The sequence below is a fragment of the Phyllostomus hastatus genome, unplaced genomic scaffold (genome assembly GCF_019186645.2).
Source record: "Phyllostomus hastatus isolate PE091 unplaced genomic scaffold, TTU_PhHast_1.1 phas_contig_58, whole genome shotgun sequence".
NCBI classification, from domain to species: Eukaryota; Metazoa; Chordata; class Mammalia; order Chiroptera; family Phyllostomidae; genus Phyllostomus; species Phyllostomus hastatus.
In genome coordinates, this window is record NW_025333916.1 from 22,910,634 (window position 1) to 23,054,812 (window position 144,179).

At 36.0% G+C, this 144,179-nt stretch overlaps 2 protein-coding genes across 5 annotated transcripts in view; both read right to left on the bottom strand.

Annotated features, from left to right (window-relative positions):
• Nucleotides 1–3,018: 3,018 nt before the first annotated feature.
• TNPO1 (transportin 1) lies at nucleotides 3,019–97,525 on the bottom strand. Of its 4 annotated transcripts, none has more exons than XM_045847747.1 (25): nucleotides 97,428–97,525; nucleotides 59,442–59,555; nucleotides 56,670–56,745; nucleotides 52,590–52,739; nucleotides 49,092–49,198; nucleotides 47,499–47,632; nucleotides 43,951–44,032; nucleotides 40,535–40,657; nucleotides 38,884–39,002; nucleotides 32,907–32,967; nucleotides 32,340–32,508; nucleotides 29,344–29,496; nucleotides 28,373–28,598; nucleotides 26,477–26,648; nucleotides 25,163–25,249; nucleotides 23,600–23,707; nucleotides 23,308–23,466; nucleotides 23,140–23,227; nucleotides 20,760–20,858; nucleotides 20,476–20,571; nucleotides 17,614–17,689; nucleotides 16,640–16,739; nucleotides 14,133–14,207; nucleotides 13,079–13,221; nucleotides 3,019–8,733 (listed from the first exon to the last, which is right to left on the bottom strand). In XM_045847747.1, the coding sequence occupies exons 2-24, from the start codon at nucleotides 59,544–59,546 to the stop codon at nucleotides 13,114–13,116; spliced, it is 2,673 nt and encodes an 890-aa protein (XP_045703703.1). In that variant the 5' UTR covers nucleotides 59,547–59,555; nucleotides 97,428–97,525; the 3' UTR covers nucleotides 3,019–8,733; nucleotides 13,079–13,113. The 4 variants fall into 4 exon arrangements, 3 of the variants coding, with proteins under 3 accessions (XP_045703703.1, XP_045703701.1, XP_045703702.1); XM_045847745.1 differs by lacking the exon at nucleotides 97,428–97,525 and adding an exon at nucleotides 95,067–95,200; XM_045847746.1 differs by lacking the exon at nucleotides 97,428–97,525 and adding an exon at nucleotides 59,689–59,840.
• Nucleotides 97,526–144,154: 46,629 nt separating this feature from the next.
• Nucleotides 144,155–144,179, bottom strand: part of LOC123824952 (histone H2B subacrosomal variant-like) — a 384-nt gene continuing 359 nt past the window's right edge. The window contains exon 1 of the mRNA XM_045848372.1: nucleotides 144,155–144,179. This exon is cut by the window's right edge and continues 359 nt beyond it. Coding sequence (XP_045704328.1) covers nucleotides 144,155–144,179 — 25 coding nt within the window.

Below are 144,179 nucleotides of genomic sequence, written 5' to 3' on the forward strand. Positions count from 1 at the left end.
CACTGGCTCTGAGAATGCTCAATGAACTTATTGAGAACCTCAACTGCATAAAAAAGAACCAGTCAAGAGATGAAAAATACACTGCCTGAAATGAAGATTTTATACGGAATCAACAGTAGAGGAAGCCAAGAGTCATATCAGCGATTTGGAATATAAAGAAGCAAAAAGAAAAAAAAGAGTCCAGAAAAACGAGGATAGTGTAAGGAGGCTGTGGGACAACCTCAAGCATACCAACATTTGTATCATGGGGGTGCCTGAAGAAGAGAGCAAGCAGGAAACTGAAAACCTATTTGCAAAACTGATGACAGAAGACCTCCCTAACCTGGTTAAGGAATTAGACATACAAGTCCAGGAAGTGCAGAGTCCCAAACAAGATGAACTACACCAAGACACATCAGAATTAAAATGCAAAAGGTTAAGACAGAGAATCTTAAAAGCAACAACAGAAAAGCCGTCACCTACAAGGGAGCTCTGGTAAGACTGTCAGCTGATTCCTAAAAAGAAACTTTGCAGGCTGGAAAGGACTGGTGAGACACATTCAAAGTGATGAAAGCAAGGACCTACAGCAAGATCTCTACCCACCAAAGCTGTCACTTAGAATCAAAGGGCGGATAAAGAGCTTGCAAACAAGAAAAGGCTAAAGTTCATCACCACTAAATTAGTATTATATTGTTGTAGGGTCTTTTTTAGGGAAAATCTAATATGAATAAAAGTGGCAATAAATACATATCCATCAACAATTGATCTAAAACACAAAATAAATGAACAAGCGTAACAGAAAGGCTCATAGAGAATGTTTTGACAGTTGCCAGATAGAATGGGGGTTGAGGGGATGAGTGGAAAAGAAGTGATGTAGTAGTACAAATTGGTTATTACATCACAGTTATGGGGATGTAAAGCACAACATAGTGAATGTAGTCAATCCTCTAACTAGGTATGATGTCATACTGGTGCAAGGTTTATCGAGATGATCCCTCAGTTAAGTTATATATGTAGTGCCTAATCATTGGGGTGTACACCTGAAACTAATATATGTCTATAATTGAAAAATAAAAATGACTTAAAAAGTAGGTTTACAATTTTTGTGAAAGCTTATTTTCGTATTATTCATTTGTATTACAACTGTAAACCTCCTTTTGCCCACTCCTTTTTAGTGTTTCAGGTTTCTTCAGATGCATTTGAAGTAGAATTGCTGGGTCATAAAAGGCAGTTCTGTTTCTAATTTTTTGAGGAAACTCCACTCTGTCTCCCACAGTGGCCTCTGCATTCTCACCAAGAGTGCATGACAGTTCCCTTCTCTCCCTACCCTTGTCAACAATTCACTTATTGGTGATAGCCATTCTCACAGGCATGAAGTGGTATCTCATTGTGCTTTTAATTTACACTTCTTTGATGATTAGTGACGTTGAGCATCTTTTCACATCTATTGGCCATTTGTACGTTCTTTTTTGAGAAGTGTCCTTGGCCCACCTTTACAATTTTTTTTTGGTTGTTGTTTTACTTCCTCATTGCCCTGGCTGGTGTGTGGCTCAGTGGATTGAGCGCTGGCCTGCAACCCAAAAGGTCACTGGTTCGATTCCTAGTCAGGTCACATGCCTGGGTTGCCAGCCAGGTCCCACAGCTGGGGGTATGTGAGAGGCAACTAATCAGTGCATCTCCTGAACACTGAGGTTTCTGTTCCACTTTCTCCCTCCCTTCCCCTTAGTTTGTCTTAAATTATTTGAAGTTCAAAGAGCAACATAAGCTTAAAAATACTGTAGAATATAAAATTTAAATAGACCAATAGTGCTATTTTATGCACAGAAATCAATTCCATTCACACTGGCATGAAGACCTTAAAGTTCTTAGTATAACAATATTGACCGTGTCACATTTGCCAATGGTTTTAGAAATTGTGTTTAGTTTCTAAATTGTAATTTGCAATTTGTGTTGAACTGAACTCTGGAGATTTACGTGGATATTTCTGGAGATTCTTTTACATCGAGTTAACAGAAGACTGATATATGATCATGGCAGCTTCAGCAGTCTCTATATTCAACTGTATAATAACGAAGAAGTTTCAAATCAAAGAAAGCCATGTAGTTCAACTGCTACTTTTCCAAACATTCCCAAGAAATCACATGTAAATTATTAGAATCGAGTTAACTCATTACAATGTAAAAATGCGTCAGTTCAAAAGCAGGTATAATATAAAGTAAAAACAACTTGAAGTTTATACTTTAACCAAAATGTTGAACTTAACAGATTTTCAGCTTCAGCGTAATTTCTTTAACATTACAGGAGCAAATACAAATCTTGAATAACTAATTAATAGACTGGCTTTGATTATCTTCTTCTACAACCTAAGTCCTAAATCCTGGAGTCTTAAACTCTTTCTTGAAGATGTAAGAACATGACACCCAAGTTTCAGTTTTTTTCTCTTCCTCTCCAACGCAAACAAGCTATCGCAAATACTTTCATGTCCAGGCAACGAAAGGAGCCCCTTCCTCGTTAGAAATGTAAATCTCAAAAAACCAACTACTCTAGTTATACACACGTTTCCTCTGAAATGTATTAACAATTTTAATTAGTAACATGCAACTATATTAATGGATTACAGCCTGAAGAGGAAAATACTTTCATATATATTAATTTCCAAAACTGTCTTAATTTCTTGAGGGATAAACATGCCTTAACAGGACACATTCATACACATTCATGCAATCTATCCTAATACTTTATTCACTTCATATTTTAATTCTTTTTGCAGAGTACTATCTTCCCCCCGCCCCTCCATCAAAAGCTGAACCTAGAATCAACTGTTTAAACATACACCAGTAGGAGTTAAAATGTGGGGAAAATAGTTTTTAGCTACATCATACAGATAAAAATTTAAAAAGCAAGAGTACACCAAACTAAGAGGAAAAAAACCCCTCAAAAAACTCAAACAACAAAAACACCCTAAGACCCTATCTGGATCTAAAATGGGGAGAGGGAGAGAAAGCTCATTTCCTTCATTAAAAATCAGAGAGAAACATCTATAGTTAAACAACTTTATTAACATAGTCAAGCAGTGATTAACATTCACATCTATTATGTCACATCATACAAATGTAAAATACAAAATTACTACAGTACAATATATATTCTCTGCATGATCCAAAATATTTGGTGGCCCCAAAAAACTCTCTTTAAAATTCAGCAGCTTATCAAAAATTAAAACCGTATTCTATTTAAAATGAAGATCTGTTAGCACAGAGTTAGACTTCAAGAAATATCAATTTAGTACAGTTTGAGAAGTTGCAGGAGGGTATGTTTGAAGGACACATTCTAACATAGTGTGGCAGGTACAGGAAACATCAGATTTAAAGCTTTTAAGCATAACTCATACAACCTAAGTTGTCAGCAGAAAGATCCAGTTATTTATAACTAAAGCTAAAACTACTAAATTATTGCACCCAATGTTAACATGAATATTAAGTGTAAAACTGTTTTTATAATATGAAGTGAAATCATTAACCATGTTTAAACATCTCTTCTCACAGATAATCTATTAAGTAAAATTATACAGTATTGTCTAATTATTATCTCCATAAAAAAAATCATCCACCCTTAATTTGGTTATATATCCACAGAGGAAAACAGTAATGAATATGGTCAAAGTACAGCAGAACCCTTTTACGAGGCTTATAGAAGGAGGGGACCAACATTGCCTTGTAGGCTAACCATACTATAGTCGGCTTTCAGGAAGATAATGAGACTTGCAAAATAGCTAATTCTGCATAATACCAAGCCATAGCATAAGAGGGATTCTATGATAAACAAAAATTCTAATGAAAGGGAAAACAATTTTTCCTAATTAATGATATAATGCTTGGCAAATTGATTTGGTTTTAAATGTAGAAGAGAAAAAAATCATTTAACTTCCCTCAAAATCATGCATACATTAAAAAAACAATACATTCTGGGATACAAATCACCAACAAACAGTTGCTATAATTTAAACACATACCTTAAAATTAATATGTATAATAATTAGGCATAAAGATAAAGAACTCTATACATACAATACCAATAGGGGAAAAGATCTACATGAGACTGAAAAAATTAGTCACAAGTCACCTGGAGAGCATTCAAGTGAAACATTTTATGTAAAATTTAATTTTTAAGAGGCATTAGAAATATCTTCATATTTAATACAGTTTGAAAGGTACTGAGTAGGTATACAATGCTCTTGCATGGTATTACTACTAGATAGTATCGTCACACAGTTCTTTATGGATCTGGTTTTTCATCTAGATTATCCTGGGCTTTTAACAATCTGAAGACCAGTTTTCTCAAAGATTTCAATGCCTACACTTCAAGAACAGTACTAAAATCAACAGTTAGTGTTTCCCCCCTTGTATTATTTGCAGAAATAATTCAAAAAAGCAAAGCTGTATGTATTTTAAGGTACTACTAAAGAAAGGATTTTAATTGCAGTTATGCATGATACACTCTTCTCTTGGGAAGAATGATTTTGCACCGTTATCTGTTAATACATTCAATATGAATAATATATTAATCATATAAAGAAAAAAAACCCCAAACCAAACCAAACCAAAACCGCCCCTCCCAAACCCACACTTTTTTTCTTTATGGCAAATTATTTCAGTTAAATTTAGACCAAAGGGTTTAAGACAATTAAATTCTGGCATTTCAGTTATGCAGGATAATTTAGTACAGGACAGAAAAATTTCCACTTTCCTATCTTGAGGGTTTGAAGAAAAGGAGGACTAATTTAAACTCACTTTCAAGGTGAACCTACAATACATGCAAAAGGCTTGACAGGAGGGATTTATACCACCCTAGTCTGCTAGAATAAGGACTGGAAAATCAGACTAAATGGGAAGATTCTTCATGAAATACACTAAAAAACTAAGAATAAAAGTATGATGACCCCTTATAAGCACACGTCACCAAAGCAAAAAGGATACAAGAGTATTCACCTGAGATAAAACTTGTATCTGAATATTGTGTAACTGAGTAGACAAAGCATTTCAATAGAGGAAAGTCAGTTGAAATTATTTTAAAATATACATCTGATACTATTTTACAATATATGCAATTTAAGCAATTCAGATCAATGAAAAAGTCTTAACAAAAAAAATCACAGTGTTTACCAATATGTTAGTTACAAAATGTATGCTACTTATTTTGTTTTTAAAGATGTAATGGCTTGGTTAAGTGTTTTAAAATCTATTCTTCTGAAATCTAACTTGCATCACAAAATCAAGTAGCAATAATGTAAAGCATTAGAACTGGCTCTTAAAGATTATTTACATGTTGACTATTTGGGAAATAATCAACCAAAAAATATAAAAAAGTGATTTTTTTTACATAGTATGAAGTTATTAAAGAGATTAGACAATACAAAAAGCAAAATTCTTTCCTGAATAAATGAGTATCTGTGGCACTAAGTTTACTTACTAATACTAAAACATGGAACTGCCAAACATGCATTTAAATTATATTAAATACACTTTCTGTTTCCAACTTAGGTTGATCAGCAGCTTTTGTTCTGTTAGAATCCTTCAAAGAGAGAAGCTCAAACAGGAAAAAAGAAGGCATATATAAAACAGTAAACACTGACCTCCTGAGGTTCCTACAACATAAAAATATTCAAGTAGAAAATCTACATCACTTAGCAGCGGCTATTTCTGTAGTTGAGCACACTAACAGCACTTTAGTGTGTAAGGAGCTGATGAAGTAAGCCGTGCTTCAAGCATGCCAAGAGGCAGAAACACTGGAATGTAACAAAGACAATCTCACAATTTCATAGACATTCAGCCAACATTCAAAACTATTAAGACTACACCACAAGAATTAAGTTGCTTATATATATATATCCCATGATGTACTGTTTTATCAGAACAATAAATGGCAAATCAGAGCTTACCCAAAAGATAACTTAAATGGCTTCTGCAAATTCCTATGCTATACTAAGTATCTGAAATACCAATTAGGAAAACCCCTCAAAGGGGTGGGGAGGGGGAATACAGAAACCCAACCTAACCTCAGGTTGCCAGTCACATTTACTAATTTTTCTTTTAAATTAAATTTCCTTTTAATTTAAAAACAAGTGAAGTGACTATCAAATGAGCATATTCTATGTGACATAACTTCCTAATTGGAAACCAATTTTTAATCAAACAGGTGACAATGTTGTTTTTTCAGTCAATACAGAATCACAGGTCCAAATGATTTTACTGAAGGTTGTTTCTATGTTTCTTTTAAAGTATTTAGAAAATTTTGCCATTTCTTTCAATTTAATATTTACTAACTATTCTAGAATAGTAAAATATCTCCCCTATTAAATTCTGGAAGTATTAAAAAAAAACCTCTACAGAGTATCACTAGAATTTAGGGATAAAGTAACTAGCCTAATCAGGTTTTAAAGACTAACTTTGGAAGCAAATTTTCAGCTCCCAGTAAAGTGATGGTACTAGAAAGAGAAAAAAATGCTACGTCCCCTTTGGATCCAACGTATAATTTTAAAAAACTGGGTAAGAAAATATTTAATTTCAGGCTCTACAGACTGAAATTTGCAAAGCCAAGGTACAGGAAAGAAGGTGAAAGAACATGTTAAAAAACACATACACACACACACAACAAAAACCTTTCTGCATGCTGCCATGCATTTGAAAATTTTTTAAATGGTATTTATAAATTCACACACATACAGCTCAAACTTCAGTGCAATGGCTGTATCATTCAACACCTTTAGGAGAATAGAACCATGCAAAGAGGAGCAACTGCTTATAAAAATGGTTATTCAGTATTTATTCTGCAATGCAAAGGTGACAAACTAAAATATAAAAAGGTTGTTATGGCTTAACATTTTTGTTGCAGATTAAATATGCAGCATTGAAAAATGGAAAGGTGTGGCTTCATCTCTGACCAGCAGAGTTAAAAAGAAAAATCTCTCCATTTTCCTTCATCATCATGGGATACACTGTTCAGGCAATCCAAATTAATAAAGACTTGCACTTTCATATGGAGACAAGATCAAGTGTACCAGTTAGGATTTCACATTCACAGTATATAAGAAAATACACATGGAAGGAAAAGTAAAGGGTTAACTTAACAAGGATTTATTCACAGGAATACATGTAAGTAGAGAAAAATAACAGAAAAGCTAAACAAATGAAATGAAGAGGATCCAAATCAACTTTCACTCTGTAGCTTTTTACTTGCACCCTGTGTGCATATATCTAGGGCACAGAGGGCCACCAACATGCGCCAAAACAGTGTAGGAACCCTGCATTACATCCATTAACTTAAACATATCTTTAAGATCATGCTTTGAACAACAACAACAAAAAAAAAACAAAAAAAAAACCACACACAAAAAAAGCTTAGAAGGCAATATGTTGAGTGGGAATAAACATTGAAATATAGCAATCATGTCTTCAACTTCTACAATTGTCTTTATGTGCCAACTAACATTTATGCAGCCTCTTACAGATCTTTTACCATGTAATTTGAGTTTTAGCGGTTTTGATAAAATCACTAGTAGTATATAACCATGCAGAAAGCACATCACACTGACAGCACAGAGGCAAAGATTTTGCACAGGTATATCAGCTTTCCACATTGTGCAGGTTACACACAGTACAATATCAATCTTACTCCTAACAGATCCTAATAAGATATCTCAAGGCCTAGCTGTAAACTACAGTACTTTATATATCTATATTCTTAACAAAAATAAAACCCACAAATCTTAAAAAGGAATTTTAAATGCAGGGCTATATTGAATTGGTAAACTGCAACACAAACTGGCGCAACAGAGGTAAATGAATACCAACCTCACTCTACGTGATGCAAGCATGCTACTTACTTTCCCACTAATTTACTTTCAATCACTATGAGCCAGAATGCATGCCTGAACCTTAAACTGCACTTTAAAAATAATATCTTGGCCTAGAAAGTAAATCTAATGAAGTACAACCATCAAATTATATCCACTACATTAATGTCTTAATGCAAAACCAGGAGTTCGATCTTTAGTTTGATATGTCCAACCCCAGTTATTCCTCCCTCCCTGCCCACCCCACAAAGGTAAAAGGAGTGACTCATTTGGCATTTCACAGGGTATTTCTTTGTTTTAAATTAGATTTTTTTTTATTTCCAACTTTTTTTGGGGGGGTACCTTAAATTGCTTCCAAGAACCTGCTTCTACTATGGGTTGGCAAGCTGATTTTAATTCTATTAGCTTCATTTGTGTAGTTCTTTATCAGCATGCAAAAACAAGTCCCCATAGTGTGGGAAAACTTATTAAAAAAATTTTAAATTAAAAATAAAAAAAGCTTCTTTACTGTTTGTAACCCCCTTTCTTAGGTTTCCTTTATTGTGCACTATAGAAATTTCCCTCTCTCTTTATCTCTATGCATCATTTATATGGTTCTTGTTTTGGTACAATTCCCCATAATATTCCAGAATGTACTGTTTTGTGAGTAGACTGAATAGTTTTTGCTTCTTCACATCCAGTGCGGAGTTGTAACTGAAGACAGATTTCCACCCACAAAGGCTCCAGATGTTAAAACGTTTCCCAACAGCGACTTAATACAGTGACGGCAACACCTCCCTCCCGCCCCTCCCAGTAGGGTTGGGATTGTACTGTATTCCCTACTGGTTTACCCTTCCCCCCTGTAAAGGGTAACATTTTCCCTGGGTGCAGAGGCTCCCTCATAGTCTCCGAGACTGAAGGACCTGTAAGAAAAGAAAACAATTTTATACTTTAACAATTGTTTCTCTTTTAAAGTCAGTGGATCACAAAATCAATCAAATCACAATGCTGTATCTCTGCCTAAAGAAAACGAGATATTGGACAAATTGCCATTTAGTCAGTGATAACTACGTTGCTTCTTTCTCTTATTGCTGCCAACTGTCACCTGCATCAGATACAAAAAAGTGACACCAAGCTGGGGACATGCACAGAGAAGCGTGTAGCACTTTATACAGATGAAATATAGATAAAATGCACCCTGCAGGGCGCTATTAGTTTAATTCTTTGCCTCCTTTTGCATTATAGGCAATAATGGGAACCAGTTATTTTTCACATAATAGGCTGGCCTACTTTCTTCAAGCTTAATAGCACTTTTTTAGGACCATCACTTTCCTTAGTGAGAATTACAACTCATCCTTTTTTGCCAGTATTCCTACTATAAAGCAAACAAAAATCCAATCCATCTAAAAAAATTATCAAAGAGCATTACTTATTTTTGATTGTCTGTTTTTGCTTAGAAGGTACTAAAGGTGTCCACTGCATTTAGCAAATTATCAGAAAGTAAAATTTTACACTTGACTTTTTGATGTACCTAATTAATAATTCTTCTGACCCAATTTTACTCAGTCATTTCCTATACTCTAAAGGATGCTTGATTTTCCTGAGGACTTTTTCATTGGTAGTAGTTAAAAAACAAAAACAAACAAACAAACAAACAACCCTCACCCAAGGATATGCTTATTGATTTTAGAGAGGGAGAGAGAAATATCAATTCGCTGTCTCCCAAACACACCCTGGACCAAGGATCAATCCTGCAACCATTTTGGTGTACAGGATGATGCTCCAACCAACAAAGCCACCTACCTGGCTAGGGCTCGTTGGTAGTAGTTTTAAGGACGAAAAGAACAGAAAGAAGTAAATGTAGATTACTGGGAGACTGTAACTAGTACCTGACAGTGGAACTTTCACAAAACTAATAACCACTCATGCCAAACTCTGGACATTTATATGAAAGTTCATTTGAGTTCACAGAGGGCAATTAGCCCATCTGTGGAGAAGTACAAGCAACCCTTTTTCTCTGCCTCTGAAAAAAGGTTAAGAATACAAAAAAGGCAGGAAAACATACCACCCACTTTTATTTCTAATTAGAAAACTGAGAATTACTATATACCTTGTCTTAGAACACAATTAATTCATAACTGGTGATATGATAGAGACCAGAGAAGGTAATAAATCTGAAACTGCTCGAGACTCAGTTCACAGTTGAATCTTTTGGCCCCTAATGCCACCTACTGCATTCTCCTAAGAGAATCAAGCACTTTTCCAAAATGCTAAGGACATAAAACAGCTAGTAGGACTGAAGACCAGTGGCACAACCCACACTGAAGGGTCTGAGACATTCCAGAGGCTGCAAGTCTATTTCTATTGTCTTCTTAGGTTAATTGGACAACTTGGATGTTGAAATCTTTTCAGGTTTAAAATCTAGCTCACAGCAGACTATAAGCAAGCAAAAACTCCAACACAAAAGGTAATTCAATTTGCTATACAATTGCTGGACATACACTGAGCATATTCTCTTGCCCTCCAGTAAAATGTCTCAGTTTATGCCTAAAACCTAAAGAAGTGCAACCCCTGGTTGACTGTACTGACTCATGCCCTTAACATCTACTGAACCAACTTAAGTGTGTCAGGCAATATACCCAGTTTTTGCATGACATATAGTACAGCATTTAATCCTCAAAAGAACTCAATGAAGGAAATGAGGCTAAGAGACCAGACTGCTTAGTTCAACTTAACAAGTACAGAAAGTCTCAAGGAACAAAAGTCCAAGTGGACTTACCCCTCTGTTACCCCAGATCAAAACAATTTTCCATTGCCCAGTTTAAAACACAATGCTGGACCCATGGTAGGTCCTCAATAAAAATGTATGTTGAAGACTGAATACTACATATTCTTAGCTACTGAGGTAAAACCCATTTCCAATTCTATTTGAGTTTTCCCTAAAGCTTATTACACAGAAAGTCCTTGATATATCAGAGACTAAATTCATGCTTTAAAACTAGACTATTTATACTGTGGTGATCTCTTATAGGGCAAAAAAAGAAGAGTTGAAGCAATGTTAAGTAACCTAATTAGCATACCAGCTTGGATTTCTTTCTATTGAGGATTCATAGTGGAACCATGCATTGTATCTTGCTTGATGGTCCTCTAAAAAATTCTACTTAAGTAATTTAAAATTTAAAGTCTAATATAGCACAAGATTGATTTATTCAACCTCTGCAGAAAACAAATAGCTCGACTTCCGGCAAGATAGAGGCATAGGTGGACGCACCGTACCTCCATGCACAACCAAGATTAGAACAACAACAATTTAGAGGCAGAATAACACCCAGAACTGGCAGAGAATTTATCCGAATGGAAGTCAGACAGCCAAGAAGTTGAAGTAGACCTGTTCATCCAGACTGGTAGGAGGGGCACAGAGGAGCAGCCAGGCGGGGGATGTGGCACGCGGAGAACAGGGAGAACTGGGCGCATCAGGCAACCAGGAGCGCGCAAGGCATCTGGGATATGTGAGATCGCAGTGGGTGGACCCTGAGTACCCAAGCAGCAGCTGGTGGACCCAGTGGGGCGGCGATTGTGGACCAGGGCAAAGCACGCAACCCAGGATCCCAGGGAAGGGAGTGAGGTCCCACGGAGAATGGAGCTACCACCATTGTTCCCTCCTGCCCCCGCCTCCACATACAACGTAACAATCTAGCAACTGGGGTGCCCAGCCCTGGTAAACACCTAAGGCTCCACCCCTCACCGAAAAAGTGAGAGTGAGAGTGAGAGTGAGAGAGGGAGAGAGGGAGAGAGGGAGAGAGTGAGAGAGGGAGAGAGGGAGAGAGGGAGAGAGGGAGAGAGGGAGAGGGAGAGAGGGAGAGAGGGAGAGAGGGAGAGAGGGAGAGAGAGAGAGAGAGGGAGAGAGGGAGAGAGAGAGAGAGAGAGAGAGAGACATGTCTCAAACAGAAGAACAGATCAATGCCCCAAGACTCATCATTTTAAGCGACCAAGAGATAGCCAATCTATCAGACGCACAGTTCAAAACACTGGTGATCAGGAAGCTCACAGAATTGGTTGATTTGGGGTGCAAATTAGATGAAAAAATGCAGGTAACCATAAAAGAGATGAAGGAAAATGCACAGAGAACCAATAGTGATGGGAAGGAAACTGGGACTCAAAACAATAGAGTGGACCAGAAGGAAGAAAAAAACAACCAAACAGGAAAGAATGGAGAAATAAGAATTCAAAAAAATGAGGAGAAGCCTAGGAACCGCCAGGACATCTTTAAACGTTCCAACATCTGAATTATAGGGGTACCAGAAGGGGAAGAGGTAGAGCAACAGATTGAAAATGTATCTGAACAAATACTAAAGGAGAACTTCTCCATTCTGGCAAAGGAAATAGACTTCCAGGAAATCCAGGAAGCTCAGAGAACCCCAAAGAAGTTGGACTCAAGAAGAAACACATCAAGGCACATCATAATTACATTAGCCAAGGTAAAAATGAAGGAGAGAATCCTAGAAGCAGCAAGAGATAAGGGGACAGTAACCTACAAAGGAGTTCCCATCAGACTGTCAGCTGATTTCTCAAAAGAGACCTTACAGGCAAGAAGGGGCTGCAAAGAAGTATTCCAAGTCATGAAAGGCAAGGACCTCCATCCAAGATTGCTCTATCCAGTAAAGCTTTCATTTAGAATGGAAAGGCAGATAAAGTGCTTCTCAGATAAGGTCAAGTTAAAGGAGCTCATCATCACAAAGCCCTTATTTTATGAAATGTTAAAGGGACTTATCTAAGAAAAGATAAAAAAAAATATCTATAGTAAAAGGACAGCAAACTTACAATTATTAACAACCACACCTAAAGCAAAACCAAAAGAAATTAAGCAAACAACTAGAACAGGAACAGAACCACAGAAATGGAGATCACATGGAGGGTTAGCAACAGGGGAGTGGGAGGAGAGGGGGAAAAGGTACAGAGAATAAGTAGCATAGAATGTAGGTTGAAAATAGACAGGGGAGGGTAAGAATAGTATGGGAAATGTAGAAGCTAAAGAAATTATAAGTATGACACATGGACATGACTAAAGCGGGGGATGTGGGTGGGAGAGGGTGTACAGTGTGGAGGGGAGTGAAGGGGGAAATGAGACAACTGTAATAGCATAATCAATAAAATACACAAAAAAAAGAAAAAAAAAAGAAAACAAATAGCTCTATTCTGTTCAGTAGTTTTTAGACTGCAATCCTAATTTTCTTTATCCTGAAAAATTCCAAACTACTCACAACTTACCCCTAATTATGGAACTGCAGCTTAAATGTATGAGGTTAAACACCATAAAAAGCTGCAAGACGCTCTTTTAAGGGAGGCGGAAACTGGTCAGAGAAACGCCTCCAATTTTCATCCCCAACTTGATTTTTAAATCCATGAAGGATCTGCAAAGAATAAAAAAAAAAATTTAATTTATCAGATGAGATTGGGTGCATTCAGGGTGGTATGGCTGTAGATTAATTTATCAAAAACAAAAGATAAAAACTCAGATCTTCATAGCTTCAGAAATCAAACACTGTTGACTTTATCATTATAAAATTTTAACCATTTTAAAGTAGCAATTCTCAAACTTTACTGGATTATACACCATTCCATGTTTTCCTAAAGACATCTCACTGAAAATGCTCAACTTTGTTCTGAGGGCTTTAGAACTGAGCAAGTGTCCTAGTAACAGATGTTTGTTGACTAAGCAATCTCTGACATTATACTTATGAAAAACAAACAAAAAAGGATATAATTCACCCAAGGAATAAAATTTCTGTGCCATACTAAGTTTTTTAAGTTGGAAATATACAAAGCTTTGGCTTCCGGGCTGCGAATATAGGTCACTAATTTTATTATTAAGTGATTAAAATGTGTAACAGTATTGTACTTCTTGCTTTGTTACAGCTGAGTGCCAGCTACTACAGTTAATCAAAAGGAGGGTACTACTAAAATAAAGAACTACTACATAGGTTTAATCTCTGTGGAGACCACTTGGATTTTCTTTGTTCAACAGTTTATATTATACTCTACATTCCAGCCAGCCAACTTTGAAAATACATATACTAATTTGCACAGATGGGATAATGGCCTGCTTTGGAAAATATTTTCAAAGTGTACTCTCTACTGATAGTCATTGTATCTTAAGGAAAGATCAAGCCAACTTTTTTCCTTAGAACAAACATTATAGGCTATAAGTCTACCAATACTGATTTGAAAAGCCTAGTTTCATATGAAATATAAAAATAACTCAAACTTTCCAACTAGGACAGTAATAATCCCAAGATATGTATCATAAAGCCTTTTTAGTTACCTTACAGAACATGTCTCTCAGATCATCTTTTGGGTTAATCCATGATGCAACAGCATCACAAAAAAATATAAAATCCTGTAATAGGCAATAAATATATTTTAGATTGATTTATGTGTGTCAAGCAAGTGAAAAAAAAACATGTAAGCTTCAGAATATATATCATGATAGAATCCTAGCTAAAACAAACAAAATTCAACTGTGATCATAAAAGTCGTAAGCAATTGCTTAATGATTGTTTTTATTACCTCTATCATGAATAAACCTCTGCTAATTCAGCTTATACTTAATGCCCTTTTGTATTCTATTTTATATCATAAAACAAAACCTGTCTAATATAACATCAGCAATGGACTGAAAGCATCAATTAAAAAAGCCTTCACTTATCAGATTAAAGAATTATATAAATCCAATAATCTACTCAGTTCTGAGTAGCCTAAAAATAATCTAAAGTTAGTTAAAAGCATACACCAAATAAACTTGATTTGAAGTACAGGAATTACTAGCTATAAATTTCCAGACCCATCTTCAGGTAGAAACTTAAATGACATGACCAAAGTTAGAAAAACTAATTACGTACCTACAAGTAATAACTAACCCAACTCAACCCAACCCAAATGAAACAAAAAGAATAAAAACCTAATGCTAAATGCTTAGAAGATAATCAGGTTATTCTGACTATTAAGAACAAGGTGATGAAAGGTATATGCTTTAAATATTTCACTTAAGTATTTTTAAGTATAGACTATCATACTGAAAAAATTCAAGATACAGCTGATGTCCTGACATGTCAACTACTTTAAATTTTATTATTAAATTTGGAAAACCTCATTAATTTCAGAATTTATTAATATTAAGAAAATAAAATCCCATGCACCTCAAGTTTATGGTTTATTCAAATTATGTCTTCCAAATAGCAAAGTATGATATTAAAAAACATACATAGACACTTCTAGAATTTGCAATTAAAAATTTAAACAGAAAACCCTTTAGACATTTTCTTTTAACCATATCTAAATACACATGTAAAAAGTAGAAATTTCACCCTGGCTGGTGTAGCTCAGTAGATTGAGTGCGGGCTGTGAACCAGGCATTGCAGGTTCGATTCCCAGGCAGGGCACATGCCTAGGTTGCAGGCCACGGCCCCCAGCAACTGCACATTGGTGTGTGTGTCTCTCTCTCCCTCTCTCCCCCCTTCCCTTCCCTCTCTAAAAATAAATAAATAAAATCTTTAAAAGAAAAAAGTAGAAATATTCTACCAATTCTGAAGTTGGTAGACCAACTTCATATACACCATATACACGTGTTACTCCACACACTGACTCAAAAAAAAGGTAACTAAAACCCCTGTGGGAAATGCTCCTTTTTAACATGGTACACATGATATGATAACTCTAAAGTACATTTCTGGTGACACAAAGTTCTGAAATATTGGACAAAAAGAAAATTTAATACTAGGAGGTTATTTTGCAGCTAGGGACCATCTCTAAAGATAGTATTGGCTTATTTTAATAGTAAATTATTAATGTTTTTACAAATGTGAAATTAGTAAAAAAAAGTTTTCCAGTTCTAATTTCTAAGTTTTCAGTGCTTAACACCTACATTAATTTAAAATTTAGAAGTTGGTAATGCTAAATCTGAATTAAACAACACAGTAATTAGTACCAGGAAGGAAATAGCAAAAGGTCTCAATTAAAAAATGGTCAAAGCACCCATCTCTTTGAAGTGGAAGGTCATTTTCTTGAAAACCGTGCTTATACTCTCCCCCTTTACAAAGATCTATTGAGGAACCTGGGGCTTTTAACTGGGGGTTGTAGTCTGTGGAACATATACATGGTATCAGTCAACATGTTCCTACTTTGTGTGTTGCAAATTGGCAGTTGAATCCAGGGGTTTGATCAGACTCATGCTTGACACTATTGCTAAATATTTCTTAAATGCCAAAATTGTCTAAATATAATAAGAACTAAGACAGGAAACAAAGTAAGATAAATTACAAGCTCTCAAAAACAAAGCAGTTTCAATGGTTGATTTGGTATTCTATTTTATTCACTACTAAGTGATTTCTTAAGCTTGATACCAAGTAACAAAAAGAGTATCCTACCATTTGCTCACTCTCTAAAGTATAGATGTCCTCAACCTAAACAAACTGATGTTCAGGGATGGGAAACATATACAAAGTGAATAAATGAGGTAGGTCTAAATGTGAATGAAAGAAGCTTTGGCTTAATTCAATACAAGAATGCAACTTTATCTCCCAATCTTCTACTTCTATGTTTCATAAAAAAAAATAAAAAAAAAAATAAAAAAAAAAGATTTAGGAGATAAAAAACAGGCACTGTCATTTCAGGATATTAGGAAATACACAACATTTTAAATATATCATTTGTTTTAGTATCTTTGAAAAGTTGTAATATTTTAATAATAAAAGTGTTAAAACATTCCTTCCCTTCAAAACTTCATTAGTCAGAACATTACAAATTAAGAACAAAATCTGGTGAAGGTCTTACTTGGATTACTCCGCTGGGATTCACACTGATCATGGTACAAATGCCACGGAATGCTGAATCCTTTTCCTCATTGTCCCTTATGTTTCTCAGAGAGGTGCACCTATTAAATTATAGAGTACAGTTTAGCATTTAATTAAGAAGCAGGTTCAATTACAATACTAATGGACAGTATTTAATGGAATAAGCACCACAGGATAATGTTTATGTTCAAAGAATTTTCATAAAGCTTAAGTTTCTCACACTTCCTGTATGTGGGCCCATCTAATTCCAAACAGTGAAAGCCTTGATATTCACATTTTCTTATTAATAGATTGCATCTATGGACAACTCTCTGATTTTAATCTCCCATTTAAACTATTAATGAGTTTTAGCTAAGAGTAAATTACCAATTAAAAGAAAACTGCATTTTGACTTGTATTCCATTAAACACTACTATAAATGACTTGAATTGAAAGATTATCAACTGAGAGAAGCAGAATATACGATATACTGCCACAATATAAACTATTATTTCAGAACTTATGGTGTAGATGTTTGACTTTTATATTATCAAGCAAATAAGATTTTTATACATTACAAATTTAAACATGTATTTCTTAATGCAATCCAAGTTTTCAAATTAATTCTAAGAAAGAAACAATGCAAAAACCTAAATTTATAGAATTTGCATGCATTTTTATTTTATTGGTGGATATTTAAATGCCTTATATATATAATCAAGCTTTGTAACACAGCAAGCATGTGACAATCTTATCCCATGCATCAATTAGTCGTTAGCCACAACATAAAATAAATATACATGACGATGCTACTGAAAACCTCACAAACCTGATAGGACAAGATTAGTCACATGGTTGGCAATGATTAAGGATTGTGATTTTGTAACCAACTGAAAATATATCTAAAAGTGAGATAGAAAGAGAAAGAAAGAGTGAAGGAAAATGAATTAAAAAAAAAGATTGAATAATACACACCAGGGTCTTATAAACTGCTGTAGCATGGGGGCCACCTCTTGAGGACAAACGTAACCAAGACGACCAATTGTTATTGCTAAGGTAACGCAATCACGGTTATACACCACCAAACGCCAACCAAGACATGAGCAAATGAGGGGGAAGGAGAAAAAATAAAGAAAAAACAACAAATAACTCAGAAACAGAAACCAACAGAATTTGTGTATGATAATAAACATAAGATTTCACCAGTGCTGTTTATTACCACCCCCTAAAATAAGGGGCAGCAACATATATGGCATACTCTTGAAAAAGGAAAAACAAAAGGAATTAAAAAAACTTTAAACATTGAGAGAACACCAAAAACCATGATGAATTGCTTTTCTCGCTCAATGAAGTGTCAATATAACATATTTTCTGGTAATAATAAGATGAGCGATTAAATGGATGATTTAGACGTTCTTCTAAGATAGTTCAAATTTCAGAATTTAATAATGAAATCTATGCCCCCCTCAAGATATACTAGTAAATGTGAATGACTACATTTCTGAATTGTCTATTCAAACACACTTTTCAGTTAAAACAGTTAAAATTTCTTTCTCACTTCTCCACATCTGTTTTTATAAGTGATTTCTATTCTTTGAAAATTATCTAGAAATTTATCCAAATTTTGGTGAAGTCTTTTTGTTTGTTAACATTTCCAAAAATCAAAAAAAGAGAAAAAAACCAGTGGACTATTTGTTGCCTGTTATCAAAATCAACTGTCAAATTTTAGGTGTTATGGTACACACTGAATGGATTCAAAAATTGCTAATTTCATACCACATTTGACATAAAGGAAATTCAGACAGTCCACTGTGATGACATGTGATACGGGACCAAAGGAACAAATATTCTGTCCTTACTATAAAAGACACAGCACAAAATAGATAAACACTGTACTGATTACATGCTAATATTCTATGTAAAATGGGAATTAATCATATATTCACCATTAAACATATATTCACCATCAAAATTCAGGGAAGTCCTTAAACTTAAAAGGTCTAAAGTGCAACTCAGAACTGCATTCTGCAATTCAAAGGTACATACATATAAATACATTTATACACAACGGGGAAAAAAAAATACAAACAGAAAACAAACCATGAAGTGCTTTAATGGTGTTCTCTCAAAAACTTACAGGTTAACCTTTCATAAAAAAAGGGTGGGGGGGTAAAGAAAAATGTTTAAGGATTACTTGAAGCAAACTACACAGATAATACTAAATCCAGCAGATTCATATGAAGCAAGAGAAAGAAAACCTATGTTCAAAAGACACAAACTACGCAACATTCTCATTAAACAGGCAAGTATGAACAATCCAATGAAACATGCAATAAAGCAGATGATGGTCCATTGAAAAAGTTCAGTGTAGGATATAGTAATCAGGAAAAAAGCAAGTAACTGCATACACCAAGGAACTGGCTTTATGAAATATTAAGATAATAGTAATTAAGTTGCTAAAATCTGTAGATATTAGCCATTGACAATGATTTTACTTAATAATTATCTCCTCCCCTTTTGGGTAAGGAATAAAGAAAACATTTTCTGCAGCCACTTGTATTAAGAGTAATCCAGTGAATGCCAAATGTGTTTCTTAATCATATAATTCAATTAATCAATTTGAAGGATATTATCAACTACCTTCCAATTTATTTAGGGTAGAATCATACTTAGAATATAATCTTATAGATAAAGCCAATTTGTTAAAGGAACTATAACAAATTTACCAGCTGATATCCCACAAGAAACTTTAATATACATTACACTCAACATTTATTTGCAGTTATGCATTCACATTTAAAAATAAATAGGAAGTTTCTTTAGGTTCAACAGTAATTTTATAACGGCAAGTGTTCCAAATCTGAATGTCATGTATAGGTACTGCATTCTAAAGAGACAAAAACCTGACAAGATTCCATAACCACCCTACACATAGATTTTTGTATTTTTCAGCAAGAAAATCTAATTAACTTTATGATATAACCAGTACCCATACAGCCAAACAGCCATATAACTGTTTCATAATTAAAAGATTTCCTTCCATACCAATAAACATATCCATTTTAATCATATTAGGATATAATAAACTTCCCATAACTAAAAAATATAAATGAAAATGCCCTTGAAAAAAGTTTTCTTATTTAGAAAAACCTTTTTTAATCTTTGTCCAGTATTTGTTAAGACCTTCAAAGACTATGAATATTTACTGGAATTATCTTAGTGCATAAAGAAAGAGATGTGTCTGACAGAAAACAAAATTTATCTCTTTTATCATTATTAGCAAAGTCGAAGAAGGTGGAAAGAAATCACCCTGAAATGTGTTCTATAGTATGGAAGGTACTCTTTAATATAAACATGCTCTCAATAAATGCAAAAGAGAAACAAGCCTCCTGAATAAAAATCCCACAAGGTACTGCTTAAGTTCCCAATTTGAAGGAAAGTGTACAACAAAATAGAAAATACGTATGTATATGTGCCATTGTAAACCAATTAGTTACTACACTGCTATCTACTTTTGGCCACATTTTTACAGATGAAAAAAAAAATCATTACTTCTCAGCTCCCAGTTACTCTTGGAATTAATGTAAAAGTAAAATTCATATTGTTTCAAAGTTATGTTAGCTGGGGTCCATTATAAGACATATTAAAACACAAGAATAGGGGAGAAAAGTGTTATGGAATGCAACTAAAACAGTACATTTTATTAATGAGGATCCAAAATAGCTGTTAATAATAAACTAGGTTTCTAAAGCTAGCTTTGGTTTCTCTACGCATCTTAATTTAAAATTCAAAGGTAACTAATTGGCTCTTCACCAAAATAGTTCAGTCATATGGTACCTGTATTCTCTAACAACGTCTTTGGTGTGTTGGGTCTGTTAATGATTTCTACAAGCTGGTGCAACACCATAGGAATATAAGGCTGCATCTCTATACCTAGATCATCCCCAAAAGAGAAAAACAAAAGAAAAATTTCAATGTTAAAATAGCAATTTTGCTTGCTTTATTAACTGTGACACAAGCTATTTATAAATATATATAACTCATTTCAATTTAAAAGCAAAACACACAAAAAATTAAATTATCTAAAAATTTACACTTTTAAAGAAGAAAAAAAATCTTACCCATTTGAATAGAGATTTCTCCAATTGCCCAAGTGGCATTATTGCAGACTGAAATGAACTCTGGATTTAGGTTGGTTCCCAATATTGGCATGAAATCAGCTAGAAAAAAAAAAGTTTTAAAAACTATGTAGTAAACTTATCAACAGCAGTGTATTGTGCTTTCAAGATAATCTACTAGGTGGAAATAGCAGTATTTTAAAGGTATTGGTAAATATTTATCTTAAGAAACTGAGAGGCAGTATCTGAACTTTCATGTGAAGTAGACCAGAAAACATTAAGTTTTGGTATATTTCAGATCTCATTAAAAGGAATTGGTCAGAGTACTCTCTCTTGTCACCAGACTGAGAAAACTCAAAAGTAAGAAAAGCATGATACATTAGAATTTTCTTCAAACCTAGTTTTTCACATGCACAATTTTTTAAAAAATCAGTAATTTTGGTTTTTAAAATAACCTTTACCCTAGTGATCAGACTGTGGTCTCTAAACATCATTTTCCACTTAACAGGAATGGGGGCTCTCAGAGAAATGTTTCATTGTAGGTGAAAGGCAGCAAATGTACCAAACAAATGTAGGCTATTTCATCACCCCAGAGGAAACTCAGGAGCCAACTTAAGCTCCCAATGCCTACAGGTAGGAAAATGAGTATCACCGAGTTCACACTGACACTCAAAAAACAAACACAAAAACTAAACTCTGAAACATCAAATAGATACCTGTAGAGGATGCTAGGAATCAATTCATTATTTTGAAAACCGGTAAAGAAAAAAAATATCAAACAATTTTGCCTCTCCTGCATGATGCATACTTCAGGAAAATAATTTGACATGGAAAATGTCTCTATATATGTATTTTCACTATTAAATGAAGAATTAGAATAGCATTTAAAAAAACCCTTAATTAATTAGTGGGTCTAAAATCAGGGTTTCTCAATTTTAGCAATACTGATAATTTGGGCCACCTCATTCTAGTGTTGTGTGTGTATGTTTGTGTGTGTGTGTGTGTGGGGGGGGCTGTTACATGCATTGTATGATGTTGAGCAACATCCTTTGCCTCTGTGCACTAACTACGAAGCAGTAACACACCCCCAGTGTTAAACAAAATGCAAATGTTCTGTGGGAGGAGGCTGAGCAAAAAATGGCCCTGGTTAAGAATTGATAATCTAGAAAATAATCATTATGGTTGATAACATAAAAAAGAAACAACTAGACACTGTGTACCTTCTAAAGAGGGGACACATGACTGATCAAGTCTTGTAAAACAAGAAATCATCACACTTTCACTTAGGGTAGTCAGGCTGGAACTTGATAACTTGTTTTAATACATCATAGTTAGTGTTACTACTCAAAGTTCAGAAATACAGTTAGTTATTCAAAAGTACAACTGGGAATTGGGTGAAGAATAAGTTTGGGGGTATAATATATAACATTATGACTATAGTTAATAATTCTGTATTGTATGTTTTAAAGTTGCTAAGAGAGCAGATCTTGAAAGTTCTTATCATAAGGAGAAACAATCTTTGTAACTATGTGAGGGGATGGATGGTAACTAAACATGTCGTGCTAATCATGTCACAATACACACACAAGGTGTAAATCATTATGTTGTGTACCTTAAACTTACAGAATGTTGTGTCATTTATATCTCAATAAAACTGGTCAAGAAAAACCCTAAAGCAACTGTATGAAATGAAAAAACTTTTTAGCGCTGCCTGGTGTGGCTCAATGGCATGGGCATCACCTTGCAAACCGATCAACGTTTCTCTTCCTCCCAGCCCCCAGCAACAAATAAATAAAACCTTCAACTATCATCCAAAATGATGGGATTCCAAAACGGGGAAAAACCCCTAAAGTACCCTTTAATTCATGGGTTTTGATGCAAGTCAGGTTACATCATTCAAAGAATCCCTTCTTATTTTCACAGAAGGCCAAGACAAATGCTATGATATTAAAACAGGAACAAATCATTTACTTTTTAGGTAAACTGAAAAGTTTCCCATGATATCTAAAAACCTATGTTGCTTTATCATGAGAAAACCTATTATTTCTGGATACCTCCACTGAAGGAAAAAAACAAAACAAAACTATTCAAAAAGCATCCATGAACTATGCACACAGTACCCTGGGGCTTCAAAGGCGGGCATGTCCTTTACTCTAAATTAATGTTTCTCCAACCCTTCTCCAGTCACATGACTGCCTAACAAGCTGCTGCCTAAAAGAGTGAGTTCAAGACAACAAAGAAGTTCCCATCCTGCCTGCTTCAACTAGAGCATCTTTAACAAATGTATGTTTATAAATGTTGGGATTCCATGAAATTACAATTTAATAATAAAAAATACAGCTGATGTTAAAAATCGTATCATAGCAGTAGAAAACATTCATACCTATACAAGGCTTAACATGCTGAAAGCAAGCTTTTGTCAGATCACCTAACAGGGCGAAGGAACTCTGTCGAACTTCTGGCATTTTATCCTACAAGAAATAAGAAGAAATTAACCCCAATGTGACCCAGAGAACCAGGTTTCAAATCGTTATAATTGAACCAGTCTCACCTGCATGCACTGATACATTAGTGTTAGAATGTTACTCCGGGCCACTAGCTGTTCAATGTTGCCTCCAAGTCCTTCAGCCAGGCCACTGAGTAAATCAAGAGCCACTATCATAAAATCTTTATCTGGAGCTTCATATTGATCTGGTTGAGCATTGTTCAGCTGAAATTAGACACAATTTTCTTTTAAAAACTTCCTTTAAATCAATTATTGAAATAGTTTGTATACATTATACCTGTCCTTAGAAAAACATTTACGATGCCAAGAAGGGAGAGATACAAAAATTTTTAAATACCATGGCTTGTGCAAGAGTCTTCTGTACTAGGTTTACACATCGCTGATATACAGGTTCACAGTATGGAAGGAAGCCAGACTGCAGGGCTGTGGCAACTGAAGACAGGCACTAGAAAAAAATAAAGTGCACGTGTGAAATTTCTGGGTGTAGTTAACATTGTAAGAAATGCTTCTATGGGTACTAATTAAGACCCTGGTTATTTCTGGGCTTGCTCTACGAGGCTACAGCAGCAGTTTCTTTTCAAATCTCCCCTTTGTGTGCCATCTACTGCTGTCAAGCTTGCTGGCTGGTCAGGGGAGGTTTCCTCAGAAAAAAAGTAAAAATGTTTCTATAATGAATGTGATCTTTCGAGAACAGATTAAGTGTATGCATTCCTCCCCCCACCCCTCAAATATAAGAGGTATATTTATTTATCCTCCCATCCTTGTCAATGCTGTAGGTCAGGGGTGTCAAACTCATTTCCACCAGGAGCCACATCAGCCTTGCAGTTGCCTTCGAAGGGCCGAATGTAATTTTAGGACTGTATAAATGTAACTACTCCTTAATAGGGCCAAGGAGCTCAGTGCTGACGCTGGGTAGAAACAAGGTGCCGGGCCAGATAAAACAAGGTGGAGGGCCAGATTTGGCCCGCTGGCCTTGTGTTTGCCACCTGTCATGTAGGTGAACTTTACTGGGCACATCCTGAGCCCCTGCCTGAAAAAAAGATTTAGCCATAGTAACTCTTCTTATGTTGTTAGGCCCAGAATTAGTTATTTTCTTGGTCACAGAAGTTTTTACTTCTCTGGCTAGGGACAATCCATGGCAGAAGTGGTGACCCCTGAAATAATAGGCAGAACAAGAATGACAATGACTGAACTGGCTCTACCAGTAAAAAGTCAAGTCATTTAGGCTTAAGTTACCACATCTGGTAGTGTGTTTAGTTATTGAACTATCACATAAAATTTCTTTTTGGTTAAAAAACTATTTAGTACACATAGACTAAAATTTCAAACTAGACATAAAGGGTATAAAGTGAAGTCTCTCCTTACTAACATCGAGTCCCAATGCTGATTCACCTACATGTGAGTATATGTATCTAATGTAATATTATATAAATATATAATATTAGAATATTAAACTATAGTTGACCTTTGAACTATGTGGGGGTTTGGGGAACTAAACCCCTGGCACAACTGAATATGTGCATATAACTTTCACTCCCCGCAAACTTAGTTGTCTCTTGGTCTGCAGAAGATTGGTTCCAGATCACACTCTAGAATATCAAAATCTCAGGATGCTCAAGTTCCCTATATACAATGGGGCAGAGCAATGTACCTAGTCACCCCTCTACATCCAGACTTCCAAACGTAAATCAGAAACAGTACGGGCATTTATGGGAAAATATCTGTGTGTAAGTGGACCCTCATGGTTCAAACCCGCATTACTCAAGGTTTAGCCATGGTGTAGCTACATATTTATATCAAGAAATATAATTAAGTAGAGATAGAGGTACATGATGCAAAAAGACCTCCACAATTTATTATCAATTAAGAAGGGCAGGTTGGAAAACATAATATAGCATACCTCAAGTAAGGGGAAGAGATCTTTATCTTCATCCTTTAACATGTTCCATTTCTGGATCAGCGGAGGCATTAGCATCTGAATATATTCCTATTTACAATGATGAGAAACACATAAAGCTCCACCATTATATGCAAACAAGTTCACTTTGAGTCTATGAAAATTAAATCCATTTACAGTAACTGTGTAAAATGATTACAGAATGTATTTTGAGACCCTCTTTGCACCTTTAAAATTTTTATTTATTTTGCCTATCTTTTTAATTTACACAATTTTATTCTTTTTTTAAGTCATCTTATATCCTTTTTGAAACAAAATTTATACACATATATAAAAATTACTTGATCACAATCAGGGATGACTCATATAATTTTACTCTTTAGTGTCTGAATTTTTTAGTCCTGGGGCCTGTAGCACATAAAATAGTTCTACTTGTATAGTATGTCTACAAGACAGGTTCACCTTACAGCAGAGGCATTTGTAGAAAAAGATTCATAATCATTTAAGTCTCATTATTTAAACTAAATAAATCATAAAATTGAGTAAATAAATGTAATAATGTGAACAAGGGGCACTGATGCTAAAAGGTCTAATCTAAGACATTCAGAAAAACACCCCCAAACCCAACCCAACCCAACCAAACCAACTGACATCACAAAGCAAACCCATTAACCAAGTTTTGCAAATCATTGCATCAAGTTTTAAGTATAACTAATGAACAAACAATTTCTTAGGACTTTCCATATAGCATTCAAAAATAAAATCTATTCTCTAGCAGGGAATTTTGAACCATATTAAAATTTTAATATTACAAATCCAATCTCATCCTCTTCTACTCTGAACACTACCAGAGACAGAGTTCAGCTCCCTAGTCATACTTTTGCTCTACCGCTATTTACATTTGTAAGCTATTACCCCAATTTCTAGTAGTTTTATGTAGTGTATTCCCCATAGTTGTAAGTTTCAGTGAGAAAACAAAGATGCCTAGATGTGGTACTCTAAAGCTACAGTGTTTATAAAGTGTTAGATAAAAAAAAACACCACCACTTTGAAATTAAGTAAAAGTTATAAAAACTTTACAGAGTATATAACCTCTACTCCTTTTTCCCTTTAATTACTTTACAAAGTGCTATGCAATTACCACACCAAGTACATATTTATTTTTTTAAATACTATTTAGGAAATTAATACACGTTGCTGCCTTCTTAAAGTAGTAAACACTGTGTTGGTATCTCCCCAAAATTTTAATTTCCAAATACATGTTAACCTATTGATTGTAACCATGCCACATACTTTCTTTTTCCCCATAATACTTACTGGTTTGTTTAAATGATGTCCTACTGAATCTGCTAACGTTCCTATGGCATCATAAAGAATGAGCAAGTTCTTATGTTGGTATTTGCTAAATGCGAAGACCAAAGTATCAAGTATATAAGCAAGGTAAGGAACAAGTTCTGTACAAGCCTCCTCTTCTAGGGTAGCAAAGGCACTGTAATTAAAGAGAGCGAGAGAACAGTGTTGTAGAAAAGGAACAGTTGTAATAGAGATAGAAAACTAATTCTTTAAAGAATATCTATTTCCACTTTACATGCCCATCTCCTACTGCATCACACCAGATGTTTATTTTTATTACTTCTTTCCCATTCCTTATTACCTCTTTCAAAGAGACTGTCACCTATGGGCATCTATTTAACTACAATGCTAAAATCTAAAACTAAAATATGTTGGTTCTTACATTTATTCATTCATTCGACAAATTTATTTGGTGTTTAGTATTTAGTCACTGAGCGATAGGACATAGCAATGAACAAATTAATGTTGCATTCTCTGAGAAATGAACTTATATTTTTTCCTTCAGATGAATACCAAGGGTCACAAAATGACACATTTAACACTTAAGACTGTTCTCTCTAAATAAACTTTCTCTTATAAAATACAAACAAGCAATATGTATTGCATACTTGAAAGCTGCCATGAGAGCTTGAGCACTGTCACCATGAGAAAGTTACCTATATGAGGTGAGGAATGTGTTACCCTGATCTCGGTAATCGTTCTACAATGTATATGCGTATCAAATCATGTTGTACACCTTAAATATATGCAATATTTGTCAATTATTCCTCAATAAGGTTAAAAAAATGTTTCAGCCCACACTATGTTAAGAGTACAAAATACTACCTATTACAAATTTGCCTTATGTATGGCTACACTGTATTAGAACAAATGTGCAAGAAAGGAAAAAAAAAAAATCGCGAGTCCCAATGTAATGATTTCAATTTAGACATAAATTTGTCCTGGCTCTTTATTTCTAAAATTAAGGTTTGTATTATATTCTGTTCTACCAAGTCAGGAATTTCCTAGAGATAACAGGCTCAAGCGACTTGTTAATGAAAGTCCTGTTCATTAGTAGTGCGTACTAGTTATTTTTTTACTACACTTGCCATAAATTATATAGTTGTTTAGTACTCCCTGTTAGACTGTAAGTTTAAAGACGGCAAGAATGTAAGCCCAGCATTTAGAATATGCCTAACCATTAGTAGAGAGCTAAAGAAGTGCCAAATAAATAAACTACAGGAAACCAAACATAATCTGTATCTTGCTCCCATTGAAAAAAAAGCTTTAGTGCTATTAATCATCAAAGCCTCCCTGGTCATCTTTCATGTTATTAAGAATTAAAAACTCTTTCAGAAAATTTTGCTTCCGATCTGGAAAAGTCCTACTCTCCTTTTTTTCTTATTCCCCAAACTGGAATATTATTTTAACTGCAACTGCTGGTCTTATATAAAAACAAAACAGCCCCAAACCGACAGAACAGCTACTTAGGTGGCTACACTAAATGACAGACAACAGTGGGGCTTTCTGTGGATTTATGGCAGTTAGACCTGCAGGCTAACAGGAATCTGCTCCAGCCTTGCTATTGGTTCAAGAGTAGGACCTTTGTCCTCACCTCTCCAGATGCCTGTGGGAATTAGTTTAAAAGATAACTCTACTGTTATCATAGCCACTGAGAAAACAAAACATTTCAGAAACAGCAAAGGTTGATGTCTATTAGTCACATTTGGATTTACAAAATCGTAAGGTGAAAGCTACAGATAATAAAAAGCCCATTAATGGTTTAATACCAATATTCCATCACAAGGTTGAAAATTAGTTTCTCATTGAAATACCCACTCCTCTCCCGCACAGGGAACATTTGTTATGAATCTGTCCCACCTGCAGGCAGCTTCTTGTACTCTCTTGTTGCTATCCAGGATACGCTTTAGCAATTCTGTCATTAATGGCTTCAGGTACGTGTCTGGGGGCTGGCTGACTACCCAGTGTGCATAACGGCTCAGAGTCCAGCATGTTATGGAACGCACAAGAGCCTTTTTATCAGAGAGGCACTGAATAAGGTGAGGGATGAGCTCAGGCAAGTATGGAATCATGCCTTGCATGCAACCTAGAAAAAAAAAAATAACAGACGTCTTTCAGAAACTGCTAAAATATAGTTAAAACAAAACCATTTCAGTTGAATATTAAACGGACACGTGTTCATGAAAAATATTCAGGTTATCTTCATTGTATTAAATATGCTGTAAAAAAATCTGATCTAAAATATCAAAAACTGAAACAAGACCTAACTACCCCTAAGCATCTTCCAGCAGGGTTTGGAAAGTTCATTTTACTTCTGCTACATAAATTATGACTTTTAGAGATGCCTTTAATATGCTTCATTTCTTCTAGATAGATGTTTACAGTTAGGAAAAAATAACCTATAGAGAATGATGACACTCTTGACTTATCACATTTCTTACACTTACGTAAAGAGGAGTTATTTTTCTAGCAATGGGAATGCTTCTGACATCTGAGCCCTTGCCCTCTCATTCTGCTCCCTTTATCATAACAGAAGCATTTACAAAATATCTGGCTGGGGTTAGAAGTAGGCCTATGGCTGTTTAGTTAATAATTGTTAATCAGTTCAAAGTAAACACTTATTCTAAGATGGCTTTTGGATTCAAACATCCTTTTCAAGGTTAATGTGGATCACATAGTCTTCTTAAACCCACATTAGCAACATAAGAACAAAGTGTGTAAATTCAGGAGTGAATACTCTTTCCATACAGAGTAACAACTCATTAAAGTAGCCTAGTCACATTAGTGCTAATTATTAAGGGCTTTACAGTTCAAATGTGACTTCAACTTACCTTCAGCAATTGCACCTAAAACCAAGATGCCCGATTCTTTAACGACCCATTCATGATGAAAAAGTAATTCTTTCAAAAGGGGCAAAATATGTGGCAAAAGCTCATCACGATACACATTTGCAAGAACATCTAGGGCAGCGGCAGAACATTTTCCTAAGAAAATATATTTATCAAAAATATTACATTAACCTCTATTATCTTTTAGCTATGTAAAATGTATTTGTTGTATGTACATTTTGTTCATACTTCTATAGTTTCAAAGAATCCAATTAAATAAGCAGTCTTATCACATGAAAAAATTCTGTTCACAAAAGCACTTTTTTATGACCAAAAATTAGCAAACTAATTATAAATTGGAATCAAAATTCACCAAGTATACGACATGTAAAATATCCTGGAAAACTTTCTTTACAGAGTAAGGCACCATTAAGTATCAGACTATGTATTAATTCAAGTTTCATTTAACATAATTTAGAAAAGAACAAAAAATTTGAAAAGAACAATAATATAATTAAGCATCTAAATTCTTCCTAATGTGAATAAGGCACAATGGTTAATCACACACTATCAGACAATAGTAAAATCCTTTTTTAAAAAACTCTGTTACATTGGCTAGAAGTGACACTTACCAATAAGGCTTTTAAATTATACGGTATAGCAGGTCCACAGAAATGAACATTATACTGCCACAAAACAGAATGAAATCTCTATGTACTTATACAGAATGAGTTATATATAGAAAAGAACCATCAGAGTACATATAATCTGATTTCACTTTTGTAAAGTCAGCCTCCTCTCCAAAAAAGATGATACAGCTTTGGCTGGGTGGCTCACTTGGTTAGAGCATCATCCCATACACCAGAAAGGTTGTGGGCTCAATCCCTGGTTGGGGCACGTGCAAGAGGCAATTGACTGATGTTTCTCTCTCTCTCTAAAATCAATAAATACAGGGTCTGGCAGAACTAAGGCTTCCTTGAGTGTGGTGATAGGGTAATTATATAGGTGTAATACTTTATAGTTTTAATCTGAACATTTCACCTAAAATGTCATATAGTGTGCTTGAGTGTGATATTGCTGTTATGGAATTACATGCTTATGATTTTCTAACAAAAAAGGAGCGTTATTTGTGCTGGACTCTGTATTTTCTCGGGTGAGAATAAAAACAAAAAGAAGATATACATATGTTTTTCTGTATGTACACAGAAAAACTTCTGGAAGGATATAAAGATGGGTGATATGTGAAGAGAAAGTACCCCCCACCAATAATGCAACCAATGTACATTATTACTTTTGAAAAGTTATCTATATTGTATTATAATGTTAATCCACCCTGTCCTCAACCTGAAAGTAGGGATACAGTGGGAGGTAATTTGTGATAGTAGTGAGATTTGGGTTCCAATAACAGATGTGCCCTCCTAGCTATGTTGACCTTGGGCAAGTTTCTCTTTCTGCAGTTTCCTTACCTATGTAAAGCTGCTGGGAAGATTAAATGAAAGATATGCATGCCAAGTCCTTGGCCTAGAGCTGGGCACATTAAGAATGCTAAGTAAGTGGTAGTTGTAGGAAACTAAATGGGCAGCAGAGGAATTAGCATCATTTAACCAAATGAATTACACAGTACAGGCCAATGATTCATGTCCTTAACCACTTTACAGTAACTAGAAAGCTTGTGGTTTTGTTTCCCAGGGGACATCTGGCACTGTCTGGAGACTACTGGTTATCACAGGAGTGTACATGCGTGCGTGTGTTGCTGCTGGCACCTACTGGGTAGAGGCAAGGTTGCTCAACATCCTATAATGTGCAGAAAAGCCCCCACAACAACAAAAAAAATCATGTGGCCCAAAATGTCATTACTGCTGAGCCTGGGTAATCCTGAACTAGAGCAACAGAGCTTTAAAAAACAGTTAGCAAGCAAGCAAAACACAGGTGTCTAGGTTCCTCCCCAGAGTTATTTAATTACAGTGTGGCCCCAAATGCCGGCTCAGCAGATGATGTGGATTTGCAGCTAAGATGGAAAACTAACAGAGATTTTTAAAAAGTATTTTCTAAGTCTGAATATGACAAAGCAATTTGTATTATTTTAGAATTATCCATGATAATCAGTCAATTCGCACATAAATTATTGCAAAACAAGTTTATGTAAGGAAAAGAGAAAAAGTTTATGGCCAACTTGCTTATTTTATAGTATTAAACAAAAAATATATAGCTTTTGAGAAATGACAGCCTGAGCTATCTTTAAAAAATACAATGAATAGTAAATATAAAAAGAGGTACATCAGAAAAATGCAAACCAAAATGGTATGTACTTCTGATATTCTAAGGCATTGCTGGTGGGAAAATAAGCGGTGCAGCCACTTTGGAAAACAGCCTGGTAGTTTCTCAAAAAGTTAAACAGAGTGTTAGCCTGACCCAGTAATCCCACTCCTGGGCATATACCTAAGAGACTGAAAATGTATGTCCACACATACATTTTATAGAAAAGTTCACAGAATCATTACTCACAATAGCCAAAAAGGGGAAACAACAAAATAACAAACTGTCCATCAACTGATAAATAAATAAATAAGATGTGCTAAATCCATACAATGGATTATTTTTCTGCAATAAAAAGGAATAAAGTATTGATACATGCCACAACATGGACATATGTTGAAACAGGCTAAGTGAAAGAAGCCAGCCACAAAGGACTTTATACTGTATGATTCCATTTATAGGAAATGTCCAGAATAGGCAAAACCAAATACAGAATATAGACTAGTAGTTGCTTAGGGCTGGGGGACTGGGAGAAAAAGGGAATAACTGATAATGAGAATGGGGTTCTTTTCTAGGGTGATGAAATGTTCCAGAATTTACTGTGGAGATGGTTGCACATCTATGAATACATTAAAAGCCACTGAATTGTACTGTTTAATGGGTGAATTTTATAATATATATAAATTATTTCCCAATAAACTGGTTCTCAAAGCAGGCAACTGTCTTTTCCCTCTCCAACTTACTTAGATTCCAGTCAGAAATTGTATCATCATCATCAATTTCATCGTCGTCGTCATCTTCCTCTTCAATGCCATCTTCATCATGCTGCTGAGCCACTGTCCTTGATCGATGAAAACGTGGCCTTATATCCTGTTCACTATCAGGAATCGTTTCATCTTCTTCAACATCACCCTGTATTTTATTTTTAAAAGGAAAATTTTGGCAATACTCATTACAGGCTAATATGTACATGAGTGAAAGAATCAGAATATCCAGATGGGGCCGGGCACAGTATACCTTTTCTTTGCGAAGGAGAGAATAGATTACGTAAGACCTGTTAACTATCAGGTACTTTAAAACACATTATATTGCCTTCCATTAGGCTAGCACAACCTGGAGTAGCTGAATCCCATTCAGATCCTATTTCAGCTATTTTAATGCTTGTATCTTTGAACTGTGTAGCATATTACATATAACAGGAGCCCATTTATACAGGGTCTATTCTAAATAAATATTCTATTGGTTGAATTCAAAATTTTCTAAGTCAATAAAAATAATATTCTCTATTCACAAGAAAATAGCTTCCTTACCTTAAGTAGGATAATGTCTATATCTGAGTACTTCATGCCATTCACTAACACAGGAATCAACCTATTTTAAATAAAAAAAATTCATGAAACAAAGATCTAAAGACCAATAAAATTAAGAAGTCTTAACAAACATTTATATACCAGTAACACCAATGAGAGAACCACTACTAATATTGTCTTAGAGCACATTTGTCCTGTATGCCCTTCTCAAATGACGAGTGTCCCTAATATATATTGTAGTCTTTTCACAATTCAAGCATGAGCTCCACCAGATAAGACTCTTAGTGGAGGTAAGGTTAATAGTGCTTGGAAACAAAGATAATAAAAATATATCAATTTCTTTCCTAAGAATTTATCCCAAATATACCAATAATCATTCTCATTTTTTAAAGACCAATATTCCTTGATACAGTAACAAAAACATTAAAAAAAAGTCTAAATGTTCACCATTTGAGGCTTGGTTAAACTAAATTACAGTAAAGTTAACAACAAACAAAAAAAACCCCCCAGGTGTAAAGCATACACAGCACATTTTCATTTGTATTAAAATAGTGAGATTTCCCATGTAATTATTTATAAACATAGACTTTACTTATACACTCTTCAGGCAGGATATAAGAAACCGGTATCTTTGGAAAGTGAGTAGGCAAAAAAGGGACAAAATTCATCTTTTATTTCTAAATGTTACAATAAGCCTGCATTTAGTATTTGTATTCCTTCTTTTTTTTGTGGGGGTGGGAGGAGGAGGTTGTTATATTTTGTTTTCCAAGTAATAATGATAAAAACACTATGCCAATGGAAGTACGAACTGAGCTTCTAGAAGCAGATTTGGATCAGGTGACCCCTGACATTATGAGCTAGGAGAGGGAGCCTAGCCAAGATGCTGCTGCTGAGAGTGCCAGGGAAAATCACAAAGATGCTGAGGGCTGAGAGAGCAAACCAACGGTGGACTCTCAAGCTGAAAGTGCAGGAAATGAAAAGAGAACATCTATGCCAGTTTTAGAATAATATAACAAATAAATATAGTTTTAAATTTAAGTACTGGGTTGCAATGAGACTATCCTTGAGCTAATGACAAATGGACCGAAGTCAAACTTTCCCGTTGTGCCGAATTGTTTCCACTGAAACAAACTGATTTTCCCTCTCACTTAATGCCACAGAGGGATGTTTCCCAAAAGTGAATGGGAAGTTTTGAGAAGTCTATTTTTGGAAACTTGGGTATGAATGTATCTATTTTCATTGTGGTAAGGGTTCTCTCCCTTCTCTTTCCCAGGTCATGTCCTTCCTCAAATTTTTTTTTCACATTGTAAAATCAAATATGAAATCACTAGAATTCAAGTGTTATATATTCTAATGCATGTCAGAAAACTGAATATACTGGATGAGGCAAAAACAGGTTTACAGTCGTTCATATGGAAAATAATATAATAATTAAATAAATAATAACACAAGAATATAAGTTGTTTCACATACTCCGAACTGTAACCCTACTTTTGCCCCACCCTGTATAGGAAACACAAGACTGCATGAAGAAATGTGCATCATTACTGTGCAAAGTTTAGCTTGCCCTGATAGTCACAGATGTGATCTTTGCAACAGAAACAGAGTGGTGGTGGCACACCTTCTAGAATGTAAAACCAAAAAACTCAAACCACAAACCCACACCCATGTACCTCTTCAAAAACCACTAAACTTCTATAAAGCATCTATCTCTGGTTCTTTGAAAGTCTGTGTTGTAAGGAGCGATGTAGATGATGCTATATACTACTTTGTATGTTTGCTTATAATGACAACTATCAACTTTTTTCCACTTAGGTTGAGAAAATTTATTTAATGGCAGCCGAAGGGCCATTTTCAATCGGGAAAATTCATTTATATCTGTATTCCTCTTAATAGAAGAGATGAGAGTATTTAAAATATAAAGAACTAGGTCTAAAGGAATTTAGCCAAAATAAATAATGCAAAAAGGAAAAGTTCTATTGACAAAGTTATAGCCTTATGATAAAAATGAAATTTAAATTCTCACTAAGAAAATAATCAGGGTATCATATCCAATCTTAAGTAATTAGGTAGTCACTAAAACAGAACCATGATGTCTATAAACACGGAATTCCAGGTACACTAGAATATTTATGATATCTAATTAAAAAATCAAAACACATGAGTGAAGGTCAAAACAGTAACATCAGTTCCTCTTGTAGCTATGCCAGTTTTAAGCTTTCACAGGTTTTCTTAAGCTTTGATGATCTGTTTTCTCACTGGCCCATCACATACACCCAAAAGAGCCCACTGAGGATAAAAGGAATGAGAACACTTTGGAACTATTTAACAATGTCCACAGTCCTCTGCATCCAATTTCCACCTTAACTGTTCTGAGTGGCTTGGGAAAAGTATGAATAGGCAAAGAACCTCATACTCATGACTGCCCGCTGTGGGCTTATAGTAAGCACCCTCCTTATAACTAGCGAGTCAAGTATTATGATCTCCATTTTACATACAAGTAAACCAAGGTTCAGGGTTACATTATTTCCACAAGGTCCTAAGTTTTAAGTAAACAGTAGAGTGAGAATTCAAAATCAGTTTGGTCTGACTACAATTTTCTTTCCCTGTATCACATGTAAGCAACTCTCACTCTATAATGTCTGGTTTTTGTTGAGGCCTTACTTCAAATATGTATGAAAATGATTTTGAGTAGAACTCTACAACCAATGAGATAATGTTGTAAGTCCTCATTAACTAAAGGAATACTAATAGGGAGACAGAAGCAGTGGGACTTAAAAAATGTCCTGGATAGTTATAAAATGTGCACTAGCCAAACTTTCATGTATGTTCAAAGTCCTTTCAAATTTAAAATAGAGACATTAATAGTAACTTAACATTAAAAATATACAACATACCTAGATAGAATTTACAATACACAACCATATTTTGTAAGCCATAGACATTTTGCAGAGCTGGGTTTATTTGGGTCATCAATAGTAAAATAATTTATGATCTCTGTCAACAATTCAGAAAAATGGAGAGAACAGATGGCAGACTGTAAAAATACTAAGGAGTCAACATAACACAAAGTAAGGTAAAGAAGTGAAGACAGTGAGCTCCATCTATTCTTTAAATCTTTTTAAGATGGAAGAGGAACTGTGGCAAGTTGAAAAGTTATGGAGAAAGAAGCAACAAGGCAACAGAGAAGAGAAAATTAAGAGAGAATAAATCTATCTGATGGAATGAGGTCTTGGAGGATTAAAAAAAAAAAAGCAAGCCAAGACCATATGAATAAGACGACTGGTTAGGAAGAGGACAACTCATTAAAATACATCTGTAAGTTTTGGGGCAAGATGAAGGGTCATCTGTTTTCCCAATAAAGCAGAATTCTCAAAATGAATGAAGAGAACAACAGAGAGTGATAAAGGTTTGAAAGCAATTGCCCTGGTGAATGGAAAATAAAAGTTGACCTAGAGTAAGAAAAATTGACAGATAGTGTGAATGGTCTGAAAAGCATGGATTTCTATAGACACCAATCTTCCCGGCAGAGTAATTTTTCCAGCAGTGTTTAACAAAGGGTTAAATTAATTCAGAGCAGGCGAGATTAAGCATAGTTGGGGTTTTCGGTCAGTACAATTAATTTGTAGATCATGATCTTTGTGCTAGATAAAAGAATAAAAAGATGTGCAGAAAATAAAGGACTTTTAGAGCTGAGCAAGCAAAGAAAATGAGGTTGGAGAGTGAGACACAGGAGTTCAACGTGACCATGGGAAATATGACATGTCTGCCGACTCTAATCATGCAAGGCAACCCATGATTTTTGAACAGGTCTATTGTTAAGATGCTTTCTCTCCTGAAGCTTCAAGTAGCCCTTAAAAACAAAAAATATTTTTAATATGGTATTGCAGAAGAGCAATGATAGTATGAATGTTTACTTAAATATGCACTGGGCAATGTGTTAAATGTTTTCGTCTCAAGAGATATTAATGTATAAGAACAAATGTGGGAAAAGTCAGGAAAGAAATGAAGATCTGCTTTACCAGAGAACAAAATATATTATTAAATGTGCAATAACTGAGAGTATAGTAGTGGTTAAAAGGAAACAGAACAGACTATATAGTCCAGAAACAAATAAAAGAATTTTATGCCAACCATCCCTTGTTACGTTAGTGCTTTCCATGTGAGCTCATATCAATACAAAATGTACCATTACATGTATGATTCTGATTCTGAACCAAAAATATTTTTCTCATACTTAAAGAGTCTGGTTAATGGAGACAGGCAACACAAGTTCTTTTATCATGATCTTTATCTTAGCACCACATTTACATGAATGTTCTCCACCCTCACAATGCATTATTTTAATAAAAAATTAAAGCAGCCATGTTAAGTCAAACCCAGTTATGATTGGCTGAGTGAAGTGCTGATTTTTTAGAGCCCTGTTTGCTTTAAAAATGTTTAGGTTTTATTAGTATAATGACAGAGCACCTTGCTGTAACTGTATATTATGAATATCCCCTAAAGTTATATTAATAGCTCTTTAATTTTTATAAAAAGTAATAATTGGTTTATATGATTCTTAGAGTTAGATAATCCTACATTAAAAAAAAGCATATCATAAAAGTAGTATAAGTTAGGGAAAAAAGAGAGAGTAATATATAGATTTTCTAAAGAAAACAAAATCCAAATACATTCCAGACAGACTAGAATAAAACAGGTGGAATGGCTGCTTTCTTGGTGGGGAAAGAATTCATTGAAAAAGAAAAAAAGTTAACTACATGAAAATAAGAACATCCAAGTATTGTAAACATCTAAAAAACCCAAACTCCAATACTGTAACATATTGCAATAAGTAGTTACGACCTTTGCCCATTCAGATGGCTAAGATTAAGGAACTTATAACCAACGGCTGGTAGAAGTTGCAACTGGACGGACCACCGCTGGCAGGATGTAAGCCCGAGTTACTCAGTAGGGAACAAACGGGGACAGTTACGAAGATTCCTCAAATGCTCAGCCCTTGTTACTCTGGTAAAAAATCATTTCTAGGAATTCTACCTGAAAGAAGCAACCACTTGTGGGCAAAGAAAGATGTTTACTCCAGGATTATTTGCTTTAAAAAGGGGGACAGACAACTTAAATATTCAACAGCAGAACAGTCAATCATATATACACGGTACGCACCCTATGATGCACCAGTACTCAGAGTTTAAAGAGGGAAGTACACAACATTCAAGTAACTGAAAAGAGCAAACCACAAAACGGTACAATCAGTATTTTAAGCACTAACTATAGCTAGATGCTATATTAAGTGTTGTACATACTATTAAATTTAATTCTTCCTGAAACACTGAATATACAGAATTTGGTGTATAGTAACAACACACCAAAAATACTAACAGTGATTACTCAAAGGGATGAAATTCCAAGCGATTTAAAATTTTCTGCATTTTAATTTGCTTCCACAAGCCCATATCACTTTTCAAAAGTTAACAAGCATTACTTTCAAGTAACTGATCTTAATGCATGTTAAATCACTACATTGTAAATTTAAAACTAATATAATATTTATGATAATTATGTCAATAAAATGGAAGAAAAATTTTTTAATGGTCAAAAAGCATTCGCCAGGTTAAAAATAGCCTTAACAATAGGTTAACCAATTTCATAGCATCACAACCAGTGGGCAATCATTTTCTTTGTGGGAAAACCCCCCCACCAGAGTCCATGATCCAATTACAAGGATTATAAAAAAAGGTAACTGTGACAGAAGTTATCCAAAAGCAAGCATGATTTAGAATAAACCATGCTCATGTAATTTTAAGAAAATGTAGTTATTTCTTGGAAACCTCTTTACTTATACCAACAATAAAATTAAGCTGGACTTCTTTAGAACTTTAACTCCCTGATGATAGAAGAAAGTAACCTAAAAATATAAAAATGAGGAATCGCTGTTAAATTTAAGAACAAGGAAGCATTCATAAGATGCAACACTTACTTAGGAAGGTGCCTTACAAGCACATCTTTGCATATTGGTTGCTCTGCCAAAGTGAGCCAAAATTCACAGGCTTCTAGAGCAACATTTTCATCTTGATCTTGGGTCCTCTGCAGCATGTACTGTAAACAAAGGAGCCTTAATGTTAGTCAATTAAAATCATACAATTAAAATAAACTTCACAATATTTCAGCAGGTTAATAGTCCTTTGCTATGGCCTTGCACTTAATTTAAACCCTAGGTTGAAAATTAATATAAACAACAACACCAAAAGCTTCCTAGTTAATTCTAAAATGCAGCCAAATTTAAGAACTGCCACTTTAGAACACTGCCTAATGAAGTGTGCAATGCATGCATTGTTTAGGTGCTTCTGTGTGTATCTATTTTGTTCTATGAAACCACTGAGATTTTTAAAAATGTGAGTATTAATAATCAAACTTTAAGTCTTTGTAAAATCAGCAAAATCAAAAAACACTCCATTAAACTGTTCTTAAAATGAAATCTTTTTATAACCTAACTGCTCAAGCTGTCTCTTGCAAGTACATACTTCACATATTTAAGGAGATACATATATAAATACAATTACAAAAGTTATTTTTTTAATTTAGAAAGAAGTAATGAGGTTTCTCAGTGTAATAATTTGTAGTTTCCAACAAAATAGGTTTATCATGTTCTCTGAACACAGCAAGCCAAATTGACTCTTATTTGGAAGAACATCTGATCCCAAATCTGTCCAAAGGCGCGCTGTCTACCCTCTTTAAAAAACCCTTATGTGCAAAAACCAAACATAAACTCACAAATGATTTCCCACAGTACCTGGGACTCTGAGTTGAAGTTAAGTGATAAATTCATATACATCCTCTGCCCCACTGATAAACACCTCACATGGCAAAATGTGGCAACACAACAGGTGTGGCACACCAACCCTTATTACGTTCCGCACCACATCCCACTCCTGCACTGAAGACTGCTGAAGAACTGCAGCATTATGAATTGGGCTCCCCAGCTGTCACATGGCCTTAGCAAATGATAAAATGTCTTTAACTTTTTGGGTAATTACAAACTCTACAGTTAAACTTTCAACCAATTCCACATGCTTCTTCTAAATACTTCATGGAGAGAATAGGCTCCTCAGAGAAACTGTCATTTATCCCCATATTACGTTGCTACATATCCTTATCTTTACAATTATCTTTTGTAATGTTTTAGAAAAGGAGATATTCCCTCTCCATACCATATGGACCTCTGGGAGCGAAGAGAGGAACTAGATACACACTATTTAACCCACTTGTATTTTGTTCTAGTAATAGTTACACCTTGTTATTCTACCATAGTTTATTGATTATCCTAACTCATACCTAGTAAACACAAACAATTTAAGTATTTCCTAGTTATCCTGGTTAAAAGCTACCTACTACTTTAAATAATTTTTTCTCTTTAAAACATCTTAATAAAAGCAATCCATCTTAAAATATCTTAAATCTCATGAAAGAAAAGTAACCATAAAGAGAATTTATCCTTTTAAGATAATCATAACCATTTTTTAGTCCCCACAAATGAGTTAAATAATACTAGAAAACAATGGTTTCACACTATGCATTGTGTGCCCAAGATTTTTGAGGGAACGGCGATGATGAGTGAGCCTTTAAGTTACCTCAACTATATTATGCATGTGAGGAAGCAGGCGATCCATTCGAACTTCAAGCAACATCACAAGTGCCCGGCACACGTTTTTCCGTACCTCTGGTTCTTCATCCCCAGCCAACGCAAAGAGATTCTATTGCACAAGGAACATTTTTTTCTAGTTAAGTATTCTAATACATTAGAAAAGTTTATAAATACTGATCAGTAATCTGCAAGTTGCTAACATTTAAAAATGCTAAGAAGATGAAGTACAAATAAAGAATGAATTGGCTTACAATATTAGGCTATAAAATAAGGCAAACAGAATGATTACTGCCAATCATGATTTTGGTAAATGATCTAAAAACCACTGTTTCTGATAGAGTATGACTGGTTGTGTTTTGAGGTCATTTCTAGTGAGAATAAAACCATGTCATTAGGACATAGGGACACTCATCCAGCTGATCCAGAAATATAGGTAATCATTAAAATAAAATCAGACTTATCCTTCAAAATTACTGCCTATCAAGAGATTCAGTCCTACCAACTCTGATTCTTAAGGAGGTAACAGGTGGAAGTTCTATAAAAGCATCAATAATTGGGTAAATTATATATACCGAGTTTCTAAAACTTAACCCTAAACTGCCAAGGTACACCAGGTCAACTCCTGAAAAAAATACCAGCAATCAATCTCATACTGTTTTTAACAAGTTTCGCTACAAGGCTTAAAAAAATTGTCTGAAGTAACTTGCTAGCCAGTGGGGAGCATGTGAATCTGATTTTCATAGAATCATGAATAAGCCCACATTCACTTTACCAACAAGCCCCTACTAGCACAACAGGTTGTCTCGTATAGAGCTTACAAGTAGGGATGTGAGAAGAACAATAAATCTCCCCATCTCACTCCTGAAATTCTACTTTAAGTATGAAAACACGCATACATTAAAAGCAGTAAAAACATCATAAAAAAATAAAAATCAAATGTGCCTCATTGTTTTTTCCCAGGAAATCACAAAAATGTCTCCAAATAGATGAACCTAAAATCTTGTAACAAGAAAGTGGCAAGAAAATGGAGAAGTTCAAACATCAAATATGACAGTATGTGAAGTACTATTTCTGGCATTTTATTGATTTTAGAGAAACATTGATTTTTGTTGTTCCATTTATGTACACATTTATTGGTGGATTCTTATATGTGCCCCGACTAAGGATCAAACTTGGGCATATTGGATGATGCTCTGACCCAGTGGTCACCAACCTTTTTGGCACCAGGGACTGGTTCTGTGGAAGACAATTCTCCCATGAACCAGGGAGGGATGGGGGGAATGGATGTGGGATGATTCAAGCGCACTGCATTGAAGCCCACCCTCTACTGTGCGGCTCAGTTCCTAACAGGCCCTGCAAAGCAACTGAGCTACCTGGCCAGAGCTCTGTTTCCAGAATTTTAAAATCTGTGATTTCCCCAAGTCCCCAATGCTTTCGAAACTCTCTATTTCCTTTTTTAATCGACATATTTTACAAGGTTAGAGAAAAATACTGTTTACCCATCGCACACTGCTTTGTATGTTAGATATACTTCTTTCATTAAATTTGATGTTGTCTTAATAGGAATACCCAGCTTTACCAAGGTAGGTTTTGTTGTATATTAGAAACTAACACACTGTCACCAATAATGTCAAACCCAGCACATGACATCAGCTCCTGATGAAAACACTGATAACTGATGAAAACAATTCATTCATTTATTTATGCATCAAATAGTTATTGAGGGCCTACTATGTATCAGGCATCTCCTCTGGAGGTTATTGTTCTTATAGGATGGAAAACTCTTAAACTCTTATACAGTTAGCCAGTAGCAGAGAAATGTTAACATGGCATATAACACTAACAGAAAATATTTTAAAATGCTAGGACACATTCTTGTTCTTGCTCCGCAAACGGTCTTACACAATTTTTACTTTTACAGAGAATTTAATTTCTTTTATTCTACATTACATTTCTGTATAAGATGCTGGTATGTCCATCACAGTTCCCTTAAGGTGTTGAATAATACTAAGAGGAAATACTATTATAATTACAACTTCTAAAAGTAGTTATAGCAGTAGTTAACATGTAGAGTGCTTACTTTGTAGCAGGCACTGTTCCAACTTATTTATAGCAAATGTATAATGATCCAACAAGGTATGTCTATGATTAGCCTCATTTCACAGATGATGAAACAGATAACATCACTTCATTAATGTGCCCAAGGTTAACAGCTACTACCCCAGCTGAGATTTGAATCCAGGCAGTCTTACTATGGACCTCTAATATTGCCCACTACCCTCTATATCAAACTATACTGAAAACACCTTGAGGCATAAAATTTATTTATATAACCCTAGCACCAAGCACACTGCCTGATTTATAGTAGGTACTCAGCAAATGAGGGGAAAAAAAAACCCCAAAACACAATAATATTCACCTCCTCTTATAATTTTACAACAGAAAAATGGCCTCCGAAGGATTTTTAAAAAGAACAGCTGAGCCCTGGCCGGCATGGCTCAGTTGGTTGCACATTGGCCTGTAAACAAACTGAGGGGTTGTGGGTTGATTCCCACTTGGGGCACAAGGCTGGGGTATGGGCCAATTCTTGGGTTGCGAGGCTGTGAGAGGCAACTGATCGATGCCTCCCCCTCTTTCTCCCTCCCTTCCTGTCTCTCCAAAATAAAACAACAACAAAAAATTTATAAGAACAGCTGAAAAGAAACAGACTATTTCATTAATTTTATTGGATAAAAATAAAAGTTAAATGGGTTAAGGAACTTCAACGATTCTTCCACAATTGCTGTTTGCAAGCAGAGAAAGTTCTGAAAAGTAATTCTATTGCTTAAAAAAAAATTATGACCAAAAAAATTATGCTCTTATCTTTCTGCTTTTATCATAAAGTGTTGTTAGAAATGCTTGCTTAAAATTTAAGAGCCAATTTTTTTCCCAACACTTTTAACTTTCTAAATGGAAACCAAAAGAAAACCACAAGTACAGGTGATCCTCAAATAACGTCATTTCATTATCACATTGATTAGATGTAATAGGAATTTGACTCGTGTGTATCAATTAGCCTATGGTGGAACTGGTTTCATTATATTTTGTTTCATTTAAAGTCATAGAACATACTGACAACGTAAAATGAAGACTCACTATATTCCTTTTAGTCTGTGCCTTCAGATTCTTTACTAAGTTTATTCGACTTCACCAATGTTTCAAATATTGCAAATAATGGGAGATTTACCATCCACATGCAATTGAACAGTATAATGAAGGAGAAATTTTTATACTGAAGATATTAAACACACCATAACCAATGTTTATTATGATACAAGTGGAGAAATAAGTTGTTCTAAACCTACATACAATGAACATTTTCTAACCCTCTCAAAAATAAAGGAGAAGGGCGATAAATCTTACCTCAATGAAAGAGTCAATGTGCAACATCAGAGCTTGGGTCCTGCTGATGATAAACTGATTGACACATGCAACAGCATGGGATCTGGAAACAAAATTTAAACATTCCTCTATAAAAATATTATGGCTTATGTACAGCCATATACCCCTCCCCCCAAATGAGTCAGATTTCTCTATGTAATAACACAGAAAGAATACGAGTAATATATTAAGTGGAAAACGCATGTTGCAGAGCAATCTATTATTGCTTCTATGAAACGGAAAGGTTTCTGAAAAGGACATGTGCACATTTTTAATAGTAGAATGGAGGCTGGATAGGGGCATAATGGGAACTTTTATTTTCTTACAGACTTAAAAATGAAGTGTACGCGTTCCTTTTGAAGCTAAAAACAGAGAGTAGTCTACAGTCTATGTGTTCCGACATACCCCATTCAATTCCACAGCAATTCTTAATGACACTACCTAAAAATCATTCTCAACTCCCAGGTCACAACCATGATTACATTTTGGCTCCATGGGTCAGTTTGCTGACTACTGGCTTAGATATTACTCTATAACATGGCTACTCCTTAACTTCATTTCCTACTATGCTATAAAATTGTCTTTCTTTTGTCATTCTAAATGGCCTGCTTCTAACTCCAGTGCCTTTCTACTTGCTGTTCCCTGATCTTCACCTTGATCTTGCAAAGACTACTTTACTTTGTTCAGGGTCTGCATGAATGTTACCCTTTACAGAAAACCTTCTATACAAAATCTTCTGAATCTCTAACCCCTTATTCTCATTTTCCACAGTATTTATCATGAAACTATATTGTTTATCAATGATCTATCCTGGGTGCTTCTTCCAGTAACTCAATAGAAAAAAAAGATGGAAAACAGAAGAGAAAAGTCACCATGTACAGCTAACGAACATGACAAGATGTTCGATGTGATTAATGACAGAGCAGTAAACCATAAAGACCAGAATGAAATACCACTTTTTATCTATTTGACTGGCAAACATTAAAATGTGTGACAGTACTAAAGGCTGAATATATGTACCCAGGAAATCCCTCGCTTTACTAATAAAGAGTATAATAGATGCAATCATTCTGAAAAAGTTTGGTGTTATTTCGAGTTATTCGTCGACATGCCTCGTATCTTAGAAATTTCTTCTCAAGATTTTGTCTTAAGAGAAAATCTTGCAAATAGACAAGAGGAGACAAGCATAAAATGTTTTCAGGAGCAGTACCCACAACAGCAAAAACCTGGAAGCCACCTAAAGGCCACTGGGGGCGGGGGGTTGGAGAAGTGGGGTCAAAGTGGTGATGGGAGAGAGATATGAGTAAACTGTGTAACTATCACGCAAAGGAATAATATATAGTCAAAACAAATGACTTAGAGTGACACAATATGGATGAATCTTAACAACATAATGAATGTAAGAAGTCAAAGCTTAAATTCAGTACAATACCTTTTATAAAGTTAAAAACAAACATCAATAAATTTATGTTTTAAAATTCCAAGAAAAGGGTAAAGTTGGGATTAGATATAGGTTGTTTTTAAGATCTTCGTTTTTATTATGGATGGTAGATTTAAATGATTATTAAAAATAACTAATAAATAACTAAAGACTGAATGGAAGTGGGAAATGATGAGAATGTATCATAAGCTAAGAAATATAACCCAATTTGTGTACCTCTAAGTATGATTAAAAAATGAAATGACTGATTTTTAAATTGCTTAGTCATGTGATGAATAAAACTGTATGTATTTGCCTTGTTCTAATCTTCTCAAAGTTCAACAGTTACAGAGAAAGGCAAAACCACTCATAGTAAATGCTAGTTAAACTGTACTAATAAGGTGTTTAAAAATATATAGAATAAAACTACAAAAAGATGAAAGACATGTTTAGTACAAAGCTAAAATACTTAACAGTCATTTACCCAAATATACATTAAAATACTTTAACAGCATGTTCAACGGAATCTCAAATGGCCAAAAATGAACATTCATGGAATAGAAACATTTCTGTATTGCTGAACTCTACCCTGTTAAATTTTAAACATATGTATTATAGTTACAAAAGAAATTTTTATATCCACTAACAGTGTTCCAATCACCTGGGATTTTTTTCTTTTAATTGCTGAGAATTGCTCACAAAAAGTAACTTTCTTAGAAATATGCAGATCATCACTTTCTTTCACACCTTAGGTGAAATGTTAAAAGGGGGAAGGACTACCCCTTTTGTGTTCCCTAGGCACACGAAATCCTCTATCTAGTTACTTATGCCAGAAGAGTAAAATTTTATTTTGAAAATGTTTACTTGCATAACACTACCACAAATAAGCATCTCTTACGTTTCCATTGTGAATTTAATACTGGATTAAGTACCACTTAAGAGAAAAGTAAAATTAAATCAAGGTGCAAGAGTAAAAACTAAATAAAGAATTTATGCAAGAAAGATTCTGGATTTACCCTCTGGTCACACTGTTGCAACCAAAATCCTCTGGAATACAGCCTGGAATCTTGAGTAAGCCCCAATGGGCATCTAAACTTAACAGGTATAGCCTATACACTAACATTCATTCAGTCCGATATCCCTGAAGCCTGTAGAAACCACATAATTTCTACTCTACATAGTAATATATTTAATTACTCTACATAAAAGCATGAAGCACTGATAACTATAAAAAAGCAAAAATCAAATGACAATCAGAAGAAAGAATAATGACTTTTCCACAGAAATAATAAGCAAGGTTTAAGTTAAAAAAATACACATAACTGGAGGGGAAAAAAGTAAAGCAGGCTGGAAAACTTTTGGTGAAGTTACAAAGCCTCAAACACTTCAACAATATAAAAGGCATCATGATAATTATAGCATGATAAAACTGACGATAACAAAATAATAAAAGGCTAATTTAGTATTGCAAAAATAATGAAATTTCAAAAACTGTATGCTAGGCAGTGTTCAAGGAACTAGGGATCTAAAGGGAAAAAAAACCGAAACAGACCAGTTTAACTTCAGGAATAGCCAACCAGCCCTGCTGTGTGATTTCAGAGTATACTAAAAAATCCTTCCTTCAGGATTAAACTTTTTTAAAAAAATAAATAGATGTAAGCTCCTTAGACTAAAATTACTTAATAATTTAGATGTCATTCTGGAGAACTTTTAGTACATAGGTGGCAAATGGAGGTATGTGCACTTGGCAAGATTCATAAATTAAACAAACAAAAAAACAAAAACAAAGAAACAACCCCCCCAAAACCCCACTGAGTTTTAGCCTTTCATAAAGGACCTTAAAAGCATGACTGTTAAACATTACAAAGGTACTTAAAACATGTAGAAGGTAAATAACTATCATATTAAATGACAATTTCATCAGAAAAGGTCAACATTTCCTGGGCTTTGTTTTCAAAGGACCAAATTTCAATTATCGAAATTCACCTTTGTGGAATATATAATGTATTTTGTTAGGCACAAAAATATCAGGAAAAACAAAAATAAGAAAGTAGTCAGGTTTATATCCGAGTTTATAAATTAATTTAATATTGGCTATACAGATAGATACCTTATTTTTGGACTACTGTGCTTGAAGAACTGTAAGAATTTTGGAATCATGATGTTGAGAGGACGATCTAAAACATCGCTATCTAAAATCTCAGCAGAATCTTCACATATCTTCTGAAGGGCACCAAATGCTCCCTGTAAACGACATGTAAATTATTCAAATTAAAAATAAAGCCATTTTAAAAGCAGACTGAAGAACACTGACTAATTTGTTTGAATTCATGTTCTCAGCCCACATAAAATGCTTCCTCATAAAATCTATAAATTTAATCAATTTTAAGACAAATTATTAAGTCATTGGTTATCTAAAATCTCAGTTTAAATACAGTGATACATTTTAATTTTAGCACTAAATAACTTAGAATGAAAAGAATTTTTTTTATTTTTAGAAAGTGCTTGCTTAAAATTTTGATACCCTTTTATGTTACTACCATTAACCAAAGCACTATTTAAATTTTAATCAACTGTTTCCTGATAGCTAAATACTATTTTAGTTTTTCTGTAATCTTATCAGTATATTTCTAAAGCATTATAGGAAAACACACACACATATGAGAATGCAAGTTTTTGTTTGTTTGTTTTTTCTTAGAGTCTTTTCTAAACATTCCTTTCCTGTCCTTCTCCCTAGTCTCCCCCTTCCCGAAGTCAGACCTGGGCCATACACTGCCGTGTCAGAAGACCACCCGATTTCCTCATGTTAGGTTACTCCTGGGCCTACCTTGCTGCCAAGCCTTTCTCTTTTTTGAGAGGAAGAGCGGTCAATGCCTTATGCAAAATACCTAAAATGGTTTCAATTTAAAACAGACTTCTACCCAAACTGGAAGCCCAGATGATTTAAGATATTCTTAAAAGTACTCATCAACAGTGAGAAATTGTAGAAGAAATACGGACTCCTTCACTTCCCCAAACAGAAAGATTGATACTGATTTGATCAGTGGCAAACAATGAGACTACAATTAATGCAGGATTAATACTAAACTAGACATGTCATACAGTAAGAGGCACAAAAATAATTTAGAGAAGCTGAACAAATACTCATGGTCTGGGAATTTGGTAAGTTTTTTATTTATTTATTTTTAATTTTTTTAAAAAAGATTTTATTTACTTATTTTTAGAAAGGTAAGGGAGGGAGAGAGAGAGAGAAATATCAATGTGTGGTTGCTAGGGGCCATGGCCTGCAACCCAGGCATGTGCCCTGACTGGGAATCGAACTTGTGATGTTTTGGTTCGCAGCCCGCACTCAATCTACTGAGCTACACCAGCCAGGGCTGGAATTTGGTAAGTTTTAAGTCTACTTTCAAAAAATACCATATTAACTGATTAAGCTTTGACAACAACTCTGTTTATTACATATATACCACAGCCAAGAAAAGTTTTCAAATACAAAAACAGAAGATATTTCCTTATAGAAAATATAGTAGAGAGGTTTTAAAACTTAAGCCTTCTGAAAACTATAAGACAAATTATCACTAATTTAAAACAAAAAGATAACTTTAGGCTTTTAAGTTTTGAAATATTTTCAAAGAAAAACTTTCAAAGGTTATTAATACACAATATGGCAAGAAAAATTATATAACAAAGCAAATACGTTTACCTCACAAGTGTTGTAATCTTCAGAATCCAGTAAGCTACAAAGTTTTGGTAAGAGGTCAGGCCAATTCTGCAATTCTCCTTTGGAGGCTATGGTTGTAATCAAAATACCTGGAAAGAAAACACACCTTGAGGAAATCTGAATGCATTATGTTAGATACTGCCACATGAACAAGTGCACACAAACATGTGCAAAACCATACACACCTAAATGTCCCGAATCAGCCCGAGACGTCCAAACCACTAACATTCATCAAGGACCCCCGTGTCACCTCAGCATGTTAGTGGAAGAACCACAGCATAAATCAGTTCTGTATTTAATCTTGTTTTTTAATACTTCATCACCTTTTTTTATTTTTAACAATCACCTGTACAGAAAACTACAACTTGCCCTTTTTCTTTTTTAAAGATTTTATTTATTTATTTTTAGAGAGGGAAGGGAGGGAGAAAGAGAAACATCAATGTGCAGTTGCTGGGGACCGTGGCCTGCAACCCAGGCATGTGCCCTGACTGGGAATCAAACCTGCGACACTTTGGTTCGCAGCCCGTGCTCAACCCACTGAGCTACGCCAGCCAGGGCCCTTTTTCAAGAACATACCAAGCATAGTTCCACTAATTAAAACCACTATTTTGTAGAAATCACATACAAATATTAGAAAGAAAATACATGAAAATATTAATATCACTTATCGCTGGGTGATGAGCATGAGCCTGTGAAGTTCAAATAAAAATACATCAAAAAGCTAAGAACAGCCCCCTGCCTTAACTTAGGATCACAGCCATGGGAGCACCTAGGCACAGGGAGGGAAAGTAGATAAACCATTAATGGAGAACAATCCTACATACTCTGTTTGCAACAATCCCTCTAGTGTGGACATACTCCTACCAAGTTTTCCACTTGCTGGATCAAGAACAAATGACTGGCAAGGTGATCTTGGAGAATCAAGTGGCACATGCTGACTGATTATGTCACTCTGGATTATTTCAACTGTGTAGTGCAGCTTATTTGTAATAGTTACACAAATATGTAAAACAAAATTTTGTGTTAATACAAGTGGAGTAATAACAAAAAATTTCTGTTAATATTTTTCTCTGCCTTAGTAAATTTAGAATTAGTGACATAAAGTAAGATACTTGGCAATCACAGATCTTTTAGTATCATTAAGAGTATACAATCTGATAGGCATATTATATGTACTCTAAAGCTTCGAAATACTAATCTGTAAAATTTTTAAAAAGTGCTTTCTTAGTTATTTTGAGAATTCAGTAACATATGCACACAAAATGCTTGGTATATAGTAAATGCTTTATGATTATTATTAAGTAGCAAATTCCACTGTTTGTGAGTATAAATTCTCTTTGAATTTTCCACCATTAGTCTTGAGAAGGTTGTTCCCAATGGTAAAGAGTTAAAAAATGTCAAGTTGTTGGCCAATTTTTACTCTTCGCTAAAAAAATAAATTGTATGGTAAAGGTTATGGTATGGATAGCATTTTTAAGATAGCATCCTTACGATAAAATAGACTTCTAATAAGATAAAAAAGCAGCAAGACTAGTAACATATCTGTTCCTCTGGTCAATTATTCTTTCCCAAAGTTAAAATATAAAAGAATTAAGGGAAAGAGAAAGCCCTGAATCTTCCTAAAGGAAACCAAGCATGATTTAAAACAGGCGTCCCCATCCCCTCGACTGTGAACCAATAGTGGTCCAGTGGTCTGTGGCCTGTTAGGAACGGGTCAATGAGCAAAGTTTGCTTGAGCTCCACCTCCTGGCTGCCCCCACCCCTGCCCCTCACTGTCTTCCATAAATCTGGTCTGTGGTGCCAAAAAGGCTGGGGACCTCTGTCTTAATAGGAGCAAGGATAAAATGAAATAAACACAAGTAACACCCTGGTACTAACAGACTGCTGATATCCATTACTTCTGCGCGGAAAGCATTAAAGAATGTTGACAGACTAACTCAAATTCATCTGGCTCCATATAATCTCATCCACTCCTAAAAAGTCCTCTAACGCCTAACACAGTTGCAAAAAGTAAACAATTATGATTTTCTGTGTACAAAAAAGATGGGATTGAAAACTGGTATGCTTGACAATATCTATTAAAATTTTAAATGTTTAAACACACTTTGACCCAGTAATGCCACTTCTATGAATTAACTCTACAGAAAATTTCCCACAAGTGCATAAAAGGATGCTGTTCACCGAAACGATAAAATTACAAACCAACCATATATTCTTTAACAGGAGAAACAATTTTACATTCATCTAATAAATTACCACACAGTCACTGAAATGTGGTCCTTTTCTGGCAAAATTCTCAAAATGTACTGTTAAGATTAAAACATTAAAAAAAGACTAGCACACACTTTTTACGTGTCAAGAGTTGCAGAGCATTAGGAGGGTACATGATAGTCTATCAGAAAGCTTATGGAGCCCCTTTCCTAAAATTACAAATGCCCTCTACCCATCCCATTTAAACTCAGTGTTAATTATGGCAGTATTTAATAGGTGAACATTTAGAAGGGGAACCTCTGCTTTTTAAGAGATTAGCTGGGTACTTTTCGAACCCACCATGACAAAATAGAAAAAAGTAAAGAACTTTTAATAAAAACGATTGACTCCTTTTGAAGGTTAACTGACTTCCATTTAGCAAACCTGCCAGATTAAGAGAAATTCGAGATCCTTGTAAAATTAACTGCTTAAGCCCCATGGCATACTGACTGCTGCCCATTTAGTAAGCTACGCTACAGCACACCTGCCTACTTCTACTTCCACCAGGGGATGTGTGTGCTTACCAAGTTAGCGGTGTTTGCTTCCAAACCTATTCATACCAGTTATTACCATTAAAATCATTCTTTCACTGAAATGAACATTCTGAAGGCTCAAAACTGCTGTACATTAACTTCTCAATGTCATTGACACGTTCTGTGGTTTTAAGTGAAATAAATAACAAAACCAATTTTACCCCAGGCTAATTACATAAACAAAAGTGGGCTCCTATGATATCATCAATGTTAAGACAAAACCATGGTGAATGAAACGAAATTACTGAGGATCTGCTATAATTAGATGTAGACAAGTCAAATGTTAAGACCAAGGGAAAAATAGTCAAAATCTAAGGTCCTGTATTCCAGTTGTTTTACCAAGAAATTTTTCTTTCCATGTAAAAGAAAGTGAAACTGAAATTTATACCCCATGTATTACACAGGAAGACAGGTGGTAATAAGGAACTCAAAGAAAAGGCAATGGTTCTCAATATCATTTCGTAATGCCCCATTTTAACCAACTTTGATTAAGCAACTACCAGGTCTCTTATCCAGTGAGACCCTTTTCTTATCCAGTGAGAGTTTTTATTGTAATTACAAACATGATTAAAAGCATTTAAGAGCAGCAATAAAAAATTTCACCCCATCACAATTCAATTTGAAATGGATGAGAAAAATTCCTATCAAAAAACCCATTTACAAATTAGAGAAATAAAATGATAAAATTGTAACTTACCTACAGTGGCTCTAATCAAAGGAGAGGAGTCACCAATATTGTTTAAACATTCGCTTTTAATAAAGTCTGTTACACCATTTGGAAAGTTCTGAAAATGTGCTTTAACATTATTCTTCAAAATGAGACCACTCAATGATCTTGTGGGTTCATCTGTAGTAAAATAATGATAGCATTGAGTTTTAAAGTAGTTTTCATTTTAAAATGTACCATGAACAGTGACTTTAAAAATATTTATATTCAAAAGCTGATTGTAACATTCCAATAATTTTGCTATAACCAGGAAAAAAATATCACAAATGATTTCAAAAGATTAGCTCCATGATTTATAATTTATAGTTTAGGGTTTCTCAACCTTGGCACTACTGACATCTTGTGCCAGATAATTCTTTGTGGTGGAGGCGCTGTCCTGTGCATTGTGAGGTGGTTAGCAGTATTACTGGCCATAGACGCCAGCATCATCTCTCCAAGTTGTGACAACCCAAAATGTTTCCAGGTAATGTCGAATTCTGGGGGAAATGGAGGAGGTGTTACAGGAGAAGAATTAATTGCACTGGGTTGAGAACCACTGATTCAGTTTAAGAGTTAATTTAGTTTATATATGGCCTCTGTACTCAAGCTTTATTGAAACCTGATATAAACATCAAATTAAAGATCTGAAGTATTAGTCACTAATATCCCATTAAAAATTAAGTGGACAAAGAATATATGGGATCACCTTCCAATACACATAATTGCTGTTCATTCATTTATTGTCATGTTTTTCACTTGCCTCTGAGCTAAAAAAAAAGGGGTAAAACAAGTTTTAAATTTTCCAAGTTTAAAAACAGAATTTACTTCAGAAAAAATTAAATCCAGAGATGGTGTGAACAAATTCTCAAGAAGCAATCTGATACTCATAGAATATAACTGATTCACTGCCAACTGGCATCATCATCAACAATACAAACAATAGCGAACATCGTCTGAATGTTTATCAGGTACTAAACACTGCTAAGTGCTTCTGCTTTCCACGTAGTTTGTATTTAATCCTCACAACCTCATGAGACAAAAATTATTCTCACCGCACAAATAAAGAAACTGAGACCTTTGCCAAAGCCCCACCAGGCTGCTAAGAGGGGAAGCCAAAATGTCAACCTCAGGAGTCTGGTTCCAAAGACTACGCTTGATGCACTGTATAGTTTCACCCTCCATGAAAGCCCAGAGGACATGAAGAGCTGGTGCGTTAAACAGAATATACTATTACAGCACTACTACTTCACATACCTTACTAAAAAACAAAATACCCCAAGCTTGTTCTAATTAGTAGCGTGCTCCTAAAGTCTGACTGGCACCAAAATCTTCAATGGTAAGACACAGGGAGAGGCAAAAAGATAGCACAGTTTCTTTGCATATATTCAGGCCATCGCAGCAAAATAGCCAAAGAGGTTTTGTCACCATTTAAAAACTTCTTCCCAGTTTCAATTACAACCCATTCCAATGAGTAGATTAAAATGAAACAAAAACACTTCTAACTTCTCTTCAGTTTAAAACTGCCATAAAATAAATAGTGAGATATTTAACCTCCTCAAGCAATAAACTTCTTTTTGCCTTAAGTTAGCCCATTAATTCAGTCATGTAATTTTATTTTAAATGGCCTATTTGTTTACAAGAAATACACTATTGTTTTCACAATAAAAGTTACAAGATGAGGAGTTTCAATAACAAAGTGAAATTATTTAAAATATTTTATATTAAAGTATTTATTTTAATTAAAATTAAAAATATCCTCTCTAAAATCTATTTAAAGGAGCCATGAAGTAACCACTTCCTTTTTTTTTTCAATCCTCACCCAAGGATGACAGAAACATCAACTGGCTGCCTCCCCTACACACCCCAACCAGGGATCAAATTTCAACCTGGATATGTGCCACGACTAGGAATTAAACCCACTACCTTTTGGTGTTGGGATGATGCTTCAACCAACCCACACCAGCCAGAGTACCACTTCCTTTTTGTAAAGAAAGTAAGGCTTTACTTCACTGGGCCTCAATTTGCTCATCTGTAAAGTGAGGAACTAGATGAGCTCATTTCTGAGGTCTCCTCCAGATTTAAAACATTACTACACGATTCGGTGTAAACAAATACACATGAGGAATGGTGAAGATTACTAAATATTTTCTTTTAAGATGTTACTTATGTTTCTTCTCTAATATGATGGTCACAACTTTTTAAATAGAAAACTAGATATAATTAACTTCTCCGAAATAAATGAGTAAACGAAGAAACATCAATTATACAAACATAAAGCTCCTACTATGTCCTTCAAGAAAATAACTAATGAACAGAGGAAATACATTTTAATCAGTGTCAGGAAAATCCACAATTTTGTGGTTGTGTAGCTAAGAGGTATTTTTGAAGGCAGTTACACCAACTTCTCTTGCTATTTGAATAAGTTTGTCTGCTTTTTCAAATACTTCTGATGTACCTTTATACCCCAAGAAAGCTTTAAGAAGGAGTATAATATTTTAACCATCCTAATATTTGGAATTTAGGATGAGGACATGAGAGTAGACAGTTGGTGAAATAAGCTTAAAATTTTCAAGTAAAAACAATTATAGTTTAGAAAAAGTCATTACTAAATAAGTTCTTTTAAAACCAAATAGCCCTGATTTAATTATAAACTACTGTAGTATGTAGGGAAAATAAACTTTCTGTATAAGAAACAGTGTATCATAAGTATGCTTAAACTAGAAATATTAATTGCTGAATTTAAAGATATGCTGATGGGATTTCTAATTTCTTAAAATGAAGATTTAGAAAGTTTTAAAGCTTCTATTACATCCCTCCTCAGCAATTAAAACCCCTACAATTAACTAGAAAATTATTTGAAAACAATTCAAAATAAGTCACTCTGCTGTGCATGGGTTATCAAAATCTGGATACCTTATTAGTGAGATTTTACCACACATTCAGGCCATTAACCAACTAGAGCTTGGAGCTCAAACCTTACAGATGGTCTGGTAGTCTAACCCAGGCATTTTATTTTTATTTATTTATTTTTAAAGATTTTATTTATTTATTTTTAGAGAGGGAAGGGAGGGAGGGAGGGAGAGAAACATCAATGTGCGGCTGCTGGGGGTCATGGCCTGCAACCCAGGCATGTGCCCTGACTGGGAATCGAACCTGTGACACTTTGGTTCATAGCTCGCGCTCAATCCACTGAGCTACGCCAGCCAGGGCCTAACACACGCATTTTAGAGTTGAAGAAAGAGAGGTGAAATCTGTGTCTGAGTCTGAGACTACTTCCCAACTCTAAGTGCTGTGTCTTTACTAACCACACTATGGCTTCTGAAACACTCATCACTGGATAGGATATTATAATTTTTATATTTATAGGCCAGTCAGTTGCTTAATACATATTTGAGCATCTTCTATATCTGACAATGTTCCAAAAAGGAAATACTCAAAACAAATAACTCCATGAACACCTCTCATTACAATGTAAGCTCCATGAGGGCAGAGATCCTTGCTTACTGCCCCTGAGCCTACATACTACCTGGCAAAGAGGTGTATTAGGAAAAAAAAAAATCAAATGACTGTCATTTAAAAACCACGCAAGTTTTCAGGCTTTAAACCATCATAGAAGTTAAGTTTAAAACGTGTAGAATAAATAGTTAATGTGATGTGATTATAAGTGATATTTCATTTTTTCATCTTGGTTATATGAACTTCAAATCTTTTTTTTGAACACACATATATTCAGTCAATTAGTAAATCCTACATTCATTCTGTATGTTAAAAGGAGTAAATCTCTATGATATTCTTATACAAGGATTGAAGCTACACCCCAAAGTAGACTTTGCAACACTCTTTTCATTTCCAAGAATCAGGAAATTTATTATAAAAACACTCGATTAACAGTTGAATGCTTGTTAATAAGCATCTAAGTACTTAGAGTGGTAGTAGTAACTCAAGTCTGTTTATTCCACATCTGTAAAGCAAGTGGTTACTACAATGAAATCCTTTGAAATGAGTAATTCCCAGTATATTTTAACAGGGCTTAAAACACTTTTAGTAGTTATTAACACAGACCCTACTTACCTTCAGATTTTAATTTTGTCAGAACAAAAATTAGGTAGTTGTTAAAATCTGGATATTGATTGAGTTGTTCCAGTTTCTAGAACAAACAGTAGTTAAGGAAACTTCTCAGTGTAATCTGGGGAAATAATTTAGTATTTTCAATGTAAAATCAAACATTTCTTTTTCTGGTATTTTTAGCCTTGCTTTTTTCGGCACCTCATTAAAATCATCAATACACTATTCCAAGAATACACTTAGTAGTTGTGTTAAACCTCTTAGGTGCTTTTTTGTCTGAAATATTAAACTTAGTATTTTATATCAATTATACCCATTACAACATAAGCCAAATTCCACTTTCACCATGCTCATAATTGCAAAAATATTTTTCAAAATAGAATTTCTTTGAACTTTAAAAATCCTAACTAGAAGTATTTTTAACTTAAAAAGCACTTTTTATTACTCACTTGTTCTTTAGAATTCAAACGTTAAGATAAAATGTCATTTATATACCAGCCTACATATTCAATTTTATTACATAAAATTAGTGTTATGAAATTACTACACTGCAATAATTTTACAATTGTTTACCACCAAGACCTAACACTTCCAGTGACACAAACTTGCAGGTATTTTATTCTGTTGGCACACAACAGTGACATAACATTGTCTTATCTTTCTTCATGCCCTCTCAACTTCTAATATACTTTTTAATAACATCCCTGATTATGTTTTAATGGACAGAAATATTCAAATGTTTTTACTCAATGGACCTGTGGGTTTTTCTTTTTCAAATTAAACCCATGATATAAACACAAGGTACACTGTACTATCTATTTATTACATACTAGAATATCTCAATGTTATGGTGGTCAAAATGTGAATTAACTACCAAAATCACTATCTAGAAAAATTCCACAGTGTGATACTTTCTTTGACCAAGAAAAACGCAATGATTTCTTTTTTTAGTGAATGGCCAAGACTGAAAGCATGTTGATAGGCTAATAAATTTTTCATAAATACCTGCTAAGGTTTACTTTCTCACAACTGGCACTATCTATCCATACTATTATAATGATCTTTCAAAAAGTGCTCAAGCCAGCATAAAAACACTAATACATTCCTTTGTAGAGAGACACAAAAAAACAAGGCCATCATTAGGCACTTTGAAAATATAAAGTAGTGCAGATTTTAAAAACTGATCGCCTCTACTTACTAAAATTTAACTTGTCCTGTAGATAGACGGCATACAATGCTCCAGGCACACAGAATAAACATTAAATTTTATTGTTAACCCAAGCACAGGCATATAAAAAGTATTTAATAAATACATACTAAAACAAGAAATTTTGATATTCAGTGCTGTATTAAGAATTACAGTATGGTTTGGGGCTTGTCTAACTTAATAACTGTCATATAATTGTCATTAAGTATCAACTTCTATCATTCCCAGAGCTGTAACACAGATTAAGACTGAGCCATAATAAGATGAGGATACAAGCTCCAATACACCCCAAAACTATTCTTCTCTTGGTATTAACAGTATTCAAAAGAAATAGCTTTATAAAAATTTCAAGCAGACCTCCATTTTTAAATGGGCACCATTTTAACCAAGAAGCTAAGTACTTACTTATCTACTGAAGATTTTAAGTTACAGCAATGCAGTACTACTTAGAAATTTACCGGCGCTTTCTTTTCATGTAATTGATATATATACTTATTTAGGTACATAAGTGTGTATGTACACATAACTTCCCTTTTACATGTTTACAATGTAAATAGGCCCAAATTACACTGAAAGAACTGACTTACAAATTCCTAATAAACCAACCAAGAGGCTTTTTCTGCAAAAAAAAAGAGCTGCCTTAAAGGGTTTTTGTTTTTTATTTTTATTTTTTAGAATTAACTTCTTTGGTCTTAACAGGGATAAAAAGGTTATTTATGTCAGGTGAATAAATCAGTTTCCTTTATTGGCTCCAAGAATTCACCCGATATCCACAGTTTAGGGCATGACAAAAAAACACCTAAGGAAGGTTTTCCTTCTTCTCTTAACTTTTTCTGTGTCCAAAACCGTAGCAATAGGACCGCTACACCAGCAAACTCCGTAAAAGCTTGTATAAGTGAACAGCCTTGAGCCAAAGATTTAAAAAGAAAATCTAATTTGGGAGCCTGGGAGCTTGCAACAGGTGTCAGCATGAACAGTCCTGGGGTGAGGCCTGAAGCTCCCTAATTCTAGGTCTCCAACTCTTCTAGGGGAAGCGCATGGAAGTAACCCCAGGCCCAACACGCCGGCAGTTCAAACCCCGCGCCAGCTCCACCCCATTTCTGGCGGACGCTGCGAGGACGAGCCCAGCCGTTCTCAGAGCGCCCTCCACCTGGCCTCTCCACAGCCCGCAGGCCCCAACGCGCCGAGCGCATTGTGTGGGCCGGGGCCCCGGGGGTCTGAACCCGGGCCACGCTGGCCGCGCCACTTCCTACCCCCTTGGCAGGTCAGCAGTGGGCGGGCAGGGACGTGGCTACCCGACCGGTGCACACGTCGTGATCACGGGCGTCGGCCCGCAACCCCTGCCTCGCGCGGGCCGGAAACCGGCGGCGCCCGGGACGGAGAACCAGGGCCGCGTGCGCGAGGTTACGGGCAGGGGCAGCGGCGGGCGCGCCTCTCCCCGCAGGAGGACGGAGGGCGGAGGGATCCGGGGAGCAAAGGAGGGGGAGGGGCGGCAGGGAGCCACCCCGCCGGAGGAGCGGGCCCGCGCTGGCCGAGCTGCGCGGGCGGCGGCGAGGCCTCAGAAAGGATACTTGTTGCACGGTTCTCTGGATGGTGGTGTCTGGAGACTGGGACTCTTTCAGCAGCTGCAAGATTTGCTGAAGCCCTTGCTCGTCAGGTTTCCACTCATACTCCATTTTGGTTTGCTGCAAATAAAGCCAGACACAGGAAGAGACAGAGCAAATGTTACTCCCCAAACACAGGCCCGTGGGCTCCCCACGCCAAGCAACGCCTTTCTCCCCGCCCGAACGGCCCCTGCGCTCCCCAAACGCCTCGGACCTTTCTGGACGCCCTGAAGGATGTCTCGGACCACGAAACCCGGGGAACTGATCCTTGCGGCTCAGCCGCCAATGTCTGCTGCTCCTGCCGCCGCGGCCGCCGAGCGCAAGGAGCCGACCAGACTGAGTCACCGCGAATTTGCAATCTGGCCCCTAGATCCGCTCACGGGAGCCCCCTGGGTCCTAATGCCACGCAGTTTTCTCCAATCCAATCCAACTCGAGTTCTTTTCAGATTATTACTGATTTAAAGGCTAATTAAAAGTCAAATCCTTATCACTTCCCGCGAAACACCTGAAAAGATCTAGTTTTGGTTATTAGGCATTTTAAGTTAACATGGTGAAAAATGAAGGATGATTCATATAGGGGAAAAAAAAGCCTTTATGGTGAAAACTGGATGATTGAAATAAAAAAAAAACCACACCCTAATAATTCTCCTGATCGATATCCAATACTTAAAAGAAATAAAAACGTTTACATTTCAATTTGATATAAAATCACTGAATACTAATATTTGGTCTAAAATATTAAAAATGCGCTACAATTACAACCCACATCTTAACACTAAATGTTGCATTTATATTTGCAGAACTTGATTTTTAAAATGCATTCTTTCCTAAACTTCAACTTTTGAACTCATTAAGTGAAATAAATTCCATCTGAAATAACCGCTTTTCATACCTAAGGGTTTAGGGCTGAAGGAAAAACAAAAAAAATACTGAAATATACAACTGATAGTGTTTAATTTGATTAACGTGTTTTCATATACATTTTTTAAATTTGATTCTCTCACTGGGGAGGTATTATTTGCCCCATGTGCAACTATGGGACAAAAAGATATGAGCCAGTTATCGTAAATACAGTAAAGATTAGGAGGAGAATATAGGTTTTTTAAGGTACTAAGAGTTGCATAATCAATTGATACTATTATATCAATGACGGTTTCATTAAAACTAAATGCTTAAACAAAACCAAAACTTAAATATAAAGTGTTAATTATTTGCAAAAACCAAATTGAATCTGCTAAAGGAGAGGATTTTTCATGTGGCCCTACTACAGCTGGATGCTTTGACAGCTGAAATTAGTCCCTTCCTAGTTAGAAGTACCTTCTTGGTAGGGGTTAAAAAAAATTACCTGACCTTACTACACCTTTCTCATTAGCATTATTTTTCTTTCCTTTAACATTCCCCCTCTCTTTCTTCACTCTTATTTTCTGCTTAAGGCTCTGTAATCCAGCTTTGCTTACCACCTTCTACAACCTTCCTAAACAATGAATCCCCCCAAAACTGTCCTTATTTAAAACTGTCCTTAAAAAAAGGATCACCTGAACATATTAATAACATTGTAGTGTTTCTAGCCAGTCTTTTTGTGTGTTTATATATACATTATAATAGGGTTGTCCTGTTTCTTGCCCAACTTTACATAGTAAATATTTAAAGTATTTAAAAAACATAATAGTATTCCATTGTATTGCTGTGACATAATTTTAATAAATTTTATTGGTATAATATATACACAAACCTGTATCATAAGCATACAACCAGATGGATTTTTACAAAGTGAACACACCTGTGTAACCAATGCCCACATCAAGATACAGATTACCTGTACCCAGGGTTTTCTTGTACCCATTCTGTCATCAACCCACCCCAAAGTAATCTCTATAATTTCTATCATTACAGGTCTCCCCTCCCTCTTTTCTCCTTTTTAACTTTAGAAAGCTTTAAAATCCTTTCACACCTTTCTCTATTTTTCAAACACACACATAGTTGTTTTTTTAAAGATCATACTACATTATTAACTGTATAATTTTTTAACATAAATAATATAGCAAAGCCATCATTCCAAGCCAATGCATACAGATGTAACTCACATTCTAACAGATCACATTGGTCTTTAGAATCGATAAAACACAATTTATTCAACCATTTTCGGATTGGCTTCTAGGTTGCTTTTACTTTTTTTTTTTTTACCACAACTAACACCACAGCAAAAAACATTCTTGTATTAATATCCCTACACAGTAGCGGCAACATAGTAGAATTATTAGGCCAAAAGTATGTGTACTAAAAAATTTTGAAGTTATTACCAGATTACTTTCCAAAAAATCATGCAGTTCACACTCACCAATAATATGTTCCCCACATCTCCACCAGCACATTAATTATTTTTTTGCAATCTAATGGGTAAAAATTTAATTTCTCCTGGCACTGGGATAGGGAACTGGGATAGGGAAGGGTGGGGAACCTAAAAGTCTGAGCCTTAGTTATAAGTTGGAGTTGCGACATGCACATCACACCTGTGGAGGTGACACTGGAAAGCTTATTTAACTCCTTCATTTCCCTTTTGAACAAGAAACTAAAGCGAGGGGTCGGTCAGTAGCACTCAAAGGCATCTTTCCCATATCCACCCTCGTGATGACTGTCCCGTAATATCCTTACTCCGCTTCCTTCTTTATCCCTGCACTCAAATAAACAAAATTCTTTTTTTCTTTTTAAATAGATTAGTATTAAGAATATGTGATTTGATCAGCCTATGGTGATGGGATAAGGAAAATTGAGATAAACTGTTCCCTTACATCTTACTCAAATTATCTGCAACAAAAGGCTCTCAAAAATATTTGGTTGGTAATGTCTTGAAAAGAGATGTCAGGCCACTTTGCACTTCTATCCCACGTTTTTTTAAATTGTGGTAAAATATTATTAATTATAAAACTTGGCATTTTAACATGTTTTAGTTGTACAGTTCAGTGGCATTCAGTACATTCTCGTTGTGCAACTATTATCATCCATATCTCTAGAATTTACATTTTAATAATCTTTAAAATTAGGAAGAATCTTATTATAGGGTAGCCAAGCAATCACACATTCATTTAGAGAATGTCTGAACTACTTCAAGCTAACTAGGCACACTGGAACTATGAGGCAGAAATAATTTAAATAGTAAACTATATCTATATTAATTAAATAGAATATTAAGATTAATATTGGATTTTCTTTAAATATTCCTTTTGCATGTTGAAGACAGATTTAAATGTTTCAAAAGCGGGGGCAGTAGCATATCAAATTTTTCTCTTTTAGAGTACTTAAGTCATGTTGATTGGTCTATAATATTCAAGGGTGACACTCCCCCACCCCAAAAAGTAGTTCAATAAGCCAAGAGTTATTTGGACTATCTAGATAGAAAATGGCACCAGAAATAAAAAGTATCCTGCAAGAGGTAAATTACTTAAGATATCATTTTGGGCCATCAGAAGACTAAAATTTAGTGTCCAAACTGTTAAGAATTTAAATTCACATAAAAAAGGGACTTACTTGAGAATGATGTGAAGACTCCAGACTGATTGATAAATGTAAAAATGATCTAGTTTCTTTCCTACTGAAGGGGCTGTGAAATATAGTTTAAAAAGCAGGCAGGAGGTCTGGATCCAACCCACCTAAGTTTAAACCCTAGTTCTTCCACTTAGTAGCTGTGAAAACCTAAACAGTTCATCTCTCTGAGCTATTGTTCCCCAACTATAAAATGAGGATATACCAACTCTGTAATAGGATTATAGGCACCTGCTTGGCATATACTATGATTTAAAATATAATAGTTTTAGTTGTTACATCAATGGTTTCTACCACCTGCAAGATAAAATCTAACTTCTCTTCAAGGAAGAGGCTCTTCACGATCTAGTACATCACCTCCAGGTACAGCTTTAATATCTTGCCACTCAACCTCCAACTTCATGCTCCAGTGGCAATATCAACTGCACCTTTCATTCCTCTGAGCATATGAACAGGGACGGCTGATCTGGAATGCCCTCACTAAGTGCTGCCATTTGGCAAACTCCTCTTATTCTTCAGTTATGCTCAACTGTTCAATTTCCAACTATTTATTACGAGTCTTCCTTGGCACTATAATTGATACTAGATACTATTTCTCTTCTGTGATATTATTTCAGGACCTCCCCACAAGACTAAAGTGTGTGTGGTTTTTTTTCCCATTATGTATGGGTAGTTTATAGCTTTTTCTGCCTTAGAAAGTGGTATTGCATTATAATTATTTCCAGATCTGTTTTTAGTATTAGTTCTTATGTTCTTTGAAAGCAGGGACAGTGTCCTTTTGCCTTTGTTGCCTACCAGAATTTGACTTAATAGTTGTTGAATAAATACTATTGTTGCTGCTATGAATTCAACTGAGTAAATATTAAGTCGAGCAACTACCATGTGCTCAGTGAGTGTTAAAGATTCAAAGGTCCATAAAATATCCTTCTTGCCCTCACTAAGTTCTCATTTAGTGAGACAGATAGATGCTCTGTCTATGAAGTATGTGAATGAAGTGCAATAGGAAGAGGGAGAAAAGCAAATATATTCTGCCAGGAAAGAGAGAAGTGCCTTTCCCCCATCTGGTTCAGAGTTGTTTTTTTTTTAATTTCAATTAAATTCAAACAAATATTTACTGAGAAGTCAGATGTTTTCACCTATATGGTGAATCACTATGAATGTGATAAATGTTGCCATCAGTGACGTGATTTCCTATAATGATGAACAACTCTTGGTAGAATTCCAAAACAAAAACAAAAACAAGGTACAATCTTCCTTCAAGAACACAGTAGTTTTGTTCCTGGAATACTCAGCATTTAATTAAACATACTAAAAAAAATTACATGTACAAATGCAAAATTGTGTTAGATTCTAGGTTCTGTCTAGTTAAAAACAGGGTCTTTAAAAGTTAAAAACAGGGTTTTTTTGGTCACCCATGTGACCATCTAGTGGGACATTTAAAAGACATGTAGTGCTTAAGACAATTCTTAATGGTAAACATCTAGCACCCTCAGCCCTACACCCTGAATGACAATAGTACCTCCTAATTAGTAGATCACTACCCACAGAGGGACACTGTCTCAGTGCAGAAGGACTATGGTAGGGAAAGTACCAAAGGCTGTGAGGACATTATGCTAACAGTTATGAGATAAGGAAGGGACTTCCTTGAGAAAGTGACTTTTTACCTGGCATCTAGGAGGAATTACCAAAAAGTGAAAGTGAGAGGAAGGCAACAGCCAGGAAGACCTCACAGGCCATGTTAGGATGTTTGGGCTTTATTCTAAGGCTAACAGAAAACTTGTGAAGGGGGTTATAAACTGATAAAATCTATGAGCGAATAAAAATAAGGAAAAGAAGTATTCCTCCTGGGAGGGGGATATGGGAAGAAGAGGTTCATCTATTCATGTTCAGTATTGTGTTAATTTTCTTTTTCTTTAAAGATTTTATTTATTTATTTTTAGAGAGAGAGGAATGGAGGGAGAAAGAGAATGTTTCTCTCGCAGATGTTTCTCTCCTTCTTTCTCCCACCCTTCTCTCTTTAAAAATCAATAAATCAATACAATCTTTTAAAAAAACCCATCAGGCTGCAATACAGGAAATCACTGAAGGGACAAGAGGAGCCATTGGAAGACCTAACAGTCCAACATGCATTTAAAATAAAGTTTTAGTTTGTTAGGGAAAAGGCTGTCATGTTTCTTAGCCAAAATACTACCAAAATTTAAATATTTAAATAGTAGATATTTAAACACATCTACTATTTTGTCAATAATATTGATAGCTAATATTTTTTGAGTACCAGGCAGTGTTCTAAGTATGTGTTCTAAGTGTTCTAAGTTCTTACATATGTTAACTAATTTATACCGCAGAACACTATGTACTAAGTAAACTGGGGCACAGAGAAGTCACTTGCTCTGTGTTAGGCAGATCATAAGCGACAGAGCTGTTTTTAAAAAACCCAACTAATCTGGCTCCAGAGTCCAGTCTCTAAGTTTTTTATATACTGCCTTTCAATTTCTGTAAACTGAGACTAATAAGTAAAACCATTTGTATACTAAAGAAATAACATGTTTTTGGCACCTTTGTAGTGAGGTAAAGAGAAAAGTAAAAATCATATTTTTTCTGTTGTAAAAATTATAATAAATCTTAAAAGCAGTATGTATGTGAAAATATATTAAAATGAGGTATTTCAAGAGCACTGGATAAATGAGTTCAAACACTCTAAATCTAATCTTCACAATATCCCTTTGTTGTCAGTAGGGGCAAGTATTATCTTCTTTTGATAAGCAGACAAAATCAAAATATGGCTTAAGTAATTTGCTGAATCATTTGCTGACTATGAATCAGATCCGTAGACTTCCAATGTCTTGTTTGCCGGTTTTTCACAAAAAGATGCTATAATAAACATGAAAGAAAAAAGTCAGCCCTGGCTGGTGTGGCTTAGTTAGTTGGGCATTGTCCTGCAAACTAAGAGGTTGTGAGTTCAGTTTCCAGTCAGAGCACATGCCTGGGCTGCATGTTCAGTCTCCAGTTGGGGTATATGCATGAGGCAACCGATCAATGTTTTTCTCTTTTTCTAACTCCCTTCGCCTCTCTCTAGAGTCAATAAAAGAAATTTTTGAAAAAAATCAGAGATATTCAAAGGGCTAAAAGAGCATTTTTTTAAGTTATTTAGTAAAACTTTTATGAGAATTTTAACCAAAGCTCAGGAATGAAGGGAAAAAAGGAAAAGTTTAAAGGCAGCTGATTACCTACTTTTAAAATATGAGGTTTTTTAACGTCAAAGAATCAAAATGTCAACAGGCTTGCTAAATTACAGCTATCAGTGGAACAAGAAAGTCCTTTAAGAGATTCTATAAGGTAATCAGAAGTAAAGGATCAAAAAGAAAAATGAAAAAAAGCAAAACCAACTGTTGAGCCCAAGCTACTTGAGCAAATGATGTCTATTAGATTAAAGGGCGGGGTTCACAGTGCACAGAACCTCCAATGTTATATGATGCTGGGCACAAAGAAGTGTTTCAATCGTCCTTGATTGATTTATTAAGGTAAATGATCTTGTTCACCTCTTGGAAGAATTATGCTAAGAGGGAAAAATTATAATCCTCTGGCATTAAAACTTATTGTCATTTAAAAGCTGAGAGATTAATAGGGAAAAATAAAATATAAGTACTAAGGAAAAGGTAAATAAATGTATTTTTAAAGCTGTCTCTCGGGACCACCTTCGAAGATGACTAGACATGTGACTCAAATGCTAAAATTTATAAACAAACATAAAAAAAGTCTAGTAACAAAGTCAGCAAGTGATAAGAAGGAAAACTTGATCTTAAAAGTCAACCCAATCTAAAACCAGGTTACTTCTGAACACTTCAGCTAATTTAATATTTATAACACCACTATGAGGTAGATATTAACTCTATTTTATATCAGCTTGAGGTTCAGAAAGGTGAAGTAGCTTGCCTAGCCAGTAAATGGCAGATTGGGCATTTGAAATCAAATCTGCGTGACTCCAAGTCTGGACTGCACCTAGTAGTAACGGCAACCCTGTTATCATTTATACAGTACTCCTATGTGTGTTATTATACTAAGGACTTTAAATGCATGGTCTCATTTGATTCCATGAGTAGAGACTATTAGTATCTTCATTTATAGAAAGGAACAGGCTTAATAAAAGTTAAGTAATATGTCCAAAGTCACAGAGATGGTAATGAGCAAAGGCAGGACTCAAACCATGATGCACCTGACTCAAGATACACCCGTGTTGCCATAATTCTTATTCTGCTATTTCTTTTAACATGGGACTAACCTTTAACAGGACTCTTGGGTATACTTCTTAGGTATACTTTTCCTTTCTATTCTATGCTTCACCAAGAATTCAACAGCTGTCTTGATTAGTGTCTGTTTTCTTCAGTTCAGGTGTGAAAACTGCACTTCGCCTTTCAGAATTTAAGCTTTTCATTTTTAACTAACGTATAAGACTAATAGGAGTAATACTTCCCATATATTTAACTTCTGATCACATAATTTGCATCATCAAAACACCAATTCTCTGATGATTTCTACAATAGATTTAATGATCAGAATTGATCTCACTCTCCATGTACGTCAAGCTGTTTAAACCAGTGGTTCTCAACCCAGACTGCACATTATACTCATTGGAGAACAAAAAAAATAAGGCCCATGCACTATGTCTCTCAATTGAGTCAATACAGGGGTGGAGCCCAGGGACCTGGACGTTGGTAGTGTTAAACAACTCCCGGGTAGTTCTAGTAAAAAGCCAGTTGAGGATTATTGTGTTAACTTGATAAATTTGCTCCTGGAAATTTTCACTAGTTTCTTACTCTAATGAGCAGCAGTGTTCTAGTTAACACTAGAAATGACAGAAAATAGGAAAAAGAGGAATACAATGCAGACTGTGTTGACTAATATGAAAACATTACTAATCACTAGAAAAATATCTTTAACAAAAAACAAAACATTAGAACATACAACTTAAAGTCACACCATAATTTGTAATACATTACTAAAGACGGCATGTTTTGAAAGTTATTAATGCAATGTTCGTTTACTTTGTAATTTACAGAGGCTGGGCAAGGAGTTTCACTTAAATTCTTAGAAAAGGAAATTTAGGAAAAGTCAAAACATCGGAAATAATGTAAGTTTTTGTTATTAAATATGTTAAGTAAATTAAAAGTAAAACTTACTAGATAAGTATGGTCCTTGATTGGCCATATAGGATTTAAATTTATATACCAAATCAACTTATATTGCAAGTAATAACCACATCTTTCTTCAAATGGCAATATTAAGTCATTCATAAAACTGAAAGTACACCTTTCTAAATAATAAGCCCATGCATTAAAATACAAATATACAAAATAAGTAGATGAGGCCCCTGATACTTTTAGCATTGTAGCTTTATTAATTAGCCTTATTAGAGATCTTCCGATTGTTACATTTAACTGACTATAGTTATTGAATATCAATCTTATTCCAGCAGTTTGCATTTCAGTGATATCAATTTAAGAAAAAGAAAATACTCTTTTAGAAGTCTTCTTAAGTATCATAACATGATTATAAATTTCATGATTATAGATTTCATGATCAGTCAGAATGCTGACTGATTATTGCCAAGTGGCTTCAGGTAAATATATAGTGTTTAATAATTTTCAAAGTACCTTCCTATTTTGTCTCATTTAATACTCAATACCACACTGTGAGTTGAGGAGAGTTTCAGTGGTGTTAACTTGCTAAAAGTCACTTGGCTGGTAAATGTTAAGAGCTGTGTTAGATGGCTGATAACTTCCCAGACTTGAGGGAGAAGATGAACATCCAGATTCAAGAAGGCCAAAGGACCTCAAATATGTTATGTAGCCCCCTAAAAGGGCTACACCAAGATACTATAATTACATGGTCAAAAGTCAAAGACAGAGAATTTTGAATGCAGCAAGAGAAAACTGACTTGTAACATACAAGGGGTCCCTGTAAGACTCTCAGGATATTTCTCAATACAAACTTTGCAGTCCAGGAGAGAGTGGGATGATATATTCAAAATATTGAAAGAAAAACTATTATATCCAGCAGAGTTGTCCTTAAGAAATGAAGGAGACAAAAAGACATTTTTGAACAAATAAAAGGTGAGTGATTTCATCACTACTTGACCTGCCCTATAAGAAATGATAAGGGCATTTTTCAAGCTGACATAAAAGAATGCTAATTAATATCATAAAGACATTTAAGTTTGTAGAAATCACTGGTGATGGTAAATACATAGCAAAACAGATTCTACAACATTGTAATGGTGGTGTGTAATTCACTTGCAACTCTAGTTTACAAGTTAAAAAATAAACATACTAAAAATAACCATAGCCACAATACTTTGTTATTAGATAAAAAAATATAAGAAAAATGTAAATTGTGATATCAACAGCCTAAAATGTGAAGGTGGGAAAAGTAAAAGTATAAAGTTTCTTTATATTATTGAAGCTCTTATCAGCTTAAAACTGGATGTTAGAAATATATTTTATGTAAGCCTCAGGGTAACCACAAGGGAGAAATTTGTAGTGAATACACAAAAGATTATGATAAAAGAGTCAGAGCATGTCACCATAAAAAGCCATCAAATCACAAAGGACAACAGCAAGACAGGAAGAAAGGAACAGAGGATCTACAAAACAGAAAACTATGATCAAAATGACAATAGTAAGTCTTTACCTATCAATAGTTACTTTAAATGTAAACGGATAAATTCTCCAACCAAACACAAAGAATGGAAGAATGAATAGAATACAATATAAATCCAATGGTATGCTGCCTACAAGACTCATTTTAGCTTTAAAGACATGTACAGACTGAGTGTGAAAAGATGGATAAAGGTATTTCAAGCAAATGGTAACCAAAAGAAAGCAGAGGGTAGCTATAGTTGTATTAGACAAAACCAACTTGAAGGTAAAAATGGTCTAAAGAGACAAAAACCTCATTGTATTATGATTAAGGAGTCAACCTAGCCCTGGCCATAGTGGCTCAGTTGTGTGGGTGTCATCCCACAAAGTGAAAGGTTTCCAGTCAGTACAATTCCTGGTTAGAGCACATGCCTGGGTTGCAGGTTTGGTCCTGATCCGGGTGTGTACAAGAAGCAACAGATCAATGTTTCCCTCTCACATTGATATTTCTCACCTTCTCTTTCACCCTCACTTCCCTCTCTAGAAATAAATAAATAAAATCTTAAAAAAAAGAGTCAATATATCAAAAAGATTTAATAATTGTAAATATTTATGCACCCAACACTGAAGCACCTAAATACACAAAGCAAATATTAACAGAACTAAAAGGAGACATAAACAGCAAAACAATAATAGCTTGGGACTTTAATATCTCACTCGCAATGTTGGAGAGATCATCCAGGCAGAGAAGCAATAAGCAAACAGACTTGCGCACAACACTATACAGCAAATGGACCTACCATACAGAGAACCGTCCATCCAACCAACAACAGCAGATTACGTATTCCTCTCGGGTACACACAGAACATTTTCAAGAGTAGATCGTCTCTTAGGCAACAAAATAATTCTCAAGAAATTCAAGATAGCATTTTATTATCTTTCTGATCTCAATGGTAGGCAACTATAAATCAGTAGCAGGAGAAAAGCTAGAAAATTTACAAATAAATGAAAATTAACAACACAATCTTTAATAGCCAGAGGAACAAAGAAGAAATCAAAAGAAAAAATTTAAAAAATATCTTGAGAATAATGAAAATGAAAATGATATACAATGTACCAAAATGTATGGAATATAGCAAAAGCAGTTCTAATATGAAAGTTTATAGCCATAAGCACAGGCATCAAGAAAAGGAAAAATATCAAATAAACAACCTAATTTCACAACTCAAGGAACTGAACAAAGAACAACTAAGTCTAGGGTTAGCAAATGGAAATAATAAAGATCAGAGCAGAAATATAAGAAATAGGGAATAAAAAACAATATGAAAGATCAATAACACTAAGCGTTGATTCTGTGAAAAGATAAATAAACCAGAAAAAAGAGAGGACCCAAATAGAATTATAAATGAAAGGGAGATGTTACAATTGATAATACAGATATACAAAGACTTATAAGAGACTGCTACGAACAATCATGTACCAACAAACCGGATAACCTACCAGAAATGGATAAGTTCCTAGAAGCACACAACTAACCAAAACTGGATCATAAAGAAACAGAAAAAGATCAATAATGAGTAAGGAAATTGAATCAGATTGTATCCCAACAAAGCAAAGCTCAGGAACAGATGTTGAATTCTACCAAACACATAATGAAGAATTAACATCAATTCTTTTTTCAAACTCTGAACCAAAAATTGAAGAAAAGGGAATACTTCCAAATTCATTTATGAGGCATTCCCCTGATAACAAAGCCAGATAAGGGCACTAGAAGAAAACCGTAGACCAATATCCTTGATACAGATGCAAAAATTCTGAACAAATTACTAGAAAACCAAATTCAAAAGCACATTATAAGGATCATATACCATGATCAAGTGGGATAAATCCCTGAGATGCAAGAATGACTCAACATATATAAATCAACATGATATATCACATTAATAGAAAGAAAGGTACAAATCATATGGTCATCTCAATACACGCAGAAAAAGCCAAAACTCAACAGCCATTCATGATAAACTCTCTCAACTAATGGTATAGAAAGAACACACCTCAACACAATAAAGGCCATAGATGACAAAGCCATTGGTAGTATCATACTCCTTAGAGGAGAAGAAAAGGTTGAAAACTTTTCCTCTAAGATCAGGAACAAGATAAGGTGCCTGTTCTCACCATTCCTATTTAAGCACTGGAACTCCTAATCAAAGCAATAAAGCAAGAAAAAAGAAATAAAATGTGTCCAACTCAGAAATTAAGAAGTAAAATGATCTCTATTTGCAGATGACGTGATCTCATACATAGAAAATCCTACAGACTCTTCGAAGACACTAGTAAATGAATTCAGTAAAGTTGCAGGATATAAAAACAACATACAAAACCAGTTGTGTTTCTGTATACTAACAACAAATTACCTGAAAAAATAAAAAAGCAACACAATCACATTTACAATACCATCAAAAAGAATACAATACTTAGCAATAAATTTAACCACAGAGATGAAAGATCAGTACATTGAAAACTGTAAGATGTTGATAAAATAAATGAAGGCAAGGCAAACAAATGGAAAGATATTCCATATATTGGAAAAAATAATATTATTAAAATGTCCATACTACCCAAAGACATCCAGTGATAATGCAATCTCTATCAAGAGTCCAATGGGCTTTTTTTTTTTTACAGAAATAGAAAAAACAATTCTCAAATTAACATGGAACACAAAAGACCCTGAATAGCCAAAGCAATCCTAAGAAAGAAGAACAAAGGCAGAGGCACCATGCTTTGTGATTTCAAACTATATTACAAAGCTGTAGCAATAAAAATGGAATGTACTAGCATAAAAAAAAAGACACAAAGACAACAGAACACAATTGAGAGCCCAGAAATAAACCCATGTACATATACAGTCAACTAGTATTTTACAAAGGAGCCAATAATACTCAATGGGGAAAATACAGTCTCTTCAATAAATGGTGCTGGGAAAACTGTATATTCACATGCAAAAAACCAAAACTGGACCCCTATCTTACACTCCTCAAAAATGAACTCAAAATGGATTAAAGACTTGAGTGTAAGACTTGAAACCAAAAAATTCCTAGAAGAAAGGATAGGGGAAAAGTTCCTTGTCATTGGTCTTGGCAATGACTTCATAAATATGACACCAAAGCACCAGCAGTAAATGCAAAAATAAACAAGTGGGATTATATTAACTAAAAGTCTTCTGCACAGCCAAAGAAACACAATGAAAAGGCAACCTATGGAACAGGAGAAAATTTTGCAAGCCACCGGTAAGGAGTTAATATCCAAATATATGAAGAATCTGTACAACTCACTAACAACAACAAAAAGACAAATAATTTAATTAAAATATAGGCAAAAGACTGAAATAGGTATTTTTCCAAAGAAGATATTCAATGGCCAACCGGTATATGACTAATCATCAAGGAAATGCAAATAAAAACCACAATGAAGTTATACCTCAAACCTGTTAGAATGGCTAATATTGAAAAGAACAGAGATAACAAGTGTTGGGGGGAATGAGGAGAAAGGGGACCCTTGTGCATTGTTGGTGGAAATATAAATTGGTGCAGCCACCAAGGAAAAGAGGATGAAGGCTCCTCAAAAAATTAAAATAGAACTACTATATGATCCAGCAATTCCACTCTGGGTATATATTGTAAGGAAATAAAATCACTATGTCCAAGAGATATCTGCACCGTGATGTTCACTGTAATATTATTTACAAAAGCCAAGCCATGGAAACAGTGTACATGTCCAGTGAAGAATGAATAAAGAAAATGTAGTATATATATATATATATATACACATAAACAATGGGATAGTATTAAGCCATTGACACAAGGAAATCCTGCCCTTTGTGACAACATGGCTGAACCTTGAGGCATTGTGCTAAGTGAAATAATTCAAAGGCTAATACTGTGTGATCTCATTTTTTTTGTGATCCCCCAAAAAACACAGAATACAACCCCAAACTCATAGAAACAGAGAGCAGATTGGCATTTCCCAAGGGCAGAAGGAAGGGGGACAAAGGGTGAAGGTGGTCAAAGGGTATAAACTTCCAGTTATGAGTAAGTTCTAGGTATGTAACTATAGCATGTAACTATAATAACACTGTATCATATATTTGAAAGTTGCTGAGAGAATAAAAGTTCTCACACATACCCCCCATTCTTAAAAAAAATTGTAACTTTGTAAAATGATAGGTGTATTAACTAACCTTATATGGTAATCATTTCACAATACATATATATAAAATCATTATGGCCCTGGCTGGTGTTGCTCAGTGGATTGAGTGCCAGCCTGTGAACCAAAAGGATGCCGGTTCAATTCCCAGTCAGGGCACATGCCTGGGTTGTAGGCCTGGTCCCCAGTTGGGGGTGCACAAGAGGCAACCACACACTGATATTTCTCTCCTTCTCTTTCTCTCTCCCTTCCCCTCTCCCTAAAAATAAAAAAATAAAATTAAAAAAATAAAATCTGTTATGTTGTACATTTTAAACTTAAACATGTCATTTATAACTCAAATGTGAAAAAACATTTTTAAAATAAAGAAAGAAAGTTTTGCTATTACTTCTCAAAAAAACATTGAGTTGCAATGTATGTTTTCCTATTTTTGGTCCAATGTTTCTTCTACTCCAAACTGCTTCTTTAATTCACAGAACAATTAAAAGAGTGGCTATGATTTAATATCTTAGAATCTATGTATTTATAAAGTGAGAGATGCCTGTAAACTTGACAGGGAGCTAAGCTGATAATTTTTTGAAAAATCAGATAACACATGGGAACAGCCATTACAAATCATTTTGGTAACTAACGAGTATACTGTTTCACTGCTGTTAGATTGCTCTTCCAGTTCTGAAGCGTGAGGGCCCTAGGAATTTCTAATTCATGTCCCAAACTATTCTTGATTGTTAATGTTGATTCAATATTCCACATTTTCAAGTGTAAAAAGAGAAGAAATATAGTACTAAGTTCACTGGCAAGGGCTGAATTGGAAAAGCGTCAGAGCAGTTTAGACAGTGAAGTAGAAAGGGGATAAATGGTCAAATGGTCAGTAAGCTAATTACCACTAGCATTTATGTAATCTCTCCTTTGTGCATTGAAATCTCACTCCTGTGTAATGGGTACATATTTAGATTTCAGTAGTGGACAGACAGCAGGAAAAACTTACAAAAGAAAATCAAGTTTTACAATTTTAGATCCTGAGCTAAATATTGTTCTACATCGTTTATTCCTGGTAAGCAGGAAGATACAGTTGAGGAAGCAAGGTTTCCAAATGTTATATACACACGGGTTCAAATTCCAATTCTCTAAATTTATATTTAGGAAAGTGGATTAACATTCTGTGCCAGTTTAGTCATCTGTGCGATGGGGCTGATGAAAAGATTAAATCAGAATGTAAAGTGCTGCAATAGTAGATACTTAATGTTCATTCCCTTCACTACCCATCACTGAAATTATCATAAAACCCATATTTACTGATGGCAGTTTGTAGTCTCAGAGTTAAGATGAAAAATAAATTCTTTTCGTATGATCAAAGAATGTGCATCAAAATGGGCTGTCTGATCTGTCATTTAAATGAGATAATATACTAAAGGAATAGAACAATCAAAAGAAATATTGGAGAAATAGGAGGAAGAAAAGAATCAGATATCAAGTGGTAAATATTAAATCAGATATGAATATAACAATCTGTAAAAATTTTCCAAGTGTGAAAACTAAGTAGTTGATTGAGGGTAGTCCTCATAGTGTGCAAAAACAATAAGGGAAGAATACCACAAGGTAAATTCTATTTAGTCCACAAATGGGAAAAAAAAAAACAGGAAATAATGTTCTTCAACAGATAGTACTATACAACTAACAGTTTAATACAAAAAACAATAATAGCATATATTCTGTTAGTGTTCAAATCTGTTTTTCTATTACTATAACAAAAAAAAAAACAATGAGACTCAACCAAGGTCAAGACATAAAAATAATTAATGAAAACCTAGAATGGGAGATGGTAAAGAAATCTGAAATTATTCTGCACATGCAGGATAATACTAATCTACTGCACACTAAGAAAGTATTCAGTTTATAAGAATATACCCTTAAACCAAATCTTGGCTTATTGTCCTATTGCAAATAGATATCAGCTAATCAGTTAATTGAATATCATGTCCTTATCACTATCTATCCCTCTCATCCCATACAAATGGAATTTGTCAATTTAAACTAACTATAACTAGAAATAAATATCTCATCTTTAGAGTAAAACTAGAATTAGACATTAATCCAATCCTTTTATTTAAAATAAATGCAGAATTCATGACTAAGAAATCAACATTACAAATTAATTAAGGGGAAGAATTTGATTTCTATTTTTAAAAACATTGTTAGAACATCCAGTTCCACATTACGAGGTTCTTTCCTCCCCACTTTTTTTTTGTGGGGGGTATAGTGCACTGATTTTCTTATAGGTATCTAGCAGTAAACCCTGAGGCCTTTTCTGAAGGGAACTGGGTAGCCTACAGCCCATGTCTAAGTGATGGGTCTAAAGGCAAGGTTGGTGCTTCATGATCACATATTCTAAACACAATGGATTAAACCAGGATTGGGCACTTGGCCCTCCATATGATGAATCCTGGCACAAAAAGGTTAGCTTAATCAACTGGATTTCTTTTCTAGGAAATATGAACAAGATATACTAGGATCATTTACCATGTACCTCAAAGCAGAATTTTTTTTTTCCAGAATCTAGAAGGTCATAATGTGGTAGACATGTGGCCCTCATTAGATTCCATGTGCAAAACTAAAGTACACAGGAACTCTAAGCAAACAGAGAAGAGCATGCATCAGCACAGAGACAATCAAGGAAGCTCTGAGAAAGACTACATGGTCCAGCAGAAAGAGAGTAACTGCTCTTGGGTGCTGCCTTGTTTCCTGATAGCCACTTTCACAAATGACTTAAAATAAATCTACCTCTTTCTCTTGAGACATTATGAATGAGTTGTTCTTCCTTGGTACCAAAAAAGCTAAATCAGAATAGAAATAGTAAACAACTATTTAAATATATAATCATGTGATTATGTATATTATAACAAACTATTCCCAAAATGTATTTTGCTTTAAGTGAAAGGAACTGAACATTTTAGGGAGTTCTCTAGGAACTGTGTGTGAGGTTGGTACAATGAGGGCTGATGATTATTATGGAAATCGATTTCCTTAAAATGAACAGCAGAATAAATTTGAGAGCTGACATGGAAGTCTCTGAGAGGCATTGAGTTTAATGAATATACCCAGATGGTGGAGAATAAACTGAGTAGGAAGAATAGAGAAAACCAAGAATAAAGCCAGCTGCCAGGTCAGGTGTGCATTCTCTTTAGAGACAACACAATTCCTTACTCATCTATTATACTCCTACCGCTCCTCTCCCTTCCCCTTTCCAATTATCCTATTTTGGTTCTAAACAATTGCAACCACTGCCCCTGCTGCCACCAAGGGAATAGCTCCTAATATTTATTTTACGAACATTTTGTGCCAGTGGGAGATGTAGGAACAGTGGCAATTTACCCTCACTACGATGACAGCTTTCAGGTAGTACTTGTTTCCCAAGAGTCAGACAGTCCACATCACAGGACCTACAACATCCTTATCATGCATTTCCAGGAGATGCCACTATTTACATACATGGTAGACAAACACATTCTTTATTTGGACAAATATAAAAGGGAGCTCCTAGCATATTATGACAACACAGAGTCAGACAATACAACAAGATATGACACATCAATTACTTTACTTATCTGGAAAACTAATTAAGAACCAGGAGATAACACATGAAAAAATTCACAAGAGGAAATACAACAGTAAACAAACATGAAAAAAATGCTGAACCTTGCAGTAATAAATGCAATAATGAAGTAATGTTGTCAGACTAATTAGCTAAGATAATTTTACAACAATAATAATAATATATAACATTCATCAAAGATATGATGAATCAACTTTTAACAAATTATTGATAATAATATAAATTAATATAACCTATTGGAAATCAACTCAGCAATCTATATTGAGAGCCATATGCCTTTCTATATCCTTGGTCCTCATGATTACACTCCTGAGACCATAACTTAAGAATCCTATCTACAGAAAATAAGAGCGTTATCTCAAATATTTTTATCCCAAGATTATTTCTAACACAACCATAAGCATATAGGTAAATAAAACAACATTCAACTGCTGGACTACTAAGAAAATAATTCATAAGTCATTAAGTAATTCTATAATGACATGGAAATTGTTTATTAATAGAAAGTTAAAAAATGACTTAAAAAGTTGTGTATAGAAAATAACTACAAATAAGTAAAAATTATATGTATAAGATAAAGGCAAAATTATTAAATGAAAAAGACTAGAATGAAATAATGAAAAGCTAGCAGTGTATTAAGGTACTAGGATTATGAGCCCTTTTTAATTTTCTCTTAAAATTTTTTTCAATATTGTAGATATATTATCTTCATAAGAAAAATAATGAACATCTCCAACAGTATAATTGTTTGAAGTCATAAATAGGGGAGAGAAAAAGACCCCGGAGAATTTAATATATTATGTTACAATGCTTGCTACTCATAATAATGACAGAACCATCAAAAGCTTAAATTACACCTTTTATTTTACTTTTTAAGATGGCAAGAAGATGCAAAATATAGTTAAGATTTTTGTAAAAATGCTCACAGGTTATGGTACTTAAAAGGTTAAGTTTTAGTTACAGAAAACTGATATAACTATAGCAACTGGTATAATCAGCCCAGATTATACCATTAAAATGAATATAAATGACACAATGATATAAAGATAATCCTGAAAATAAAGAAAAAATCTTAATAGTAATAAAAAAAACTGACTCAAAGCAGAATTATACCAGAAAAGTTATTTTATAATCCCAGAGACCTAGCATCAGAGGAAAAAGGCTGTCCTGAAATAAGAAAGAGAGACAGACAGACAAGTGGGAATTTTTAATAATGCTATAATAACAAGTTAATGTTAAAACATTTAAATGTTTAAACAAAATATTAAAATATATAAACACATTGAGACCACTACAAAATTTAAAACAGGAATATCATGATTTACTTTAATATAAAAAATTTCTAAATTAGTATAACTGTTTTGAAAAATATTTTGAAATAATCTATTTATAACTAAACATATAACTTAAGAATTTTTTCCAAGCGTCTCTCATCAACTACCTAATTTTTCAAAACATTGATGCATAATTATAGAAATATCATCAAGAAAAAATAATTAAATGCTCAATTAAATTATATATGGAACTAGCAAAAAAATCCCATAAAAATGTAAAAAAGCCAACAGCAAATTAAAACAAATATTAGCTTAGAAACGAGGTTCTGTAATTCATCTACAATGGTTCTTAAGACTTTTGAAGTTAGAAGTTCTATAGTCTCTCAATAACTAAATATTTTAAGCAAAAATTACTAATGTATAAGAAAATTCCAACTGCAAAAGTAAATGAGTATACTACAAATAACTTAAATTTGTCAACACATCCTGAACTGAAAAGGTCAGAATTCTAGTACTTTTCATTTTGTGAATCAATCATTTGTATAATATGCTATATTACTTTTTAAGAAAATAACTCATAAACCATTTAAGTGATTTAAAATAAAGGTTTATAAAATAGTAAATAAAAACTGTTTAAGATAAAAAATTCTGTTAAGATTGTCAATAGAGTCTTCTAGATATATTTTTCTGACTAAGGAAGCTAGTACAATAACTAAGAAGAGATGGAAAGAAAAAACATGCTTACATATTACCTTGAAACAAATGGTACCGTTCATGTGCCTATTGAGGTAGATACCATCCGTGACGGTACACTTAAAACTGGTGGACATAGGAGTCTAATAAACTGCCTCAAAAGCACACACTGTTTCCATGACACTGAACTGATTCTTAGAAAGAAAAATAAATTCATTTATTATTAAATAAATTTTTCTAATCATTTTCCTGGAGTAGGGTTAGAGACACAAAAAGCAAATCTTTCTCTACAGTCACATGAAATAATATTCCAATTAAAAAAATTTCATACAGTAACTAATCACTATTATAAATAGTTAGTAAAATACATTCTCCAGTCAGCTTGTCATTATAATTCTTATAAGAGGTGCATGCATATTCTAGAAGGAAAAAACTCCAGAAATTAAACCAATAAGCAAACATTCATTAGGCACTTGTATATGCAGAATTTTATAGCTGGAAAACTACAACTACAATAAAAGTCTGGAGGGAAAGGGACGAAGGAGGAAATTCCTATGATCTCTTTTTTGCTAGATTCACTAATTCAATATGTGGCCAGGCATTTGATGAACAACTCGAAAGCATTCGAGATGCATAGGTGCTTGTAATCGCCAGAATCAGAAAATGATCATTTTACCTAAAATCACAATTTTGTCCTGGCTGCTGAGCAGTTTTAAGTTCTACTAGAATTTGACTTCAGTGTGAATGGGTAGATTGTATTTTATAAATAAAAACTGCCTGCTGTGCACTTGATCGGCAAGTACCAACATCAAAACAAAGCCTTTAACCCACTACCACGTAAGGTTAAAATAAAGCTAGGGTTTTTGCAGGAGGCTTTGCTTTTCTATGTCTCAGCTGTTTATTTAAGGTTCCTTTCAAATTCCTACATTAAATCTTAAACAATTCTACCACTCTCTTGTTTCTGAGCTTACAAGACTCTGGAAAAACCTTCTACCTTTATAGTTTCTCCACTGTTTCTACTTGACTGACTGATGGGGCAGGGGGTAGTGTCACACCAAGGGAAGGATGTTACAGGGAAGAAACGCAGACACTTCAGGTCTCCACCACAGTCTTTCTGAAGGTAACAAGCGCAGTGTAACTTCATAGGGCTTTAGGACAAAAGGCCTCTGACCACAGGCCTTAAAGTCTTCTGTGCCATGAAGAGCCAAAATAACATTAGTAAAAAAGGAGAGTCTGAGATCTGGGGCTCTTGTCTCAGTTCTTCTCTGCAGGAAGAATGGCTAGCTGGGCAACCCTGTACAAATCACTTACACTCATTTGGTTCATTTCCTCACCTATAAAGCAACTAAACACTATCTATGTGGTCCTTTCAGCTTCTAGAAGTAAAACATTTAGTTGACTGTAAATAATTTATCTGATCATATTCCACATATAAAAGCCAGTCTTACTTTTTTTTTCCTTACTTGCTACTGAAATTCTCCAAGTCTTCAGGGAAGCTTGTATTCAATTCCATTGTTCAGGTATAGTTCTGGGACTACTAAATTACCTAAGTGAGGACTACATGTCACTTGATTCTTTCAACAAATACTTGGGCTCCTGTTAAAGGGCACAGCATTGAACCAGGCCTAGGTCACTTCTTACAGAAGTCACATTCACTATTAAGAACAATCTTTATTTGAAAATGTTAGAAAATTTTTCATCGTAACTTGGGTCTCAGTATCCAATAGAATTCTCTACCCATTATCCCCCTAAAATTGTGTTTAACAAAAAACTGTATAAAACATTATTAAACTAAAAGCTCCAGTTCCTGCTCTAGAGCACTGTGGTTTCAGTGATTCGCTGTTTAATGCTCTCTTCCTGAATTAAGTTTATTTATTTATAATATTTCATAATATTTTCTAATATAGGTTTGACAAGCAGCATTTTATGAAGCAAACTCTTTTGAAACAGATCAGGATCCTTAGACTGTGCCCACAAATTGCCAACTAAATTCTGCCACAAAACAATTAATCCAGGTATTTTATTTTACCTTTCTAAACAATCAATACCAATAACTCTGAAAACATATCCTTTATACCAAAGTCAAGTAAATTTTATATATAAAGTTTAAATATCTTTACTTTTTTTGCTCTTCTTCTGTCCTAATGCCCATCAGGAGACATATTAAGCCCTGATCCATCATTACAAAGAGTTCTAATCCAGATCTAGACAGACATTTAAAACTGGCTTTTGATACGACTGTCATTACCTCTAATCACTGGCTGCCTTTTTTTAGTCTGCTTTGCTGGTTCCTCCATCTCTGAATATCCTAAACCCCTTTCTTTTCTGTATCTACATAATCTCATTAAGTATGTGCTGTTAAATAGCAGTCTGAATTCCAGACTCAAGTACACAACATATATAAGACATATATATCCACTTGTTTGTTAAATGGGCATCTCAATCATTGCTGGCTAATACAGAACTCTTGATTCTCTTCCCCACCCCATTTAAATCTATTTCTCCTCTGGTTGCCTAATGTCACGAAATGCCTAATATTCAGTTGTTCAAGCCAAATACCAGCGGGTCATCTTTAATTTCGCCCATATCCCACATCCATACCATCAGCCAGTTTTGTCAAAATATACCCTCTGACCACTTCTCTCTCCCCCCACTCTCTATCCTAGTCCAGATACCATGTTCTACAAGAGTATGGTCTACTACAATAGGCTTCCCTGCCTTCTCTTTTGTTCCTTATAGTTCAATTTCCGAGATAAAGTAGCAAAAATGATACTGTTAAAGCTTCAATTAAATCATGCCTTTTCTCTGTCAAAACCTTCCAATGGTTTCTCATCACATTTAAAGCATAACCTCCTGTCTTTACACCAGCCTACAAAATTGCATATAATCTGGGCTTTTGCATATCTCTCTGAACTAATTTCCTAGCAGTTTCTGCCCCCTCTTTCACTATGTTCCATTCTGTTTTTTTTTTTTTGTAGTTCTCTGATGTTATGCTTGTTCCCACCTAAGAGTCTTTACTTTTACACACTCTTTCTTTAAATATTCACAGTTCACTACTTCTCATTCAGATTGTTGACCAAATATGATAAAGGCAGTGTTCTCTTCCCTCTTGCTCTACCCCATTATTCTCTATTTCCTCTCGTTGGTTTAGTTAGAACCTATTTCTTTTCTTTCTCCTTTCTCTTAATAAAAAAATCTTTAAAGGAAAATTATTTTATGACTGTTTTTCACTGTATATACAAAAGTAAACAATACAGACGAAATTCAAGTTTCCTTCAAGTACCTTTCCTAATCCTAATCACCTCCCTGAAGGTACTCTAATATCCATTTGATTCATAACCATATAAAGTTGTTTTTTTTGTACATTTAAATATGTTTCTGAAAAAATAAAGTTTTATTTCTGTCCTATAAAACTCATTAAAAATGTCTTAGCTTTCCTATTCATTATATATAAGACAAATCCCCAAAACTGGAATTTATTTATTAAAAATTGTATATTTATTCTCACATGTTTAAACTTCAGTCACCTTCAAAGCGCTCTCCATTTGATGCAATATGCCTATCGAGATGATTTTTCCACTGCTCAAAAGTTTTTGAACTCGTCGATTTTGATGCCTTTTAGTGCTTTTGCCTTTTTGTGTTATACCTCTTCCACATCAGCAAAATATTTCCCTTTGAGGACTATTTTCATCAGGGGAACAAAAAAAGTCACATGGGGTGAGATTAGGTGAATAGGGAGGGTGGAGCATGGGGGTCATGCTGTTTTTTGGTCAAACACTGCTGAACACTCAGCGCATGTGGGCAGGTGCACTTGTAAATCACCCATCATGACATGGGCAAACACGTTGAAAGAGTCCTCAAAAAAAAATTTCACTGAAGTTGAATGCAGCCTCTCACAACAAGGCCAGCTGACACAGATGGGTTCCTGGAACACTCACCTACTAAGGGAAGCCTGTACTACAAAGGGCCGGCCCTCCAGAAGATAATTCCAGTTTTTTTTTGTCTTCCCTCATATAGCTGTATTTCATTACTAGCTGCAGTACAGATTATTGATGAACACTCAACCTCTTTAGAATTTTGCACCACTATAAGCAATTCATTCATTTAACAAATAATTATGGAGTGCCTACTATATTCTAGGCCAGAGGTATCCAACCTATGGCCCACAGGCTGCTTGTAGCTCAGGATGGCTATGAATGGGGCCCAACACAAAATTGTAAATTTACTTAAAACATGAGATTTTTTTTGTGATTATGTGTTGCAGTGTATTTAATGCGTGACTCAAGGCTACTCTGTGTCTTCCAGTGTGCCCCAGAGACACTAAAAGGTTGGATACCCCTGTTCCAGACACTGTTCCAGTTTACTGCAATAAATAAAACAAAGATCTTTGCCCTCTTGGGACCTTACATTCTTGCAAGGGAAAGGCAATAAATAGAATATATAGAGCGAACTTTTTCTGCAAAGCGCCAGACAGTACATATTCTAGGCTTTGCAGATGTGGCATGTATCCTTTGTTTTATAACCCTTTACAAATGCAAAAACCATTCTTAGCTCACAGGCTGCATAAAAATTGGCCGTAGTGCAATGGAGCTCTAGATTGATGACCCCCAATATACGTATATTAGAAAGAAGCATATGCTATGCAAAAAATAGAGAATCCAGGATAAAGAGGATGGGAGAGAGTAGGATGCAGTATTAAATAGAGTACTTAAAGAAAGTGAAATCTGAGCAAAGACATAAAGGTAAGGCCAGTGAGCCTAGTAGGTATTTGGAAGAAGTAAAATCCAGACAGCTGAATTAGCTAAAAGCAAAGGCCCTAAAGTAAGAACATGACTGATGTGTTTATGGTATAACAAGGGGGCCAGTGAGCAAGGAGGTAACATGATAATGGGAAATGAGGTCAGGTGAAGGGGAGGCTGTTGGACAGATTATGGAGAGCCTTGTAAGCCATTCTAAGAACTAGATTTTCTCTGAGTGAAAGTGGGAGTCATTGCAGGGCTTTGAATAGAGAAGTGACAAGAACTGTCTTAACTTGAAAAGAGCTTGCTCTGGCTACTATACTGAGAAAAGACTGTGGGAGGGGCCTGGGTAGAATGGAGAGACCAAATAGTAACCTATTTAAGTAATCCAAGGAGATCTGACAATAGCGGTTTGAACCATGGTGGCAGTTGGGGAGACAGTGAGACACAGCAAGATTCTGGACGTATTATGATTTTTTTTATAAAAGGAAAAAAAAACAGGTTGTCTTGAGAGAATGTTTTTTGAAGAGTCAAAGAAAAAGTAAAGTGAAGATAACTCTAAGATTTTAGCCTGAGCTGCCGGGAAGATGGAGTTGCCACTGATGTTCAGAAATGGGGATAGCTATGGGCAGGCAATTTAGGAGTTTAGATTAGGACAAGAGGAGTTTAATGTGTTGTATTATTAGACATTTAGGTACACATGTTAAATAGGCAGTTAGTTTAACATATGAGGTTGAAGTTAGGAAGAGAAGCTACCTAAATTTCAGCAGTGCTGGCATTTAAATGGTATTTAAAGCCATAAAGTTGAGTGAGATTACCAATGGAATAAGTATACACAGAAAATTTTAAAAAACACACACACAGACAGACAAACAAAAACAAGGACTGACCCCAGGGCTCTCCAACATTAAGGGGTCTGTGAGAAGAAAGACAAAGAAGAACCATAAGGAGCCAGTGCTGAGGTAGTAAGTAACTAGCAGTATTTGTCAACCTGGAAAACAAAGAAGAAAGTGTTTCAAAGATATGGGAGCAAATAGTTGTGTCAAATGTTGTGCATAGGTCAAGATGGGCAGAATCAGTGCACGATACAGCAAATGGCAACATGGCAGTTAGGGAGAATCTGAGGACCTGTTTCAGTGGGAATGGTACAGACAAAGGCCTGACTGGAAGTGGGTTTAACAGAGCACAGGAGGAGAAAACTTGGTAATAAGAAGTATAGACAACATGTTTGAGGAATAAAAAACAAACAAAAAACAAGGAGGACAGAATAGGTGGTGAAAAGTGAATCAAAATTTTTTTTTGTTTTTGCATTTTGAAAAGATAGGAGAAATATTATCATGTCTGTTATTGATAGAAATCCAATAAAGAAAAATAACTGACGAGGAAGGAGAGAAGCTGGAGCAATATCCTTGAGCAGATGAGAGAGGATGGGAGCTAGTACAAAAGCAGACTCGGGACATGAACTGTTCATCTAAGGTGACAATGCATTGACCAGATGCTGGTAGGTATGTAGGGTGGTGGGAATCTGTGGAAATTTTCTTTTTGCTTCAGTGTTCTTAGCAAAGTAGGAATGTATATAATAAGCTGAAATTGAGGATGGGAAAAGATACTGGTTATTTGAAGAAAATAAAATATGAAATAGTCATTTAGGAGAGTACACTAGGAAAATTAAATACAATGAACAGCAGCATTAAAACTTCAGACCAAGATGGTGGTGTAGGCAGACATGGCTTACCTCTTCACACAACCACATCAAAATTACAACTAAAATATAGAATAACCATCACTGAAAACTGTCAGAAATTGAGCTGAAAGGAAGTCTGACAACTACAGAAGAAACCACATCTATCTAGACTGGTGGGAGGGATGCAGGCATGGAACAGGCTGATCCCACACCCATATGTGGTGGATAAAAATTCGAGTAGGAGGTCTTAGGAGTGAGGAGTCCCAGCCCCACACCAGGCCCCCCAGCCCAGGATTCCAGTGATAGGAAGATAAGTCCCCACAACTTCTGGCTGCAAAACCCAGCAGGGATTGAGTTGGTGGAAGAAACTGCTAGAACCCCAACCAGTTCCTCTTAAAGAACCCATACATGGACTCCCCTACTCAGACTCACTTCCTCTGAGCTCCAGCACCCAGGGTAGCAGCTTGAAAGGCACCAACAGACTACTGGGAGAAACTGAGGTGTCTGGCATCAAGGTGAGTACAGGCCATTGTTCCTTTTCTGAGCCCTCCCTCCACAGAGCCACTGAGTTGGCAAGTTGGTGCCATATCTGAGATTCCATCAACATAGCTAACACTATTTGCAATCCCCAGACACTCCACCCTACCAAACTTATGGGCCCATCCATGCTGCTTTTCCATATGAATGGCTGGTCTTGACTCATGCTGCACAACTTCCTAAATCCTCTCAAACAAGTAGCAGTTGGCCTCAGTGAGCCCCAGGCCCAGCACTAGCAGCAGCCAGCCTAGATTCACGGCTTGGTTTTGCCTGGGAATCTCCAAGCCCAGCACAAGTAGCAGCCATCTTAGATTGCTTTATAGCTCAGGCAGGGTGGCCCTGAGCAAAATACAGGCGGGGGCTGAAGTTAGCCTCTACCACCTGGGAAACCCCAGGGCCAGTGCACCAGTGGAGAGCTACAGACCACTAAGAAGCACCACTACCCTGCTCCTGCACAGCTGATCCTCCACAAAAGATGGAGGTTGGTGTTCAGTGGTCACAGCCGATCCTTGCTACTGATTGGCCTGGGTAAATCCCTCCCATTGATCTGCCAACAACAACCAGAACTCAACTATAAGAGGAGAGTGTGCTCAACCCACACAAAGGGCACACCTTGAGTACCCAGTTTGGGTGATAGGGGAGGCTGTGCCACTGAACCCTACAGGACACCTACTATAATGGGCCATGCTATCAAAACATGGATCCAGAAAAGCTCTACTTAATATATAGAAACAAACACAGGAGGCTGCCAAAATGAGAAGACAAAGAAACATGGCCCAAATGAAAGAACAGATCAAAATTCCAGAAAAAGAGCTAAACAACATGGAGATACGCAATCTATCAGATGTGGAGTTCAAAACACTGGTTATAAGAATGCTCAAGGAACTTAGTGAGGACCTCAAGAGCATTAAAAAAGATCCCGTTGAAAACCAAGAATACACTAATTGAAATAAAGAACAATTTACAAGGAAACAACAGTATGGTAGATGAAGCCAAGAATCAAATCAATGATTTGGAACATAAGGAAGCAAACACAACTAATCAGAACAAGATGAAAAAAGAATCCCCCCAAAATGGGGATAGTATAAGCAGCCTCTGGGACAACTTCAAGAAGTTCAACATTCACATCATAAGAGTGCCAGAAGGAGGAAAGAACAAGATATTGGAAATCTATTTGAAAAAAATAATGAAAGAAAACATCCCTAATTTGGTGAAGGAAACAATCATGCAAGTCCAGGAAGTACAGAGAGTCCCAAATAAGAGGGATGCAAAGAGGCCCACTCCAAGGCACATCATAATTAAAACACCTGAGGTTAAAGACAAAGAGAGAATCTTAAAAGCAGCAAGAGAAAAGAATTTATTTACCTACAGGGGAGCTCCCATAAGACTGTCTGCTGATTTCTCAAAAGAAACTTTGAAGACTAGAAGGGATTGGCATGAAATAAATCATGAAAAGCAGGGACCTACAGCCAAGATTGCTCTACCCAGCAAAACTATCATTTAGAATCAAAGGGAGATAAAGAACTTTCCAGATGAGATAAAACTAAAGTTTAAAACCAAGATTATAAGAAATTTTAAAGGGACTTAAAGTTTAAGAAAAAGATAATCCAAATTATGAATAAAATGGCAAAAATATATATTATGAACAACTGAATCTAAAAAACAAACTAAAGAACAGAGACAGGCTCATGGATACATAGAGCCTTTTGATGGTTGCCAGATGGGAGCGGGGAGAGCATTAGGAAGTATAAATTGGTAGTTATAGAACAGTCATGGGAATGTACAGTGTAGGAAATGAAGTAGCCAAAGAATTTATACATATGACCATGGATATGAGCAATGGTGGGGGCACTGCCTGAGGAAGTGGGGCAGGGATATGCTGGATGGAGGAGACAAAGGGGGAAAATCAGGATAACTGTAATAGCATAATCAACAAAATATAATTTAAAAATAACAGCAGCATTAAGGACTCACTTGAGGTATGTGGTCATGTGTGGTTGTGTGCTTGCTTCTAGCCACATTAAGTTACATAAGAGCGGGTGTAAAGAAAGCAGCATTGGTTTAACTAGGGCTGTGGATTTCACCAAAGCAGCAAAGAGCAAGGGAGTGGATGCAAAGAAGAGATTAAAATGATTAACCATGGAATTTAGGCGGAATAAGAAAAGGAGTAAAAACATCAAGAGGTGAGTGGCAGGAAAGTAGGATGAATGAACGGTTTGGAAATTCCATCAGGGTCAAAAGATGGTTGGGGCTAGGATACTAACAAGGAGTGAACCACAAAAATAGGAAGTGGGGTCAAATAGTAGAATACATGAAATGGTAACTATGGAGGGACTGCAGTTATTGACAGTGCAAGAAGGTATCCCTATGGGAGTGATGGGCAAGGGTAGGGTAGATGGGAAGGACACTGGAAAAAAGGTCTAGGAAATGAGAGGCCAGTGTACTGGAAAGATCAGTTATGTATACTCTTATTAATTTTAATATAAAGATGGAGGTGATATTGGGGACAGAGGCAATGAGCTGAGAGCTAAAAATATTGAGAGACAAGGCTAGTGGTTGATAGCAATTGCATGGGGTAGTGGATTACATAATCTGCTGACATAACCTAACACTGAGGATTTTTAGTAAGAAGGGAGGGAGAACAGTCTGCAAACAGCAGAGATGCATGGCAGATACCTTTCCCACCTGTAAGAACAGGAATAAAAAGAGCTATGGAAAAAATAGCCAAACTGCACAGCGCAGAAAGTCAGGTTTCTGTAAGATCAGCAAAGTGAAGGGAATGTTTAAGCATAAATTGAGACTGGATTTGCAGATAATGGACTGTAAATTCTGGCAGGCACAGTACAAGAATATGAAGAGTTGGGAAGGGGTTAAAAAAAAAGAGACAAATATAGACCCACTTCAGAAATGGAGTGTGGGAAATGAAGGGTGACCTGGACGTCTGGAGGTTCTGCAGCTACTGACAACTTATTGAACACTACTGACTCCTGATATATCCATGTGTTTTTCTAAGAAATGGAAATTGCTGGGTCAAAATGTTTTTACTTTAAAATTAAAATGGCTGTACTGATTTATTCAATGTATGAGTTTTCCTACAACTTTGTACTTCCCTATAATGGGGTAGAATAATATTTTATGTTTATCGGCTAGCTGTATTTTCTCATCTGTGAATTTGCCCATTTAAAAAATTGAGTTGTCTTTTATGGTTTCGCAATGCTTAAAAATAATCTGTTTTCTACATTTATTCTGCTCTTAATGATTCATACAAATCAATGTTATAAATTCCTTTCAAATCATTCAAGGGCTCTTACTAAGGCAACACAGGCTCATTTGGTTATTTCTTCCTCAAATCCAGGTATTCTATTAGTTTCAGGAAGGTCTATGACTGCTTTTTCACTAAAATGGCTGAGCTGGTAGGGCCCACAAAGCAGAAAATGCTGTCTGGTCCTTTACAGAAAGTTTGTGGACTCCTCTATACCTCTTAGAGCCTTTTGACTGCTTCAGTTTCAAGAACACAACAGGTCCTCACCTTTACTGACATACTCTCAAGTGCTACCCCTAATCCCCTGAAATGCCCACACCAGTTTTCCCTCTCTGCTTGAAATCTATTACTAGCCTTTCTGGGTGCCACAGATTTATAACATAAAAGTTGTAACTATACTTTTTTGTTTATATTTTTTCTCTCTACTAGTATTTAAGTCTCTTGAGGACAAGGGACAATCCCAGCACTAATAAATGTTTGGTGAATGACTACATGGCACACAAAGTCTTAATTTGTCATCTTTCACAGTATTTTCCTGTTATCTAACCAAAATAAACTATATTATTACTTCATTAAGTATTTTTAAAAAACATTATTACTAATGGCAGCATAATGATCAATGTTTTATATTACTTTCTTTACAATTTCGGTGGAAACCATCTATTGCTAATAATACATATGCATCTATTTAGTACACTCATGATTTGCTGAAATATTTCTCTCCCCAATTCCTTCTTCAGGAAAGACAAAAACCATGGCATCTTGAACCTTCTGGGATCAACCTTTTCATCTATGACAGTAACTTCTGTATCTGAGGGTTAAGGGGCTCCACTGATAATTATTTTACTAATAGCTTCAGGGTACTTCAAAGTCAGTTATAAAAATGCAACTCAAATGTTTTTTGCTTTAGTTTTCAGTATAAACTTAATCTCCCACACTTTGTGAGTAAGCCTTATTTTCCTTATCTAGAACATCTTTGTTTATATCTCTATTATAAAGATTTTAGTTTACCTTGTCAGGGTCTTACTAAGTGTATTTTTCAGTTTAGTTGTTTAATGGACCTTTGTCATTGCTCTTATCCCCTAAATTTGATGGATTTGCTTTTTCTCCCCTATTTGTGTTGAGGTCATTACCAAGAGGGTTTCATCCATGCATGCTTGCTGTATGCATTCTAGAAACCAGCTTTTTATATTTGTTACCAATTATATCTTATCCAGGTAAGGATTTTTTTCCTTACATTCTAAAATGTAAATGGATATAGTTAAGCTCTGTCTGGGTTAACTAATTTATCCATTTATTACTTCCAGCTCAGTTTCACCATTTTAACAATGTGGTCTATGATCTACAGTTAAATTCATTATAAGAGTCCATATTTATTCAATGTGTATATATTCATTATACGGGTATGAATATGTATATTACATAAAACTTTATTAATGAAAGAACATGATCTTTGCAATAAGGCAGCTGTAGACTCAGATTCAGCCCTGAACATACTGAGACTTTGGGAAAAGTACTTACCTATCTATACTTCAGTTCTCCCATCATCAATAAAATGGAAGGAACTCCCATAGTGTAACACAGGGCTATGATAATGAGCACACCATATGTAAAAGTATGCTAAATGTCTACAAATACTGCCCAGGACACTACATGAAAAATATGTTAATTCACTCCCTCTTCCCTCCCGTCTCAAACAGTAAGAGTGATAAATGCCGTACTCCTCAAGTTATTCTACATCCATTATTAAATTCCCTTAAGTAAAAGAAATTTGGTATTATGAGCTTTGAAGGTCATATACTCTGACTCAATATTTTCACTTTGGGGAATCTATCTTAATGAAATAATCTAAAACACATTGTGTTTTTGTACAATACAGGGATGTTGTTGAAGTGTTTCTTATAGCTGCAAAAAATTTAGAAACTTGCTAACTATCCAACAGGAAAATGTTTATAATTATGAGAAATCACACAGATATTATGTGGTTATTTAAAGATGCTGACAAAATACTTCAATAGCATGAGAACATGCTTATTGTGCTAGGTGAAAAAAGCACAATACAAAATTATTTATATAGAAATGTCTTGGCTATATAAAAATCAAATAAGCTAAGAAAAAATATTGGAATGACATGCCCCAAAGAGTTTATAGAAGTTATTTCACAGTCCTGATATGAGTGATTATTATTTTTCTGGCTATTTTCTAAAATACCAATGATCATGACAATGATGATGATAATAGCAATTATTATTTGCAGAGTGTTTACCACATGGCAGGCGCAATTCAAAGAGCTTATTGTATTAACTAATTCAACCCTCAGAATATTATGAGAAAATTGAGGCACAGTGAGATTAAGTAGCTTACTCACAGTCACAAACATAATTAATTATGGAAGGAGCCAAATCTGACTCTGATTGTTTTGATTTCAAATATTTGCTCTGCCATTGGATGCTATTTTGAAATAAGATGCCACCATTTTTGTATGGGTTCTATCAACTCCATAAAACTCTAAGACAAATCTGTACCCCTATTTCCTGTTCCATATGTCAATTGTTGAGATTCTGGAACTCTAACATTCTTACTTATTATACCTACTCACAGTACTTCAAAGGACTCTAGTAAGGTGGTCTTGGAGCAACCAAACTGGCTTCTAGAAACTGTCCTACACTAATAACCATCCATATAACTACAAATCTGAATTTACCACCCTTGCAAACACGTTCCATTGTAAAATTTGCCCCTCTGCAATCCAGGAAACCACTCTGACCTGCCAACACTCACCATATTATTTACCATGGCACTGGCTGAATCGGACCAACTGAGAAAAATCCCCAACATCTGGAGAATTTTGCTGTTTCTGATCCTTCCCTTTTTTGTTAAGATTTTATTTATTCTTTTTTTTTTTAAGATTTTATTTATTTATTTTTAGAGAGGGAAGGGAGGGAGATAGAGAAAGAGAGAGAAACATCAATGTGCGGTTGCTGGGGGTTATGGCCTGCAACCCAGAAATGTACCCTGGCTGGGAATCGAACCTGGGACACTTTGGTTCCCAGCCCGTGCTCAATCCACTGAGCTACGCCAGCCAGGGCTTTATTTATTCATTTTTAGAGAGGGGAAGGGAGCAAGAAAGAGAGGGAGAAAATCATTGATGTGTGGTTGCCTCTCACGTGCCCCCCACTGGGGACCTGGCCTACAACCCAGGCATGTGCCCTACACTGGGAATTGAACTGGCAACCCTTTGGTTTGCAAGCTGGCAATCAGCCCACTGAGCCACACCAGCAAGGGCTGATCCTTCCTTTCTGAAGATGGCATTATTCTCCACTGTTTTTGAAAATGTCATCAGTAAATCAGTCACTTTGAGTCTCCTTTCTTACTCTTTTGCTAGTAAACCAAATTTTCTTTTTTGGTGTGGGGGGGACGAGATATTTTTGGCAACAATATATATTCAAATATAAATCCCATTTGGAAGAAACATTCATAATTTATACCTTGGACAATAAAAATAACTTCCACTTACTGCTGTGCTCCTCTGCAGTTTACATTTGATAATTTTTTCTTTACATATGTCACTTGGTTCAGCTTCCTTTATAACTAAATTTCTTTTCTTAAAAACAGTATTTGCAAAATCCAACATGGTTAAATGCAAGCCAATTCTTCTACATATAGTACATTTACATTTCAATGCAGTTCATTTACAGTATTTAGAAAAATTAAGTTTATGTGGCAGCTTTAACATTATATAAAGAAAAACTAGTCATAAAAACAAATACAATAACAAATGTTAACAGTGAAAATATTTACAATCAGAATGTTTACATTTTTACCAACATCTTATCCTGCCCACAATATGTAATGGTAATAAACTGGATTACTTTATTTTTATAGACTGAAATAGCAGTGGGCAGAATTTAATAATTCCCTGAATACCTAGGACGAAGATGTAACCACATCAAGCCTGATACAGGTGGGAGGCCTCTTTTAGGAAAAAGAAAAAGGGGCACTAATAGTTCATCAGGCTCACATTAAACTAACTGTTTCAATCTTCAAAATACTCGGTTTGTAAAATTACTATAGAGTATTAAAAAAACAGAGGTAAAAACCACACTGCCAAATGTCATGCATCCATGCATTACATATGCCAGGGAGTAAAAAAGAAAATCTGCACCTTTAAACTGTATTTCCCTTTTGCAGTTGCAAGTTTTCATCTTGCTGGAGCCATTCCTAAAGAAGAATGGGATGCAGTGCAGGGTAAAAGTGGAAAACTGATTCTTTCCCTGCTTCACTCAGGATAACTTATTTATCATTCCAACATGAAAGCTTTGGTATAAAAATAGGGAAACGTAAAATCCAAAAGGAACTTACCCTAAAAATTAGCAGATTGGGCCAGCCATTTTACAGCTTTACATTTTGGGATGTCTATTACACGATACAACTTGGATCTTAACATCTTTTCTTTAGGATATTAAAGAAGTAAGTACTATTTATGCATTCATCATCGAAGTCATCACTGTTTCAAAGCAGGATTGGTATTAAGCTTCTTAATACAACTGTCAAAAACAATTTGTGGATAACCTCCAACTTTAAATTTCTACATTTACATCTGCTGATGGACCGAAGTGATCAGCGATTACGATAACGGACAAACTGTAAGCAATCCTTGCAAAATCCAGTTGATTTTTAAAATCTGTAAACAAATAACAGGCGATCATTTTTAAAGGAAGAAGGCCATTCCCGAAACAGGTTGATTGTGGTAGCCGGTCTGCTCCTCAGCAGCTGTCCCCTGTTGCGTGTTCACGTGGGAGAAGTACAAAAGGGTAGAAGGGCAAAAAACAAACCCACGCAAAACCCATACAGTTATAAACATTAAAACTATGTAAACACGTGAGTAAAAAAGAAAATCTGCACTAGGAGGCCCCAAGGGGAAAGAACCGCCTGGAGAAAGCGATCAGCTAGCTGAGTGTGGAAGCGATGGTCTGTGAGGGCCTGGGACTCCCAGGCAGAAGGGGCCGGGCGGGGACAAAGACCGGCCACAGCGGCGCCGCTGGACAGTGCCCAGAACCAGCGGGCCAGCGGAAGCGACTGTGGCACCCAGGGTCCTCAAACACCGCCGTGTAATGGGCAAAGGCAAAAACTCTCCGGAGCTGACCCTCTCCTTCCGGCCGCCCTGAAGGGCCCCAGGCTGTGACTTAGGACGCCTGAAGAGCCGCCGCTCGCTCCCAGCCCCGGTTCCGCACAACGCGCGGGGTGGCAGCTGTTGGGCTTCGAACCGCGCAGCCGCCGCCGCCCGACTCCAAACGGTCGGGCGGGGACCTGGAGGGCGGCGAGTCAGGCGCCTCGCCCCGCCGCCTGTCAGCTAGCTTCAGAACTTACAGTCTCCGCACCCGCCCTCCAGCCGCACCCTCAGTCACCTACCCGGTCCCACACCATCCCAGAGGCCTCCGGCCTTGGGCCCTCTGCCGAAGCGGCGATGCCTCCTGCCCCGGGCCTGAAATGGCTGCGGAACAAAGAGAATCGGGGCTCCAGCGAGAGCCGGTCCGATTGGCCGGGGGGCGGAGCCCACCGCGGGAACATTCGGCGGCGGTCGCCTTGGCAACGGCAGCGGGACTGGGAAAACCTCTGCCCGGGCCTCACAGGCCCGCGGACTTGCACCCGGCGGCACCCGGCGGCGCGCGGCAGCGGTTTCTAAACCCGCGCTGCAGCGTCCTGCCTCTGGCCTCTGATCTCTGCCCGCCGCGGGCCTCACACGCTCGCGCCCCCTGCGGCCGGCGCTGGCCCGAGCCTCCGGCTCGCAGGGGGTGCCGCCAAGGGCGCTCTACTGCATGCACCGTGAGGCCTCGACCAAAATGGCCCTGTAACTGTGGTTGATGAGGGCTGCCCAGGACCCTCCTGGCATAGGACCCTAAGCCGTTCATAAATTCTATATCCCAGGATAACCTCCTAAGTGACAGCCCTGCCCGGGGAGCCCATCTCACACAGAACAAGCCCATATCCCACGAAAGTACAGTTCCAACATCGCTAGTAAAAAACAGTAATGGCTTCAGTGCATAGGGGTGGACAGCTGCCTACTAATATTGCATGAATGGCTTTTGAGTGTATGCTGTAGCTAGCATGTAAACTGCTATGTAGGTGACATTAAATGATTTATAAAATTAATTTTATGCCTTCAGGTGTGTATTAATATAAAACTGTAGTTTCTCGCTGCTAGAAATAACAAGTCCTCTTCTCCGTAACCAGCCACCATGAAAAATTAAAATGTTCTCTATTTTCCGAACAAAAAATAATTTAAAAAGGGAAAGATAGACTGTTTATAGTCAATCATAATTATGGTAATGAGTGAATACCCGTTTCCTTCCCCCACATTACTCATATATAAATTTACTATATATGAATATTTTTAAATTGCGTAAATAATCATTATTTCCTAAGATGATGATGATACTTGTGATTATATTCTTTCTTATATGATCGGTGTGTAAAAGTTCCGGCAATTTGAGTATCCTACTTGCAAGTGATGTATATATTATGTTATGAAAATATGTAGCAGTTGTTGCCTTCCAGGAATATTGTATGTGAAAGTGTTTCCACACTAGAAACATTTTCCACCAACACTAGAAAGTGTTTTTAAAATTTATACTGAGATAGCTTATTTTTAATAAAGTCATTAATAAATTTCATTTGCAAAAAGTTATTTTTCACACCAACTAATTTATCTAATGTAAATTTTAAGTATAAAAGGATAATTTTTATCATTAGGAAATTGAACATAGCAAGAAAAATATTTCAAAAAACTAAAATACTTATGATTTCAACATTTTGTAATGTTAATTTGACAGCAAATGGATACAGTAGTGTATGTCAAAAAGAGCCCCTCACCCCACCACCAATAGGAATAGATTACTAAGAAAAAAAATAAGACAATGTAAACCCTCCTAAATTGTAGGTTAGTGTAGCTGCAGGAAGTTTATATCCACATAACAAAATGGACTTATTTCTGCATTTGAAAAGTTTCATCCTGGAATAAGGAGCCTCTGATCTGTATAAATCAAGGAATGTCTGATATCTACATTCTACTTTGTTAATGAAAAATAATAGGAATACTTTGCAAATGTAAGGAACTACTGACTAAGCAAATTAATAAGGAATTTACCTGATCAATAGTTTGAAATCATTGAAGTGGATTGAAAATAAGTATTATTTACTATATGTAAGAGGATTTACTGGCCAAAGCTTTTGAAAGAAAAAGATTTTGATTATCAGATGTCGTGAAGTTGAGATTAGTCAACTCGAGTGAAAGTAAATTGAAATTTTAGTATAAAATAGTTCTGCATTAAATAAAGAGGTGCTTAGACATGTAGACTTTGTCTCCATCTTCTCAGTTAAATTAAAAGTACATATTTTAAACAGTAAATCTTAGCATCGACAAGGATTTATTAACACAGTAGCTTATTTTATTTTAATTTTTCTCTTATTTGTTTTCTGTTTGCACAGTTTGCACATAAAATAGCAGCCACCCAGGAATGTTTTCTCTTTATATCCAAATACAGTATAGCAATGTTCGTATGGTACAACTTTGAAGAATTGCCAGTATTTTAAAATAACATATACTGAAATTAAAAATAGTAAATAAACTTTGATTTTAATCTCAAAATCTATTACAGATATCTCATATTTTGCATTTCTGCATTAAAATTTTTTCTTAGGTGAAAAAATTGACTGAGATACAAATAAAAGAATGGTAGAAGTTACAAAATAACAGTAAAGGAGAAAACATACCTATAAACTTTTACCTTGGGAGGAAAAGATGCTTACTCTGTCAGATGCAGCATCATCAAAACAAGCATGGAGCTGGGGGCAGAGGACCTGTATGCAGATGCTGGCTTTACCACTTATGAATGCTTTCAGTTCAGTCCTTCCGAGCTTCACTTCCCTTGTCTTAAACAGGATTAACTATGATAAAGAATAGTAAAAGCTCATTAGCAGAGCACCTGGCAGATAGTTAGAGGGCAATGAAAGTATTATTAGATATCAGTATATATAAAAGAACAGATGTTTGAGAAGGAATGGTTATTACAAATAATAAGCCTAGAAACCCAAAACTTGTTAAATGAATATCTTTAATAGGCAGTTGTTGATAAATATATAGAAACTCAGTAAGAGAAGTGAAATAAACTTTTAGATACAAGAAACTTCTAAAATGAGTATTCAGAGAAGTATTGTCTCCCATCTTATATGTATAGAAAGATGTGGGAATTTTCATTACATTGTTTAACACTTGACAGTTTAAGGAATTGCCTTTCATCAAAACATCTTCAGATTGGCATTAAGGAAAAATCACATTAAAAAGGAATTATTTAGAAGAATTTAATTCAAATTTTGAAAGAGGATAGTTATTGTCAATATTCAGAAATGGGTAAATAATCTATAGGCATTTCTAATTTAAAGCAAACCCAATATATAGTTTGAATGTACAAAAAAGATAACTTGCATTATTATTTAATGGGAAAGAGTTAACTTCATAATTCCTTTAACTGTTAATATCTCCTAGTGATTAAAATATAATTCTGTTTACAAAAGGGTCTACTTAGACTTCTACTTCTGGTAAGATGGAATAGACCTATTTTTCCCTATTCTTCCCCCTAAGTACAACAAAAAACCCCCTGAACATTACATGTAAAACAAATATAAAGAAACTCTAAAAGGTGAAGGAAGACAGACCAGCTAGGGCCCCTGAGACCCAAGGAACAACATGATGGTTAATTCCCTGGGTTTTCTTTTTGCCTCACATATCCCAGACCTACCTAAAACTGAAGAAGCTGGTGACCTGGAAATGCCAGTGGTACAGACAAAACAACGACAACATCCCCAACATTGCTCTCCCTAGCTGATGGACCAGGAAAGGAACAGGAGAGCAGACAGAAAACATTTAGACAATAACTGTTCTCCTCCAGCCAGAAACTATAGAAAAAAATAGTGACACCCCTACAGAGTGGGGGAAAATATTTGCATAGGCCTAGTGGAGAGCCTAGACTTCTAACTGTAATGAGGCTGTTATATAGTGCCCCAACCCTTTCTCTCCTCCTCTGCTGTCAGAGAACGTTAAGTAGGGAGCCAACACTTTCATTTACACTGCCCAGTAAGAAAAGCCTCTCATCTTGGGTGTCAGTGGAGGCCAAGTAGAGAACTTGGACTTCTCCCCCAACTTGACAGCAGTGAGTGATTCCTGTTCCCCACTATCACTTTCTCCTCCAGTGCTGGGTCAGAAAATCCAGCTAAAATAGAAGTTTTAAATAAGATCTAAAGTTTCCCAGCATGCTACTCCAAATGTTTAGATTTCACTTAAAAATTGCTCATTATATCAAGAACCAGGAAGACCTCAAAGTATATAAAAAAGTTGATTAATAGATGACAAAACCAAGATGATAGAGATATAAGAATTATCGGACAAAGATTTTAAAGCAGACATAAAAATGTTTCAGTGAGCACTGGATTACAAAAACACTGGAAACAAAGGAAAAAATAGAAAGTCTCAGCAAAGAAATAGAAGATGCAAAGAACCAAGCAGAAAATTTAGAACTAAAAAATATAATAATTAAAAAAAAAACCCTAAGTGGGTAGCTTCAACAATACAATAGAGGAAAGAATCAGTAAACTTGTCTAGAGATCGATAGAAATTACCCAGCCTAACAATAGAGAGAAAACAGATTGGAAAACAGTCTCTTGGAGCTAGTTGAGTGACAAAGATCTAACATTCATGTCATCAGAATCCTAGAAGGAGAAAGAGGGAGGGACCAAAAAAGACTCAAGGAAATAATGGCTGAAAACTTCTGAAATTTGATGAAAGATGTAAACCTACAGATTTAAGAAGTTGAGAAAATTCTCAACAAAGGCATCAAAACAATTAAATGGAGGTAAGAGTTTTCAACATATAGTGCTAGGACAACTGAGCATCCACATGCAAAAGAATAAAGTTGGACCCCTACTTCATATCATATATACAAAAATTAACTCAAAAAGTATCATAGAACTAAATGTAAGATCTAAAGCTATACAATTCTTAGAAGAAAATGTGAAAGTAAATCTTTGTGGCCTTGAGTTAGGAAAAGACTTCTTAGATATGACATTGAAAGCACAAAAGAGGCAAGCATTCTTGACTCTCAATAATAAAAACACAAATAACCTAATTAAAAATGGGCAAAGAATCTGTATAGACATTACTTTAAAGAAGACGTATAAATGGCCAATAGGCAAATGAAAATATGCTCAACACCATTAGCATTGGGGAAATGTGAATCAATACAGTGAGATACCACTTCACACCTACTAGGATAGCTATAATAAGGAGAGATAAGAACAAGTGGCAATGTAACATGGTGCAGCCAAGGGGAGCCCCCAAATAGGGACTTGTTATAGGGTCCAGAACTCAGGGTGTCCAGGAGATATTAGGAAAAAAAATATATAGGACGTCCTCACCCCCACAAGTCTGAGCTGGGGGATGGGACAACATGGAGCATACAGTAACTTACCATAACTTACCCAACATGAAATAGATAATATGAATAGCCCTGTAACTATTAAGGAAATCAAATCCATAGTTTTAAAAATCCCCCCAACTATATCTGCAGGCCCAGGTTGTTTCATTGGAGAATTCCACCAAACTTTTGAAGAATTAATACCAATTATGCACAACCTCTTCTAGAAAAATAGAAAAGATGGGAACACTTCCCAATTAACTTTATTTAGTTCCTCTTACCCTGATTCCAAAACCACACAAAGGTAGTATAAAAAGGTAAACTGCAAATCATTGTCTCTCATAGACTCAAACATAGACTTAGAATAGACTCAAAAATTCTTAACAAAATATTAGCAAATAAAATAGCAATATATAAAAAGAATTCTATACCATGTTCAAGTGGGATTTATTCCAGGGATACAAGGCTGATTTGGTATTAAAAAACCAGGCAACATCATTCGCCATCAGGGAAATGCAAATTAAACCATAAGAGATGTCAGTACACACCTGTTTGAATGGCTGAAATAAAAATAATAACACCAAAATTTGGCAAGGAATCAAAGAAACAGAATCACTCATGCATTGTTGTTGGGAATATAAATGGTATGGCCACTCTGGAAAACAATTTGGCACTTTCTTAAAAAACTAAACATGCAACTACCACATGACCTAGCAATTGCACTCTTGAGCATTTATCCTAGAGAAATGAAAACTTATTTTCACACAAAACCTGTACATGAATCTTTATAGCACCTTTGCTTCATACTAGTCCCAAATTAGAAACAACTCAGATGTTCTTCAGTGGATGAGTGGTTAAGGAAACTGTGATACATCTGTACCATGACATACTCCTCAGCACTAAAAAGAAACAAGATGTTAATACATACAACCAAGAATGATGAGTGAAATAAGCCAACCCATGATTTCTTCTAGCAAAAGTCATTCCCTCTGCTTGATCTCCCCCTAGCCTTTTCTCTGCTACATCTTCAACCTCCTTCTCGCCATTGGATCCAAAACTTTTCCAGAATTAGATATGATTTAAATATCTGTAAGAGTTGTGAGGTCCTAAGTTAAGAAGGAATGCAAGATCCCATCAAGTTCCAAATTTGTTTTAGGGTTGGAGGGAGAATGCATCTGCATGTCTTATGAGCCAAAGAAATACAACACCTGATGAAATAACCCACCAGAATAAAAGATGCAGACTTCAGTGAAGACACCAGGGCTGCTTACTAAGTGGAACTGGTGTGGCACACGAGCAATCTGCCATGTTATGAAGTCCCTATTATAAGGAGTGAATGGGGCCTAGTATGTTTCATCATTGTTGCTGGGAAAACTCCAATGTCGTGGCCCACAAATTCTAGTCATTATGCAGTCTCAAGCACGCTAAGAATGAAGTGTGTTAGTCAGGATTAGAATCAGCTGCAAATGACAGAAAACTCTTAACAAGATAGTAGTTTCTCTCTCATGCAAATATAGGCAGTGCACAACTGGTCTGGGAGATTCATAATTATTAGAGATGTATGCTTTTTCCTTAATATGGAGCTTTTTTCTCATGGTGCAGTACTAATTCCCAGGTTTCAGCTTAGCCATTTACAATCAAACATATTCATTGGGAAGGAGAAAAGATAGGGAGAGGTACATGACTCCCCCCACCCCTTAAGAAAGTTGTACATACTACTTTCATTTGTCATTAGCTAGAACATCGTCACTTGACACATGTCATATACCAAGCTTAGTATCTCAGCCTAACTCCACTCCCAAAGCAGAGTAGTACAAGTTCCCTCTCACTCCAGTCCAAGGCCTATCTTTCAGAAATTGGATTGTCATTCTTCGCCAAACCTCATTGAAAGCTTTCAGTTCACTCCTAGAATAAATGTGGTCGCCTAGCTGTGAAGCCCTACACAATCTAGCCCCTGCCTACTTTCTGACCTCATCTCCTGTCTGTCCACAACCTGCTGACTGGGCCCTGGCCATGCTGTCCCTCAGATGTATTGAGCTCACCTCCACCTGAGGCTCTCTAGACATGCTGTTTTGATAAATGTTTTCGGGGTTTATGTTATACTTGACCACAGAGAGAGATATGTTGAGCAAATTGTCTAACTTCAACAAAGCAGAAATAGTGGCAAAACTTAGTGAGCATGGTACATAAAAGGATCTCAGTTCAGCTCTTTTATGTAGGTCCTGAGAGGAAATGACTGAGTTAGTCTTCTCTTATCTCTTAGTAGATATTAGAGTTAAAAAACCAAGTTATATATTTTTAAGATTTTATTTACTTATTTTTAGAAAGGGGAAGGGAAGGAGAAAGAGAGGGAGAGAAACATCAATGTGTGAGAGATACATTGATTTGTTGCCTCTTGCTAGTCCCCAACTGGGGACCTGGCCAACAACCCAGGAATGTGCCCTGATTGGGAATCGAACTGGCTACCTTTCAGGTCACAGGCTGGCACTCAGTCCACTGAGCCACATCAGCCAGGGCAAAACAAAGATTTTTTAATTGCCTGCCTATCCCTCAAGTTGTTTGTTTTTGTCTCGCTGCCTTTCATTTTGGAGTTTTCCTTAAATGTCTGGTGAAACTTGGTTCTCCACTCAGATGTGTTTAAGAGTAAGGGAATGAACAGCAGATTGGAAGCTCTGTCATGATGGAGGAATTTGTGTACAGATGGGCATCTTCATAATGTGGTGGGGCACTGAGACAACTTTTGTGTTGATACCTTTTTTGATGTCTTCATTGGGAGGAATAAGAATGGTTCTTGGTGTTTTGGGACCTGGAAAGGGTTATAAGGATGGAGGTGGGAGGTCTCATTATTCATTATAGCTAACTCTGAGTAGTCCTTTATTTTCATTTTGGTGCTTTATTCCTGCCTCCTGCTGTGCCTGGAGTCCTCGAGTCTGGGTCTCTCTGGATCAACTAGTAGGAAATAAACTTCTCATTTCTCTAAGGTGAGACAAGACTAGTTATTTGGCTCCATAGTGTAGGTTCCATTGTTCTTTTCAACTGGTTCTCCTGTTCTCATTCCCACTATGCTTTTTGCAGAAAATCATCTCATTTCAGTTTGATATTAGGTGCTTTGATTTCAGGTTACTCTGTTCTTCTAAGCCAGTTTTTACCTCTTCATCTGCTTTCCATCTTCACAAATTTGTTAATATTCCTTGTCTGCTGTAGTGTCTTTCCCGCTTTCTTTGTGCTTTGGGATTTATACCTTAAAAAATTTTTTTTACTGTCATTTTCAGGGGATTTCAGAAGAGAGAAAACTATGTTTAACACCAGACATATCAGAAAACTATGTTTAACACATCAAAAGTGTTTACACTTTTAAAAAGTAGCTGTTGGATGATATATTATTGGACATGGTTTCATTTTGATTTTGAGTAAGAAAGTATTTCAATTTACATACTTTTAAAAAAGATTTTATTTACGTATTTTTAGAGGGAGGGGAAGAGAGGGAGAGAAACATCAAGGTGTGAGAGAAACATCAATTACTTGACTTTCACATGTCCCCAACTGGGGACCTGGCCCACAACCCAGGCATGTGCCGTTCCTGGGAATCAAACCAGTGACCTTTCAGTTGGTAGGCCAGTGCTCAATCCACTGAGCCACACCAGCCAGGACATCAATGTATGTACTTTTGAGTCAGTAGGTTAGCAACTGGGAATTAAATATTTAAAAATTAAATTTAGGAAGGATCCAAGATGGCATCAGAGTAGGTAGAAACTATACTCATGTTCTCCCAGGACCAAACTGGAATTACAACTAAATTATAGATCAATCATCCTGAGTAACCAACTGAAGACTAGCTGAAGAGAAATCATATAGCCAAGAAGCCATGTTGAGTCTGGTAAGAAGGGCAGAGACACAAAAAAGGCTGGCCTTGCACCCATGGGTGGTGGCTGAGGTTAAAGGGTTATCTCAGTTGAGAAGCATGGGGTCTCGACCCCAAGCCAGGCTCCCCAGCCCAGAGCACCTGAGCAGGGAAAAAGGACCCACATAACATCTGTCTGTGAAAAGCAGCACAGTTTCTGTCCACCAAGAAGAGATGGTAGTCCACTAGAGACACAGATGTCCTCATAAGGGGCCAACACCCAAACTTGCATTTGCAGCTACTCACCCTGGGCTTCAGTGGAGGGAGGATGGAGTGGACTAGAGTTACATGGGGAGAGTCTGGGGTTTATGGCTTTGGGAAGAGACCTGAAGGGACAACAACCAGGATCCCATGCCAAGTCAGTCTCCCATATCATAGATGCTGTCTTTCTTGGCTAAAACACTCCCTTCCACGTGGCATCAGCCTGGGGGAAAGCAATAGCCCTACCATCTGGACTCCCTCTCACCCCAGCCTGCAGAGCTTACACCCTGCTGAGGAGTTAGCTGCCTTGCCCAGGGTGTAGAGGTCTGGGCAGACTCAGGAGGTATCAGTGACAAGAGTTATGTGGTTTTGGGCAGTGACTATTTCCCTCACTTTCCTGTGAATCTGACTGGCACTGCTGTCTCAAGGGAGATTCACTAGAACCACCTTCAGGCTTCCATCAGATTCACCCTCTCAGCTCAGGTGACTCCACCCACCTGACACCTAGTGGCTCTGCCCAACCCAGGTTGGGCAAAATCTGGGACAGACTGAGTTGTTTGGCTCTGGAATAGAGGCCACACCCCCCACCTACCCCAAAGTCTGAACAGCACCTCCCCGTCATGGGAAATCTATTAGCTCATTATCCCAACTCCTGGAGACCCCCCACCCCGCCCCACTGATACCAGGCTCCTGGCTGAATCCGGAATAGACTGAGTTGCGTGGCTCTAGGACAGGGGCCATTTTCCCTCACACATGTCCAACCAGAGCGGAGCCCTACTTCACTTGACCAAATCGTGGTATGTTTGGACATGATAAACTCTGATGGCCTCGCCCTAACGACTCCCTGAGACCCATTCCCAACACAAAAGTAAGTGAGCGCACACAGTGGGTGGCAGCTAGACTTGGTAAACCCAGGGACATTTGCTGAGTGGCCTCAGACCCAGCACTGGCACCGAGTTTGACCCTGTATCAATCTAGTGAACACCATTCACCCCTTCTTGGTGCCACACTGAGAATCAACCTTGTGCAATTCAAGTACTGCCAAAGACTCTTTCAGTGACTGAGCTTAACAGGCTGCTGGCAGGTACGGGCAGGTGGAGGCAGATCCTGAGGTGCCTTGGGACTTTTGCTAACCTGCCCCCGATGCTGGTAAAAGCCAGCCTTGGTGTGCAGTTTGGCCCTTCTTGTGTATACAGAGGCCCAACAGAGGCAGCCACAAACTGTGGATTACTTGTAGCTCCAAACAGATTCCCAGGCACCAGTCATAAGTAGTGTCTGACATTGAGCAACACTAGAGCTCCTCACAAGAGGCCCAGAACCAACACATTGAGAGGCCAGCTTCAGACATCATCGGAGCAGGATCCAATAAGCTTCACAAGTGACATATAAAAAGGGAGATACTGGCAGTCACTAGATTCCACTTCATGTGGTCAGCACTTGCACTGCAGCTTGCATGACATGGACAGGGTTGAGCCTCACAGAGCCAGCCTTGAGGGTCAATCCCATACATGAACAGGCCATCAGCAATCAATCCAAGTTAGAACAGAAGGGCCCACAGTACCCATACAAGGGACATTCTTGAAGCACCCAGCTCAGGTAATCAAGGAGATGGCACCACTGGACCAGGCTCGCAGGACACCTACTACATAAGGCCACCTCACCAAGACTGGGAGTCATAGAAGATCTATCTAACACATAGAAACAAACACAAAAAGGCAGCCAAAATGGAGAGAAAAAGAAACAGGCCCCAAATGAAAGAACAGGAGAAATCTCCAGAAAAAGAGCTAAGTAAATGGAGGCAAGCAGTTTATTAGATAAAGAGTTAAAAGCAATTGTAATAAGGGTTCTCAACAGCATGAAAAGAGACATACAAACCATAAAAAAGGGCCAGGCAGAAATGAAGAGTACAATTCTGAAATATAGAATACACTGAAAGGAATAAACAGTAGATTGGATGAAGCAGAGGAATAAATCAGTGATATAGAAAACAACATAGAAAAAAACAGACTTTCAGCCAAGATGGAGGCATAGGTAGATACAATTTGTCTCCTTTCACAACCAAAAGAAGGGCAACACCAAATTTAAAAACAAAAAATTACCAGAACTGCCAGAAAATTGAACTGTATGGAAGTCTGACAACCAAGGAGTTAAAGAAACATTCATCCAGATCTGTAGGAGGCGTGGAGGTGGGCAGCTGGGGTGGAGAGGACACACAGCAAGGAGGGGGCTGGTGGCCTGGGAAGTCCCACATTTGTGTGCGATAAACCAGAAGGAACAACTGGGGAGGAAGACAGACCATGCAACCCAGGGTTCCAGTGCAGGGAAATGAACCCTCAAAACCTCTGTCTGTAAAAATCTTTGGAGGTTGTGGTGGCGGGAGAGACTCTCAGCCTCATAGGAGAATTCACTGGAAAGACCCACAGGGTTCTAGAACTTACACAAACTCACCCACCCAGGAATTAGCACTAGAAGGGCCCAATTTGCTTGTGGGTAGCCAGGGAAGTGACTTAAAGCTGGCTGAGAGCTGAGCAAGTGGCATTGTTTTCTCACAGACCCCTCCCCCACATATAGTGCCACAAATGCAGCAACATGGGTTGTCCTGCCCTGTTGAATACCTAAGGCTTCACTCATATAAATGTAACAGGCATGCCGAGACAAAGAAATATGTCCCAAATGAACAGATCAGAGTTCTGGCCAAGATGAAGGTGTAGGTAGAAATGCTTCGCTTCCTTGCACAACCAAAGGAAGGATAACAAACAATTTAAAAACAATAAACAACCAGGACTGCCAGAATATCAAACTATATGGAACTCTGACAAGCAAGGAATTAAAGAAACATTCACCCAGACTGGTAGGAGGGCCAGAGGTGGGCAGCCAGGAGGGCAGGGAGGATCCATGGCAAAGCAGTGGACCACACAGGTGAGGAGTGACTGGCTGACTGAGGAACTAAAGACTCCTAAAAAACTGTGGGGTTGCAAATGCAGGAGAAACTCCCTGTCTCACAGGAGAGTTCATTGGAAAGTGGGGCTAGAGCAGGACAGCATTGTTCCCTCTCTGACCCTTTTCCCACAGACAGTGCCACAATGCAGCAAAGAGAGTTGTCCTACCCTGGCAAATACCTAAGGCTCTGACCCTTATAACATAGCAGGTGCACCAAGAAAGAAATATGGCCCAAATGAAAGAACAGATCAAAACTCCAGAAAAAGAGCTAAGTGATGAGGAGATAGACAACCTATTAGATGCAGTTCAAAACACTGGTAATCAGGATGCTCACAGATTCCATTGAGCTCAGTTGCAAAATGGAGGAAGAAATGAGAGCTAACAAAGTGAAATAAAGAAAATGTACAGGGAACCAACAGTGAAGGGGAGGAAACCAGGACTCAAATCAATGATTTGGAACAAAAGGAAGAAATAAACATACAAATAGAACAGAATGAAGAAACAAGAATTCAAAAAAATGAGGGGAAGCTTAAGAACCTCTGGGGTGACTTAAGTGCTCCAATATCTGAATCATAGGGGTACCAGAAGGAGGAGAGGAAGAGCAAGAAATGGAAAACTTATCTGAAAAAACAATGAAGGAAAACTTCCTTCACTTGAGGATATGTTCATTGATTTTAGAGAGAGAGGAAGGGGATATAAGATAAAAAGAGAGAAGCATCAATGTGAGAAAGAAGCATCCATCAGTTGCCTCTCACATGTGCCCAGATAGGGGATTGAACTTGAAAACTTTTTGGTGCATGGGACTATGGTGCAAACAACTGGGCCACTCAGCCAGGGCAAAGGGTCTTCTTAAAGAACAAGAAGAAGAAGGATAAGAAGGAGGAGAAGGAGGAGAAGGAAGAGAAAGAAAGAAGGGGAAGGGGGAGAGGAAGAGGAAAGAGGAGGAACATAGTTAAAGAAAATAGAAAAGGAACAACAAACAAAGCCCGAAATGAGTACAAGAAAGTAAATAATAATGATCAGAGCAGAAATAAATGAAATAGAGTCTAAAAACTATGAAAGGTTAATAAAACCAAGAGCTGGTTCTTGGAAAAGATAAACAAGATTGACAAACCTTTAACCAGACAAATAAAAAAAAAAAGAGGAGCTGAAATAAATAAAATCAGAAATGAGAAAGGAGAAGTAACAACTGACACCAAAAAATACAGAAGATTGTAAGAAAATATTATGAACAACTATCTGCCAAGAAATTGGGCAATCTGGATAAAATAGATAAATTCCTAGAAACATACAATCTTCCAAAATTTAATCAGGAAGAATCAGAGAATTTGGACAGATTACAAATTGTTAAATTGAAGTGTTAATCAAAAAACTCCCAACAAGCAAAAGCCTTGAATTGGATGGCTTCACAGGTGAATTTTACCAAACATTCAAAAAAGAACTAACATCTGTCTTTCTCTAACTATTCCAAAAAAACTGAAAATGAGGGAAGTCTCCCAAGCTCATTTTATGAGGCCAGCATTATCCTAATTCCAACACCAGATAAAGACACCACAAAAAAGAGAAAATTACAGGCCAATGTCTCTGATGAACATAGACGCTAAAAATCCTCTACAAAATATTAGCCAAGGCTGATATAATGATACAATAGAAAGATCACATACCATGATCCAGTGGGATTTATTCCAGAGATGCAAGGTTGGTAAAATATCCACAAATCAGTAAATGTGATACACCACAGAAACAAAATGAAGGTAAAAACCACATGATCATATTAATAGATGCTGAAAAACATTTGATAAAATCCAGCACCAATTTATGATAAAAACTCTCAGCAATTTAGGAATAGAGGGAACATACCTCAATGTAATAAAGGCCATATCTGACAAACTCATAACCAACATCATACTCAATGGGCAAAACTACAAGCACTTTTTTAAACATTTTATTTATTTATTTTTAGAGAAAGGGGAAGGGAGGGAGAAAGAGAAGGAGAGAAATATGAATGTGTGGTTTCTTTCACACATCCCCAACCAGCAACCTGGCTTGCAACCCAGGCATGCGCCCTGACTGGGAATCGAACCAGCGACCCCGTGGTTCACAGGCAGGTGCTTAATCCACTGAGCCACACCAGCCAGGGCTACAAGCATTTTTTTAAAGACTGAGAACAAGACAGGGATGTCTGCTTTCACCATTCTTATTCAACATAGTATTGGAAGTCATAACCACTGCAATCAGACACCAAATGGCCAAATGACCTGAATACACACTTCTCCAAAGAGAACATACAGATGGCCAATAGACATATGAAAAGATGCTCAATGTCACTAATCATCAGAGAAATGCAAATTAAAATCACAATGAGATGTCACTTCACACCTATCAGAATGGCATCATCAATAAATCAGTAAACAAGTGTTGGCAATGTTGTGCAGAAAAGCGAACCTTCATGCAATGCTAGTGGGAATGTTGATTGGTGCAGTCACTTTGGAAAGCAGTACAGAGATACCTAAAAAAAAACTTAAAATGGAACTGCCTTGTGACCCAGTGATTCCACTTCTGGGAATATATTCAAAGAAACCTGAAACACTAATTCAAAAAGATATATGCACCACTATGTTCATTGCAGTGTTATTTACAATTGCCAAGATTTGGAACCAGCTCAAGAGTCCACTAACAGATAAGTGGATATAAAAAGCTATGATACATTTACACAATAAAATACTACTCAGCTATAAAAAAGAAGGAAATCTTACCCTTTGTGACAGCATAGATGGACCTGGCAAGCATTACACTATGTGAAATAAGCCAGTCAGAGAAAGACAAGTACCATATGATTTAATTCGTATGTCAAATCTAATTAACTAAATAAACTAACAAAATAGAAACAGACTCATAGAGAAGGACAGCTGTGAGAGGGGAGGATGTTTGCAGGGCTGGGTGAAAAATGTGAATGGATTAAGCAAAAAAAATCCCCACAACCTCATAGACAGAGAAGATGATGTGGTGATTGTCAGGGAGAAAGGCGGGTAGGGGAGGTAGAAGAGGGCATATGGGGGATAAATGGTGATGGAAGGAGACTCGAGTTGGGGTGGTGAACACACAATACAATATACAGATGAAGTATTAAAAAATTGTACACCTGAAACCTATATAATTTTATTAACCAATGTCATCCCAATAAATTCAATAAAAAAATAAATTTAGATTTAATTCTGATGTATTAGGCATCAGTGTTCTGATTTTATTTTAACCCATGGGGAATTACATGCAATTGGTCCAAGTAAACTGTCATATCATTTTTTATGTTTTATATGGCATGAAAATTCTTCACAAAATTAACTTACAGATAAATCAGCAGCTTTCATAGAACAAAGACATTGTGTCCAGAAAGATTTATATTTTTAAATACAGTATGTAATGGCAAATCTTACAGATTAAATGTATATGTATGTCTCTTAAAATATATCATCCCTGGAGACAGAAAGTAAAATTTTTTCTAACTTTTAATTTCTACACCAGAAAATTTCAGATTATAATATCTAAGCATCCAAAGCATTCCGTCAAATCAACAGGGCCTTCAGCTATAAAGATATTTATTCATGAATTTTAAAGCAATAAAAGATTTCCTTATGGAGTTTTCCCATGGGCCTCTGAAGTTACATGTATGCTGGACTAGGTCCTTTTTTCTTCCCTTCCTCTGCATTTTTAGTTTAATTTTCAGCTGCATTTCTGAGCTATTACTTTATTTTGTCCTTAGTGTTCATTGTTCTTTCTTTAAGAGCCACTGGGTTGGCAGTTTGTCAAAAGACCACTTTGTGATCTGTGTGTTATGCTTTTCCTAGCATTCTCGTCAGGGAAGATTTAAAGAATTCTAAAATGAGGGCTGTCTCTTCTCTAGTTGGCTTGAAGTGGAAGTGGTAATTTAGATTTGCTTTGCCTATACTGTTAATGATTGTGCAGTCAGAGAAATGAATTTTAAGGCATGAAAGCTCTGCTTCCATTTCACAGGCCTCATGTTGCCTGTCGGGGAAAACATCTCATGGTCTCTAAGGACTAAACAGAAGGAAAGCTTTCTAATCTCTGAATCAGATTTTTCTGAGGGGTACATATTCACATAAACTAGACAAAAACATTTGGGAGTTTTATTAAGAACGCAGAAGCTTATGAGACAGCTAAAACATGAAAACAAAAGAAAATTTCAGTAATAGTTGTGAATAAACTATTAATTTATATCCCTTAACACTTTTACTATTTCTTCATTAACCTTTTTTTTCTATGCTGGTTAGTAACATTTTTGCTCAAATAATTTGGGTCCCTTCTTCACAAGTATGCCTAGTATACGAGCACAGTTACATTGTTTCATATGGATACAAAATTGGAATTTGGATTGCTGAGGAGGCAGGATGCCATCATAGTACTGTATTGAAGATTTACCACGATTATAGTATACCTTAAGTTATTTTGGTTCAAAGAATTATTTTTTTATAAAGTACCACACATCTTTTATTTTTTCTCTCACTTCAAGATCTAAATAGGTGATATTAAGGCCCATATTACAGGTATAACAAAGATATGTATAATATATAAAATATATTTTGTATTATATACTTTATAATATATGATATATAATACATACATTTTATTGTATGCATACATGTACATTTACTTATATGTATATATTTACATACACACATACATACATATACACACATATGCGTGTGCATATATACACATACATATATATATATATAAAATTTACTGATGTGTCCATAGAATTTTCTTTTATAGGAAACTTTAATACTCTGCACAACAGAATCTAAAATAGAAGGGCTCATGGGTGAAGAAACAATGTGAAACTATCTCTAAGTCAGACAGGTCAATTTTAGCTAAAGAAAATACAACTTTTACTAGTTAATAATGGAAATTTTTCAATTTAAAAGGAGTAATGTGAGCAGGTAACTCAAGGCAGTATTATAGAAATCATAGATATGGACAAGGCTAGAGAGAAGTAGTCATCCCGGGCAGGGAGATTATTTGAAGATGAGAGATTTTAATTTATTTGGGTAAAAGTTGTGTTACTTTAAATTTGGGTGGGGCATGGGGAATATAAGGCAATAATACCAGATCCTGACCAGCTAAGGCAAAAAAAAAAAGAACTTATCGAATGTAGACCAGCATATTTCTCAAAGAATTATCTAACAACCTACTGTAGGGATAAGAAAATACAGCTCATCTATGGACCAGCAATGTCAGATTCTCTGCTTGCCTCTTGTATCTATAGACCATTTCTCCCATAGAAAATATGGCTGCCTGGGATACCAAGGTTTATATTTTATGGCTTCAAGCATTGTGGACCAACTCCCTATCTTCCTTTCTGTCTAAGACCCAAATTCCTGAGAATGAAACTTACTGGCCTTGGCTGAATGAGGTGCCCAACTTGTAACACAGGTGATTAACTGTGGCAGGAAGAAAGGGTCACAGTGCAATAGGACTGCCCTGCTCTGGCTGCATTGTATTGGGACAGGAAAAGAGAAGGAGGAGCAATTTCTAGATTAAGCAGAAGGCTAGAGTGACTACCTCAGGGTTTCCACTGTAGAAGTACAGCTCCAAATCATTTGAGTACAGCTCTTAACATTAAAACGGAAAAACTACGAATTTAAAACTAAATTTATGGGGGTGCCATTGGTCACAAAACCACACAGGTTTCAAGAGAACAACTCAACAAAACATCTGCACACTGCATTGTTTGCCCATCACCCAAAACAAAATCACCTTCCATCCCGATTTATTGCCTCTTTGCCCACCTCTACCTACCCACCACCCTTCCCTCTGGCTCTCACCACACTGTTGTCTGTGTCTGTGTTTGTGTGTGTGTGTGTGTATGTATGCACATATGTGACACATATATGATGGGTGTATATTTATATAGGATATATTATATAAACAATGAGTGTATAATGCATGTAATGTATATTATCTGAATAATATATAAATACTATATTTTAATATATTTATATAAATATGCATATTTATAGATGTTCATTATATATAAATATATATTTTGCTTAATCCCTTCACCTTCTTGCATCCAGTTCCCCATCCCCCACCCCTGACAGCTGTCAGTCTGTTACATGCAGTGTACAGATGATGTTTTGTTGAGTTCTGCACTTGAAACCTGTATGGTTTTGTGAACCAATGACACCCCAATGAACTTAATAAAAGAGGGAAAACTAATGTTTTAAAATTGAAAGTTGATTTCATAAGTAGCAGAGCCAATCTAACAACATTCTCTTTTAAAAATGAAGAAAGCAAAGGTGCTCTTCATCACCATTATTTTCCAAGATAATGCTGAAAATTATTTTTATTTCAGTAGGATCTCCCAAAAAATGAGAACAAAATATTGGATGTGGTACAAAAATGTTATTTGAAGGAATAGAAGATCCAAATTAAGCCCTTTATACTTTCAACAAAACTATTTGAGATATTAAAAGCATTCAGTGAAATGAGCAAATACAAGATAAATCTGTGAACATGCATATCTTCCTTAAATATCAGTAAAAACCAACTAGAAAAGATAACTAAAAAGAAGTCTTATTTACAATGTCAGTAAATTATAAAATATATAGGAATTTGGAATGTTCAAGGCACACAAAGTAAACTATAAGAGACTTTAATGAAAGAACTAAAAAACTTTAAGATTTTATTTATTTATCTTTAGAGAGAGGGGAAAGGAGGGAGAAAGAAAGGAAAAGAAACATCAGTGTGTGAGAGATATATCGATTGGTTGCCTCTCTCATGCCTCCAACTGGGAACCCAGTCCACAACCCAGGTATGTGCCCTGACTGGGAATCTAACCTGTGACCTTTCAGGACTTCTGGCCAAGATGGAGGTGTAGGTAGATACACTGTGCCTCTTCACACAACCAAAAGAAGGACAACAACAACTTTAAAAACAAAAAACAACCAGAACTGCCAGAAAATTTAAGTATATGGAAGTCCAACAACCAAGGAGTTAAAGAAACATTCATCCAGACTGATAGGAGGGGCAGAGATGGCAGCCAGGGCAGAGAGGATGTGAGGCAAAGCGGTGGCTAGAGGACCTGGGCTGGCAAGGTGGCAGCTGGTGGACTGGGTGGTCCCACATTTACATTCAGTCCCACATTTGCATGCAATAAACCCAGAGGAAAAACTGGAGAGTGAGACAGACCTTGCAACCCAGGGTTCCGGCATGGGGAAATAAAACTTCAAAATCTGTGACTGAAAACACCTGTGGGGGTTCAAGTGGCAGTGGGAGAAATTCTCAGCCTCACAGGAGAGTTTGTTGGAGAGACCCACAGGGTCCTAGAATGTACACAAACCCGCCCACCTAGGAATCAGCACCAGAAGGGCCCAATTTGCTTGTGGGTAATGGAGGAAGTGACTGAAAACCAGTAGAAAGCTGAGCAAATGCCATTTTCCCCTCTCGCACCCCTTCCCCATAATGCAGCAACGTGGGTTGCCCCACCCTGTTACTAGTAACAGGCACATGGAGACCAAAGGGAAAAAAAAGGTTCAAATGAAAGAACAAACCAAAGCTCCACAAAACATACAACTAAGTGATGAAGAGACAGCCAACCTATCAGATGCAGAGTTCAAAACACTGGTAATCAGGATTCTCACAGAAATAGTTAAATATGGTCACAGAATGAGGAAAAAGTGAAGGCTATGAAAAGTGAAATGAGGGAAAATGTATAGGGAACCAACAGTGAAGGGAAGGAAACCGGGACTCAAATCAATGGTTTGGAGCAGAAGGAAGAAATAAACATTCAACTAGAGCAGAATGAAGAAACAAGAATTCAGAAAAATGAGGGGAGGCTTGGGAACCTCTGGGACAACTTTAAATGTCCCAACATTTGGATCATAGGGGTGCCAGAAGGAGAAGAGGAAGAGCAAGAAATGGAAAACTTATTTGAAAAAATAATGAAGGAAAACTTCCCCAATCTAGTGAAGGAAATAGACTTCCAGGAAGTCCAGGAAGCTCAAAGAGTCCCAAAGAAATTGGACCCAAGGAGGGACACACCAAGACACATCATAATTATATCACCCAAGATGAAAGATAAGGAGAGAATCTGAAAAGCAGCAAGAGGAAAGCAAAGAGTTACCTTCAGAGGAGTTCCCATAAGGCTATCAGCTGATTTCTCCAAAGAAAACTTACAGGAAAGAAGGGGCTGGAAAGAAGTATTCCAAGTCATGAAAGGCAAGAGCTACATCCAAGATGACTCTATCCAGCAAAGCTTTCATTTAGAATGGAAGGGCAGATAAAGTGCCTCCTAGATAAGGTCAAGTTAAAGTTCTTTATCGCCCAGCCTTTATTACATGAAATGTTAAAGGGATTTATCTAAGAAAAAGAGTAGGATAAAAAATATGAACAATAAAATGACAACAAACTCACAGCTATCAACAACCAAAACTAGAAAAACAAAAACAAACTAAACAAACAACTAGAGCAGGAACAAAACCAGATAAATAGATATCACATGGAGGATTATCAGTGGGGAGAGGGAGGGAGAAGAATGGGGGAAAAGGTCCAGGGAACAAGAAGCATAAATGGTAGGCACAAAATAGATAGGAGGAAGTTAAGAATAGTATAGGAAATGTGGAAGCCAAAGAACTTATATATACAACCTATGGACATAACTGTGGGGGTGGGAAGGAGAATGCAGGGCAGAGGGGAATAAAGAGGGAAAATGGGACAATTGTAATAGTATAATCAATAAAATATATTAAAAAATAGTTACTCCTTCTAGCAGTAGTTGTAACCTACACTGTATTGCTATTTCATCCCCAAAACTGCAGTACATTTTTGTTTACTCTTTTTATTATTATCTCTGTGCCTTAAGAATTAAGGGCGAAATCAATGTCAATGCTGGGAGAGACATTGGCTGGGCAGGGTGGTATTCGGGAGAAGGTCTGTATCAGATAGTCAGAATGACCAGCTGGACTCTTAATGGTGGTGATATATGATAATCAGGAATGACTTAGGGGAATGTGTAATAGGTCTATGGGCGGGAAACCCCGAGGAAGAATGGGTTTCTTACAACCTGTGGAATGCAGGTTCATGGTTTTCTTAATTTGGCTATTAAGAGAAATGGGACCTTTTTATGTAATTCTAGGTTTGTGTGGTTTGTGGACTCTGAGGCCAATTCATTTGTTTCTTCACTTACTCACTCATTCCACAACTACTTATTGGTTGCCCACTAGGTGCTGGGATTGGACTAGGCATATGGATACAATGATGACTAACAGAGTCATCTTTTAGGAGAAAACTCCTGGAAGTTAAACATTAACAAATCAAGTTGTAAGAAAATAAGAAAAATAGGAAACAGAGAAGTGAAAAAATGGAAGATGGATATATATGAATATATAAAATTTTAGATTTCTGTAAAATGAAAATCAATAAAGGTAGCTAAAAAAGAATACAGACTGAGGGAATTAAGTGTACTAAACATGACAGATGAGCTAGTGAAATTATAAAACATCAGTCTTTAGTCAAAGCTTAAGTCTAGCACCAAACCTCTAAAAAACAAAAGGACATTCAACTAAAAGGAAACAAAAATATACTTTCAATAGCAAGTTAATTTACATTAAAAACAACAATATGGTAAATATATCACACTTAATAAATTTAAAAGCACAAGAAAAGTTATAAAATGATGAATGAGGCTGGGGGAATATAAGCATCCAGGCATTACTCCTGTTGGTATGAACTGATGGAATAGAACAATTCTTTTTTTTTAAAGCAATCTTTTGCATGTTTATTATCTTTTTTTAATTTTATTTTAATCATTGTTCAAGTACAGTTTTCTCCCATTTACTTCCATTCCAGCCCACCCACCCAACCCTCCCTACTTCCTTCCCATTATCCCCCACCCCTAGTTTTTGTCCATGTGTCCTTTAAATTTGTTCCTGTAAACCCTTCCCATTCCCCCCTGAAATTCCCTCTTCTCTCCCTCTGGTCACTGTCAGTCTGTCCCCTATTTCAGTGTCTTTGGTTATATTTTGCTTGTTTCTTTGTTTTGTTGTTTAGGTTCCTGTTAAAGGTGATATCATGTGGTATTTGTCTTTCACTGCCTGGCTTGTTTCGCTTAGCATAACGCTTTCCAGCTCCATAGGAGCTCCTTCTTTCTTTCTGCTGCATAGAATTCCATTGTGTAAATGTACCATAGTTTTTTGATGCATTCATTTACTGATGGGCATCTAGGTTGCTTCTAGCACCTAGCTATTGTAAATTGTGCTGCTATGAACATCGGGGTGCAAAGAGAACAATTCTTTTAAAAAGTGACTTAGTATTAAATATCGAAACCATAAAAATATAAATGTCCTTTACAATTGAAGATTCATCCTAAGACAAGATTTCATTATCAGCAGTAACTACCACCTAGAATGCATACTTCATACGAGGCACTTTTCTAAGAGTTTTACATACATCAACTCATTTAATCTTCATAGCAACCATATGAAGTAGGCAGCTTTATTATCCTCATTTTACAGATGAGGAAATTGAGGGGCACCAAAGTTAAATAAATTGCTTAAGAGCACATAGTTGGTCCATGGCAGAACTGAGATTTGAAGATCCTGGGTCTGGATTCATAATCACTGTATCATGCTGTTTTAATGGAGGAAAAAAATTCTTATACAAAGATGCTTGTAGTACCATAATTTATAACATTTTTAAAAATTGAGGAAAAATACATATTCTGCAAGGGGAATGGTTAGATATAGTATATTCATTTAATAAATAATTATTCGACCAGAGCTGTTTAGAACTTTTGTTTTCCCAGGGTGAAATGGTATTAGGCTATAAAATTCACAAAAGTATTACTTGTCTTTTTGCAAACATTCTGTAGGGGTCAAGATACCCTGCCCCAACTGGGCAAGCCACTGTTTTCTGCTGCAGCAGCCTGTGGATCCATATATTATGTCATTAAGTGGACTGGGTATAGCTGGAGTGAATCTTCTTTAGAAGTATAAATTACCACCTTCCCTGGATACTTTAGTCACATTTAATGAATTCATACACATTTCTTTGACCTCATATTCTCACCCTTATTATATTACTGTACCCAAGTAAAGCTGCTTCTTACCATAAATATGTTAACAAAGTCATCAACATATTTCTTACCTTAATAGTTTTGAAGATCTAAGTAGAGTTTTGTGTTGTAAATGTCAGGAAAAGAATTTTGAAGTTTTAAAAGCAATATTTATTTATGCATAAACAAATTGCAGTGAGAAAAACATAAATTATATATTTTAGCATGTTTCTTCATATTTTCTTTTATTAATTACAACAATAATATATCCCAATTTATTAGATGTCTACTACATGCCAGGAACTATGCTGAATTCTGTACATAATTTATTGCTTTTAATCCTCTCAGTAGCCATGAAAATTAGGTATCATTTATTATGGCCACTTCACAGAGGAAAATACAGAAGTGTGGAGAAATTGAGTAAATTGCCTCAGGTCCCACAATTCATAAATGGAGGAGTCAGGACTTAAACCCAGATCTGTCTGAATCCGGAGGTCAAGCTACTCACCATACTTATGCTATCCTTTCCCAAAATAAATGAGTTACTTTCTCTAATGGTTACTTGTATGGTGAAGTTCTAACTTCGTGGTTACAAATGACATTATAATCAGTTGGCTTGGAAGTGAAGAGGGTTTCTTAAAACAGGAAGGGGCTTACACTATTGGGTATGACAAAAGGTGAAGTTATGGAGTCCTTTGAAAAATCTTGTGCTGCTGAAATAAGGAAGAAAAACCAAGTAGGGGAATAGAAAAGTGAAATATGGAAAACCCTCTCAACAAATTTACATTGATGTTTTATAAATATATTTCCTAAAAAGGAATGTTGTGTACAATAAGTGTGAATGCCAGTAGGGAATGAAATTTTGGAATTATCTAAATATGTACTGATTTCAACTGCAACTCTTCCTCCAGAGGCATCTCTTCCCTTCTTCTATTGCTCAACATATAAAGTACAACCACACACACAGAAATCTCACTTATGCCAAAGAATTTGTCTTTCCATAACTCAACTAACTCAAAGGCTGGCACCTGTTCCAGAATGGTAAATTCTAACATTTTTGATACCATGAATGGCTTCCAATATTTCTCTTACTTTTTTGTCCCTCCTTATTTTTGAACTTGAGAATAAAAAGTGTTTTTACAAATGTTGGAAAAGACTGATTATTCTGAAGCCTTGTAACGTGTAGCCTCCATAACTGATTTTAAACTCTCTGCAAGCAGTAACTTGCCTTGTTAAAAACTCCTACAAGCCAACCACTCTTTCCCTCTCTCCCTTCTGAAAAGTCAGCAAGTCAGTGACAGATCCACTTCCTCTGCATGCGTTGAGTGACACCCAACCAACTACAGTCTTATCCGAGTAGCCATACTTCTGTGGATGATGTCAACCTACTTATGCCTCCGAGAGTCCACCAGTTCCTGAACTTCATGCTTCCTCAAAACCTTATATAAGAGCTTTCATCTGCCAAGCTTGAAAAGACTATGTCTGACCAGCATCTCTTACCATGAAAAGCAATAAGTTAGCTTTGTTTTTTTATTCCAGATGTTGAGTGATGGTCTCATTGAACAGTTTTCGACATTCCACCAAGGTTGTTCTAAAGACCTTCATTTGGCAGCATTCCAGGGAATCCTCAGGCCAACAGGTACACTCACTGGGCACCTTATACCAAAATTCCACTTACTCTTTAGATATGTTATTGAGTGAGTTGATTGCAACAATAATCTGATCTCTGATTAGTTTCATTGAATTCATATTGCTCAATTCATTTTGTTATGCTATAATTTGTAACCAATTGGATTTTGTTTAGGTTTAGATCTTTGTATAGGGCAATCATTTTCTTTTGGTTGAGAGGTGCACCATTTGGTAAATAATTAAATCTAGGTCTTTGTATAAGATCATTAGATTCATTAGATCTTTTGTTTTGGAGGTATGCCATTTAGAAAATTTATTGCCCTTAACCTGTTTATTCTCCTGCTGCTTCCCTTGCTTTTGCTGCTGTTTGTCTATATGTTGAAAGCCTGTTTGATGAGTTTTTGTTTTGTCCTGGGTTGTTTTGTTTCTGTTAAATGTGTGAAGGAGTGTTTCATAGGGAACAAATGGAAGCATAAGCCTGGTAAGTTTTCAACTCAATGCAAGCAAGCTAGCTTTGCAGACCAGTGGTTGGAGGTCAGTTAGACCAACAATCAATTTATGAAAATAGGGTTTGTCAAACTTTATCTTTTATAGGGTCACCTATAAAGCCTTCATAAGGGTACCTACTTTCTCCTTAATTTGTGAAAGAAGCTCACTTTGTCTTTGTCCTACTAAAGTGTCAAAGACTATCAGGCTGTTGACTATATGGCCCCTTCCTAGTCTCTACTGGGTTGGGGAACACAGATAGCTTTCAAAAGCCCATATATAGACTGACTGTACTGGCCTCTCATTCTTTTTTACCCATTTTATGGGTTTGTCTATGCCAAAGTCTCCTCTTCCTCCTAGGAGAGCTTCTATTTTCTTTAGAAGCAGTGTAATTCTAAATTTTGCACTTTTTTTGGTAAATGGCAAAATAACTTTTTGACTTAAAATAATAATGTCATGTTTAACGTGTCCAAATCTTTAAATTAATACCATCATTAGAGAAATTCTAAAAAGACTAGGAGACAAAATACCAAATCATCAATAGTCAGTTTCTTTAATTCATATGTCAGCTGTTAGACAGTTAATGTAATTCATATGCTAAGGCCTCAAGAAATTCTAACTCAAGACAGTCTTTCTCAAAGACTTTGTAACCTTTTGAAACCTATTCAGTTTGCATTTCTCCCTTGTTTTCTACTCCAGCTTTATCTGACCTTCTAAATGAGCTATTCTTTTTTCTGGGTTGTCGCAGGAAAAGAACAATTATATTATAAAATTTCTAGGCCAGAAATTTGAATTAAAGTTCTTGTCTAGACACAAGTTAAGGGACATAATTAAGGAGTTTCCAAAACTTCTGGAATACAGACAAAAAATTTTTTTTCAGAATTTAATATTTTGTTTCCTTGACTACAATCTGTACCAATAGTTCAGCTAATGCTTAACATTTTAGGGAAAATGCTTAATAAGCAGAAAGACAGGAAAGAAAAAACTTAAATCACCCCATTATATAAACTTCAAAAACATTATCTTAAGAGAGTAATGCAAATAAAAAATTGATTATAATAAGGCAATTTCAGAAGCACTTATTTTAAGCAAAAAAGTATAAAAAGGTTCAAATTGTAAACAAAATGAAGATGAAAAATAGACTCTAGGAAACATTCCAGAAGCTGGAGTAAACCCACAGCTAAGATAGAGAGATGTGTCTTCTCTTTTCTAAATGGGATTAAATCTGAAATAGGAATTTAAAATTTTTTTTATTGTTGTTCAAGTATGATTGTCTCCATTTTCACCCCACCATGGCTCCCCACGCTACCCATCCCTGCCCCCCACCCTTAAACCTACTAAAATAGGAATTTAATAATAAAAAAGAAATACAAATGTAAAATTGCCAATTTAGAAAATATTCAATGTGTGTCTAGGTATTTCCAGAGCCTTAGGAAGTAAATAAACTGCAACTCAATAACATATTTGGTATGCTAGTTTAAAATAACTTAAAAAGTCTCTTATTTAAAAGTTGGGAGCCTATGATAATAGGATAACTGTAGATACTGCAAATAAAATGATAATTGAAAGAATGAATGTTCCATGCTGGCTAATAAGCAGAAGGACAATTATCCAAAATGTGTCTATTGGTGCTGCTCCAAGAGGGACATGAAGCCCCAGCACTTCTCTTTGCTTCTTCTAAACTCTCCAAGGAACTAGTACAGCTTTCTTTTTGCTATGGTAGCCACTGTGTCTACCATGAATCTCTTTACTGTAGAACATCAGATCTCTCAGGGTAAAATTTTAATGTCATTTGAAAACCAAGAAAGACTTTCAATAAGAGAAAAAGAGAAAGAGAAGTTTTATCTTAAAGTAAAAATGACTGTGCCAAATAGTGAGTGAAGCTATAAAAGACAAATTTGAAGGTGTGCAGTAAATTGTAGAAGGCATGAGAAAAAGTGGGCTTTATTTGCCTTGGTTTACTAGAAGCACTAAAATAATGAAAATTTCTAAAAATCCTAAGTCCATTCTCAAGTCTCAACCTGTAATTGATACTTGGAATCATTATCAGAACATCCCTTTCTTCTCTATGACACAATTCCTACAAATTTAATAAGTAAAGTGTATTGAGTAAATGGAACTACCAGATAAAGTGTACTGCAAAAGGATTAAAATCCTAGAAATTTTCTTGTATACAATAAAATTATACCTGATACGACTAATAATATACTACTCTATGATTCAAGAAATTATTGAAAAAATAATAATGGTCCTAGAATCCAAATGGACAAAAGATTCTGTGGATACAGGCAGATTAATTAGAACACAGGTCTTGAAAGTCTTCCAGAGTTATATAAACTTTTCTTTTTTTGTGTGCAATCATGAAAAAGTTAGGCCATGCTGTAAAGGTCTTAATTTCATCAACATGGCACTCACTTAAGACCTATTGCCTATTAAAGTAAATCCCTTGTTCAGTAGCCAATTCTTAGCTTAGTTGCCTCAGAATAATTATGTGCCTCAACAAAGTAAGTTAAAGCATCTTTGGATCTTCTATGGTAATCACCTTTAAATCTGATCTTATCATATATAGTAACTTCTTATTGCTAATGAAAAATACTTAGTGTTTTTATCCTAGTCAGTTAACTAATTATAAAGTACTGATACTTGCTGCTCATGTTATCATCTACTGGTGAAACATTCTTATTCCAGCAACTCTATTACCCTTACCCAATAAGAGAATCTCCTCATTGCGTTTCTGTAATCTATGGCCAAAACAGAATTTTTAGACACTCCAATATCAACTTCTGACTTAATATTCATTGTTGCTCCAATACTAAATGCAGACAATACTGTTTGTTAAGGGGTCTTATATCCAAAGAAGAAGACCAGCAAACAGACTAAGGGATTAGAATAGAGATCCTATAAATAAACCCTTATGTATATGGTCAAAAGAGCTTTAACAAGAGTGCCAAGACAACTCAATAGGGACAGAACAGTCTCTGAAACAAATGGTGTTGGAAAAACTGGATACACACATGCAAAGGAAAAAAGTTAGACCCTAACCTTGCACCATATACAAAATTAACACAAAATGGATTAATGACTTTCATGTAAAACCTAAAACTATAAATTCCTAGAAGAAAATATAGGGGAAAAGCTTTGTGACATTGGACTTGGCAATGTTTCCTTGGATACAACCTAAGAAAAACCACAGGCAACAAAAGAAAAAAGAGACAAATGGGTATCCATCAAACTTAAAAACTTTTGTGCATCAAAGAACGCATCAACAGAATGAAAAGGGAGAAAACATTTGCAAATCGTATAAGCTGATAAGGAGTTAATATCCAGAATACATAAAGAACTCCTACAACTCAGCAACAAAAATCAAATAGCCAATTAAAAACTAGGCAAAGGACTTGAACAGACATTTTTCCAAACATGATATACAAATGGCCAACAAACATATAAAAGATGCTCAATATCATTGTGATCATCGACAGAGAAATGCAAATCAATACCACAGAGAGATATCACCTCACATCCATTACAATGGCTAATATATAAGAAAGAAAATAACAAGTGTTAGTGGAAACATGGGGGGATTGCAGCCTTTGTGCATTGTTGGTGGGATTGTAAAATGGTACAACTGGTACAGTAAAATTAAATGGTGAAACAGTATGGATATCCCTCAAAAAATTAAAAATACAATTATCATATGATCCAGCAATTCCACTTTTATATATTCAAGAGAATTGCAAGCAGGATCTCAAAGAGATATTTGCACATGCATTTCATATCAGCATTATTCACAATAGCCAAAAAGTGGAAGCAACCCAACTGTCCACTGATGGATGAATAAATAAAATGTAGTGTATACATCCAATGAAATATTATTCAGCCTTAAACAGGAAGAAAATCCTTTCACATGCTACAACATGGATGAAACTTAAAGATATGCTAAATGAAATAAGCCAGTAGCAAGATTACTGTATTCCATTTATGAGATCTAAAGTAGTCAAATTAATAGAAGCAGAAAGTAGAATGGTGGTTACCAGGGCTGGGGGGAGAGGAAAAAAGGGGAATTGTTGTTTAACAAGTATAGAATTTCAGATTTGAAAGGTGAAAAGTTCTGTAAATCTGTCTTTTTAGCAATATGAGTATACTTAACACTACTGAACTGTACATTTAAAAATGGTTAAGATGGTTAATTATAAGTTATATAGCTTTCTTTTTTTACCATAAAAAACTAGGGCTGTTTTACAATAACTGAACCATTTCTCTTATAAAGACTGAACTGTGGTCTTCTCTAGGGCATTTCAAATTACTAAAATAAAATAATAAATATATAAATTGAAAACTGGTATTCTTTTAAAATAATTCACTTTTTAAAACTGCTATAGAAAAAATAATTTTAAAATATTGCTCAGTACTCTTTAAAAGATAAACAACAAATATATTCATTACATGATATCTAGAATAATTGCCACGATAAAAGGATACTCACAGTAGAAGATGTACCATAGAAGCTAGTAAACCATGCTGCAGCTACAATAGAAACACTTTAGAAATACTACTGAAATATTTCAACATAATAGCACACTAAATAGATTGACTAAAGTTCTCATACCAAGGACTCATGTAAAAAGAACAATAAAATAATAATAAATCCACGAGGAAGTTCAAGAATTCTATAACAGATACATAAAATCTTCCCTCCCTCCCATATTCTTAAAAGAAATACTGGGTATGATCTGTTATGAATAACATGAGGATAAGGTCTGGCAAAAACAGATCTTGTAACACTAGAGGAAATCACAGATTGACATTTGTCAAAATTCTTCATGAAACAATGCATCGCAGTAGGGATAAATTTGCCATATTGTAATACTTTTCTCCTTTACTAGTTCAGGTACTGCACTTCTGACTTAGTCTATCTTATTTCCCTGACTAGTAATATTCACCAAAGTAGACCAAGTTTGGGGAAGTATTGCTTATAAACCAAATATGGCCTGCCATCTACTTTTGTAAAAATAGTGTTATTGGAAAACAGACATACATTTTAAAACATATTGTCTGAGCCTTTGTGCTGCAACAGCAAATTAGTTGTGGCAAAGAATATATGGCTCATAAAGCCAAAAATATTTAATGTCTAGCTTTTTATAGAGAAAATTTGCTCATCCTTGGTCTAGACAGTTATCACTATAACTCTCTAATTTGGCTCTTCCAAACTAATTTTGGGTCAGTCATTTTAATAAATGAGGTAAATGTATGTTTCTCTAACTTTACTGGTAACAATACTCCTGAATACAATACATTACTGAAGGAAAATGCCTTTGCATCAGGAAAATTGCAAAATGTAAACAATAACCTTTGGTCACGCAATTCTCAGAGACAGTATATTTTCAGCTCCACCAAAGTCAAATTATGTACAGCTTCCTTTGCTCTTTTTTTTTTTAAATAAATGAATTAGGCTCTTCAATGCCCATCTAGGACCAAGGATTAATTATTTTTTTTGAATTATTAGTTAGACCAAGAGTATAATCCCTGTGGTAGTCAGTCTCCAAGGTAGTCCCTAATAATTCTCACCTCTTGGTACTCATGACTGTGTACACTGTAACCCTTCCTATTGCATTAGAGTTGGGCTGTGTGACCAACAGAATATGTCAATAGTGAGGGTATGTCACTTTCAAGGTTAGGTTATAAAAGACATTGTGATTTCTGCCTTGCTTTCTCTCATACCATTTATTCACTCTAGGGGAAGTTAGCTGCCATGCTGTGAGGCAATCCTGTGGAGAGATCCGTGCAGCAAGGAGCTGAGACATCCTGCCAATAGCCAGTAAGAAACTGGGGCCTCCACTCAACAGCCATGTGAGTGAGGCTTCTTGGAAGCAGATCTTACACATCCATTCAAGCCTTCAGAGAACTGCAGCGTTGGCTGACATCTTGACTGCAACCTCAGGAGAAATACTGAAGCAGAATGAACTGAATAAGTTGCTCCCAGACTCCTGACCCCAGGAAAAATGTGAGATGCTAAATATTCTTATTTTCAAGCTGCCAAGTTTGAGATAATTTGTTATAGAATAATAGATAACTATTATAATTCCCCAACATCCTAAATGCACTAGATCTCCTTTCAAAGAGTACAAAAGTGTAAAACCTTTTATGGGGAAAGAATCCTGAGAATAATGATCCTATCTGTAGAAGTTAAACTGCCAGAGGCATTTGTCAAAAATTTGTTCTATTACTTTGACTGACATAGTAAATAATACCACTCAAACAGTTCAAATTTCTTAAGCCAAGTAGTTATAGATAATAGAATGGCCTTAAATTTTCCTTTAGGTCAGCCGGGGAAGATTCTGAAACATTACTAAAACTATCCATTATGTCTGAACTCTGCAAGTGAATTGGAATCATCTCTAAGTGAAAAGAATTGTAACCATCTAAGCTAAAAGAAAAGGAAACTTCGTTATCTAAAATAGAATCAGAGAATCTTTGAGACGTGTTTTCATGATCAGGTCTGGGACACTTGGTACCATGTTCTGAAATGTCTTTCAGTCCCTTCCCATTATACTTACTGTCTCACTGTTGTCAAATGTGTGTTTTCCAGAGTCTCACATACTTTTGTGCAGCCACTGTCCTGACAGATGATTCAACAAATAATTCAAAGGCAAACAAACAAAAAAAAACACAACAGAATAAAATCACACTGGTAACATGCAGACTGAAAATAACATCTTCACCATTGAAACCTCACCTTCAAGGAAAATCAACAACAGTGCTGAAGATTTGAACGGTCCTCGAAAGTCCGTCCTGCAGCTTTGGTTGACTGAGGAGCAAAAGAAAGACTGAAAATAAAGAAGTAACCATTGACTCAGGAAAAGACTGATTTTTGCTGAAGCTAAGTTAACAGGTAGCCATAAGACCAGTTTTAAACCCATTTAATCGATAAAGAATAACTTGCCTTACTAAGCCTCCTATGACAGTTGGCTAATGGAGACAGCCTCACTCCAATCGTTTACACCTCTGAGTAGCAGCGAATCGCCAATTTCACCTGAGTAACTCTGGACTAAGGATGATGTCAACCTACTTACACCCTGAAAATTTGTCAACTCCTAGCACTCCATGCTTCCCCCAGATAAAGACCTTATGTTAGGTCAACGGTTTGCTCTGCTTGGAGAGACCGTGCCTGACCAGCACAGTCTCCCCACACCCCTTCCCCAAGGCCTCACTATTAGTAAGCCATACATTCAGCTTTGTCTTTTCATTGTGCATATTGAGTGGTGGTCTCATTATCCTTTGGCAAACTCTGCTGTATCTTTTATTATTATTTTTAACCTCTTCCCATGTAACAGTGCTAATAGTAAAGGTAATTATGATGATGATTTTAATCTATGCTTTCTATAACACACAGTGTGCTAAGAGCTTTAAATGCATTATCTCAATAATTGAGGACTGCCAGTAATATCTGGCTACCAGGGCTTTTTGGATTTTCAGGTAGCACTTGGACGTGAAGAAGTTATTAGCGTAGGCTTATTCAGAGTGCCAGTCCTTTGCTTGTTTGCTTTCAAATCCACTTCTCACCCTTTCTCTGTTTTACTCAGTATCACAAGGGGCTGACTCCTACAGACTGAGTTTTCTAAATGCTTCTATCAGCTGGCTTCCAGCTCAGTTCTGATCATGGGAATCTGTAGTGAAAGATGAAATGCAAGGAGGGAGGGGGAAGGCAAGGTATCTTTCCCCTTTTTGCTTCTGGGGATGGTGGTTCTGGCACAGTTATGTTTTCTTTCATTGCTCCAGCCCCTTTAAACATGCTTTCCTTCTTGGTAGTCATCACTTATATCATTGTGTTTGAAATACCTAGAGCGCTTTCTGATTTCCTTGACCCTTGTTGATACAATGATAAAGAACCGTTGGTAGGAATTGTACCAGGCATACTTGGGAGACTTGAGATTTTGTGCCAAAGCTGCCTCTAAATCACTTGTGAACTTGGGACAATCACAGTTTGGTGCCTCCATTTTGCTATCTATGTAACAGAATTGTTGATCTTTAAGGTTTTTCCCTGTCTCCTCAACTAGAGCCTTCTATAATACTGGGCTTGCAAGAATTGGTTGAACATTTATAAGAGATGTAACTTTTCCCTTCTCCCATGTAACAGTGTTTAGAAACTGCTTTAAAGGCTTTGATTTCCTTACATAAAGGCCTTGAATATAGCCATTCTCCAAACCAGATGAAACATGAAAATGTCCTTTTCTATGAAAAGGGTAAACTACATAATTTGAGGGACCCAGTACAAAATGAAAATGCAGGGCCCTTGTTGAAAAGGCAAAGAAAAAGTGCCATTCAATATATTACAAATAAAGTTTTTCCTTTAAAACTATTCTGTTACTTATAAAATACGATAGTGGTAATAGTGATGTGAGTAGCAATATAACTTGCAAAGTACAAAAAATATTTTGGTGTTATAATTTTATATAATACAGTATTATTAATGTGATATCTTGCCTCATAATTTTGTGGGATGCTTTTTTGAAAATTTATTTAATAGGTCATTAAAATAAACATATACTTTGAGCAATTTTATTTTTAATTGAAACAAATGAAAGAGACATTGGTTGCTCTTGAAAAATGAAAGATTGCAAAATTTTTTATAATTTAAAATTTTAACTGTAATCTTTCTGCTGATGCAACTCTTATTGAAGCATTTAAGAGTATTTTATAGGCTGTGATAACATTTGGGATAAATTTTTGAGAAGCTATTCTGAAATAAAAATTTTAGTACATGTAGAGCTGATGATTCTCATGGAACAATTTTTCTAAAAATATTTCATTCTTTATATTAATCAGTTTTTTAAAAATTATTTATTTATTTTTAGAGAGGGAAAGGAGGGAGATAGAGAGAGAGAGAGAAACATCAATGTGCGGTTGCTGGGGGTCATGGCCTGCAACCCAGGCATGTACCCTGACTGGGAATCAAACCTGCGACACTTTGGTTCCCAGTCCGCGCTCAATCCACTGAGCTACGCCAGCCAGGGCTATATTAATCAGTTTTGTGTAAGTCCAAATTTAATTTTAAATGTAAAGTTATACAATGGCCTTTAAATACTTTCTCCGACATTTCCTGCAATATATGGAAGTTGTATAAGAAATCAAATATGGCTTCAAGCTTTGTATAAAATTCAAAACACTAATTTATGCATTCTATCAATGCATCTTCAACTATAAGGAAAGACAATAATTTTAAAATTATCTTCCTCATTAATAATTGGTTCATCTGAAGCTTCATATGAAAGTGGTGTAATTTTCTGTTAAATGCCATGATATTTAGATTTATTTTCTATTTCTAAGTCTAAGTGCTTTGCAATGCTGAAGCAGTTTTCAAAAACTGGGATTCTAAACTTTTGAAGGGGTTGTGGTGATTCCCTAACACGCTTTCTCGCAGTGTTCATGTGTACACTTTTATTTTGTAATACCTCCACTGATAATGTTTGCCTCCTGTGTTTTGGCAGTTTCTGTGCCAGCTGGCAAGAGTTAATATTTGTGCAAATGCCACAGTCAAGCCCCAGGGACTGAGGGGTAAGCCAGCCTCCCACCATGGGTCCCAGTGGTGCCAGCCCACAGAACCCCTCCTTTCTCCCATGGTTGTGGCTGCTGCTTTTGCACTGCTGTCACCATTGCTGCTGCCAATGTGGGCCTAGGTCCCTGCCCAGCAGCCTCGGTCAGGTAAATATAATAATTTTGTATGTGTAAGGCCTTAAAAAGATGAGAAAATACTGAAGAAGAGGAGCTAGGGATGTTTATCTTCCTTATAAAAGTTATGTAAGAAACGTTTGCAACCTCAAATGTGAGGGACCTTGGTAGCTGAGACATGTTTACACTGGCAAGTCTAAAATCAAGGGGCCCAGGCACTGGGCTGCTGATGCCATGAAAAGCCTTAGCAGAGTCAGGGGACCCACAGGAATAAGCACAATTGTTTTCAAGATGTTCCAATGATATAATTAGTATTATAGGTGGCTGAGAATCTTCCAAAAGTGATGAAGCATGGAGATCTGTCCGTTTGGAGCCAAATCTATCCAAAGGTGCATTTTTAGATAAAAGGTAGAGATGAATTAATTTGTGTTGACCTAAATGTGTACTTCCTCTAGGCTATGATGACCTTTATCTTGAAATATCTGACCACATTGAAAAAATGAGAGTTGACTTACATGCACGCATGCCATCTCTATAGGCATCTTGAAGTTTCTACAGGATGTGTTCTCCTTAGGTGTGAAATATTTTGTAGTAGGTTTTACAATGGGACATTTAAAAAAAACTTTTTCTATGGAAAATTTCAAACTCATACAAAAGTAGAGAGAAAAGTATAATGAACCCATCGTCATGTACCCATTACTCAGTTTCTGTAATTTTATGACTGAGTTTTATCTGCACCTCTAACCCACTTTCTTTATTCCTAGATTATTGTGACAAAGACCCCAGACATCATATTTTATCTACAAACATTTCAATATGTATTTTTAAAAGATTAGGTATCTAAATATTTAATAATATTTCTTAATGTTATAAGGTAGTTATTTAAATTTCTCTATCTCAAATTTTTTTTAGTTTGAATTACTATCCAAACAAGGTCTATACACTGCTATTAGTTAGTATGACTCTAAAGTCTCTTTTAATATGTAATCGCACCACCTCCCCCTTTTTTCCCTTTGCAATTTATTTGTTGAAGAAACTGAGTCTTTTTGTCCTGTAGAATTATCCGTGATATGATGGAATTTGCTCCTTGCACTCCTAAGGTATTGCCTAACACCTTCTGCTCTTCCTTATATTTCCATAACCTGGTATTTAAACATAGGGGCTTGAGAGATTTATATTTGATTATTTGGAATGTGGCTACTTCATAGATGGTCTTGGGTACTTTTATCTGGACACAAACATCAACTGGCCACCTCTCGCTTGCGCCCTGACCAGGAACTGAAACCACAACACAGGCACATACCCTGACTGAAAATTGAGCCAGCAACCTCTCACTTTGCGGGACAACGCCCAACCAATACGGCACGATCCAATTTCCAAGTCAAGATACATATTCAGTTGTGATTACTTGGGTTCTCATGTTATTCATATAGTGACAATACTGACAAAGATCTATTGAATTTTGTGAAAAGAACTTATATATATGTCTATTTCAATGAATATATTTCAGCTAAATTAATACAACTAATATATTTGAGATACAGACATACCTTAGAGATAGCATGGCTTTGGTGCCAGACCACCACAATAAAGTGAATGTCACAGTAAAGTGAGTCACTCAAAATTTTTGGTTTCCCAGTGCATATAAAAGTTATGTTTACACTATACTGTAGTCTATCAAGTGTGCAGTAACATTATGCCTTAAAAACAATTTATGTACCTTAATTAAAAGGTACTTTTTGCTTAAAAATGCTAAGCATCATTTGAGCCTTCAGCAAGTTGTAATGTTTTGGCTGGTGAAGGGTCTTGCCTCAACAGGGACAGGTGCTGACTGATCAGGGTGATGGTTGCTGAAGGCTGAAGTGGCTGTGGGAATTTCTTAAACCTGAAGTTTGCCACGTGGGTTGATTCTTCCCTTCATGAATGGTTCCTCTGTAGCATGCAATGCTGTTTGATAGTATTTTACTCATGGTAGAACTTTCAAAATTGGAGTCAGTCCTCTCAAATCCTGACACTGCTCTATCAACTAAGTTTATGTAATATTATAAATTCTTTATTGTCATTTCAACAATCTTCATAGCATCTTCACCAGGAGTAAATTCCATCTCAAGAAACCACTTTCCTTCTTCATCCATTAAAGTTTTATCGTGAGATTGCAGCAATTTAGTCATATCTTCAGGTTCCACTTTTAATTTTAGTTCTCTTGCTATTTCTACCACATCTACAGTTACTTCCTCCACTGAAGTCTTGAACCCTTCAAAGTCAACCATAAGGGTTGGAATCAACTCCTTTCAAATTCCAGTTAATGTTGATATTTTGAACTCTTCCCATCAGTCATAAATGTTCCTAATCATGTTTAGAATGCTGAATCCTTTCCAGAAGGTTTTCGACTTTGACAAGATTCATTAGAGGAACCAGTATATAGGGAAGCTGTAGCTTTACAAAATACATTTCCTTTTCTTTAAGTATATTTTATTGATTATGCTATTACGGTTGTCCTATTTTTTCCCCTTTGTCCTTCTCCACCCTGCACCTCCTCCCTCCAGCATTCTCCCGCTCCTTAGTTCATATCAATGCATTGCACAAGTGAGTTCTTTGGCTTCTCCATTTCCTATACTATTCTTAACCTACCCCTGTCTATTTTGTACCTACCAATTATGCTTCTTATTCTCTGTACCATTTCCCCCATTCTACCCCTGACTCCTCCCCACTGATAACCCTCTGTGTGATCTCCATATCTGTGATTCTGTTCCTGTTCTAGCTGTTTGCTTAATTTGTTTTTGTTTTTTACTCTCAGTTGTTGATAGTTGTGTTTGTTATCATTTTATTGTTCCTAGTTTTTGATCTTTTTCTTTTTCTTAGATAAGTCTCTTTAATATTTCATATAATAAAAGCTTATTGATGAACTCCTTTAACTTGACCTTATCTGGGAAGCACTTTATCAGCCCTTCCACTCTAAATGATAGCTTTGCTGGATAGCGTCATCTTGGATGTAGGTCCTTGCCTTTCATGACTTTGAAAACTTCTTTCCAACCCCTCCATGCCAGTAAAGTTTCTTTAACAAATTTTTTTTATTGTTGTTCTATTACAGTTGTCCCCATTTCTGCCCCCCCACCAGTACTCTCCCTTGCCCTACCCACCCCCCACCTCCCTCATTCAATCTTTCTCCCGACTGTCTTTGTCCCTGGGTCCTTTGTACATGTTCCTTGACTTTACTCTTCCCCTTGTAGCCTGTAAGGTTTCTTTTGAGAAATCTGCTGATAGTCTTATGGGAACTACTTCATAGGTAACTCTTTTTCTTTTGCTGCTTTTCAGATTCTCTCCTTATCTTTCATCTTGGGTGATATAATTATGATGTGTCTTGGTGTGTCCCTCCTTGGGTCCAATTTCTTTGGGACTCTCTGAGCTTCCTGGACTTCCTGGAAGTCTATTTCCTTCACCAGATTGGGGAAGTTTTCCTTCATTATTTTTTCAAATAAGTTTTCCATCTCTTGCTTTTCCTCTTCTCCTTCTGACACCCCTATGATTTGGATGCTGGAATATTTAAAGTTGTCCCAGAGGTTCCTAAGCCTCTCCTCATTTTTTTTGAATTCTTGTTTCCTCATTCTGTTCTGGTTGAATGTTTTTCTCTTCCTTCCATTTCAAATCATTGATTTGAGTCCCAGTTTCCTTCCCTTCACTGTTGGTTCCCTGTACATTGTCCTTTATCTCACTTTTCATCGCCTTCACTCTTTCCTCTGTTTTGTGACCATATTCAACCATTTCTGTGAGAATCCTGATTACCAGTGTTTTGAACTCTGCATCTGATAGGTTGGCTATCTCCTTGTTGCTTAGTTCTTTTTTGGAAGTTTTTATTTGTTCTTTCATTTGGGCCACATTTCTTTGTCTTGTTTCTTTGAATGTGATTTTAGAATTAAGGATAGATGACATTGTTGTGTCTACTCTAAACCAGGTTCAGTTTCTGATTTGACATTATCTCAACTAACTCTTCTAAAAATCTAGTGACATGGGTATCCCTGCTCCCTTTTTACAGAGGAGGGAAGTGAGGCAAAGCCTGGTCTTTGGCCAAAGTTCAAAGTGCTAGTAAGGGTAACAAGTTTCTCATACCTTCCTCCTCTCAAACTTCTGATCTTAGTATGTGACTCTCCAGTCATGTCTTGACAAATCGTGACACTCTTGGGTATTTGCAGCAGGTGCCCTCTTTTCAGCTTGGGCACTTTTCATTTATGGAAAACCCTTATGTGACCTTCATGGTGAGGCAAAGTCTCATTCTGCCCTATCTCAGATGGGCTTGACCGTGAGGCACATTGAGACTTCAGAGTCTGTGGTAGAGATAAAGGAAGGGCACAGTTGTACTGGAACTAAAAATGTTATCTATTGGCCAACATGCATCACCTGAGGGCTGAAGCAAATAATTACAAAATGACATAGTTGGGAATCCTGCTCAGGTGGTCTCGGTGCTCAATGTGAATGGTCTCACTCACATTTTTCATGTGAAACTGAGAGAAGAGAAACAGCATGGGACAGCTAGTTAGGTGAGAGCAGATAAGCTATGTGCAAAGTAGAGCAATAATCCTGCAAGAGCATCTGGCTGGGGGAGCCTGGGGACCTGTGGAATATGTCATCATTCCTTGAGATTTTACTTCTCTTCTTGAGGAGTAACCCAATGAAAGACAAGACTTTCTGCTTTTACAGGATGTGTGTCAGGGTTATTTGAGCATGAAAGAGAAGGTTGACCATGAAATCTGGAGAATGTAGGAGAAGATCTGAGTTTTAGAGCCTTGAACACTTAATTCAGGTGTCTTCTTAAAGCTGTCTCAGCCTGGTGCATGGATTCAGGGTCTCCCTTAGTGTTGTTTTAGCACCCTGGGAGCTAGTACTGATGTGAATAAATAATAATATTTATTGAGTATTTACATCATGACAGACAGTGAGTTAAGTGCTTTACAAGGATTTATCTCATCTAGTACATTGGTATCCCTCTTTTTCAGACAAGGAGACTGAGACTTGGAAAAGTTACATGATTTGCCTCAAGTCCCACAGCGAGGCATTTGCAGGGTTCAGATCTGAACTCCCGTGGTCTGTCTCAGAACACATGTACATAGGAATTAGAATGTACTCATTTCATTTCTCCATTTGTTAACTTTTGAAAAATTGCTAGTTTCTCAAAGATAAGTTTTTTTTTTTGAATCTCCACATCTCTATCTTTTCGCATAGTGCTGGGTACATGATAAATGTTTGGCAAATGTTTATGGAAAGGATGAATGAATGAGCCCTGGCTGGCGTAGCTCAGTGGATTGAGCGCGGGCTGGGAACCAAAGTGTCCCAGGTTCGATTCCCAGCCAGGGTACATTCCTGGGTGGCAGGCCATAACCCCCAGCAACCGCACATTGATGTTTCTCTCTCTCTCTCCCCCTCCCTCCCTTCTCTCTCTAAAAAAATAAATAAATAAAATCTTAAAAAAAAAAGAAAGGATGAATGAATGACAGAGCCTAAAGGGCAAAAATTTAAGAAAACACACTGAAGCTCTTAGAGTTTATGAATAAATAAAATAGCGTGGTCAGCTCTGCTCTTGGTATGTAGTAATTACTTACTAAATGTTAGCTATAATTATCATTATTGGAAATAAAAATACATTTTAAATGAGTTGTTTTTTTGCATAGGAATGCATTGTATACCTTAATTTTTTCAAATTCCTTTACTTTAATTGCATATTTCTGTGCAATTTTGGAAGGATGAGCATTTAGTTTCTGTGCAGTACTTCGAATATGAAGGACTTAAATATTATTTTTGATAGCTTTCCCTTGAAATGTGAGAGATGTTTGCTTGAAAAATGAATATAGTTAAGTAGAAAAGAGGCCTATTTTGCTGCAAGTTCAATTTAAGCAATCTGCAATATAACATTGTGAGAGTACAGCTGACATTTAATGTAAAAGAGTTTCTTATCATACACTTCCAGCTACCACAGCCTGAGGACAAAAGCCAACTACTAGATTAGAGAAATATTGTGATTTTAGTGTACTAATACAAAACTCAAGTTTTCTCATTTTTGGCTTCAGAGTTAACCTATTCCCGTTATTATTGCCACAAAAGTATCTACATTCATTTCACATAAAAATTTTGTAAATAGAATAGTGTACTGTGGGAACAATTTAGTTATGGCATCAGAAAATCCTTGCATAGATGTCTTTGAGGAGTTAGGTAGATTGAATGAATTATTATTACTATTATTATTTATTCTTCAACCATTTTTAGTAGATTGTGCTAGTTGTGTATCCCAGTATCTTTTTTCTCTCTTCCTCAGTAATATAACCCTGCATTTATATGGGGACAATATGCCCAGCTAAATGTCTTAGCCTCCCTTGCAACTATGATTTTTTTCTTTTCTTGAAAGCCTTTTAAATGTGGGGTAAATCAAATGCAAAAAGATAAGGGATAGTTTAATAATATTTTAAATGGCTGACTTGGTTGGGGATCAGCACGCAACTCTGCAGAGATTAATTTGATGTCCAGTGACTCCTCTGCTTGGAGAAACTACAATAGGAAGTGAGGACTGAAAAACGAGATGCCCACTGAAAGGACTTAGGAAGGTAGGGTAAAACCTTAGTAACTCTAAAGTTCCATAACTCACTTTTCTGGCAAAGATCCCACAGAATTTTCCGTGATTCTCCCAAGGGGGTCTGGCTTCACACGTGCCCATGAACCAGCCTATTGGGAACAGCAGTCACAGGATGCTGCTTTGTCCTCCCTCTTCCCTGCCAGCTTTGTGGGGTCCTTATTTGCAGCTCTCCTTTGGGATTCTGGTCCCAGTATAGAGCAAGGAAACCAGTCATTTCTTCAACTATTTTTATGTCCCATTTTATTGCCAGGGATCTGCACAGTCAGACCATTTCAATCTTTCATGAAATCAGGTGGGTTGGTTTGTTTTTGTTTTTTGAGGCTCTCTCACACACAAAACTTGTCCTCTGAGCAACTGTCCATGAAGAACACAGACAAGTAGCAGTTTATTTGTCAGGATTCTCTTCATTTTGAATGTAACTGAGTAACCTTCCATCTCGACTTATACTATTTATAGGCTGCTGCTTTCTCCCCATACATTTACATAGGCTGTTGATTTCTTCCACACTGCTGTATGTCTTCCAGAAGCAATCAGAAATCTGCCAGTACACGATGTGTGACATAGTACAAAGTTGTGACAAAAACCGGTCACAAGTATTATAAAATCAAGCTGTCTTCTTTTGCTTAAGCTTTAAATAAATGCTAATCTTCTGTCCGCCTCATCCCCCGCAAGTGTTTGACTTTTGCTAGATCCTCTGCACTGTGAGCACTCTTGTGCACTTTGGTGCTCACCTTTGGCACCATTTACAACAGTCTCTTGCATACTGTCTAGATATTTTATAGGGAAGTGGTAAATAAACTGAGCCTCATGTCTTGCCTCTATCGATGAAGCCTTTTGGGCCAAAGCTGGGAATTCCTAGTTGGCTGTTTCTCTGGTACTGTACACATTGCACATGCCTCCTGGTGATTCTGCCTCCTAAGTATCTTTCCCATCTATCTCTTCCTACTCATTTCCACTCTGAATGACTTGATTCAGGCTCTCAGCAAGTCTTTTCTGGATCACACCAATAATATATAAGCTGGGGTCTCCTTGTTTTAATTTATCCTCCTCATTTCTGCTGCTGGAAATTACATCTTTCTCCTCCTTCAAGTTCCTCCATGGATCTCCCTATAGGCACTGGGACTAACTTCAAGTTGTAAACTGGCTCACATATTTTTTGCCTACCTCTCTGTACTCATTTCCACCATACCCCCTCTTATACTTATTGACAGCCATTCAACTTGGAATTATCTTAAATTTATACTGTTTAATGTCCTATCATTTTGTAAATATTATTTCTTCTAACTAATGTGCATTTCCTTCAAGACATAGGTGAGGTATCATCTCCTGTAAGACATCTCTCCCCTCTGGGTTAGATGTCCCTTCCATGTTCCACGGTACTGTCTACATTTCTTTCTCTGTATGAGGTGCAGCATGCATTGATCTTTAAGTTATGGGCTCTGGAGGCAGAGTGTATTTGTTGGGTTAGTTGCATTTCTTTTATTATGAGCTCTGTGACCTTTAGCAAGTTTCTTAGACTTTTTTTTTTGGTGACTATAAAGTGATAATACTTCTTTCATGTGGTTGTCACGGGCTTTATATTGAGATGGCATATATGGAGTACTTAGAACAATGCTTATCTCAGATCCTAGACTCAATGTATGTCAGCTATTCCCAATAATTCACTTTATTTTCAGTTTTTATTCCACAAGATTCTAAGTTTTGAAAGGGATGGACCTTGTATTTGTTTTCTCAGCATATATCTCAAGGAAGGCATTTCTGTAAATGCATAAATCAACCATAAGTACCATATGTAAGGTATTATACCTAATGGTACTTCCCTATTCTAGAAGTACCCATTACTTTCTGGAACATTTAGTTCATATAGGTACAAGCTAGTAGTGTACATATCAAATCTTTAGAAATGTATAAGTGACAGCATATATGTGTATAAGATTACATGATTCATTTTCAAAACAAGGTTTCTAAACTCAGAGAAGAGTCCAAGTTTGCTAGAATTTTATTGTTTGGTTATTTGTATTACAAAATCAGTGCTATTTTTTCATGTTGGTATGAGACATCTTTCATGACACTATATCTCTAGCTGCAAATTACTACAGAATCCACATATTGCTCATGTTGTTGACTCAGTTGGAAGTTTTCTTGTCTATCTTCTTTGAATCTCTCACTTATTTTTGTATTTTAAGTAATGTTTCAAAATAACACCAAGTGTCCAATAGACTAATAACAGGCAAGCTCTTGCCATCTGAGAAAGGATTGCTAAATGGCATGAGATTTTATTTTATAGCAACATCTGGTAAATACACAGACATTTTCAACCTCCATTTCTAGATTAATATGTTTTATTTAATAAGTATACAATCATTTTCAGACTAACTGCATTTTTTAGAAATCAGTAATCTTTTGGATGTCTATATTAGAATTCGTTTTGACTGTGAATGAAACCCAAAATAACAATAACTGACTTAAACAAGTTAGACATTTATCTTTCTCATGCAAACATAGGCAGTCATCAGAAGCCAAAAAATTCTTTTATTTTTCTGCTCTACCATCCTTAATATACAGGTTTCAATCCCTAGCTTAAGATGGCTGCTTCAGCTCCAGCCTTTACATCTTCATTCCACACAGCAGGAAAGAGGAAAAAGGAAAAGAGCACTCTATTGATATTTAAGGACACTTTCCAGAGTTACATGTACCTTCCCATTTGTCAGAACTTGGTAACATGGTCACACTTAATTATAGGAGGGTTGCAATGTAATCTTTGTCTTCGGTGACAATGAGCTCAGTGACCCAAGACAAAGGGGTCTTATTTAAAAATTGGGGGTCCTAGCCATGGCTGGCATAGCTCAGTGGATTGAGCGCGGGCTGGGAACCAAAGTGTCCCAGGTTCGATTCCCAGTCAGGGTACATTCCTGGGTTGCAGGCCATAACCCCCAGCAACCGCACATTGATGTTTCTCTCTCTCTCTCTCTCTCCCCCTCCCTCCCTTCTCTCTCTAAAAATAAATAAATAAAATCTTAAAAAAAATTGGGGGTCCTATTCCTGAGAAGAAATAGTAAATACATATTAGAGGACTACTACCAATATATGCTACTTTTTATCTTACTGTCATTTAACTGTCATAAGTTACTAGGGGCCAAGACTGAAAAAATAGTTAGTAAAATGGTCCTATTGATGTCAAAAGTATGCAATGAGATAATTTTGATCCTTTTTTTTAAAATTCAGATTAGAGAACATTTTATTACAGTACTTAATTTCTATCACTTAGTCATCCTGATCACAGTGTAATAAGAATCTGATCAAAGGCCATTAAGTACCATCTGGATACCTGTGGGTTATTAGGACCTCCTCAATCATTCACCTTCAACTAACTGAGAAGTGGGATATGGGGGGATTCCAGAGATACAGGGAAGATTTTAGCAATTTGGAATGTAGTACAAGAGAGATAAAATTTCCTATTCAAATGAATTAATTTAGCAGGACTCTTTGATGTTGTTAAGTTCTTGAACATTATCATGAAATATAACAAAAAACACACTGTGAATTCAAATTCAGTGACAAGCAGAAAACTAACAAACTAAAAATGGTATATCTGCCCTGTACCAAATGTTCTAATGGAGGAAAGTTAATCTATATTATAGATATATATTCTGTCTGGAAAAAGCTGAGCCATTGTTAATATAAAAAGTTTAAAAGAACAGTTTGCACAACATTGATGTAACCTGGCAGCCAAGGTGGACTGGAATGTGCATGTATAAACAATGATAACTTCACTGTACTAGTCAGTGGGCGCAGTAGACACCATTAAGTGAGCATGTGTACTGTGTGGCGTTCACATGACCCTTTCTTAATGTTTTACATAGAGTGAGACTATTTTTAGATGCTATGTTGACTTTATTAATTGACTCTAAAATTTTAAAATATTATTAATGTTATGGCATATAACTTTTTAATAAAGGAACAATAAAAATATAAAGTTGCATATGACACCAAAGACACAGACAACAAAATTAAAAAATAGACCAATTGGACTTCATGAAAATTAATAACTTTTGAGTATCAAAACACTCTATCAACTGAGTGAAGATTCTATGGAATGGGAGAAAAATATTTGCAAATCATATATATGAGAAGGGATTAATATTCAGAATATATAAAGAACTCAGCAATAAAAAAGCAAACAAACTAATTTTAAAAAGGACAGAAGATGGACCTGAGTAGACATTTCTCTTAAGGAAATATACAAATGGTCAATAAACACGTGAAAAGATGCTCAGCATCACTAATTGTCAGGGAAATGCACATTTACCTGGTGTAAATCACTTCACACCCATTAGGATGGCTACACATATACATTTTGTATACATGCAGAAAATAACAAGGGTTCGTGAGGGTGTGGAGAAACTGGAACCCTTGTAGATTGCTCAGGTGATGGAAAATAGAACAGCCACAGTGGAAAACAGGGTGGCAGCCCTTCCCGAAATTAAAAATAGAATTACCATATGATCTAGAAGTTCCATCTCTGGGTATACCTAAAAGAATTAAAAGAAAAAAAAATTTGTACACCCATGTTCATAGTGGCATTATTTTCAATAGCCGAAAGGTGGAAGCAACCCAAGTGACCCAAGGTTATCCATTCAGCAACAGATTAATGGATTAACAAAACATGATGTCACATACAATGGCATATTATTCAGCTTTATAAAGAAAGGACATTCTGATATATGTTATGGATGGATCTTGAAGACATTAGGCTAAGTGAAATAAGCCAGTCACAAAAGGACAAATACTGTTGGATTCCACTTAGATGAAGTACCTCAAGTAGCCAAATTCATGGAGACAGAAAGCAGAATGGTGATTGCCCAGGGTTACAGACAGAGGAGAAATATCTGGTTATTGTTTATGAAGTTTTAGTTTGGGAACATGGAAAAGCCCTAGAGATGGATGGTGGTGATGGTTGCATACAAATGCGAATATGCTCAATGTGACTGAACTGTATACTCAGAATGGTTGAAATGGTAAGCTTTATGTTATATGTATTTTACCACACTAAAAAAACAGCTAAATTTTTAAAAATGTGGTATGTTTACAAAATGCATGTGTATAATCAGGCTTCAATCCAATTCCAGAGTTCTCCAAGAATCTTGATCCAATTTCGAAATTCTGTAAAAGTATTTCAAAACATACACAAAAATAAAGAGAATAACATTGAAGAACCCTATAAAGTTGTTCTTCAACCAACTTTAATGCCTCAATTTATAATAAAATCTTTTTGTGAATGGTTAGTCCATTACCCCAATTGTTGAGTACCATTCGTACATGGCACTCAAGCCCTTACTCCAATGCTTTGAAAAGCCAACTATAAACTTTCCATATCTGTGAACTTTTTATCCAGATATGGATGACTCAAGCAAAGCCTTAGAAAACCTGCTGTATCCCAGTCTCTAAGAAAGCAGCAGCATTGTGTAGAGCGGAGTTTGGAAACTTTTCTGTAAAGAGCCAGGCAGTAAACGTTTTAGGTTTTTGGGCCACATTAGGCTTGTTGAACGTTCTTGTGTTTTGCATTTTCTTTTAAAATATCCCTATAAAATTGTAAAACAAAAAAACTTTCTAGCTTGTGAGGCTATACAAAACAAGGCTGCTTCTAGGTGTGGTCCAAGGGCTATAATTTGCTGATCCTGGTAGGCCTTTGAGGCCCACTGATGCCAACCCACTGCAGCATGGCAGATGTGGGCATCTGATCATGAACAGCCGATCTTGAGGGTGGCAGCAGCCTCTGTCTGGGCCTAATTCAAATAGGATGGTTTCAAGTCTGATTATATAAATGCATATGTATAGAAATACCCACCTAACAACTTTTTAAACCATGTTTTATTGTGGTAAAATTTTATTGTGCTACTTCATGTAAGTGGAATCTGATAGGTCTATTTGTCCGGTTTACCTGTACTTCCTGGGACACTGAGAAGGAAGGGTTTAAAAGTGAGCCACCCTAAGAAAAATAGAGAGTTGGTCCTAAGTGACAGACACCTAGAATAGTCTCAGATCTAATCCTAGCATATATATGCAAGAAACACCCTTTTCTTGAGGAAATTTAAGTGATATGTTTCCTGTAAAAAGAAGAATCTAAATTACTCATCTACTACAGATATAAATTGGTATAAACACTTTGGAAGATATCTTGGTAGTATCTAGTAAAATCGAATATGGGCTTATCAATGATCCAGCAATCCCATCATTAGCTATTTTACCTAGAGAAATTCTTGTACATTTGTACCAGAAGATACATGTATAAGAATAGTCACAGCATGTAGCATGTGTCCAAGTGGACTGTGTTAATCTACTCAGATCCTAGCCCTGCTGCTTACACAGGTGTGTGACCTCAAACAGGTTACTTATTTCTCAGTGCCCTGTTTACCTCATAAAGTTCTTATAAGGATTAAAGAAATTAATTTACATAAAATGCTGGGCACACAGCAAATGCTATATAAGACTTAGTTCTTGTTACAACTCATGTTACAGCAGCATTGTTCATAATAGCAAGAAAATTGAAAACAATCCAAACCTCCATCAACCGAGGATGGGCAAATAAACTGTTGTATGTTCACATTATTAAATCCTATGTAACATCGGAGTAAAAAGAATGAACTAGAGCTATATGTATCAACAGGTATAAATCTTCGAAACAGTGTTGATTAAAAGGAAAATGGAACAACATGTAGTATGGCTTCGATGTTACAAAATAAGCAAAGTTAAACCTATTATATAGAGATATACACATAGGTAGCAAAAGTGCAAAGGAAAGCAGAGGAATGGGAAAGAAAACAGGATAGTGGACAGGGAGATAGGATTGGAAAACATCTCCAGTTGCATGTGTGAAGTTATTAAAGTTTAGAAATTGAGTGGTAGGTTTCTGGGTGTTGTAAATGTAGAACCACAAATCCTAGTGAACCAAATCTAAATGTAAAGGTAAATGTAAACATGAGGTAAAATTCACACAGATGTGAACTGAGCTTGTTGAAATTTAGAGAATAAAAAACCAAAAAGGAAACAGTTAATGTGCTCGTTAGAGATGTCATTAAGGAACTATATTTAGTTGAATGTAGTTTGCTCTAGAAAATACTTTTTTGTTGAAAACTTATCAGCAATGACATACTTCTAATTAGAACATTTATCTTCATAAAGTCAAAGTCCGTTTGACTTGGAGGGTCAAAGTAGCTGGACTAAATCATCCTGTACATGGTTAACAATACCTTAACAATACAACAAGCACTGAATTTACATAACAAGATCTACACATTCACAGGAAAAACAACAGTCCTCTATGGGAACCGGTGTCAGGAAAACCTAAATAGTCAAATTGTTAAAAGGTAAAATATCAAGAGAGTAATTCTTCTCTAGAGATAAGAGAAACAGGGAAAATACCAGGAACAACTGCTATGTTATAAAAAAGAAGAGATGAAATCAGTATTGAAGCGTTCTTTTGGGTAGTAAGCTTGATTTACTTTCCCCAAGATTTAATTAACGTGGTACATTGTTTTTGGAG

What these genes read in the sequence shown, in the direction of transcription:
- TNPO1 (XM_045847745.1), bottom strand. An exon ending in GACATCATTTAAACAAACCA is followed by an intron (nt 25,250 to 26,476) that starts GTAAGTATTATG and finishes CATTGTAAATAG; the next exon opens with GAATATATTCAGATGCTAAT. An exon ending in TGAGAGACATGTTCTGTAAG is followed by an intron (nt 13,222 to 14,132) that starts GTAACTAAAAAG and finishes TATTCTTTGCAG; the next exon opens with ATCCTTCATGGATTTAAAAA.